At 40.1% G+C, this 144,179-nt stretch overlaps 4 protein-coding genes across 8 annotated transcripts; 3 read left to right on the top strand and 1 right to left on the bottom strand.

Annotated features, from left to right (window-relative positions):
* Positions 1-52,650: 52,650 nt before the first annotated feature.
* Positions 52,651-68,040, top strand: LOC119730622 (synaptotagmin-15-like). Its single transcript, XM_038203609.1, has 7 exons — positions 52,651-52,839; positions 55,177-55,550; positions 60,371-60,675; positions 61,026-61,196; positions 61,568-61,691; positions 62,655-62,837; positions 63,516-68,040. Exons 1-7 carry the CDS (start codon positions 52,706-52,708, stop codon positions 63,641-63,643), a joined length of 1,419 nt encoding a protein of 472 aa, XP_038059537.1. The 5' UTR covers positions 52,651-52,705; the 3' UTR covers positions 63,644-68,040.
* Positions 68,041-70,211: 2,171 nt separating this feature from the next.
* On the top strand, positions 70,212-75,431 carry LOC119730682 (protein Wnt-8b-like). Of its 2 annotated transcripts, XM_038203672.1 has the most exons (6): positions 70,212-70,421; positions 71,006-71,042; positions 72,303-72,441; positions 72,677-72,805; positions 73,564-73,706; positions 74,313-75,431. In XM_038203672.1, exons 1-6 carry the CDS (start codon positions 70,351-70,353, stop codon positions 74,826-74,828), a joined length of 1,035 nt encoding a protein of 344 aa, XP_038059600.1. In that variant the 5' UTR covers positions 70,212-70,350; the 3' UTR covers positions 74,829-75,431. The 2 variants fall into 2 exon arrangements, with proteins under 2 accessions (XP_038059600.1, XP_038059603.1); XM_038203675.1 differs by lacking the exons at positions 70,212-70,421; positions 71,006-71,042 and adding an exon at positions 72,091-72,126.
* A 13,350-nt stretch (positions 75,432-88,781) lies between these two features.
* LOC119730296 lies at positions 88,782-136,564 on the top strand. 4 transcript variants are annotated; one of them, XR_005271355.1, is made up of 9 exons: positions 88,782-89,535; positions 89,707-90,008; positions 91,023-91,773; positions 105,451-105,672; positions 122,201-122,355; positions 124,117-124,482; positions 127,090-127,244; positions 129,927-130,158; positions 136,547-136,564. XR_005271355.1 is itself a non-coding variant. In XM_038203114.1 (2 exons), the coding sequence occupies exons 1-2, from the start codon at positions 88,819-88,821 to the stop codon at positions 91,297-91,299; spliced, it is 1,467 nt and encodes a 488-aa protein (XP_038059042.1). In that variant the 5' UTR covers positions 88,782-88,818; the 3' UTR covers positions 91,300-91,857. The 4 variants fall into 4 exon arrangements, 1 of the variants encoding a protein (XP_038059042.1); XR_005271354.1 differs by having other exon boundaries at positions 88,782-90,008; positions 122,229-122,355; XR_005271353.1 differs by having other exon boundaries at positions 88,782-90,008.
* On the bottom strand, positions 96,732-101,225 carry LOC119730295. Its single transcript, XM_038203113.1, has 2 exons — positions 100,688-101,225; positions 96,732-99,111 (listed from the first exon to the last, which is right to left on the bottom strand). Exon 2 carries the CDS (start codon positions 98,947-98,949, stop codon positions 97,444-97,446), a length of 1,506 nt encoding a protein of 501 aa, XP_038059041.1. The 5' UTR covers positions 98,950-99,111; positions 100,688-101,225; the 3' UTR covers positions 96,732-97,443.
* Positions 136,565-144,179: the final 7,615 nt, after the last annotated feature.

The raw sequence follows: 144,179 nt of genomic DNA, 5'->3' as shown, positions 1-144,179 counted from the left end.
ATCCACGTGCACGCACGTGCTCCAAGGGTGCGACATCGCCAGCAAGTGGTTAGCTCTTAATGTCACGATGTGACACACGTGATAGACTCAGTATCCAAATCTTTGATTGGTCCCAACGGACTGGTAGTTGCTCAAAGCATGTTCTGAAATTACTCCTTTGGAAATGGCATGTTCATAGTAATGACATTATAATGATGACTAATGTGCTCTTGATTGTGACACGATATGCGATGTCTGTCTTGAATGCAGATGATATTTCAGCGGTGTACCAGTCATGGTACCAGACCAATAATTTAACCGGCAGTCTATAGTTTCCGCAATATTATTATGTTTTATTATTCTTGTATTTATGGTACTGAAACCAAGGAATACTCAAAAGCGCCCTCAGCACTGTAAGCTCGCAACCATGAAGAAACGCTTTCTTTTTCGATTTAAACTAAGCTTTCTTTTACTAGTAAACTTGGTGGACTGAACTTCGGTAGACAATTTCTCCCACCTAACTATTGCTTCTCCCCTTTGCCTTATATTTATAGTATCCGTTGACTGATTTACATATCCAAATTCGCTCGTGGACAGACGACGAATTTATTTCGTGAGCAGCAGTCATACCATAGTTGAACAGTGTTTGTCTATTGGGCAGTAAATGATATGACAACAGATGCTGATACATGCACATGAATGGGTCCGGTGTTACAGCGTAATATCATAAGGTTGTATTCGAGTAAATGTCAAAGAGATCTCCCCTTATCTTCAGACATCGGTATAGACCTGGCTCCGTGGCTACAGTGATCGGTCCCTGCATTTTTCTCATTAGTAGCCAGGTAAATACCCTGGTTAGCAACGGCTGTCGCTGCGTGTTTTCGTTAACTACAGGTCTATGGAGCGTGACATACGACGAGAGGACGAAGAGAGAGCACCACACGTTGAATAGAATAGGCTAAGTGTTTGTTTTATTAACATCGTTTTGTATGGTGGGTGGGGCTATCTATCCCGGACTAAGGTAACTAGCGAAACCATCATCCACAATGGATTGTATTTGATATGACGTATAACTTGTATAATCACAAGCTACGAGGCTGATGGGTGTGCGTTATTATATTGGGAGATTGGTTGTCTAATCGGATGTTTAGAATGAAGCGAATGGTTAATTGATGTTGAGCTGGACTAAAATTGACGATATCAATGCCCAGCATTGAAAGATGTGGTGTTTCTATGTTTTTGCATTTAGGCAAATATAACGAGGCTAATGGTACACCAAGCGCGGGAGAGCTTTTATTTTGATGGCAGGATTTTGTTTTGGTTTGATCATATCCCGAAGTTGGACGGTAGTAAAGTGCGGCAATTTTACGCCATTTGGTGTTATCATTGTTTGGTATTGGTAAGGCGAGCCATCAGATAACAGACCGTTCGGGTACCGGGTCCGGTATGCTAATTTCTTTCACCCCAATCGGTACGAAGCCAGAAGCCACCCGGTCACTGAAGCGTGACGCCCCAATCGGTCCAAACTGGTGACTCAGGGTTTCACAATAGGCAACATAAATTGAAGTCTGGCCATTGTTGGAGGATTATTCAGCCTTCTATGAAGCTCATAACAGTCATTGTTGCCTACTGGAGGATTAGCGCGTCGCAAATTGGTTCCTTTGTGATAAGCCAGAGCCATGGTGCAGAAGCCTGGTGGAGTTAATCCAGGCCGATCGGTTCCATGCAAGGTCCCAATCCCTTCAACATACTGGGCGGGCTCAACCCCGAACGGTCCGGGGAGGGATTCTAATTTGAGGGCTCGCCTAAACAATGATGACATTATTGATGAATGGTTGTTGAGAAGCATGTGCCGTCGAAGATTGTTTCGGTCTTTCTTGTAAATCTTTGTTTTGTTTTGGCCAAACTCCTTGACTGTGCCTTTCAGTGATATCGTCAATGTGTCTGAGCCGATACGAACCAGACGTGCTGTGTGCAAAAGTTGAAGTACGGGTTGCTGAAGATCCACCTCGCAGTGCTCTCTTGCATACCAAATGCCGATTTAATTCATTAGCATTCTTCCTTGTCAGGCCAGGTTGCCTTAATGTCGAGAATAAGAGCTTCGTGCCCTGCCTTCGTGCCCTGCCTTCGTTATTCAAGTAGTCTGGCAGAGCGACGGATAGGGTTTGGCTGTTGGTCACGTGAAGCCAAGCGCACCATGTCATGTAGACCTGCCTTTGCATTGTGTGTTTGAATTACGCATTGAGTGCGTGCACTTCGTTTGCTTCTATATACGAAAAAATGCTTGTTGTGGTCATGTGTGTAGCGTAGTATTTGAGTCTTTTCACTGTGTCCCAAAAATTAGGTTATCGCAGGAGCATTAATGCTACATTGGGTAAGTACTGTGGATGAGTCGGAAATCGCTTGTTTGGACACAAAACCTGCACAAACGCGCAAGAAATGTACAGTATTTGCAAACGGACTGTGACTTTTTTGGGCAAAATACTTGGACATTTCTAGCATCTTCAACGCATGAAAAGACCTCAATTCTCGGATCACTCGTTTCCTGGGATTAATTGACTTTGTACGTTGCAGGTGTATCAGATGATCTGCTATTTTAATTAAGTAACCATGAATACAAACCATTGTCCTCCTAACGCAAAAGCTCTATTCCTACTGTGCTTAGATTGCAGTATATGTGACTGTTATTGAAATGGAATCGAGTACGTTACGAACTCATCATGTAACTGCGATTTTTCATACGGAGAAAAAGAAGGATTATCCTTAAGTGGATGTATTTAATTTTGGATGGTTAGGGTTACGGTCAGGGTTACTAGTAGCGAGCAGCCGATAGGCATGACGTCAAAGGTAACATAATCGCTAATGATAGGTAACATCGTCACCCGAGCAAGGCCATTCTCTGCCACGAACTGTTGATTGGATTGGTGCCCATCATCGCGCCATAACGTCCATGTGGCAGCATAAGTTTCACTTCTCATTTTTCATTAATGTCAATTTAATCCGAGCGAAAGGATGGAGACACTAGGGCGCTTTCATCAACAACTACTACAGTTTGCAGTTGGTAAAGGTGGCAATAACTGCTATTAAGATACCAGATTCGAATCACCCAACAGATCCCGCAAGCTCGGTGGTCGAGTGACAAGACATCTGCACTATAGAAAGCAGGAGATCGTGGGTTCGAGTCCCACCCGAGTGATTTTTTTTCTAATTTCACTCGGGAGGTAACACACTGAGTATACAGTGTTTTTTACGTCGGTGAAGGGCAAAAAAACTAATATTGAATTACATCACCCGACGCAAATTCCATCTTATGAATATCTGCTATGCTGCCACAAAGTGATCTGTTTGGCGAATTTCACATTTGTCAAATACAAATTGCTGTTTTGAATACGATGGATAATATTCTGTAGGTCTTACAAGTTAAACAGGTTTTTAGCCGAGTTAAACCTGACTGCATATAATTTGCTAAAATTGTTGTGTTGGACTTACCCCCTTTTGGGGTCCCCCATCCTCCCCAAGGCTTCCAGCGCCCCTAAACATGAGCCGCTCCACGCTCATTACACTTAGCAGACTTCCGGCAATAGCCCGCTGTGTAGAACTCTCCGCAGTCTCTCATCATTATCATCATCGTAATAATCATCGTCTCAGCAGTGGCAGCCTGTGGCATCGTTGTGGGGATGGCAGTTCGTGTTTCGCCATCTTAGAAGCAGAAACCTATAAGAGGAAACCTAGTGAATCTGCTCAAAACGAACAAGGAAAACCCAGCAAAATAATGGTTTCGAGCGTACACCAGCACTGCTTTAGCGATTTGTATGAATAAGAGATCATGTCAACAGTATAAGGCTAAGCTGAACGGGAGCATATTTCAGCACAAGAACGGTCATTAATTACGGAGGAACATGTGCAATTTACTGGTAGCATATTCTGATGCAGAACTGAAATTACTCGCATAAGCAATGTTGCTGTGTGTACCTTAGAAACGGGCTCGTTGTTTACTGTAGTCCTTCAAACAATGGCTTAATTTCAGGTGCCCTTAAACGTGACTGTATGGAGAGGTCAGTTCGCCATTTTTGACAAACAGGTAGAGCGAACGCGCGTGATCGTGTCTATTACGTTCTTGTGATTGTATTTGAGGCAGCATAGACTTCATTGTGTATTCTTAGTGTATTCAAATATTTACTTAGAAGGATACATGAATTAGTGAGCACTTGACGAAATTCAAGTGAAGAGAACGATTCTACAAGCATGTTTAAAAGATTATCTTTTGTTCAAAAAAAAATGTTATAGTGGTCAGAAATTGCCTCAGATCGCACCACAGACATTGCTTTTCTATAACTGCATGTCTTCTGAACTAAATCCCCAATTTACATTTAACTCCCCACATTTTCATCCCCAACACTACGCCCTACCCGATCTATGATCGGGTAAATCAGCTTGTTATTTAAAAGAGCAATCATATCATGTAATGGCCCAGGCCCTGCCAAAAACCTGTGGTCATGGAATTTGTATGCTGAAACAGATCTGTGTTGTAGAATTGTTCTCTAAATAGCGGCAGCACAAAATGGTTTGAGGCATTTCTACAGAGACACGGCTTCGCTTGCTCGGAAGACTGCACTCGGTTTCCGACCGTATACCTGCTGGAAATTCCGGCGGGGGATTGTGCACTTAAGTCCTGTGCCTTGTTTGTTTCCCAGACGGGCCCTACAATGTTCCCCCAGTGCACCTGATTCATCGCGCCGGTAATTAGTCTGGAAGTACGATCTTAAAAGCGCCCACAATTGCCTAAAAGGGCCTCACAGAAGCTTTATATCAGGCACTCCCTTTTTTGTTTATCGCGTAATTTTGTTAGAAAGTGAAATGCGATGAGCCAAAATTTCGCAAGACTCGTGTACATTCCAACAATTTTAAAGTAGAAAAACTATTTCAGTGCTTTTCCCCAGAATCGCCTACCTGTTGTAAAGGTTTAACAACATATCGTCAGTTTCAATGTTAGAACTTGTCCATTGTGGTCACCAGACTAGAAATGTCTGGTGACAATTTGTGACTACTTCATTAAATATGTCAGAAAAAGGTTGCATTTCAGGGCAACATAAGTAGGAAAGGCGGTTTTATTAAGCATAGACATTTCCCCCATCTATTAATATATCTATCTATTATTTATATATATCTATAAATTTTATCTATCTATTAATTATATCTATATATTACTTATATCTATCTATCTATTATTATATCTATATATTAATTATATCTATCTATTAATTATATCTATCTATTAATTATATCCATAACCAAACCTATACAGTGACATTGTCATTGTGTGACTGGCATATAAGTAAAGAGCACTACACGAGGACTCTGTTTAAAATCAAAATCTGCTCATGTAACGTGCGCGCTTACCCCATGCAATACAAGCCTGGTGTCCTTATCACACCAACTTTAGCGTAGAGATATCTCGTTGGACGTAATTGGCACCAGACGTCTAGTAATCCGTCGACCTTGTCAACAAGTCAGTAATGTTGTCCTTTTCATTTGCCGGAGTGTCAGATATCGGATCTCAGACCTGTAAACATTAAATTTGGAAAGTCTTAGGTTATTAACACATTTGATTTTGAAAACTTTAGATAACAAAATGAATTCATTTTCAAGCCAGGCATTTTCAAGCATGTGTCTTCTCGTCATCAGATGCTATGAATTAGCAATCGTAGTCTGTGATTGAGCTGAAAAAAAGTATGGAAACATGGACCAGACATTCCACAAACTCGGCATGGCTGACGGCCGGGAAATGGCTGAAGTTCTCTGATTGGCCGGTTATCCCCTTGGCGCTAAAATCCTCCGGTGGAGGCCATTAGACGAGATCGTATGACAGGTCCGAATATTGAATTTCATTGGGAGCTGTAATGATCGGGGTTTGGCTCCTTCGTGGCTCCTATCACAAGCTTTTAAACAGACTCGTTAAATGTCAGTATCCAGTAACATTACTATAAGGATATTGAATGTTCCCTCGCATTTCAGTCAAAGCCAAGGTCGAAATCTTCCAATATAAAGTAGTGTCAATTAATGTAGCGATACATGTGCGCGTGTGATGTCAAATCGGACATTTAATGTCAAAGCATTTGCGAAGTATAGTGTTATACATAGTTCTTGTCGCTTTTCCGCAAGTGCGTTTTAGTCTGTTGCGTTGTAAGCTATACGCCTTTATTTATTTTTTTAGGTAGCTTGACCAAGTGGCTTACCGATACAAAACGGACCAAAGGCGGCTTTTCTCAAGCCTTTTCAATGGTTACGCTAACATTTTTGCACAGGATTCGAGCAGTTAGTTTGATGTTGGCCTCGATAACTTCACTCTATGCTAGAATAATGACTGTGCTACTACATGTATGTGTTGGAATCATTTGTGAATGTTCTAGAATGAAGAACACGTTCTACCAATAGTTTATTCATTAGAAAAGATGGTCTCATGACATGCGCGCCTACCTACCTGCTTGTGTCAAATAATTACCAAAGGTCGTGGTGGGATATACTGATGCTACATTAAAAGACACAGTTCAACCGCACATTACGTAGGTGGTAGACCGAGGTGTGGATCGGGTCTTAATTCTGCGTTTTTACATTAATTTTACTGATATAATAACATGATATAATAATGTGATGCTTATATGGCGCTTTATGCCAAACGTCTCAAGCGCTTCACAATTATTACCCCTGATCATCAGGCCATGAGACCAGTTTTTGCAGCAGCTCGAGATCAGTCCATTCTGGTCTCTACTTTCACAGGCACCTATTTATACTCCTGTGTGGAGAGAGGCAATTGTAGTAAAGTGTCTTGCCCAAGAACTCAACTTGATTTGCAGATCTCCTACAAATTCCTATCAAATATAAAGCTAGAAAAGCGCTCTAGACAACTTACATGTACCAAATATTTGCAAACGGAAGTATTAAAAAAAAAAGTATCAGGTTTTCATGATTGAGTTGACTAAGTTCTGATTTAAGGGTAAAAATATATAAAAAACCAATTGTTTTGCTTTAGGTTTGTCGTGTGCTCCGACTAAATTGCAAAATACGTCCCCGGAACCCTGTTGATACACTCCTAATATGCGGACCTGCAAATTGAAGGCGTAATGTATCTGTTTTCGCAGATTTTTATCGAGTTCATCGCGTCGAAAAGTGGCCGCGGCTGTGGGGGAAAAAATCGCATTAAATGTTATATCAACATCGTGGAAGGAGCACAGCCGTTAAAAAACGGCGCGAAGGTTTTTAAACACACACGCGCGCACCCAGGTCTCTCAATCGCGTTGCGCTAAGTGCTAAATTAGATCACGCCTCCTTGCCTGCTAGCCTGCCGTCCAGAACACCGTCTCCTTCATTAGCACCGCAGTCTAGCTTGCAGGCTGGCATTGGTATGCGCATCCAGGCTCTCGATTTGCAAGGCCTTATCGATCCGCAAGTCCGCTCGCCGATATGCACAATATTCCCCGGAACCAGTCAGGCAAGAGGTAATGAAAGTGTCTAAATTTAAACCTATAAACTCGGAGCGAAGGAACGGAAAGGCTCTGCCGGGGAGAACTTAACGCGATGCTTCCCTTTTTTTATACTTCTAGATATTTTTGAATATCAAATGTACAAATGAATGGTGCCCTGTCCTAGGGTGATGCTTCATTGAAAGTATCTGGAAAAGCATCTACACCACTGTGTTGTAGAACCGTTGCTTTACCTTACTCGAAAGAGATCGTTGGAATTTAAGGAATCAGGTATTCTTGTATTTATTCGGGTTTTTTTTCTGAAATGACGATGCATGTATAGTTTGTGTGCATGTCTTAGGATGGCTGTGTTCTGCAGTCATTATCGTAATGTATACTACACGAATCGAATACCGTATTTTGAAATTTGACTCTTCAGTTGAAATATTGTTTTTTAAACAAATCTTTTCAAAATCACAAGTAGAAAGTTTTATAATATGTTAATTGTGTTAAACAGAGTGTGCCAAAAAGTGCAACATTCAGAAAACAAATAATTAAAACTGTTTAATGTTTAAAGCCTCGCTATTTCTCAATCCACTCCTTTTTACCCCCTACCATTTGGGTCCTTAGATCCAGAAATACAATCTATTAAGTGAAAGGGTGTAAATTGTACTTGGGCCACTCTCACCTGTGATGTCACCAACTTCATTGCTTAACACAGATTCAGCATATCCAGGTGAGAGTCCCCCAAGTAAAATGTACACCCTTTCCCTTGATCGATTGTATTTCTGGATCTAGGGACCCAAATGGAATGGGGTAAAAAGGAGTGGATTGAGAAATAGTCAGGCTTTAATGTAATATATACTTTCATTGAAGCAACAAAAAACATTAAACAGTTTTAATAATTTTCTTTCTGAATGTTGAACTTTTTGGCACACTCTGTAGAACTTGATCACTGAGAGAGTGTCAACATTTAATAGTTATAATTTGTTCCATTTGGCCTAAGCAAAAATCTCAGGTTTTAAGAAGTCACCAAAGCGTCACTGCAAGCATCACATGGCGTGTACCAACATTCGAGGTATTACTGTCTATAAAGGCAAGGGGATTCGAAGCTGTCTCAACTGTCGGGTCACGTTCGCCATTAAAGAGTAATATAGCTGTATGCAGTTTATAATTGCAATATAATCCTAAAGGCTCAGTGTACATGTGGTATCACTAGTTGAGAATTGCTCCTCACCAAATCCCGTAGGCCTCTGATCTCACGGGTTCGCCTTCAACGCGCACACACTGGTAGATTTTAGGTCCTGCAGCCCCCCCCCCCCCCACCACCACACACTGTCTCCTAAAATCCCTGAAATTTGACACTTGAGGTGATAACTTAATATCTGCCGGATCTAGACACCCAGTTCCGATTAATATTTATAATCCTTGTAAGCTACTAGAAGACGTGCGTGCTCCTCGCTCTACGGTTATTGGGCAGTCTGTTTGAATACTCATGCCTTAACTGTTCATAAGCCTGCTTTTTTGCGCAACAGGGTCACTTCTGATGCCATTTACATCTTCTACATGTACAAGTTGATTGTACTTGATCGTAGTCAGATGTCTTGAGTGACCGTACAAGTCATGTTCAAGTCAGTGCAGTAGGCGTAGCATGATACTTTTTTGGCCGACGGATATTTAACAAAATCTACACAAAGTAGTTTAGTTTAGTAATATAAACTGTTGCTGTTCAGTGTTAAACCTTTGCTGCATGACGAGTTCAATTTGACAGAGCATGCGCGGTGTGGCAGCTGTATGCGATAATGTACCGTTGCATTAAAGGGATATTACGTCTTGAAATGCGCCCAATTGGGCAACAAAACGAGTTTTAAACTAAATGATACTAATTGGAAAGAGCATTTTAAAGCAGGATATAAACGTCCACACAATCATCCTTTCAAAACAGGGCGGTTTTGTGTTGCTCTTGCGAGAACGATGCGAGAACGAATTTCGGGGCCGGTCAAAACTTTGACTTTCAAAAATCGAGCTGTTGAGTGCTAGTTATGAATCCTGCCGCACATTGCATCGCATTCTGCGGGCTTGCGAGAAACAACGTGTGCATTAGTGCTGTGTGTATTATGTGACACGCACACAACGTGTACCGTACATTGCATGGACACGACTGGAAATACGTATGCGTATGCCACAAAATGTCCTCCGCGTCCGATGTGAACAACCGGTATTTTTTTCGTTTCGTCTTTTCTCGGGAACCATGAGACATCAGGTTAGTTTCCTTTTCAGCCAGACATTAGAAATAGGATAAGTAAACAATCCAAAGTATAACATTTCCGGGGATTTCAGACCGTGATGGCCATTTAAACGAGGTCGTGTACATAACTACGAAATGATGTCAGCCATTAAAATCGAAAATGTCGACATTGTATGTGATTACTGTTGAAACGGACCTCCTTTACAACAACAAAAGAAATAGGTAGTCTTACCATAAGAATCTACTTTAAAGGGAAAATACAACATTTGCAAGCATCGAAAAATAAAACTACCAAGTTTTTACAAAATACCTTACTAGGATGTTAAGCATCCTGCCATCCTGTAAAGTAATGGCACCTGGTGTGAAATCATTTTCAAGAAAATTTTATTTTTTTTGTATACATTTCCAACGGTGGTCGGCCGACCACCGTTGGAAAAACCTAACTATTTTTTAACTACTGCTCCAAATTTACCATTTTTTTTAGTCCAAATTTTGTTTGCTATTGGTTACATGTTCATGAACGGGTGCAGGCCAGATAGGCTGGGTTCCCTTATCTTACAATTTTTCGGCATCTATAAATGATCCACTTCATCTTCTGTGGAGTCAGGGAACCAGACTTCTTGAAATTTTTGTTTTTTCTTGGTTTTTCCAGCCTTTTCGAACTCAAAATTTGACACATGTCAGTGTAACAATATTTAACCTATTATACTAGCCTCTCAAGTAGTTCATTACTGAAAATTACAGCAAAAGCCAATGATGTACATTTCCTTTAAACAAAAATGAAACAAATCATTCTATATAGTTTGCAACAATCGGTTGCTTCAATTTTTAAAGATAATATTTACTAAAGGAATCAATATGTGCTTGGCCGATTTTAAACAAGTACGTTTAAACCGGCAAAGGACATAATTTATTGCCATCCATAAATACCTTTCGGTCAAATTCACAAATTTCCAACGATTTTGTTCAACAATTTATTTCATTCTTTTGTGAAACACTCCTCTGGCCATGTCTATGGTATGTGCCTCGTGCGCGTAGTGCTAAAACTATCCTTATATGGAAATTGGTGCGCGCGGCGCGTACTGCGCGATGTGGCGCAGAACGCAGGTTTAAAGCATAGATATAGAATAAAAAGATAGCCACGCACGTGACGGGCGCTTGACCAATAGGAATGGGCAAATTGCCTCGGGTATTTATGAATTTACATGAAGAGCACACTGAATTGTTTTTCTGTTCGACACCATGTCCGTCTCGTGTTTCCCCTTAGCAAAAATCACCAGTTTCGTAACATTCAAGATGTCAACTTGTTTTTTTCCATTGAGGTTTGATTTCAAATTGATTGTTGTTATTGCGCGATTCCCGAACGTATTATTTCAATCCTTTGCTAATACTACATGTATTGTAAATTTGTCATCAATATAAGAGAATCAAAAATCCACGCTTCAACAACATAATCTGCGCGTGGAATCCATGTATTTAAAATTCTCGTGAGACTTTACTATTATTTCAAACTCTTCTGCAATGCGTTTTTGGAATAGGCGTCATTAAATCTACCAATTTCTCTGCTAGATCCCGGCGACTGGCCACCAAAAGTGGATTTCAAGAAAATGGTTTATTCAGTCGCAAAGCCTGGAATAATGTTTGGGTAACGAATTTCGTGGGCTCCCGTAAATTTGCAGCATCCGATCATCGCTAACTATTGGAGATTCACGGCCTCCGAGCATTTGCACTAGTAATGCTCTGTTGTCCCACAAAGAAGAATTGATTGGAATATAAATTGAAAAGAAATCCAGGGCTACTCCCTTCAGAGTGTAGCCGGGAATAAAAAAAAGCCGCATTCAGCTTGTATTTCTGAGCCAGGAATAACGAACGAGGGGAGAAAGAATAGCGACTCACTAAGGAGTGTTCAACGGAGGCAGCTGAAAGTCTGAGAGCCGCGCCTGGGGTCGTTTGTGCGGTGGAGTTCTCCGAGTCCGGACCGATTTAGAAATCCCTTAGAAGTAGTTCGGAGCAGCTTGCCATCAATTCTCTTGTAAACAATCTTGAGATGATCTCGATCCTGCTCTAATTTATACAGTCCTTGTATAAATGTATATTTTGAATGTGAACTTGTATTCTTGTCAATATTTATTTAATTTTTTAACCACCTCGCATTCATATTTATGAAATTCATACCAGTACCAGTTCAATTTTAATAATGAAACGTCATTGTAACGGGAACAATGAGAATTGTTTTTAATTTTTATTGATTTTTGTAAATGGAAAACTTTGCTTGATTCGGGATTTTCGCATCCTTGGTATACGCACCATTTATTGCACTTCACTCCACGTGATCGATCGTTGTACTTCAATGGTATAAATAATAGATTCCGGTTGGCCCCAGACGTTGAAAGGAGACACATCTCGGTATGAATTACCTATCCCTACCACCATAATTGACACGAAAGGAAAAACCAAAAAAACTGGCCAGCGGAGAATTTCCAATTAATGTCGGCCATCTCCGATGTTGGAAACCAGAAACGACTGAGGATTGACAGCACCAAGGCGTGTAAGCTCTCGGCTCTCCACGCTTGGAAACATTCCATAAGTGGGCTGCCATTGCCGTGGCATCGCCAACTACACGAATAAGTACATGTACTGACTCTATAGTAGTCAATGCCTGTTGATAGTTCTCTGGGAAAGACACCGTTGTAGCCACAAAATATCATCTGACACTCAAGGATCACTGAGTGATGTAAATCTACGGTCTTTATAGCGCAAGAGTTTCGGTTCTAAAATTATGAATCTTTCCTTGTGTCCCTTGTGTGCCCCCCCCCCCCTCCATTGCACTCAGACTTGGCGAAGGCAAAAATTGATTTGGTTCTTGATGAACTACATTGAGTGCCCACCGTCTTGAGAATAAGGCCCATAAGTGCCCCCTTCCCGTGCAAAGAGGACGGCAGTTACGCCACTGTCGATGTGACAAGCTTCTCAAATTTCCCGGACTTTTCACTTCAAGTAAGAAAAGAGAAACAGTGAGATGTCATGGTGAACCCCCCCCCCCCCCTCTGAATTCTTTCTGCCTTACCATTATGCTCTCTTTTTGTTAGGTGACCTAAGAAATGTGCACTACTCTCTTTCGTTAGTGACCTAAGACATGCGCACTACTGTCTTTCCAAAGTGACCAAAGACATGCGCACTAGTCTCTTTCTTAAGTGACGTAAGACATGTGCACTACGTATGTGTTGTGGAATTAGAAACTTCCTAAGTCATAACACATGTACTCTATTTTCCTTTTTGGCATCGACGTACCTACTACCCTGAAACACGCTCATTATTGGCAAGGAAACCTTTCCTAAAATAGATTAACAACATTGGAAATTGGGCAGAACAGGTTTGATTCAGTGAATCGTATTTTCGTGTGGAGCCCAACTTTCGCACTGCATTTTTTGCGGCCGCGTTTGGTTTCCTGTGTACTTTTCTGTTCTGGGTCTGTCGCCATAATCACTCTGAGTGTTGATTGTAATGCAGGTCCTCGCAGCGGAAACGGCGGCGTTTTCCTGCCTGCGTGTCTCGGCGTACAGCCGAGCCTCGTTACCGCTTGACCCTCTTTGCCTGCTGCATATCCGCCGCTCAAGAGCCCTCCCCTCCCCCAACGGAATGACGTCCCTGATTCTCGATCGGGAACCAAAGAAGAAAAAAACTTCACCATCGAGAGGTGCCCCGGGCCTTTCATCGAGGATCACATCTTGTCTGTTATTTTTTCGTCGACGTTTTGTAGATCAAAGTGTTTGCCGAGAGGAGGGAAATATTTTGTTCTATTCGAGGAATTTGTCGAATATTATTGCTTGTCGTTTACCGTTAAGCTATGAATCATGCTAGTTTTCGTATGCTACTGATGTTATTTGTAGTATTAACAATGAAAGCAGAGTGTAACGCCTTGTGTAAAGTGTCTCAAAGCGCTTCCCAAATACAAATTATGATACCGTGACAGTAAAAGAGCAAAGGGAATCTGGAGCAATAATTACTAAAAATAAAACAAAATCGTAATCATTAAGCAAACACACCCTTTGAACCAAAAGTTAGATAAAGGCAAAACAATATCAGATAAAATGTTATTCTGGGTCAAAACAGCTGGCAAATTGTAGTATATTAAAAACTGGGAACTATCGGGGGCATTTTCTTGACGTCATCGATGCATCTGGGTCACTGAGATATCGTTTAATCAATCCATCATTGTAATACATAATCATCAATTAATAGGGAGTTAACTAGAAAATGCTGAAAACGGAAGATCCGACCTGATACATACAAATCATCCGAAGAACTCTTTTGCGTGAAGATTTAAAGATGCACTATCTGTTATATCTTAATAAAAATCGAATTTGCTGATTAACAGAAGAGCACAGTGTATCTTTCCTATTAAAATAATTGTGTCTAATATTTACGAAAAAAAGTCTAGAAAGCAAATACTCGCAAGCAGAACAAAAATTAGAACAGCAGCTTTATTTTGTCAGTAATTTCAGACCTTTTATTTTACCTCTCAGAAAAAAAAACCTATATTGGGCCCTTCTTTAGAGAGTCAAGCGAGCGTATTTATTCATCGTGACGCATGTCCAATACTTCTTTTTTATTTTTTTGTCCCGGCCCCTCCATGTTATCCCCGGCTGACCGAAACTCCATTAATTTCCCGACTTTCTTCCTCCTAGAGATAGTATCATCTTTCCCCGGAGACGGTCGCACGGGGCTTCATCAATCATTGATAATATTCATTTGCCGATACTCTTTAGTCTGCTGTCTCCCCGTGATCTCCGAACTTAATGTAAATGTATGTGTGTTGTAGCGGTAGCTACGACAAGGCTTTGCAATGTCTTGACTCAACCATGAATTTTCTCTTCTTCGTCTTCTTCCTGTTCTTCCTCGTTTTCATTTTCTCCGACCGTGCATTTGTTTCCGCTTGATGGTTTTTCCCATCGGACAATACCAGTCCTTGTGTAGACTTGAGCACTAGTCGCCCGGTGTAAACCTTCAACCTTGGGTGTTGTGCGTGATGGCAGGTTTCTCGCTCGATGTCGGCATTGAACCGTTTCCGTTCTTCGCATCGCCGTCAGGTTAACTCGAAAACACAGTCGCTTTGCACGGCGTTTGCAATTCAGGCATTGGTGTAAAACATAAACGGAAATCATGCACACACACACCAAAAGAAAAAGTAAATAAATAAACGAAATCGAAAAAACGACGAACGAGTGGAACTGAACTATCGACTTTAGATTAGATTTAGATTTTTATGTATTCATCACACCATATTGGCACTTAAATCAAACTAACGTGCGTGTTGCAATCATTTAAATACTACAAAATTAAGCATAAAAGACTATAGTCTTGAAAAGAAAGACAAAAAGAAGAAAGTATAAATTGAACAAAAAATAATCATTGAAAATATAAAATCACAAAGATAATTAAACATTAACAGTACAATCAATATTATAAAGCGCACGCCAACAAATCGAATACCTGGACGTACGTACGTGCAAGCAGACTGACGCGAAAATAGTGCACATGTGTATTTGCACACCTACCAACCCAAGTATATATGAATTCATTTGAATCACACGAAAACGTGCATCGAATCTTCTGCAGTGCCCCTAATGGAGATTTTTAATGGCTTGCCCATCAAAATGGCGGACATTTATATACACAAACATATACACAAAGCGATATTAAAATTACCTCAGCTGCCGACACCCTGGAGGCATTCCAGTGAAATGCTCCACATTTGCCTTTGTCGGAAGAAAAAAGAAACATCGATTTATGGCAGACCTGGGAATTTTCTACCAAATGAACCCCCCCCCCCCCATCCTCAACCTTGCATACTCGCTGTGAAATCTGAAAGAATCTCGTTGCTAGGCAACAGAACATCACTACAGTCACTTTTTTCTTCTTTTTGATTGGGGAGCTAAGGAAGAACGATAATTGTAGGAGACATTCACTGGCCACGTTTTCAGTGAAAAATAATAAATGCATCGGTGATTTAAAGTAGGCTTCTTTATCAACTGAACACACAACGTTATTTGTAAATTCACTATACGATAATATGAAGAGTATACACTGGACCGTTTTCAATGTATCGCGCATCTGAAATTCATTCACACACGATCTTTGTACACACGCTACGCAAAACCTTTTTTATGTAGAAAGGTTTTTATGGAAGCTTCTGTGTTTAGTGTGTGCTTTTAATCTCACGATTTACACGCATACTTATATGGCAGTAGTTGTAACGGCCCCTGGGCTTCGCCAAGCATGTTTAATATCCAACTTATTATTATTGTTGCCATGCCAACGCCACGGCAACTGAATGGCAAACGGCGTACAGCCTGTCTCGATATTTGAATCATCGATTGGCTGTATATGCCTAGTGTCATGAGGAAAGTCAATGAAGCAGCAAAGTCAATGTCAAATTATCAAATACTGTCAAATACATGTCAATCTGGATATTGATTTCGAATAATGCATACATCATACGAGAACACGACAGCTATAAATCTTTTGCATTTTAATAATTTATACAGTACACAGTCTGTGATGCCATTCTCTGTTACATGAACAGGAGTGTGGATTTTATAGTTTCAAAAATGCGACATAAAACACTTAGTATATAGACCTTATTCACGGGAAGCCATTTTGGATCGTGTTCCCTGAATCAATTGTTTAAATTGTAAACTAGTGAATGGGATTGTGCAAGACTATAATATGATTGTAAGCGTTTCAAACCTCAATAATTTTAAATGTGGCTTAAAACTTTAGGATATGTTCAATCACAAATTTTAAATTATTCAACAGAGCAGACTATAATGAACTGTTATTTCATTGTTTTCGTTCCTAAAATGAAGAGTCTACCTCGCTTTCAATTCAATATGGCCGACCCGTAAATGTAGTCGCAACCCAGATGCTATAGAAACTGATGATGTATACATAACTGCTTGATATTATCAATTAAAGGGAAAATTACGTCCTAGCATACGTCCAATTGGGCTACAAAACGCGTTTAAAACGAAATTATATTAATTGGAAAGAGCATTTAAAAGTAGGATATGAACGTCTACACAACCATCTTTTAAAAACTGGGCGTTTTTGGTGTTATTCTTGCAAGAACCATGCGAGAACGAATTTTCTGGGGTCACAAATTTTGTCCCCGGAATCGAGCTATTGATTCTAGTTGTGAATCCAGCCGCACGGTATCGCATTATGCGGACGTGTAAGAAATAACATGTTGTGTATTGATGCTGTGTGTATTCGATATTCACACACAGAACGTGTACGATACATTGAATAGATACGACTTGAAAAACGTATGTGTATGTCAAAAAAATGTCCGTCGCGTCCAATGTAAACAACCGGGGTATTTCGTCTTTTCTCGGGGAAAAAGACATTATAGGTTAGTTTCCTTTCAACCAGACCTTTAGAATAGGATAGGTAAACAAAACCTTAGTTTTTTTTATTTCATGCCGTAATGCTCCTTTAACCCTAACAGTCTTGTATGCTCCACTTTTATTATGATTTTTTTTTCCCACACAAAGTTTTGGACCGGGGCACGAAGTGAACAAGGTGATATATTATCCGGGTTTCTCTCCACACTAAGTGTTGCATACAAAATGTCATCCAACTTTGTAATATTATGATTGATCATTCTTAGTTGTGGATGCAAGGAAAGGACTTGTGAATCCGAGTCAGCCCTATGTGTCATGACGGAATCAATCATTACGATTGCACACAATTAAGTCGAGCATCTCACCGTGATCGTACCAGTAATACAAAAGGTCGGCGTCTTTAATTAAGGCTAATTTGGCGGGAGAGGTAATTAATGCGATCAAAGTACACACCGTGCGAAGGAAATTAAGATGTGAGAGAGTAACAGGACTGAGTGCTTTATGCAAATAGAGACGGTTCTTAGAAATAGAGGAACGATTCTTCACCACACTTTGTGGTTGTGTTTTCATGAACGGTAGCTTATATTTTTGAAGCAATATTGGTTCTGTTTTCATTGTTTTATGGACGTTTTATCAGTTCTTTGATACCAAGGAGGATCTTTGTAGAGTTTTATCAAATTTTTAAAGAAGCTTAATCTCCAATTTCCATTAGAAAAGGACTTGTTATGTCGAATGTTTCCTGAAATACGAGGTGTAAACTGCAATGGTTTTTACCTAATATTCCCAGTTTCCTTCCTAATACTGCCGAAGCTGTTTTATCATTTTATAAACGATAAGAGTTAAAAGCAGAAGGTGTCATTTCTTATTTTTATGGCAAGAGTTGTTTTTAAAGTTCGTTGACGCTTACACAAATCTGTAAGTTCTTTACAGAAATTGAGACATGTATATTTTGTGGACCATGCTCTGGAGCAATCACAGACAGCGTTTGACAAAAAAAACAATCAGCATGTGCGCTTGAGAAGTGTCTGTTTAAGTCGCGGATATTCTGCTATTTAATCTTAGGTACGTCTGTGGATGTGCATTACATGTTGAATCAATTAAGATGATTAAACTGCCGTCAATGGTCCATTTAGGCAAAATATAGGCCTAATCGATGTTGCTAAAGCACCTTCAGACACCTGCTCTTAACCCTTCCCTCAGTCAAAAAATATGAGGATTATTGTTACATACCAATGAACTGTTTTATACGTGCAGCTTTGATACTCAAGCCGTGCTAATGTAGGCGCAGCCTCAGGCACACAGTTTCTTACCAAAGCCACAAATGAGCAATTTTCTAATAGTATCGTATAGCGCCGTTTCCCTTTTCCTGCAACCCAAGCCCGCAAGAGCTAATACTAGAACATGTCTGGAGACCTTTTCAACCCGAACGCCATTTCCTCTCTCTCGAAAATAAATTGGTCCGCTTGTCAAGTTTCTTGGAGATAAGATCTGTCTCGTATAAGCCACGCGAGTTATTAATAATGAACGGCTTTCATTAGCTGGTACATCACCGGTTGAATGCTTAAATCATTATTTTGCAGTGCAGCAGAGCAGTTTATTCAGTGCTGACTTTCTATTCCATTGCTGACTATTTCGATAAAATTGGGTCTTGTCCGAGATTCCTGTAAGCCCGATGCGCCCACCGGATGAGTTGATGAGGGAAATATGCCCAAGGGATGGGCTGTTAGTATGACAGATGATGTGGAAACACCATACGTCATAGGCTTCAAATGCGCTGTATGAGAGTTCATAGAAAATCATAATCAGACCATGGGGAAAATACTTCGCTCTTGTTGTTCAAGTCATTTGTAAGTTAATTCAAAATCTCTTATAATGTCACCTAGCATTCATAATGACACCCTTTGGCACTGCTGCCAACATGAAGGTAGTCACTATGAAGAAAATCATGACCTTTGGTTAGAATTCGAACCCAAAGCGCTGGGGAGGCGATCGTCACGCGCCAATTGTACTACTCGGTGTGACAAAGCTTTGGAGAAAGATTCTCGTTCGCATCGTCCGGGCGCATGACCAAAGACATCAACAGTTTAAAAACCGAAGAAGTATAACCTGCTTGTCTAACATCACATTGTGCACAATAGCCCTTTACGTAGCAGCCATCTTAGAGGGCAATGCCTAGGTTTTGCTGAGGTATGCATTAGTGGACTTCTCGTACAGGCATGCTACTGAATTAAAATAACTTTCTAAGATGGCCGCTACGCATAAAGTCTTTAGTTTAACATGCCGTAAAAGTCTTATTAATTTCATGCAAGAATTACTTAGTAGGTCATTGAAGTAGATGCAGATATGCTACAACATATTTACGAAATTTCATCATTTAATGAACAAAATCTCCTAAATTACATTGTCTTATAAAGACGAGTGGTTTCTTTTGAAGAACACAAATGATTCTGTTGTTAAGCTTAGGTAATACTAGGCCATGACAAATTTTTCAAAAGATATTCGAAGTTGGTGAAGTTGGTGAAGTTGGTTATTCGTTTAGCAACTATTTGGCTTTTTGGCAAAATATCATGCTTGTGGCAAACTTCAACAACCATTGCGACATTTAAGTCTCATTGAGGAGCAAAAATTCATTTTGGACGTTAAATCTTCGAGGTGGGCCCGAGAACAAACTTTCTCTTTTTCATCACTAATATTTGTGTTGGTGACGCCAAGACTGCATGATCGTACCACCGCGACCTCCATTTCAGACCAGGGAATTGCACGCGTGGGCTGGGAATTACCAAACAGTCCTCCCTGGGGACGTCCATCCCAAAATAGGATACTCATTAATGATCGGGGTTGGATCGAAGGGACAAAATCAGAAACGGTCTTTCGTTTCTGAAGTATTATGACCGAACAACATTTTGATGATAACGCAGTGAATAAGAGATACCGGTACTTAAAATAGAGAAAATATCATGCTTGTGGCAAACTTTCCTTGACGTCAGGGGAAATGATCCTTTGAAGTCTTCTTTGCCGAAATTCTTGTTGAAGTTCGCTACAATTTGTTTATACATTATATAAAATAGAACTGCACCAAAAAATATCCTTTATAATTGTCTAACCTAATGCATTAAGGAGGTAATTATAAATAAAACAAATTAATGTAATTTCTCCGCCAGGGAGGTTATGTTTTCATCGGATTTTGTTGGTTGGTTGGTTGGTTGGTTGGTTGGTTGGTTGGTTGGTTGGTTGGTTGGTTGGTTGGTTGGTTGGTTGGTTTGCCTGTTAACAAGATAACTCAAAAAGTTTTGGAATGGTTTTGCATGAAAGTTTTTTTAGGGGTGGTCCTTGGTACAAGTACAAATCGATTAGACTTGGGAAATGATCCGGATCTGGGTCTGGATCCAGGATCTGTTTTAAGGATTCTTCACCATTTATGCGAGTATGTCTTTTGGGTGTACTAACAATATGGCGGGGAATTGTTTAGCCTTGGTGAGGTTTGCGCTCTCTGAGTGCTTTCCAGTTTATTTTCGTTTTTGCTTTAACTTTCAAATATGTCATGTTTGCAAAGAAAAAACAAAATGTGAATTCCCAGACTTTGCTCTAAAGAAGTGTGTTGCATCTCACCAAGGGATGAGTACCACTCGCCACCTTATCGTGAGTTACGAGAAGAAACACGGCACATGAATACCCTCCTAGGAATGTTAAGTCTCAATTCATGGCGTAAATTCAAAATTACTGCTTTTGGGAGGGATAGATTCGTAACTATGTTGTGCATAACCCGTACCAAAATAAAAATGCAGACGGGTCGAGCATGCAGTCTAATTGCCTTCGCTTGAGTACACCCTCATCCCGTGTGATTTCGAGCGCAGTACTCGTTGATTAGACTAGGCTGCATCGTGGTATGTCTCAAGCGTGAATTGTACGACACCAGAGGCGGATGAACATACTAAAACGAGTCCGGCATCTCCTGCACTTTCGATGCTAACGTGAATAACGAGATTGCCTGATATTTTGTCAGACGTATGCTTGGATAGTAATCACTCTATTAAGCTGCGGACATATTCTTCCTTTGTGAAAAAAACTCTTTTTCTGAAGGCAGATGGGCAACCAAGTCTCCATGGTAACAACATCCAGAGGATGTTACAGTTACACTGAATTGAGGTTTTTTTTTGTTATTTTTGTTACGTTTCATCTTATGGACAATTGAGTTTCGTTTTATCGTTTTATGTTAAATGCGTAATTTTATATTTTTAAATGCATAAACTACACAATTTCGATAGCTTGCATTTTAGAGCATAACGTTACTTTCTTGATCTCCGTTAAAACAGCATGTTATCGTGTAATTGCATGAAACGAAGACTGTTTGAAACAAAAAAAGTTTAACATTATTACAAATTACGGGGTGAAAGTTCACGTGATATCAAAGGATACCTGAATAAAGATGCCGTGAAGCATTAGTCTTAGCAGGGAGGAAGGAACCCTTCCTCCATGGTCTTACATCGCGGTTTGGCAATATACGAGCTGCATTTTGGTTGTGTTTGAAATTCTATGCCAGAGGCTGATGAAACTGCGAGAAGTGTATAGTTAAGACGGAGCGCCTATAGCTTAACGGTGGGAATGTCTGTGGATGTATTACACAACCTGTAAGTCACCTTGTTGACTTGTGCCGGGGCTATTATCGCAAAGACCTGACGGATCTGACTTTTTGCCCGCTCCCCGTAATCATTTTTTTCTTCCCATCTGTATTGCCTATAATCATGCACACGGAAATTGAATCGGCCTTGTTTATCACACCAACTGATTGTTATTATAAGGTTTGTCTCGCGGCCAGGGGTCACAAGTCTTTGGCAAAGATGGAGCTCGTTCTGTCTGGCTCAGCGATGAGGTAGTTATTTACATGTATAGTAGGCTCTGTCACCTCCAGAATATCAGATCGAAATTGAACCAATTTCATCGCAAGGATTTTTTCCTTGTGTTAAAAAAAAAATTAATCGTAAGCATAATTTGGTGTGTGCTTCCAGATGACGTGTTGACACCAACCATGCAAAAGTCAGCTGTCGCACGAATTGGTTTTATGACTCAGTGAAAGCTCGAAATGGTCAGCTCGAATATCAGAGGAAAAATCATGAAGGAAATTGTAATCTCGCGGTTTTTTTCCCCACAAGTTAGCGCATAGTAAACTCTCACGATCGGCAACTGCGCACCATTCGGGAGCAGCGCAGTCTATTCACTTCTGGCGGTCACGTGGGAAGCTTCACACGAGTTTGATTGGTGGATACCCTGGGAGACGTCATGACCATTCACAAAATGTTAAAACACTTCGAACACAAGTGGCTCCGGTATATTGCAATAACATGATCATTATGAGGTTGCCTTCTGCACGCAATGATCGATGGGAAGCCACTGCACGTTCAACAAAGTGTGTCGTCATACACCAAAGACCCAACAAATAGTAAACCATCCGGTATCCAGCCCACGCTACGGCGGCTCCCATTGCCACAGCTTCGTGATAAAAAATAGACATCTGATTCGGCATGCACGCCCACTTTTTAGCATGCTTAAATCCATATCGGTATTCACTGATATACTTCTTTCAAGGGCACTTCGTCGGCAAAAAAAAGTTTCATCCTTTTTTAAGGATAAGAGGAAGAACGATTGTTAAAATATCTTAACTTGAAGTAGGTCTACTGTCCGTTCTGTTTCCCAATGTAGTTTTGCGAACTCTACATAGCAAGTGGGACAACTTTACGGTTAAAGGGGCATTACGGCCTGAAATCCCCGAAAATTTCATTTTGCATGGCTCTCGCCAGCATAACACAAAACGCCCCGTTTTAAAAACATAATTATGTGGGCGTGTATATTCTAGTTTCAAATGTTCTTTCTATATTTAATATCATTTCATTTAAAACGCGTTTTGTAATCCAATTTGGCGCATTCCAGGCCGTAATGTCCCTTTAATTTGGTGCGTCTGCCTACACGTGTCGATTAATGTACACTGATAATGTTGGATTTTCTATTGCATTATGTTGATATCTATTGGATGTGTCTCTTGTGGGGCGAGTTCGGAGCAATGTCTCATCAGAAAGCTTGTCAGTAACTTTAATATCCATTGCTAAAGAAATCTATACTCGGGTGAAGAACAGAAATGAGCGTGCCACACGTCTTGCAATTCACGAGGGGTAAAAGCTAAAGTAGAGATCGTGACATCGGACCGAGTACTGTTTCTGTAATTACCTACTTGTCCTTTACCTGTACCTAGGCCCCAGCCTCGCTTGACAGAGCCGCGTGTGTGCCCGATATTGCATGTTTGCTCTCCGCTATATCCCTACATGCACACCTACAGACCCAGCCCGGGCATCTTAATTACTCTCCCAACCAAGGCGTTGTATGTGTTGAGGAAGTCAAGACGCACAGACGTATATTTCTTCGTTTCCCCTCATTTTCATTTCAAGATGAATATTGCCACGGATTTCCTTCTCCGCCTACTGACAAATAGATCGAATTCGTAGATATATACGTAAAATATCGTTCGATTTATTTGTAAATACAGGTGGAGTATAATTGTCATCCAGTGTTTAAATGTTATAATCAGCCTTGTATGTTTTGTATCGATTATGACAGCTGCAGACCAACTGCTTTCGTATTGCATTTCAAAATCCTAAATAACACCCCCAAAAAGATAATGTTGCATAGATAAACAAGCTCAATCGGAAATATCTCGCAAGCTGCGGGCCAACGAATTCGTGTTCATGCATGAGTCACGTGATTGTGCCATGTAATTTCTGGAAGGAGTAGTGTTTCGAGTTGAAAAAAACCCAGGTTTTTGACCCCAGTGACCCCTTGATGACTTGTGACCCCAGTTTGGTCATGTGACATGTTGGAGCTGGGCTACTGATACTTTTGACAAATTTTGGTTGAAATCGGTCAAAATATGTGGAAGCAATAGACAATGTCAACGTTTGTTACTAACGGACTAACGGACAGATATGATGATTTGTTGAGCTGCTATCCCGCAGCTACAAATGCCCGTGCTGTTTAAGCATCCAACTCGGACAGTAATGGGAGTGACCTTTTTGGCTTGTCGGAGACGGTGGAGTCTGTCACGAGTGTGTTGGAGTGCACCCGTCCGATGTGGCACAGATTCGATTAGAGAGGTGCTGACGAAGAGGGCTCAGCAATAGTAATGTGTGTTTGGTGGGCTCATGTATGCACGCCATGCCACAGGTCATGCAGTATCTTGGGCGTTTAATGCTCTCAATAATTATACGCTTTTATATCATACTTGGGTAGGACGAAAGGCTTGTTTCCCCCTAGGACGTGATGGTGGAGGAGGGGGGGGGTCTAATATCGTGTACTATAGATAGTGGTAATTGTGTCACTCCAAAATGCATGGAGTCCGTTGGGAAGAACCTTGGCGTCAAGATTAAGAAAATCTGAGTGATTGGCCTTGATGTGGCAGTTTAGCAGGGTGTTAGCAATTATATTCACCAATACGGTGCATATAGGTTGTACGCGCGCGCTCCTTTGTCATTAATTAGTTCAATAGGACACAACCTGCCTGATACGGCTAAAATGTAACTACGCGTATGACATAATGCGCGAGTTTGATTCAAAGCCTGCAATAGGTCTCGTTCAAATGACGTCATTTCTTACAGACCATCCACGTGCATCGGCATTTTGAGCGTCAACTTTCGTAACGCGCATCGACTGCGTCGTATTTCGAACACATTTCGAGCAACAAGCGCGCGTATTTGGAACATTTTCAACACTGTGCATTGCGTGCTTGATTGCTTAAAAATACGCAGTTGCAGTTCTTCTACGGAGATGGCCGTCATTTATATAGTATTCATAAATACCTCAGACAGTTTAGCTATTCCTATTGGTCGAGAGCCCGTCACGTGGCCGGTCTTAAACGGATGATAAAGACATGGCTAGCTGGTCTTAAACACTTTTCCAGTGTCACAATAAAATGTGGACTCCTAAAAATCCAGTGCCTCTTATCGTTTCATTGGTTGAACGTTCACAATCCTCACGTAGGCATGCGCAACACTACAAGGGAGTCAGAATTTTATAGTTCTAAATTCAAAACGCAACGCGCCAGGTGCGTTCTGCGCGACATCGCGCAGAACATGATACGCGCGCGTCAATCTCCATAAAAGGGTTGTTTACATCTTACTCGCCAGCTGAACACTCCATTATTTTGCAAGAGGGATGTTTCAAAAAGCATAAAGTGAATTTGTTGAACAAAATCGGGATGTTTTGAACGAATTGTATGATTTTTTTCTTACCGAAAAGGTATTTATGAATGGGAATAAATATGTGCTCCGTCGGTATTTATCACTCTGTTTAAGACCACTTAGAGTCTGGGTGCTGATAATTACCCTCGCCTCCGGCTCGGGTAATTATCAACACCCAGACTCTAAGTGGTCTTAAACAGAGTGATAAAAACCTCCAGAGCACACATTTATTCCCTTAATAATCGTAAACGGATCATTAGGGCAATAGGCAACTAAGGGAAGTGATTACCAGTCGCTCGTTCTTGAGGTTGAAAACGATAAGGGATACCTAATTTTAGGCTATTAGAATTGAGAAATCTTTCTTACACATGACTGAACGTTATGGATGCACGATGCACGTTAGTACAGGGTCTATATGGAATATACTAAAGGGGCATTAAGGCCTGAAATCCCCGAAAATGTTATGTTTAGTATTGTCTACTCTGATCTTATTTCAAAGGTCTGCTTGAAAGGAAACTTATTAAATGTCTTACCGTTCCCAAGAAATAACGGGGAAAAAACGGTTGTTGACTTTTTGAGGCATACGCATACGTATTTCCAGTCGTGTTCATTCACATAATACACACAGCACCAATATACAAATGTTGTTTCTCGCACGTCACAACTAGCACTCAACAGCTCGATTTTTGATTCTAAATTCGAAATTCGTTCTCGCATGTTTGTCGCAAGAATAACACAAAAACGCCCAGTTTCAAAAGGATGGTTGCGTGCACGTACGTTTACATCGTACTTATAAATGGTCTTTCCAATTTACATGATCTCGTTTAAAACGCGTTTTGTAGCCCAATTGGGCGCATTCCCGGACGTAACGTCCCTTTAAAAAACTGCATCCGATTGTTTTTAAAGTCTCTCATATATAATAATAGTCCAAGCGGGATGCATCCAGGATGCAGCAACATTACATATTCGGCGCAGGTTTTCGGCTCACCCGTCAGAATCTTGCAGCCTTCGGGGGTGAAGGAATACCCTATTTACATCTCAGTGCGGCTTATTATCGCGCAATGCCCGCCAAGGCTGTCTTCGGTTAAGCTGATAAATAATTCCATTTTCAGAATCTTGCCGAGAATTGGCTCTTTATCACCAGTGAGTGCGGAGCGGTGATTTTTTTTCTTTTTAACTCGAAGAAGTACTGTTTGGCAAACACGGGATCGGAAATTGATGGAACTCCGCTGTCAGGCAGCGACGTGAGTTGCAAAGTAATCGAGGAATGAACTCATGATCAGACCCGAGAAGATAAACACAAAGATGAGACCCTAACTATTGGGGGCCGTGTTACCACTCGGGTGACGGAGGGAAAACAGTGTCGATAACTCCTGCCGACCTCCATCACGAAAGGAAGGTTATGTGACCCCCTCAAACAGAAAAAGGAAAACAAAGGAAAAATGTCAACAGAAACAGTCCAAAGCCAACATTGTCGTGTAAAACCTGTTAATACAAGAAGGGCCTATAAACGTACGCATGTGCAAGTTTGTATCAAAAACACTGTCATTTAGCTACGCTTCTATAATATTCCTTAAACCGCAAAATAAAAAATAAGGAAAACATTGGTCCGTGGTCACTCATCTGATTCGCTTAGGAATGACCAACCCTACTTTGTAATGGGTGTTAAATTAATACTGTTATCATTTTGAGAGACCTAACATTATTACTTCTCATTCGGACTGATTTGTTTTCAAAATGTTGTCACGCGAATTGATTATTTGACGTAATTTTTGGGGGGTCTCCCATCATGCAATGCGCGCGTGCGTTTACTCTGTCATCAAATCCTTTTTAAGACATCCATTCATGCCGTGAAACATGAATGTGATATCCGCCGGCCGCTGTGAATCATCACCTCAGCGCACGAGAATCGTCAAAACCCATACTGAACATTCCAACGGCTATTTTAAAAGCTGAGCGCGTGCGATTTTCTACGGGGTTCGCATTTCAAAATGATTAATTTGAAACGACAATCTAATCCACACATTGAGTCTGACGCCTTGTCTCCAGACACAGAAAACCGGTAATTATCTTCGGAGGTTGTCGCCGCGTCCGAGACGCAGAGCCTGCATTCATTTACATGAAACCGATACCGTCCTGCAGTCTTCTGACGTAACACACGGAGCTCTTTCACTACTAGGTCTGTATCGTGACATTGTGAACGCGGGTTAGAGACGTGCTTGTCAAAATGACATCATCTTCAATGATTTTCGAGAATCAGAACCGCCGACTGTTTTAAATTGACCGTCCCGTAATACCTGCCACTGTGCAAGCCTATCTACTCAATGATTAACAGTGTTTTTAAAGGAACACTCCCGGCCGGAATGCGGCCTTTTTGACTCTAAATTGCGTTTCTGACGATAGCCTATATAATCTTTTCAAAGATCGTATGGTCCTGAAATCGGGCCGGTCGAGCGCTGGTCTTCAAACCAGTCACACTTGTTTCTTTTCAAAACGTTACTTCAAACACTAACTCTGTCTTCATTTTGACCTCATTTCCAACAGCGGATAGGCACCTGCTCGGCATGCGTTATTGCTACGCCGGTCTGGCGGTGACAGCTTTTGCATATTAATCAGTAGCATTCCTCGCTGCTCGAATATAGGACCTGCCGCTATGCAAAACCTGGACAAAGTTGCAGAAGATATCTTTGCATTTAACCAACCATTTTGAGATTTGGGGGTTTTCTGCATCGGCAGCTATACAATCTCGTGGTATAAGAATACATATTCCATCAAGAATAACTTTTTGTGTCGATTTATTAAAAAAAATATGCATAAAAATTATACGATTTTGGACGTATGTACGTACTCCTGTAATTTTGGCATAAGAAAGGTCATGCAAATTCAACAATCAGGGAAAAGCTTTGACATTTTCTTGAATTATAAAGCAAAATAATGATAACGAATAAGAGTTCCACGATGCACTCTGACTGTATATCTTTCCACTTCAGCAGTGTAGATAGTCTGATGATGTGTGTGTTCATGTTATGTTTGCATCCATTCTTTCTTGATCAAGTTAATTTACTGCACTGGTCAGGTAACGGTTTTAATATTCAAAGAATTAGCTGTAAAATAAATACACGTGACACCTCAAACTTGCAGATGGGAAACACGAAGTGTTGCATTTAATTACAGCGCCCATCGGTACATGTTGCGCGCACGGCACATAAAGTTTCAAGGCAACCAGATTGTTGTGTGTTAACCTGACATTAATGTGTGTGAGCGCCGAAGCGGAACACGCAACGGCGCCATACAGGCACAGTCGGTTGGCGATAAAAACAATATTAACTGCGCGTTCACAAGTGTGCGATTCCAATTAGGCGAGCCCTCAAATTAGAATCCCTCCCCGGACCGTTCGGGGTTGAGCCCGCCCAGTATGTTGAAGGGATTGGGACCTTGCATGGAACCGATCGGCCTGGATTAACTCCACCAGGCTTCTGCACCATGGCTCTGGCTTATCACAAAGGAACCAATTTGCGACGCGCTAATCCTCCAGTAGGCAACAATGACTGTTATGAGCTTCATAGAAGGCTGAATAATCCTCCAACAATGGCCAGACTTCAATTTATGTTGCCTATTGTGAAACCCTGAGTCACCAGTTTGGACCGATTGGGGCGTCACGCTTCAGTGACCGGGTGGCTTCTGGCTTCGTACCGATTGGGGTGAAAGAAATTAGCATACCGGACCCGGTACCCGAACGGTCTGTTATCTGATGGCTCGCCTTAGTGACTATAAATTAAACTGCAAAGTTGTCATATGGTAATTCTATTGACTGCAATCGTGTACCACTTAATAACCCTCTTTGAAAACTGACATCAACAACGATTAATCGTGTTCATCATGATCGATGCTCAGGCTTGTCGTTTTGTTTCAGCGAGAAACGGTGCCGATGAAAAGACATTGCTTAGGGCCATTGCTATACGCGGAGAAGTCCAAGTTAGTTTATAGTACATAAATCGACGAGGTTTGAATACGTGTTCCTGCATTGCAGACAACACATTCAGATATCATGTACTTTTCATTATCTTTATCGATCCCATGTTCGTGACACGCAGCCAATCACCGTGATAACGACACGATCGTTCTGGGCTCACAACCCCGTACCCCGTTCTGAGCCTCATAAGATTGCCACATAAATTTCATGGTCACTGGGAATCCAAGATGTCTACTGCGTGGTAATGTCTACCCATCGTGTGCCTGGACGACAAATCCCTGCGTGTCCATGACTTGCACACACAGCACCGGCCTTGGCGCTGCTGAAAAGATGCCCTTCGTGATAACAAATAAACTGCTGATTTTCATAATTGCGGGATATTCTGCGCGGTCTTGTGTGCTTCCCCTCCAAAGGAGGGGACTTTCGAGATTGAGCCGTGTGACAGCCATAGTTGAATCTGTAATGCCTGACCTTGTCAACTAAAGAGATGCGATATCAGACCAAAGCATTGAGTATTCTCCAACTCTGATTTAACAAATCAAGCATCGCTTTACATCTGTGTTTCTGAAAGGCTAAGAAATATTTCAATTCACTGTTGAAAAAGCTAGACTATATTGTCTTTAGAAAATGTGGTGGGTCCGTATAATCTCTTTTCCTGTTAATTGCGACCTTATCAATTATATAAAATTAAAATTAAAAATTAAAACTTTCATTTTAAAGTTGTCATATGCTTTTAATTCAATTCTTCGCATGGGTTAGTAACTGACAGTTATAATCCCAGTTTATTAATGAGATAAGCCATGGCCAGTTAAGAGGATTAAGATGTTAAAATCTAATTTTAAACTGATATTGTCCAGCATAAAGGCAGATCTGGACGTGTTTTGACGGAATTGAGCATGTGATAATGAGATCAATATTTTGTGTATGCGAGTGGATGCATTGTTCTAAAAGGGTCAATGAAATGAATTTTACACTGGAGCATATTTGTAGCAAAAAATAACCACAGCAAACCCTTAAAATTCTGGTATCTTTTAAGGTTGAAGCAGATGTGAAACTGAAGTTTCTGCCTTTAATGACATCACAATTTTGCTCATGAATATGGAAATTTGCATTAGCACAAAAAAAAGCACTAAAACGCCCTTTAGATGGTTTTATGAAATTAAATGGAAAACATTTCACGGATTGCATTTTTCTTTTTTAAATCCAACACATGGGCCCTTTAAAACAAAGACGCGGTGTATTTGGATTATCGCAGTGTAGTTTACAGGCTTTGAAAAAATAAACGCGTGAATTTAATTGATATAATCATTTAAGAAAACTCCTGTGCTTTTATCTGCGTGAGAACAAGTTTATAGCTGGCTCTATTTTGTGAATATGTTGATTGATACTGTGTCATCAAACATGCACTTCTAGCTGTATTTAAGGTAACATTTGTTTTTAGCACTATCGCATAGATTGTTGACCAGCATAATGCGAACGACAGTGACGATGTGTAGCCTTTGTCGAATCAACGTATCATATCCATTTATGCAACCCAAGAAGCTGCCGTAGCGTCGTATTGTGTAAGGCAATCTACCGCCCTCCATCTCCCGCGCAAATTGTTTATAATGAAATCCAATCGAGCCACCACCCCGGGAAAGGAAGAAAAGTCCGGCTTTTAAGCCACGTCCGAAAGCCTTCCCACTCACAGGGGATAATTTGATATTTCTCTTCGCGGCTAGCTCGACGACAAAGGGTAAAATGTTTCCGCGCGCAAAGAAAACCGGCGGGGAAATTGTACTACGGAACGCCAAAATGGCCAAAGAGTACTCGATAATGTAGGACACATTATGGACATGCATGGCTCACTAAAGACTGCCGACTGCAGCGGTGATTTTAGAGCATTTTTGTTATTCTGTTGGCGGTTGGAAAAAGAAAGCATGCCTTCCAGCAAAATATAAGAATCTTGACGTGAGTGAGATGAAAGAGACTACATTATACGCCAAGCGTATTATTTGGTTTGTGTATCAAGCGTTGTAATTTCCTTCGCCAAGGAGGTTATGTTATCATCGGCGTTGGTTTGTTTGTTGGTTGGTTGGTTGGTTGGTTGGTTGGTTGGTTGGTTGGTTGGTTGGTTGGTTGGTTGGTTGGTTGGTTGGTTGGTTGGTTGGTTGGTTGTCTGTTAACCAGATAACTCAAAAGGTTATGGACGGATTTGCATGACTTTTTTCGGGTCGGTCCTTGGTACAAGTAGGGCCTACAAATCGATTAGGCTTTAGAAGTGATCCGGATCTGGGTCTTGATCCAGGATTTGTTGTAAGGGTTCTTCACCATTTATGCTAGTATTTCTTTTGGGTGTACTGACAATATGGCGGGAAATTATTTAGCCTTGGCGGAAGGTTGCGCTCTCTGAGTGCTTTCTTGTTGTATTATAGTTAATACCAATTGGATTCAAGTTTATAATCTGTGTATTTGATTGGTGTACGATATTTCACTTGTTCTACATAAAAGTGCCCGCCCCGTTTGGCACAAGCTTTGGTATAAACAATGCCCTTTAAATAATTGATGATTTTGTTACCTAACAAAACCAAATTAAATATGTAAACAGTTAGTAAATCGCAGACATACTGTGCAGAAAGGCTTAAAACTCGGCACCTGTGGTTCTGATATTTGAAGGATGAGTTTTAGCTGGAAAATAGTTGGAGATTATTTTGAGCTCGTATCTTTGATATCCGTTTGCTTAAACATTTACTAGAATAATCACGTATATATGCATGTAAGAACAAATTTACATAATCTGTTTTTTCTTTTGTATATTAATGCGAATTGAAATTTTTGAAATTGAAAGTCACTTTACCTATTTTTTTTTTGCCAAATTCCATGCTTGTATCAGCAAAGGCACAATCCCATCACCTATACACTCGACAAGTAGTTGTTTTTCCCGACGATTTTTTTTTAATGGATGAAGCAAATGCAATTTTGTTCCAATCGCACCGGGATACCGTCAACCTTAGTTCCTAAATTAAACAACAGCCTCTGGTAATTCCAATCCGTCTGACGAGAATTCCTTCAATGGGGACCTGTGTGACTCAGTCCGCGTCAGCAGGCACGATTAATCTATTACTGCGTGCTCCGTCTATTGTGCGCTGCGTTATACCTCCAGCAAGTTGAGAGTATACTTGGAGAAATCAGTCCCAACACATCCCAGACCTGGACAAACAACCGCCTTTACAATCTTCTTAAGTTTCGTCATGAGAGCAGCAAAGAACAAGGCGGGCGGAACGCGGCGAAGGAGCTAAATGAGCTGAAAACGGCGCGCTCCTCCCCTCGGAATTCTTCTTACGAGGATCCGGTCCGCACACGTCAAAACGAATCAAACTTGCCGTATGACATCTTCGTGAAATGGCGCCTCGGGCGACGATCCGCGCTCAGGACCGGCGGGAACGCATATTATTGTAGAAAACGCATCCACCTAAGGCTGAAAAATTAGTGTCCGACAACTCTAAATCCTTTTTATATAAATGCGTTTTCTCCAGACCACAAGCCGCTTGTCTCTCCCCCAGCTATTCGAGTCTTAGTGTCCCTGGATGATGATTAGAAGAGGCAAAACGTACGGTAAGCCGGAGAGGACAATATTGAGAGAAACAATCCGAAGAAAGGGACTTACGTCCCTTGGGTCAGGAACTAGAGTAGTGAACAATCATCTTCTGATCTGTAAATAAAACAGAATTACATTGATCAAGTTGTAATACTGTGTCGCACGTAAACATGTCATTTAATAAATCAATATCACTTGGCGTTTCCCTTGTTCTGCCACACCTATAACATAACATCTTTTTTTAAAGTTAAGTGTGGTTGACTGTAAAGGAAAAGATTTAACATTAAAATCACACTGTTTTGGATTTTTTTTAATTTTGTATATGCCAACATGTCATAGAGATATGGCAACATCTTAACCCTTCCTTCCTTGGACACTTATCCACCGCTTGGGGGCAGCACACTCGCATGCATGCGTTCGTTGTGTCTCTTAACACCCTAAAGTACGCATAACCTGAATTATACCGGTATGTGATATTAAATTTCGCTTTCTGAGCCTTTATTCATCGCGTTAGACAAATCTCCTGTCAGTGGCTGTTAAAGGAATCGTAATATAGTTCTCATCTTTATTACTGCCATCCGATTTTGGATTTGACCATTACTGGTCTAAGAATACGCGTTACTGAAACTGAACGTTTACCGCAGAAGTACAGGAGAATTAAATACAAAGTCAACGTGAAGCATGTGACTTTTTCCTCGTACTGAAACAGCGCAACCAGACACAAACCAAATATTGGTGCAGAAATATTTGTAGGAAGTGTGCCTTTGATGATACAAGCCGTGATGGCATTTGGCGCACAGTCAGAGTATGTCATGAGAATTGAGAAGGATATCCGGCTACGGCCATCGCAGATTTGTCCTTTGAAAAAAAAATACAGGTAGAATAACAAGCAATTTTCTAAACTTTTTAAATGGCTGCCATTGCTTGTTATTCTACCTATATTTTTTTTCAAAAGGACAAATCTACGATGGCCCTACATAATAGCCAAATATCTTTCTCATGACATACTCTGTGTGCCAAATTCCATACTTGTATCATCAAAGCCACAATCCCATCACCTATCTGCCGCACTAAAGTGTGAGATATCGTCCAAGTATGGGATAGGGTCGCGTCACGGTCCACAAAAATCATTCCCGAGCCGATGTTTCTCCTCAAAAATGAGGTCTGACGCTTCGGCTGATTGTGACTACACACTTGTTTGCGTGTGTCCATTCACTCAACGACACACGGGTTTGAAAGCTTTGTCGCTTTACATATTGGTTGGCAAGGTACTAGACTCTTAAATTGCACTGATGGATTACCCATTGATTTGTTCTGACGGCTTGGAGATGTTTTAGTCGGGAGCACTGCAGCTGAACGCGAGGCCCCCAACTGGGGAATGTTTTCAGCCGGAGACGGAATGGAAGGTGGCGCCGTGAGTTGACAGCTCGGTCTCAATGTAATCATGATTCAAGGGGGTGGTTCGTCCTCTGATCAGCCTTTATTCCTTACTGTCTATAATCATAATAGTACGGAGGGAACTCGCCTCCTGAGTCACTGCAAAGACAATTTAGGATACAAAACGGCTCAAGATGTGTTGGCGCTCTGCAACGCTAGAACAATATTCCGAAAAGAATATGTTGAATAATGGTGAGTTCATTATAAGGTCATGTCGTCATTCTCCATCCGCTGAAGACATGATCTGTCTTGCCATTTGATTGGAGATAGACTTGCGATTGTATTTTCTTGATTACAACTCTGCCAACAAGGTGAATCGCTTTCAAGCATGGTGTTCACCATGTTCTCATTCTGCCTGGCCTTGTACCTTTAATTTTGAACGCGAGAACATGATCGAAGCACCGTGTGTTGTCTCCTTTTTTATACACAGGATGCTCGCCGTTGTTGCTTCAAGGTATTTTTGGGGCTGGATTTAGCATTTGCAATTATTAATTCAAGCAAACAACAAAGTCCTGTATGGCTATGCCCGCTAACTCCATCGATTTTTGTAGAGAAAGTGCACAGCGTCTCCGTAGTGTTTGTGGAACTTCATTGCACAAGGAGGCCAACCAGTGCAATCTGTTGTCCGTTAGCTCGTTTGTCATCATTACAGAGTAATTTAGAAAATAAATGAATCATGTCAGCAAAGCATTGATAGATACGTATAGCAAGAACCTGTTTTTCCGCAGAGTGAGTGCACTCTTCATTCACTTGAGTGGAACGATAACATGATTACGAATAGTCCGTGTTTCACGTTAAATTTTTTCAACTGATTCTATTTTCGTTCGGCAAAAGTACGCCTACACCCAACCTGAATATGTTACACGTGGTCATAATGAATAATTAAAATCAGCAAAGAACGAATTCTCTTCGAATGTTGCAATGCTTTGGGATTTACAACGTGAAACAGAAATATTCCGTGTGTAATGGCTAATCGTGAAAAGCTGAAATTTAATAAGTCGTCAAAATTATTTTACTCATCGATCTTACACGTGAACTGTAGTGTGGTTTCGATTGCACCGCCAGCCATGGATACCCTGGAGCGTCTTCACTATGGTTTGTGTACTCCGAGGCAGGAAACAGCCGCGAGTGGCCCCACTATAGGGAACTGCACATTCCCTGGCTAGTTATTTCTCATGATGCTGACATTTACTTCGGATGATACTAACGTCATCGTCATGAATCCGTTAAACATGATACATCATGAAGACAGTCACATTCTCGAGACGATCATTCCGCTGCCTATCCAGTGTCTAATGCTATACCGAGGAAGCTATCTGCACATAATGCAATGACCGCATTGGATATTTTAAAACCTGCGAATGACAGCGCATAGACTTAATTGACGAGTCGGCCATATTAAATTGAAAGCGAGGTAAACTCTTCATTTCTTGGACCTTGCGAGCCGAAACAAAAGCAATGAAGTAAATTCATTACAAATTAACACTAGTCTGCTCTGATGAATAATATAAATCTGTGATTAAACTTACCTAATGTTTTAAGCCGCATATATAAAACAAATTGAAAGTGAGGCTTGGACGCTCTCCAATCATAAAATAGTCTGGCACCATCCTATTCAATAGTTTACAATTAAAAAAATAGAGTCAGGAAACACGATCGAAATGGCTTTCCACGTGAATAAAGTTTACTGTGGCTGTTCTTTCCTATGACATGTAACCATTTAGGTTTTTTAATAATTTCGATAAAGTTAAACATTAAAAACAAAAGTAGCGTCCAAGGTACTTTGCAAATTTTTCAACTTGTAATCTATGTTATATTCAGTGAGTCTCTACCCTTGGACTTTGTATAGCGATCCTACTTTTAGCCCATTATTATTTTTCATAACTTTGTTTACTGCTTAGAAGTATAATTGTTTTTTTCTGTAATAACTCGTCTGTTTAGGGGTAATGGCATGGCTGACACAAGCTATGCTTTCTAGGGTTTGCCACCTCTACTGGCCTTCATATCTTAACATTGATATCTTAACCAGTACTTGTAATATTCTTCATTTCTGTCATAAAGAGGAAATAAATGTGTGTTTCTAGGTACACCATGATGTCTTACTAAATTGAAAACAGAATGCAGTTTTGAGTTTGAAAACAGAGTCACGATTTGAAATGTGCTTTTAATAGTTCAAAAATATCAATTGTGGAGTATAGTTTGAATTGGGTATTAACAACACTGAGTTTTAGACATGACATTTTATTGGGGGGACATTCGCTCCACATGCATTTTTTTTTTCTGGAAAAAGCCAAACACCAGCGGGTCTCCAGGGCACGGGAAGTAATTATTGTAACATTCCTGCATCCATAGGTTCCTCCTTTTGTAGATGAGGTACATATATACCGTCTCCATCTGATAGTCGGCCTACCTAATCAATACTCGCCCTGCGGACCAAGTCGGAGTTTGGTTTTGGGGAGCATGATCGAGTACACAGCGGCTGCAGCGATATTATATATGCCAGCCGGCCTGCGGACGGGCATGAGACAAAATGCCAAAGTGCATCGGAGCTGAACAAGTTGCGCCCGCCATAATGAGATCGGCCCAAGTCACGAATAAACATACCTAATACTCTTCGTGTGCACCAACGCTTGGTGGCGCTGTAGCTACATTTTGCGACATGACACTCTCACTACTGCTTGTTTTTATGCTTAATCGTTGGACTGGGAAGCCAACATGGAAGTGCCGTTTCAGTCTTGCGTGAGATTGCAAAATTTGTTGACGTTTCGGTGAATTGCGGAGCTTGTGGACATTATATCTATAATCTTTTAAATATGAAAAAATGCGTTGGAGATCCCGTGGTAAACTTTCTTTAAAACTGTAAAGAAGAATTGGCTTTTGCTAAACACGTCTTATGTGCCGCACATAGTACGAGGAAGTACATTGCCCTTTTTGCGAGCATACCTTGCCTCGCCAATACATCATTTTAACACTTACTGTTAAAACTTTGAATGGATTAATGACACATTCCGTATAGCTTCAATCTAATAACACTATGCGGAGCTATACATTTACAGCGGATCCAATTTAGAATTATCACAGGTTCTTTACTTGTATTACAAGGTTATTATCCTCACGTATTGGATTATACAGTATGAATGAATTCACCGGTTATGCTCGTCAGTGAGGACCCTTGCTAAACCTCAACTCGCTGAATTTGATGACTTGCCCGGAAATTTTGATTATGTACGTTTCCTGGCCCGACGTCAAAATCTCAAAAAACCCTGCCTGACTTCATACAAGCGGAAGAACTTGAGTTTTTTTTCTGTCAGTGAGAATGTACTTTTCTGATGGGCTCTCGGCACTTTCTCCCTCTTTGTCAGGTTTATTTGCGTGTGATCGCGGGCTGTAAGGGGAAAAAAAGGAAACATGAATTGCAGATTTTTCACTGCAGTGTAACAAGCAGGGGCGATTTGACCGGTTGACGGGTCTTTCCACATATTAATTGAGGATCAGATTTTAATAGAGCGTGGGCGCAGTATGGGCCTTAATCATTCAAAAAGAATCGAGATAAAAGAATACCTAACATGTACCTAAGAAAGTCGGACACATCATGTTATAATTTAATACCTTCCCAAAGTTTACACGTTTTACCCACAAATATTATATTTAGGGTTTTTAAAAGACATTTTCCGAAATGAACCTTGCCTTTTATATATGCAGAACTTTTATCGAGAGAAAATTAATGCAACGTGGAGTTCCTAGACTTGTAGCTTAACATACAGAGCTCGTTGAGTTCCTTGTCAAAGTCACGAGGGACTTACAGTGTCAAAGACGGACAGAAAATACAAGATTTGCTCAAAAACCAAAATGGGGAAGAGAATGTATATTCATAAAGCATTTGTACTGCCAGGTTCACAAACATGCGGTCGGTCGAACTCAATTCCGTTAGTGCATCGTAGTACTTTAAACATTCGAACAGCAAAAGAAAAAACGCACCATTCACCGCGGTGACATTTCAAGCAGTGAAATCTTGTTTTGTCGTGCATTGGTGGGCTCAGAATTATCTTGAGGGTTTTTTTCCGAGGAAACATGGCGGAAATTATTACCTCTCCACAAAAGAGTCAAGAAGTCTGCTTCGATTTTCATTTTCTCTTGGCAGTCGCAACAGCTGACCAGTGGGCTCGACGATTGTTTTGTCAATCAATACCTTGGCAACCAATGCTCTCGATGTAAATCAGTTTTAAGATTGGTTTTGACCGAGGTGCTGTAGTGCAGACATGTCATCAAGTTGCAACTGTTTCAAAATGTCTAAGGTTAAAAATATAAGGTTAAAGGGGCATAACCGCCTAAAATCCCCGAATTTTTTTGTTTTGGATTGTATACATACTATTTTAAAGCGCCAATATACAAAAATAAAAAATTTGGTCCAAAAAGCGAATCGCTTGAAACTTGCAAGGAGGATGCCTACTGTTACAATCAACACCTACACTCAGTTGTATAGTTTTATGCTGTTTTAATTGTATTTTCTATATTAAAACTGTATTGTTATTATTTATCGCAAATACAAAGTCTTAAAGCCGGTCTTAAAACTTAATTAAAATTCTGAATAATTTATTCTGAATCGACAGAATATCTATGTTTAGTAGGGTTTTTTTAGAGAGAGCGATGGAGCAATAGCAGAACGAATTGATCAGCTTATGCTTTTTGACACTTCTGTCGTTACTTCAGAATCCTTGTCTGATAATATTTAAGACATCCCACCCCTTGACCTTTTACTTTAAGGAAATGTGTCCAGTTGACCATACGTAATGACCTATTAGCTGATTGGCGGATTGGTGGCGAGGCGTTCATAATTACCAGACACTATCCAGAATGGGAGCGTGGGAATGTGAACTCCCAAGATGCATCGACAGTTATCAGATATTGTATATATCGGATTTTCAGACAACATATAATTGACCTTAATACGTCAATTGCCGCTTGATCTTCCCTGGGAATAGATTTAGCTTAAGCTGAAACAGTTGCACCAAAGTCACTAAAAGCTCGAGGAAGTAAGAACTGCTTTGAGTCCGAAGAAACAATCAACTTATCAGAGAGGACGTCATAGATATTTTCCTATTAACTGAAGTGCGTCCAAATTGTGCATGTCCGCCTTGTAATGTTTAAAACACAACAGAACTTCATTTATTTTATGAACACATTAAATTTAATAATGTAGACGACATTATTATTTTTATGAATACTAGTTGCGTATGCCCTTTTCTATTGTCAAAGATGATACAGCGATCCAGCATGGGATATAAATTTAGATTTATTTCAAGCTATCTTCAGCCATAGCACATTTTCGAGTAGTCATTGTGATTTGGTTTCCTTTTTCATTTTCGATGCCTTACAACAATATCCAACAACAGGTGTCTAAATTAATACCTGGCTTCATTCTGAGCTTTCTCCGGTGACACAATGCGATACACGTCGATCTTTTCCGGTCGGTAGCCGTAATGTTTTGTGTCACCATGGACTCTATCCCCTACTCACCGATTTACAAAAATAAAGGATCGATATTTTGAGAGTGTCTATAGTTGTCCACGGTGGAACGAAACAAGAACGAGCGTCAAAAGCGCTATCCCCATGGGGCTTGTCGTAATTGTATTCCGAGCTTGCTGACACCGAAATAGCAAGTCGATTTCCTTTGTAACTAGCCGTTTTCCAGTGAAATCCAACCGATACGATTCCTGTCCGCATCTAAATAAACCTGGCATGCCGCGTGGAAAAAAGACATAGTGTAACACAAGCCGTGCTGTTCAGATGCTATGACGTCATGCAGTCTTGACAGAGCAATGTTTCCTAAACCGGGTCAATGTGTGGTTCGGTTTAAAAAAAAAAACGGTCAAAGCCCGTCTCCTGGCTGTTGGCTCCAAACTATCACGTCGGCTGGTAACATTATAGCTAATAACTTGGGCAATTTCAATTTCAGCAAGTGGGCACTTCCAGGAACGGTTCTTCCGCAAGTCGTGGAAGTAGTATTATGTACGCTAATTGCTTTTTGGCTTTTTGTTTTTGTTTAATTTCTCCTTTGGCCCGGCTGTGGGCTTTGCTGCAGACGGAGAAGCTGTCGTTTTATCAAGGAATCAATAGTCAGAGGATACTATATACACGGGTGAATAGTTTAAACAGTTGTCAATATTCCGAATTATTCATGTTTGTACGCAGTGGTGAAAATGTCTACGTGCCTTAAAAATTGTACCGTATAAACTGCTTTTTTAAACAACAAAAGATTTAGCAGCGAATCTACTGGGCTCCCTTGGGCCGAAAAAAACTGAAAAATCATGTAGCCAAACTAGCATATGCCTGCTTACCCCAACCCCTGACAGCTACCCCCCCCCCCCAAGCCGAAGCAAGATCCGCCCCTGAATACAGGGCAGTAGCACTCTTTGTCTCGGCCGACCTAATTCTGACTAATGTGAACTGAACCTTTCACCCTCGAGCAATGCAAAAAAACTGCCCGTTTTTTTCGCGCCACATTTCATCAAGTCATCCCCTTCAGTGTTTGGATATTTCACACATGGTCGTCAATGTGTGAAATCGCCCTGAATGCTCCGAGCATGTCTTAATCACAAACAACATTAAAGGCTGAACCCTCTAAACTCGGTTGTGGAAATGTCGGCTTGATCTGTCGTCTACAATTCGCCAGGCTTTTTAAGAAACATTGACAGCGTGACGTCACGCAACTCGGTGCTGGTGATTGGAGCGTGAAAGTCTTTTTGGAGCGTCAGTCACCCGGAAGACTTAACGTCTTGCTTTATATAGGTCGCCCTGGGCCGAAACCACAAACGGACAGATTGTCCTTATTCCTTAAACAGGACTTAGTCTCCAGTATGGTCTAAAGAATTTCATGTACTGAAGAGTGACGTCCATTTGGGATCACATGGCTATTAAAATAAAACATGAAATGATTCAAGTTTGTGCGTTAATGTTTCAGTATAAAGAGACACCTCACTGTGTGGCCGGTTATTCTGATCTCTACATGTTACAATCTGTAAATCTGTGCCGGCGAGTGGGGGGGGGGGATTGGTGATGATCAAAATCTTTTTGCACCACCTGTACTGAAGACTTCCTTTTTCAGCACCCTCTCCCGAACGTACATGAGCTTGTTGTAACCATTTCATCAATAAAAATGTTTCAATTGCTTTTACTAGCGAGTACTTAGTCATATGATTGGAGCTCGAATCTCACACTGCTGTAATTCTGCGCGTTTTCCTGGGTCATGTTTCCAATTGCGTGCTCTTCATGTTGGAGCGGGAATGCGTGCTGCGTGCTTCGGCAAACAGCTTGGCAATTTAACCTGCCTCTTGCCCATTCAAGGATTTACAAAGGCAAAATATGACCCAACATTGACTCCACACTACTCCCCCGCCCGCATCACCCGTTCTTGCCAAGATCCTGCTATTAAATTAAAGTTCCTTTATAGTCGAGAGCAGTGATTTTACAAAGTCATCATTTTTTTTGTAAATGATTTTCTTTTCCAGGCGGCGACTGCACAGGAAATTAGCTGGGAGCAGCGAGGCACCTGCTTTCTCAGTGTATCTGACGGCTGTCTAATATCTTTTAAAAAGCTACGATGCATGAAATTTCTTTCAATTTTTTTTCTGTGAAAGCTTATTTCAGTCGATTCAGAAATGTTAGTTTTGATTCCTTGTGCACGCGAAACCATCGGTTGCTGTTTTGGTTTTGTTTTTGAAATGTGCTTTTTGACTTGAGGTTAAGACTCGAGGTAATACCGAAGACTTGAAAACATACACAGAATGAGTCAATGTGAATATTAATTATTTTGGATGTAACGTGTTAATCGGTAGTTACACAGTTTTGTGTGAAGCATGCAACAGTCGTCGTCTGCGGAACATCGTCTGCAGACCGCGTACGCACCTCGGATGACTGTTTCCGCCGTTCGCGCTACGATGTGTACGTATACGGACCGCGTTTGCGGAGCCTGGCAAGCCGCATAGTTCTTCATTAATATACCGGTGCGATCAGGGATTACTCATCCAGCCATGGGCTTGGATGTCTGTCCGTGGTTTAGTCCCAGCGCGGCCAGCCTGTGAATCTTAGCACGATCCAAGCACGTGAGCATACCACGGGTGACTAGCAAGTAGCTCAACTCGTAGCGAGATGGAGCTCACAAAGTCGATCTTCAATCAGGGCACGTGCATTGAACGGAATGCAGAATGGTGGTCTCGTGTAACTGATTGCAAACAAAATGTGGACTACTTAAATTTGGTAAATTGGGGCAGTATTTTAAAAAAGTCAGTTTTCCAACGATGGTCGGCCGACTACGAAATTGATACAAAAATTCCACTTTTCTTGAACAAGACAGCACACCAGGTGCCATGATTTCACATGATGCATGACACTATTATTCACTTGCAGTCAAGTTAAGTATTTCATTATAATTTGGTAGTTTTGTTTTATGTTTGCAAATGTTGTGTAGTACCTTTAATACATCGAAAAACCAATATTCCGTCAATATTGTAGAGACTGCAGGCGATGACCAGGCAGTAACCAGTAAATTGGGCAACTTTTAATTTGGCACGTAGCACGCGATGCAACCAGAGGAGATTGTGGCTTTTTCTGCCCGGGATCCAACCCACCCAGCGACCTGCAATACCCAAACGTTACCCCTGATGTACGTTCGTGCCTTCTCTGGAAAAACTACTAAAGTAATGCCAAAGACGCTCGGTGAAACATAATGTTTTGACACGGACTTGGATAATGACGTAGATAAGTCTTAATGTGGCGATGAGATACCGTTCATTGAGTGGTCGGGCACAACCCGACCACTGTCTAGAATTGTTCCGATTAATCTTTCTTTCTTTCTTTCTTTTTTTTTTCCGGACAATACTTCTCCGCGGGTTTACTCCTAAACCGTTCAAGATATAAACTTGTAACTTCGAACACATATTGACCCTGATCCCGAGTAGTGCATATTGTTCTGACGTCATGATGACGTATCAGGTATCAAATTACAAGCAATTTAGTGTTTCTATTTTTTAATCATTACAAATCGATATAAAATCAACCGTGAGAGACCGGAGCTTGATTTTAACGGCAGTCAATAGAATAATACTGGGTCTTCAATTTACTTCGTGGGTGTCAAATCATACGACCCTTACTTCCGGTCGAAACCGGTCGAACCCGGAAGTGCCTTGTAATTTAAAAATGGTAAAAGATATGAACGTGCTTTCAACGATGTTAGTCTTCGGCAAGAAGGTACTTTTCGAAACTGTAACCGATGACGTCACGAAATATTAGAGCGCCCTCTAGCGGCAGGTTGAAAAATGTCAAAAATGCATTTTGAATAGATGTATATGGCGAAGTTTGCTGTAATCTTTTAAAAATTGGTATATATGCTGACCTTTATGCAAACAACACATGTGTGAAGTTTGAAGCCGATGACGTCATCAGACCGGCAGTTACAACGAAAAGACTTTTTATTTTTCAAAAATCGCTAAAAAATCAATCGTGAGAGATATAATCTTAAATTGTCCATTAAATGATAGATTAAACATTGGCGTCAATTGTGCCAGGCGCATGGCTTGTCAAATTGTTCACACACGTGACCCGCCGCCGAAAAAATACCCTAACGGTAGCCCGTCGCTCAAAAATTCAATGAAAGCGTAGAGCTGGGTGTGCGTGAGTACACTGCATGTACAGGACATTGTACATGTACATGCATTCAGTGCAGATCCATTATTTCATCATCGTCATGCTTGTTGGAACGGATCCAAACACGTGGCACGTAGTCTTGTGCTCAAGACGCTTGGTCTTCTTGGAATGCTAAGATTGTGCCAGAACAATGATGGCATGATGACATTATCAGGTGTCACGTAACAAGCAATTAAACTTTGATATTTTTTATCTTTAAAAATCTATATCAAATCAATAATGAAATCTGTCGTCTTGCTGTTGACGGCAAGTGATAGAGTAAATTAAGGTCTTTATTTTTGAACGTGTACGTAAAATCACATGACCCTTGCTTCCGGTCGAAACCGGAAGTGGCTTATTATTGGCTTATTATTTAAAAGCGGAAATAGATATGAACTTGCTTTCAACGGTGTTAGTCTCTGGCCAGACAATTTTCTTCAAAACTTACCGGTGACGTCATGAAATTCTCGACCGCCCTCTAGCGGCAGGCTTAAGAATGTCCAAAATGCATTTTGAATAAATGTCTGTGGCGAAGTGTTTTGTAATCCGGCGCCTGATAACTGGTATATATAATGACCTTCATGCAAACAACACGTGTGAAGTGTGAAGATGATGACGTCATCAGACCGGAAGTTAAAACGAAAAGACCTTCTATTCTTCAAAAATAAATCAATCCTGAGAGATATAATCGTTAATTTTCTATTGAATGATAGCTTAAACATTGGCGTCAATTGTTCTAGGTTCGTGACTTGTCTAATTGTTCACACACGTGACCCGCCGCCGACAAAAATACCCTTATAGTAGTCCGTCGCTCAAAAATTCAATGAAAGCATAGCGCGTCGCCGTTCGGCCACGGCATAGGCAGGGCGCACACGCCCGCTGAACGTGGCCTGGTTTTTCGTTTGCTTTTTGCGGGCGTGCATGTACATTTACATGTCCAGTTATTAGTACGTAGACTCTGAGAAAGTCTGAGGAGAAGTACTGTTGTCACGCGTGTACGACTAAAATAGATCGCTGCGCGCGTCTTCGTCTTGAAAAAAGGGCAAGACAGAAAAGCGCGCATGCGCAGTTAATGTGTCATAATCGGGGTTAAGCTTGTACACTGCATGCACACTGTGATTCGGAAAGTAGAATGTGTGCACTTAGGATGTTCGTGGAGCGTCCTGAAAAGGAACCTCTTACGAACTCTGAGTGGCGATTTGGCAAATATAAATGTTTGTTTCTGTTTATAAATTTACCTTCGAATAGTAAATATTATTTCGGGTTTTTTTTCAGGCAAATGGTATTGGGAGTTCATGCTGAAAACAGCTTACCATTTAAAATGGCTCCAGTTATAATTGGACACAAGAATACATGAAAGCGGAAGCATTTTACTACACACATATAAATTATGAAAGTGTTTAGTGAGAAATGCCAGTCACAAAAAAGTGTGATGACGTCTTCATTTAAAAGGACGCCCCCTAGCGGCACATTTAATATTGTTTGCTTTCTTTATTTTGAAAACCATCCGTTCAAATTTTACCAAAATGCCCCTTGATATTCTCTGATTAACCACAGAAAACTTGGCAAGGTTTCAAATTCATGACGTAATCAGACCGGAAGTTACTTCTATGAGAATTTGAAAATGATCATATTTTCAATTAAATTCTATCATTTGATCCATGTTGTATATCTTCGTAGTCCAAATAACGATATCCATTACAAATTTACAATGTTCACCTTTTGCTTCCAAATACTGTGTCGTCATCAAACCGGAAGTAAGGTGTTATGAATACTACACTTATATTTTCCAGATTTTCATGCGTTAATTAACTTCACAATGGATATTTATCCACAAATCAGTATCACTTCCCGTTTGTGAATAATGACGTCATCAAGCAAGAAACTAGAGGTTCACGTTTGTTGAGTTACAAACGCAGAGTGGTCGGGCTGGCATATTTTCTTGTGTTTACAGTGACTTAATCATAATTGAACTGCACAATACCCCTCCCATCACTCTGCAACCATTACCCTGTGTTTTCACAAAGAAAATCACACAACCTGCAGTTGAACTTGTTGCTTTACCTTGACAAGACTTGTAGGCCTATCAGGAAGCGAACATCTGGTGCTGCATGGATGGCTACTCAAGCATACAACCAGTTGGGACTATTGGTAGAGTTAACGAAGCCTCTAACGTCGTTAGAGTTTATGCAACAGAATTATGCTAATCTTAAAATAAAATGTTTTTTTTGTTTTATTTTGTTTTTGTCTTTTGCATGGGCATAATAAAATTCTGCACTAAGGTTACGACATTGGTAGAATTGACAGAGCGTCTCACGTCGTTAAAGTTTATGAAACATAATTATGCTAATTTTAAGATAAAATGGCTTTTTTTGTTGTTGGTCTTTTGCATGGGTATAATAAAATTCTGCACTGAATTTATGACAACGGTAGACTTGACGGAGCCTCTAACGTCGTTGGAGTTTATGCAACATATGCTAATTTTATCATAAAATGGCTTTTATGTTATTTTTTTCTTTTGCATGGGCATAATACAATTCTGCACTGAATTTACGACAGAAAAGTTTGTGGCTACACGCTGTAGAAATATTAATTTTCAGCATTCAGATATGAGGAAAAAACTGGCGAAGCGCGATTTCAATCGGTTATTGCGAAAAATATCAGAAAATGGACGAGAATATTAGAATTGAATTCATGGTCAGAATTGGAATCGGTAGACTTGAGGGAGCCTCTATGACGTGTTTGGAGCTTAATATATGCAACATTTGATTATATTAATATCAAAAATAAAATGGCTTATGTCTTTTGCATGCATGGGCTTCCTAAAATTCTGCTAGTTATCCTCGCATATCTGAATGCTGAAAATTAATATTTCCACAGCGTGTAACCACACCTTTTCTGTCGTAAAGTCAGGGCAGAATTTAATTATCCCCATGCAAAAGAAAAAAACCCATCAAAGCCATTTTATGATATGATTAGCATATGTTTCATAAACGTAAACGACGTTAGAGGATCTGGCAAGTCTACCAATAGTCCCAACTGGTTGTATGCTTGAGTAGCCATCCATGCAGCACCACATGTGCGCTTCCCACGGACCTTCAAGTCTTGTCGAGATAAAGCAACAAGTTCAACTGCAGGTTGTTTGATTTTCTTTGTGAAAAGCAAAGAGTAATGGGTGCAGGGTAATGGATGCAGGGTAATGGATGCAGGGTAATGGGAGGGGTAATGTTCAGTTCAATTATGATTAAGTCACTGTAAACACAAGAACATATGCCAGCCCGACCACTCTGCGTTTGTAACTCAACAAACGCGAACCTCTAGTTTTACATGTATCTCCTTATGAGTTTCATTTTAAAAAAAATCCTCGCAATTTTTGTTGATTCTCGGGATGATTCCTCCTCTTTTTGGTAAACTGTCGGCCGCATCTTCTCCCCTGTACCTACGCACTCCGGTCCCTTAATGAAGTTGCAACTACGCCACGCGTGAAACCCGTAAAATCTCCTTCCTCGCAGCCTTAGGTAACGCTCCAGATTAAGTCTAATAGCTTCGGGTCGCACCAAAATGCTACGACTGTTAGTTATTAAGCACGACCCATGAATAATCCCAGGGCCGTTTCATAATGTCGCCCGCCTTTTACGGGTTTTTTTACGCGGCTGTCTTTTCACATTACGGGTTAATATGTGAAACATTTATTCCTGTTCACCTACGTGCGTAAGTCCCACGCTTTGCCATAGCTTGGATACAGGAATTACGCGATTAGTCGAGGAGACGTTGTGTAGATCCGAGTCGTGGCAGATGAGTTGCTGTTTGGCCGCCAAATGTAATTAAGGATCTCTTTAAAAGTTTCTAATGACGTCAAGAGGCACTTATATCTGCAAACACTGTAAGGTTAACCGACTTTCATTTGAGAGAGTTGTTTTGCAATTCTTGTTGAACTAGAATAAGGCTCTTCTGTTCGTGCTCTCATTTTCCAACCCCGATATTTGTTTTGGGAGAATTAGGAGACCAATCGTAAGACAAGTCGGTTATACATTATTCTCCTAGCTGACAAGTTTTTTTTTTAATTTCGTGCTAAGAGTTAATATGTACATTTTACTTTCTCTCTTTTTTGTACTAAAAAGTATAACAAATGTTGAATTATCGCTTCCTTCTTCGCAGTAAACATCCCACTTTGCCTCTGACGATCCAATTTACAGTCATTTACCTTTCAGAGTATCTCTATCTGCACCGTTGCTATGGCAACTGTACTGAGCCTCGCTATCCAATAAAGATACAACACCGAACACTCAATTTTGTTTTTACTCACTTCAATTTCTGGTTAAAATATCACGAGTTGAACGCCGTACTGTGCCTCAAAGAAAAATCACTCCAAAGAGTATTGAAAGAAAAGGGAGAAAAACACGAAAATGTGTTTTCTTTGAGGAGCCGATCGGAACCAGGGTTAAACCAAAATTATGGCCCCAGGGAACGAGGCTGCACCGTCCCCTGGAGGATAGAAAGAGCGTGACCTAGCCGTGTTTGAATGGGATCCCCCGCGGGGTCGCACGCCAGCAATTTCTCGGTGGACGTGCTCTCCGGTAGTCGTACCATAATTACGCTCCCAAAGTGATGAGAAGCAGCGCTTTTGCAGAGATTTGGTCCCGTTAATATTGACGAGGAGAGAGCTCCCTTTTAAATTACAGGTATTATGAACGACGTCATTCAGTGACGAGTGGGGTAAGCAGCGCCCCCAAGTGGGGATTGAAAGTTCAATGATTTACTCTTGGGATATGTTGTATCCCTTTGAGAAAAACAAACGAACTCACCAAATATAACGGCAAACTCAAACCGGGACTCCAGCGATAAACTTTGATATTTACTGATAGATGATTCAACAGGCCAGTATATGCATAGCCCTATTGCGATGTTTTCGAAGTTTTTTTTTTTAATTTAGATAATGTAAACGAAATCAAGAATATATATTCATGTAATTTTCAAACGGATTTTGGAAATTCCCAAAAGATTATATAAAAGTCTGAAAAATGGAGATATTTATATGAAAAGGATTAACTTCACTTAGCTGTGATTTGATTACAAAACCAATTAAATACCTCCGCTGCATACCATTAAAAAGATTGTAAATGCAAAGAATTCAGAACATGATTATTTTAGTCAGCAAACATCTACTTTATTTGCTTCTTTCACATCGTTATTTTAAAAAAAAAATATTTCAACGCGTGAAAAACTTGTATTACAAATACTTTGCTTTCAATTTCATTAAAAAAAAAATCACGATTGGATGGTCAATGCTGGGTCATTCTTATTCAGAGCAAGACTTTGCTCCATTCAGTAATACACTCTGAAAAACATTTCTGGGTAAGATTGGCCCAGAATCTGGGTTTAATTTGGCTCAAAAATGTACTTGTCCGGTTAAAAATTCTGGTCAAAATGAAACTCTTCATGTCAAAATGACACCTTTCTGGGTCGAAACACCTTTGCTTGGTCAAACTGACACTTTGCGGTCTCACAATGACCTTTTCTGTGTCATCTTTTCTGGGTCAATATGACACTTTTCCCGGTCAAAATGACCCCAAAAAGTGTCAATTCGACCTGGATAAATGGCATTTTGACCCTTTAAACGGTTGAGCCAAACGGACCCCGGACTCAGGTTCAATCGTGACCCTGATGCTTTTAGAGTGATTTTCCTCAAAACGTATATCTAAATAGTGTAGGCCCTATGGGCAAACAGGTGTACACCCCTCTGGCTTGATTGGCCGAAACACATACACGGACCTCGCCGTCCTCCTCCGTGACGTCATTTTAAGAATTGTTTGTCTGTAATTTCCCTGTATTAATTATGTGCTTTTTAACATTTTTTTTAAATTAATAGTTCTGCGTTTTAAAAATAAAACTGGTAAAGTATTTCATTGTACATTGTACCTCATAATTTATCCAGCTTGTGCTTACAAGAAGCCGTACAGTCTTAAACAAATTCAGTCCAACCGTGATTGCAAGTGCTAAAAATAACCGAATGGACGTCTTTAAGGAATGCTTTCTGGATAACCAAACAAGAAATCGGCTTATCTCTTATTCACGGGGTAGTGTCGGCATGGCAACGGACCATTAGCATCAATTTATTCCGCTGCTAAGCATCTTTATGACATGTGATTTCTTTCTTTTTTTAATAATGGGGCCCTGTTGGCTGCCATTTTACTGGGTGCGTCATATGGATCGAATATCTAAGGGATGGCAGAGGGTTTGTGTCTGGTGAATCCAGGCGAGCGGCGCGGTGTTTTTATTGCTCTGGTTGGCATGCTTCGTTCGATTTACCCACATCTTCGCATGATTGCTTGTCAGATCTTTCAAGCGTTCCTTCTGGCAGAATAGGGCTGGGGTGATACTCAGGGCTGACGGAAATGGGCCATCATTTTCTTTTAATAAACAAATCCTTTTTAGAGGCAGAGCATATTGTAGCACAATCTGACGGAGTGTGAGTGAGCTGGACCACTAAACGTGATTTCTACAATGGAAATAGTGTTTACCCAGACGCCCCCGGCGGATACATTGTGTAAGGTACTGCGCAAAACAACAGCTGGCGCAGTGCTCCGCCATAACTGGGGTGCCCCTGGGTGTCTCTGTATCCTGATTCGTCAGTAGTACGGGGTAACGTGCCATAGCCCTAAGTTCCTAGAGAAGTGTTTTCAAGATTGTGAAATGCCTCTTTAAAGACTGAACAGTCCAAACAAAATGATTCCTTCCCGATCGAGTGTAGACTTCACATTTCGTTTCCAGAATTCTCTGAGCTCATTCTGATGCACCGCTCCCTTCTCCATAATGGACAAATATTTTAGTCTCCCTGGATCATTGGAGTCTGTTTGACATTGAGTCTGATGTGTTGGTCGAACGTGACACGGGCTCACGTGCTGCTTGCTGCCGGGCCCTGGGCTGATGGGCCTCCACAACACGTTTGGTTTGCTTACTACTAAGCGATGACGGTGAAAAAAAATATACACCACTATTTCATGAGAACATATTCTAGTAAAGGTTCAATTGTAAATGTTTAAATTTACATTGAACATTTCGATTATTTTAGCAGAAGAGAAAACGCTGTCTTCGTAAGAGATGACATTTAACGACTTTTACAAAATGCAATATACATTGACCGACGGCCTGAAGTTAAAAAAAATTCGCATAGACAACATCGTTTCTTTTATGTTATTCCCTATAACATTTTATGCTATTAGGGAAACTATCAAAGGACATTTATATCAATTTGGGCTTGTTTGTTTAAAGATAGAAATATCGATTACAGAAATTTAAGTTAGGGTTTGTTATTTGAAATGACCGTGGAGGACACTCTTAATTTCACGCGAGATTCGTGACATAGCCACCTCTCACATTTCATGAATCGAACCCAAGTTCCGCTCGAGAATTTCCGGCATTTTGCACGTAAGCAACAACTTTTAACTGGCAAGAAGTTGAAAAAATATTAAGAAGACGTAAAGTAAATTAACCATTGTCGTATAGCTCTCCCATTAAACATTCAAAAGTGCATGCCAGAAAAAAAATCTTTGAAAACTTGCTCAATTTCATTTAAAAAAAAAAATTGGAATTGAGAATGGAGTCGCGATAATTGGCCAGCCACTGTATCAACTCTTGAAAGGTTCTCGTCCACAAGTTACTGATTTCTCGTACTTTTTTTGTCCTGCGGGTAACTATTTCATCATTCAGTTGTAATCCACACTGCCTCCTAATGGACAAGCAGGTGATGCCAAACAGTATGGGGGCGTATTTTCTATAAAACGGCCCTTAAGAACTGACGACGACGTGCAGGAAATTTATCAAACATGGTTGAGTTTCTATCGCGTAGTTTTGGAGTGCACATTAAGTTACACATTGCTTTCGTGTTGCTATTTTGTTGATTGCCCAAAAGAAGATTCTTTCGATTCGAATATCCTGGCGTCGTTCATGTCAAATTGTATTATACATCGGCACTATAAATACCCACAAAAACATACCGAAACAAAACATGTTTGTTCGTCCCACAAAAGTAATGGATATGTTTTGCGTTTAGCGCATTTCGTTACAGACAGGGCAAAGTTAGCAATTTAAAAGAAAAAATGTTTTATCGGCTTTTGTTTGCGTCCACAAATGAGCGAGCTAGGTATTGTACTTACGTCTTAACTCTGTGGTGTGCGACAGTACTGACCTTGTCATCAGTACGTTTCTTAATGTTTTTTAATTACTACATCATTTTTCCGTCAAAACATTTCATACTCCAGTAATTCCCTATTAAGACATGCATAACTAACTTTAAAGCATCGTGAGAACCCCTTTAACCCTGGTTGAACTTTTCACCCAGAATTTTGGAGGCAAAAATCAGACCCAGGCCAACTTCCATATGAATTGTATTGTCCAGCGCTAACCACAATGCTTGTGAAGTGTAGCCGCTGTTATCACAGGGCCATCAATCATCCCAGGCCCATTCTTGAAGCCTAGAAACAGGTTGTCCTCATACAGAGAATACAGAGAATACCCCTCGAAACGTTGAGATACCCCACACATCAACTCATAAATGAGATAAAGTGTCACTTGGTGTCAATGCAGACTTAGATTATGGCCGATTTCATCTTTTCGTTTCCTTTGAGTCTATCAATAATTCTTTCTTTGCCGTTTTTTAACAGTACCCCTGGCCGGTGTAATATTGGGCTCACTGTGCGGGGCTGCTGTGCTGGCAGGTGTCATGTTCCTGCTGTACCGTGTCTACAGAAGAAAATGCGGGGGACGGTCCAAGTACGAGCGCCTCAGCGGCTACGGCAAGAAGACAGCACCGGCCGTGCATATCGACGGCAAGAGTCTGGCCACGCCCACAGTCAGGTGAGATTTTGTTTTGTATAGAATATTATTATGAAACCGTACAGTCGTCTGTGAAATTATTCAATGCACGGTCGTGTCAAGAGGCTCTTATACTGTGACTCGGCCATTGACCTCGGCTTGGGGAGGCAGCGTGTGGGAGGCAATCACCTTGGAGATTTCGAGGTCTTCCATGATTACGCACGCTTGAAAGACTTCATTAACCTGTTCTAGTCTTTGCTAAGGGCTATAACAAAGAACTCTGGTTAAACCAAGTTCCTGAGATTCACATTTTTGAGGACAGAATAAATGGAATCTCCGGCTTGAAATTTAAATTTTAATTGTTTCAGCCCCCAGTCTTACCCTTTCATATTTACCTGAAATTTGACGGCAGAATATCAAACCAAAATGTTCATGCTGATGATATAATAAACGAGAGTTGTCGCAACTATATGATAGAAATGTAAAATGTCATTTATGTCTAAGCATTATTTTTTGTAAGCCCGTTTTGGGTCAAATTTCGCTTTTCCAATTATTTACTTGATGAAAATAATGTGAATTGCCTATGTGTTGCTTTCCAAATGAACATTTTGTACCTTGTTTCTCAGAATGGCGTGTAAGCCTATACGGAATTGTTAACCATAATAAAGAAGCGGAGCTTTTCATCTTTTTACTTGTTTCATAAATTCTGGTACGCACAGAATATATAACCATTGAATAGCGTTAATGAATAAGGGAATTTATCGCTACACGTTCTTGGTGATAGGCTTAAACGGCGACCTCTTTTGTCCACGCAGGGATTCCGTAATATTGATTGATTAGGATTGTAAGAGTGTTGGAAAAGCTTGTTGGAACAAAGCTTGTCCAGCTGACAAGACTTCTGACTAACAAATTGCAGGTGCAATGGAATAACCTTGCGATATCTTGTCCTGTCGCAATTTACTAGTAGGGCGCCCTCCCTCGGTACAACTGGCCCTCTTGAGGGGCACGACTCGACACTCGTATCGTTGCATTACGGTCAACAACCATTGAATTTAATCTCGTCCCCCTTTAGTGCCTTTGACCACATGGGGTAGAATCAGTCGATCGTCTGGCGTCGGACTTTTTTTCACGTTAGTAATGAATCCGGCGCGTGCGAGGCATCGATCAAAGTTGATGGCTGTGACGTCACAACATTGCCAATGAGAGGGCGCTGTGATTATCTGTGGAGCGATTTCTGGCCATTCTTTCAACTCGGGTTCGTCTTCGGCTTCACCTCGTGGCTTCGACTTTAGGTCATTGACATTAGAGACTATAGGTCTATTTTCTATAGGAATTGTAACCGCAACATCACATTCTTCCACACGGAGACAATGCTTTGAATTGAGTCTTTCCTTTATTTTGAACATTTACACACAAATAGTTCCCGTATGTGACAGAGAAAACCTAAAACATGAGACGTAGCTGAGGTTTAAAAATGGCCTATGGCTGTGAACTCGGCTTTGAAAAGTCAGGACTCATGGGAATCCGAATCCTAAGGAAAGCAGCTTGGGAGCATTCTAGCGCAAGCGATACCGTCATTTAGTCCGGCGTGAAAGGAAGGACGCGTCTTTAATCTCCACGTGGGAATAAGGCTTGGCCTTTCCCCATGCTGTGTAATTGGCCAGAGACACTGAGAAAACTCCCCCAGGGAGAACCTCATCAATAAGAGCGTATTTACCCAATGCAGTTCAATGAATCTACGCTATTAACAATCAATTATATCCTTGACATTTCTATAAATTGCCACTATTTTCAGCATCTGCGTCACTGAACAGTGCATCGAGCTGATTAGTTTAGTCCAAGTTATAATTACCGCGAATTGTACCTACCCTGACCCCCATTTTCCCTTATCCTACCCCCACGAAACTTGGTATACATTATGTTTTGGACCACGAACAAACAATTCTATAGCCTATTTTTGAAGGGTAAAATGTTGCCTCTATGTAGGAGTTGTGACATTAGGAAGACATTCAAATGACTGCTAAATCTACCCGGTCTCCCTAAGGTATAACTTAAGACGAAAAACTAATGTCATTTACAGGAATTAAGCAAACACTTAACATATTGAAATACAGTTGAATCCATACGGGCACAGCTGGATGTCGCCATATGTTTTTGTATTTTAATTGTCTAACTGCGATCATTTACTTCGGCAGTCTTTTCTGTTATCCCATTTTTAATGAAAAAAAGTACCATTACAATGGATTGCATGCATTGCTCTTTAAAGATGAATGGTGAAGAAATAGTGTATTGTAATTGTATTAGAATACTGTGATTATTTGAAACAGGCTCTGGGTATCAGAATGCCTTTTCATTCCTCCGATTTGATTTCCCTTGCAGCCTGAAAGCCGTTCCTTTCACACTGCCCCCGGCCCCCAACACGAGGGACCGGATAGCGGCCTTCAATTACCCATTGGCGATCAACTCTCCTTGCCGTGACAGCTTGGATCAGCCTGACGCACGGGCCACCGAGCGCCGACCGTCCGTCTCAGCCGATCGTAGGCCGTCCTTCAGCGACCGCCTTCCGCCCAGCCTGCCTCTAGGGGACCGTGAACGTAGACCCTCGGTGGTCGAAGACACCAACGGCCGACGGGACAGCGTCAGCGGTCTGAGCGTGTGTAGCGATTCTACCGAGGGTGGAGGCTCCCCAACCTACGGGAACTCACGCACGGGTTCCCGACGATCTTCCGTGGCCGATGTGATGAGTCCTGCAGGTAAGAATCGATACTGTTGAAAAGTGAAATGGAACCAAATAGTATCAATTACAGAATGTCCCCGTGCATTAAAACCTTTGACAATTGTTGTTGTGACGCTGTATACTGATGTTCACAAGATGATGAGTAGAAAGTACAACCCGTTCGGGGCCTGCGTCCCGGCCCCACGCAGAGCCTGTCTTCACTCGGAACTAGGCGCGAAAAAACTTGATATGATTTGAAACTGTATCTCAAACCATACAGTACCCCTCAAGAAACTTAATACTCCAGGAAGTGCCCCTTCACATAGGACTCCAATACCGCCAATGTATCGACAGAAACAGACTGTAGCTTGACATTCTGGAAAACAACTTCTGGAAAATAAACCAGAAACTTCAGATCATTCGCTCTGTTCACACTTCCGCCATGGGCATGCAGAGCCTCGATCTGGCAACTTTACACCATAAATATAGCCGGTTCAGTGATTCCCGTGTCGGGGTTCAGATCACTGAAACCGGTTATTTTTATTGTGTATAAGGTTGCCAGATCGAGGCTGTGTATATGCCCAATGGCGGAGCGTGAAAAGAGCGAATAATGGCGTCCAAGGTGTAATTGGTCTTATTCTGGACAAATGAGGGCGCTGTACACAGCAACGTCATTTGGGGGTATTTATAGACGTGGTTACAAGGCCATTGATGCATTAACATATTACTTCAGCTGAAAAGTAACAGTTTTACAGTCTTTATTTCTTAGATTTAAGTGAAGTTACTTCACTGCTTCAATAAGTAAAATGTTTCTAGTATTTGTGGCCAGAAAATAGCGTCGATGCAGCGCCCTCTTTCGCTCAGAAATATGCTTAATTGGCGCCACCAAGATGTTAATTTAGAAGAGTCAAAATACACTTGTCTGATAGCCGCTATGGTTATTGATATGTTTTTCTGTCTTTTGATTACATTTTTTTATGATTTGCGCCCCATATACGTACGCCTATCTTCCTTTATTGAATGTTTTATTGAAGTGGATGTTTAGAGATAACCAAACCATCCTTGAAATGAAGCGGCGTGTCTGTTAATCCAATCAAAACACATGAGACATGTTTTGTTTTTGTGTAATTTATTTATGAAGAAGTATCTGTTTCCTCGTTTCGAGCGAAAGCAATTTGGCTTAAGTGATTTGTGACGTCAACAGTTTCGTGGCTTCGAGTAAACAAGACCCTACATGAGATAGGATTGACAGTTGATTTATTATCTTAATAACATCTACATCGTTAGCCGTTTTAGATATTTCTCCTCTCAAAGAGTTTTTACCACAAAAGTCCTTTCCGTGCGTTTTCCCCATCATTACAGATGAAAAATATATACGCATTTGATAGAAATATCGTCATTTAATGGAACCTCCGTGTGTCAACAAGCATCTTGCCTTTCAGAAACTTCGGTTCGTATAAAATCCGCTTATCCAATTTATCCTGACAGTTAATCAAATCGCAGCCTGAAATATACTTAAACTCAAAGTTGGTTATCGAAACAAACGACCCTGCCCTGCAACAAAAAGCTTGTTTTCAATTTTAGTATAAGTGATGAAAACCCCCAAACAATTATATTATCAACCCAGTCTGGACTGAAATCTACCGTCCCACCAACAACACGATGGGTGTCGTCTGCGCAGATTTCTTACCGGAGGAGGCTAGATTATACGGCGGCAAATCACTCAGGGTCGCCTCGTACAATTATTCGCCATAATTCCATTAAGACAAAAGCCCGACTCTGTTCCCCTTTACTACTGAAACCGTATCTGGTGCGAACGCCGGATTCGATTGGGATCGATCCTCCCAAGTCTGCTGCCAAGGTCGAGACCTAAATCTGCAGGTGCTGATCACGTGATATCCGGCCGTCTTTTTTTTTTCTTTTTTTCTTTTTTGGCCAGGCGAGTGCTAGCTTAAGGTCGGGTTTACTTGCCTGGCACAGTTTTTTTGCCGTCAACATGTGAACGCCTGTACACCATTCGTATACTTTTGATAGCACAGGGAGTATGTGCCCTTATTTTTTTTGCGCACGTTAATGTTCGCATGGCCTCACCAATCACCATATCAAGTTTCATATCGCAGCCAAGGAAAGTACAGGTTTTGTCGATTTGTGATGTCGCTACAGAGTTTACACCCGCTGTCAATGCCGCATTGTGTGCCTAGCATGTCTAGGTCTGGATAATTTTACACGCGGCGTGCTAATAATTGTCGCGGAAGCTACATTGTATATATCCCCCTTTTCTCCATACTCCAACTCTCTGTCAACAAATGTAGCCAAAAAGTGCTTAGTGTCGTCCATTTAAACATATAGTTCAGTCGGAAAAGGGGGGTATCGTGCACCCTCGGAAATCAATTTCTAATCAACGTTTCTAGGTTAGAAAAAATGCGTAGAAAACGATTTGCTATGTTAAAAAATTCAAAAAATGTCCCACGTATTGTTTTTATGCAAATTAGTGCCGCCATTACCGAAAAATCTATTTGTAACTATATCTCAGCCAATATTGCAGATAACTGAACGAACTAGGTGTCTAAACCCATGTTTTCAAGGTCGGAGATCACAATAAAACTATTCTGGAAGTGACCACATGTGTCTGTGGCATAGGAATATGCAAATTAGTGCCGCAAATACCGGAAAGTCATGTTTTTGGCATATTTCGCCAATATAGCACATAACTACACCAGTAAGGTGTCTAAACCCATGTTTTGAGGGTCAAGTATCATTAGAAGACCATTCACGAAGTACCTATGTGTGTCTTTGGCATGAAAATATGTAAATAATAAAGTGTCGGTTTATCCGCTATTTGATTTTTAGCCAATATCTCGGCCAATATTGCACTTAACTACACAAGTAAGGTGTCTAAACCCATGTTTTGATGGTCAGGTATCATTAGAAACCATTCACGAAGTAACTATGTGTGTCTCTGGCAGGTAAATATGTAAATTCTAAAGTGTCGATTTATCAGAAATTTGATTTTTAGCCAATATCTCGGCCAATATTGCAGCTAATGTTGACAGAAGGGTTTTTGATAAGCAATAATGATCAAAGTTTATTTTAAGCCATCATATTCAAAATCAACTGTAATATTGGCTGAAATTGAATATAATTTGGCGGAAAATCATTTTTTTGATAAACCGGCAATTTAGAATTTACATATTTTCATACCAAAGACACACATAGTTACTTCGTGAATGGTCTTCTAATGATACCTGACCCTCAAAACATGGGTTTAGACACCTTACTTGTGTAGTTAAGTGCAATATTGGCCGAGATATTGGCTAAAAATCAAAGAGCGGATAAACCGACACTTTATTATTTACATATTTTCATGCCAAAGACACACATAGTTACTTCATGAATAGTCTTCTAATGATACTTGACCCTCAAAACATGGATTTAGACACCTTACTGGTGTAGTTATGTGCTATATTGGCCGAGATATGCCAAAAACATGACTTTCCGGTATTAGCGGCACTAATTTGCATATTCCTATGCCACAGACACATGTGGTCACTTCCAGAATAGTTTTATTGTGATCTCTGACCTTGAAAACATGGGTTTAGACACCTAGTTCGTTCAGTTATCTGCAATATTGGCTGAGATATAATTAAAAATAGATTTTTCGGTAATGGCGGCACTAATTTGCATAAAAACAATACGTGGGACATTTTTTGAATTTTTTAACATAGCAAATCGTTTTCTACGCATTTTTTCTTACCTAGAAACGTTGATTAGAAATTGATTTCCGAGGGTGCACGATACCCCCCTTTTCCGACTAAACTAATAATCCACATTTTTATTGACCGAACCGTCTGCGTTACTTTCTAGTTTCTACCGTTGGCTTTTTTTCCACTCACTAGCGGTTTCGAGCAATTTTTTTCGCGGACAAGTTCAACCTATCTGCACTGACAGCGGGTACTGGTCTTCGGAACTCTTCGGAACACCGTTTTGTGTGCTTATCACTAAGTTTGTGGCGCTGTGTGAATTGTGAGTATGGCCTAGTGGTTAGGGTTCCGTGACTCATGATCAGAGGGTCAGGGGTTCGAATCCAGCTGCTCACGGTCATATGTTGTGTCCTTGGGCAAGCCACTTCACCTCAACTTGCCTCTCTCCACCCAGGGGTATAGGTACCGGTATTAGCTGGGGAGTAACCTGTGGTGGATACTGGCGGTTACGGCCCGATAGTCCGAAGGTTCTTTAGTCCGAGGGTTCATTAGTCCAAAGCTTCGTTAGTCCGAAGGTTCAAATGGATTATTGTCAATTGTCTGAAGGTTCGATAGTCCGAAGGTTCGATAGTCCGAAGGTTCGATAGTCCGAAGGTTCGATAGTCCGAATAGACGATAAGGTCCGATAGTCCGAATGGACGATAAGGTTCAATAGTCCGAATCGACTATAAGGTCCGATAGTCCAAATGGACGATTAGGTTCGATAGTCCGAATCGACTATAAGGTCCGATAGTCCGAATGGACGATAAGGTTCGATAGTCCGATTGGACAATAAGGTTCGATAGTCCGAATTGACAATAGGACCTTCGATTCGGACTATCGGACCTAATTATCGATTCGGACTTTCAGACTTTTTTGTCGATTCGGAATATCGGACCTTATTTTTGATTCGGAATAATGAACTTTCGGACTAGTGAACCTTATTTTTGTTTCGGACTATTGAACCTTTTGACTAATTAACCTTTTCTAAATTCGGAATACCGATCCAGGGGGAACAGAAATATTCTCAGTCGTTAACGCCGGCCTGATGGGCCACGTTTTGCTCGTGATTACTTTTGACACATGTAGCTAATTATTAGCTATTTCTCCATTGCAGGTGCCTTCGTGCTAGGTGGTCTCAACCCTGACCTCTATCGTCTTGAAGACGAAGAGGACGACCTGGACTTCCCCGACGATCACATCGGTCGCATCTGGCTGGCTGTGGAGTACGAGATGGAGTCCGAGCGATTGGTAGTCTCCCTGATCAAGGCCAAGAACCTTCCCAGTCGGGTACGGGGCAGCGTCAACCAATGCGACCCGCTAGTCAAGGTCTTCTTGCTGCCCGAAGAAAGGCGCCACCTACAGTCTAAAGTCAAGCGGAAAACCACCAATCCAAAGTTCGACGAAAGTTTTGTCTTCCAGGTATTTATTATTATTATTTTTTAATTTATGATATCACTCGTTCCAATTAAAACGTCTGACTGGACCTCTAATTGTGTCCTTTTTTTAGAACATAAACAATATTTTATTCTCACTGTACTTTATCCCATTTCCCATGCTTTTTGTTTATTCGGAAGCTCACTTTGAATTTGTTGATCAAACGACAAACGTTATGTCGTACCAAACTGAAATGGTTGGAGATTGTCGATTTCAACGGATATTAAGTTAAGTGTTACACCAAAATAAAAGAACGTTTCATGACATGTGGAGAATTGCGAATTCTTAACACTTCCTATACAAACCAACGCTTTGTTTCATTTCTTCGTGTTAAGGTTACATTCAAAGCGTTACAGCAGCGAACTCTTCGACTATCGGTGTACGACGTAGACCGTTCCAAACGCCACAAGTTGATCGGGCACGCCCTCTATCCACTGAAAGACCTTGATTGCGAGGCTCATCAAAAAGTCGTCATGTGGCTCGACCTGGAGAAGGAGTGCACAGAGGTAGGCTTGAAGCAAGTCTACGCTTTCTCCATTGATATAGGTTTCACAGCACAGTTTCACTTATGGGTCATTCCATGAAATAATGTGGGGACCAAAAGTGTGACGATTTTGTGTCCCTGTTTCACCTGACCTGTGTAATTTGCAAAGTATCATTCAAATAGATTTCAAACTATTGTTTTTATTTGTTTAGTAGGTACTTTGCTTTAGGTAATCACTCGTAGAGATAGATGGCGCTAAAGAATGTGTCCTGTTTTTACAAAATCTTATATCAGATGTAAAAGGGACTTGAAAACATTTGATGCTACATTGATGGCATGACCCTTATACGAAGCCTAGTGCCAACTCATCGTTATTATGTTGTTAAACCTCAGACGGTCTCATCTGAAACCGGGGACCTTCACTTTTCTCTGAACTACAACGACAGCATAGATCGACTGACGGTGGTTATGATCGAAGGCAAAGGCATCCGGTTGCTAGACGGGTTCCAGCACGTAGGTGAGTGGGGAGATCATGCAATAAATAGCGTCCTCGTAGCTTCATTTACCTGGGGAGTCAGGTTGGCGTAGCGGTATTTTCCTCGCCTCCCACTGCTGTGACCCGTGTTCGATTCCTCTCTGGCCCAAGATTGCGTTTTCAGTCCATTCTTGATTCCGTGGATTTTGCTCAGACTATTCATCTGGGGTTTTCCTCCCACATTTTCACATTGTCTTCTGTTTACTGTGCCCCGTGGGAGACCAGTTGATTCCACTGAATGGGCTACCCAGTTAAAACAAGAGAAAAAAAGAAAAAATCTCATGTCTATTCATATCTTAACCAAATACGTCGATTGGAAAGTTTAAATAACGCAGAAAATGATCGCGTGGCGGCCACTCTAGTGAAACGCACTGTATTTGCTGGCTACATTAAAACTGTACTACCAAATGTATTATAGCCGCTTTCTAGATAAGCTTCTTGTGATGCAATGTTCAGTTCCTTTCGGGGTGCCTTTCACGGAATATGTTATTGAGTGAGACACAAGTCTATGCATGTCAAGTCACATGTCAAGTCAAAAGTTCAGGGGATTATTCACGAAAGAAATGCATTTTAGGAATGCATTTTCTTTTACCGTCAATTTCAATACTTCGTCACCTGACTTGCAATTGGATGACTTACGATTGACTTATGAAAGTTTGTGATGACTTTTGATGACTTACGATTACTTATGATGAATTGATTGCAACTCAGGAATGTCAGGCAAACTAGTTTCGCAAGACTCATCTTTACTCCTACTGCGGCTTGGGCAACCGGATTTTGGTTTTACAAATAGACCTTCAGCTCAGCAGCCATCTTAGGGGTTTCGTGAGTTAGCCTATGTATGCATTCATAACAAATGATGCCGTCTAAGATGGCCGCTTCGAGTTATAGGTCTATGCTTAAAATGGCTTATGTTCACTTTTCGCGACCTGATTTTTCCCACAGATTGCTACGTCAAGGTGGCCTTGATGAGTGCCAGCAAAGTCGTCAAATCCAAGAAGACAGAAATCGTCAAGAAAACGTCCAACCCAACGTTCAACGAGTCCTTCCAGTTCAAGGTTCCCTCAAGTAACACGGACATGTTCAGCATATCCGTCACTGCCATGCAACACGCCCCAGCCATGAAAGGTAGGCCTGTAGTATTTTTTTTTTATTGGTGCATTTAGCCTTTGATACAAATGGACCCTGTGTGTCAACACAAGAGGGCGCTGTGTAAGATTTAAGAGGGCGCTGTGTAAGATTTAAGAGGGCACTGTGTAAGATTTAATAATCTGCGTGTTTCAACATGCCCAAGGCATGCAAATGAGCTCATATTTACAGGCCCTCAATATATTCGCCCTGACACCATTTCATCGATGAGAGGATAATTTCACGGAGAGTCCTCACCTAATCTGAAGTTTATTTAAGAATACGGGCGATTCACGGTGCACCACCAAGCGGTTTCCACAGAGAGTCCATTTTACGGTCGCCCGCGATTTTACAAATGTCAGTAGACAACTGACATTTTTGATAGATCGGGGCGTAGCATTCTGCCGCCTCACAGAAAAAACACCATCTTGATAAAAAGAAAAGCTAAAAAAACCGAAGGATACTCGAATCATATGCTTACGAACCTACTAACCGGACAAACTAACAGTTTTAAGTGTCACGCGCCATGACGAATGTGTCGACCGTCTCCCACAATGCACTGCAAAAAATGGATTCACCGTGGCAACCTCTTGGTGGCGCACTGTATTGTGAATCGCCCGTATAAGGTCTGCAACACGGAGCAACTGTATTGATCGGTTCTTCTTCCTACTTTTCTAGGTGATAAACAGATAGGAAGAGTGGTTGTAGGGCCCTTCATGTACGCAAGAGGCAAAGAACTAGAACATTGGAACGAAATGGTCAGCCATCCCAAAGATACTATAGCCCATTGGCACTCGCTTACATGATTCCAGACGTAGAGCGGGCGGGGAACCAGACTGAGCATGAATGTGTTGATCACGTGGCTTTTTTCACTTAAACTCAGTGAGGACATTTTTGGTCCCCAGCCTACATGAAAGTCTACTTGAAACCCAAAAGCCACTGTGTTTCGCTTCGAATTGGATGTGTTGTGAGAAACGTTGGGCCGTTTGGATAAGAAGAACGAGGCTTAGAGAAAGAACTTTCGGCATTGGAAAAATATCTGCTTGGTTTTGGTACTGATCATTGCATAGGCGACACAGGAGCGGAGTTGAGACTTCGTTTGAAATAACTCGGGCTTTCAACTGAACCGGAAGACTCGGTGAATTTTACAATCAACCACTCGGATCCGATCGGGATATCTCTTCAACGCAAATGACCTATTCAGACAGTAGGAAAATTGTGACTAATGTCTGCCCCTTTCCAACGACTGCGTCAAATACTACTAGGAAAGCGGACAGGCGAGAGAGGGCGGTCGACATCTTAAAGGGAAAGGATTATTTTCGAAGTTGGAACGGCAAGTCGTCAAGCTTGACTGGAAATAGGTGATAGAATTGGTTCAATGGTTCGTCATTGATAGGCTGTTCAGCAAGTGGATACAGGCCTATGGAATTAAATTTAATGTCCAAATTTGAATTGAAGAAAGTCTCTCGTTCCCACGGCACCCAGAAAACCCAGGCGCTGGTACAGTCTGAATAAGCCGGTTGCTGTGATTACTCGAGTCCATTTTTTACTGGTAAAAATGTTGTTCTGACGGCTGCAGAATCGTGCCAGGTTAAATTGTTTTGTTTTTTTCGTGTTTAATTTTCATTATCATTTAAAACCTGTGATGTCAGCAAAGTAGGTACCAGCGGTCGAGTACGGGTGGGGTGGGTGCGAGTGAGACAAAAAATGCATTTCCATCGCGAGAGGGCGCCATGATGTATTTTGTGATTTTCGTGTAGTTCACGGACATACATCAGACGTGTCTAGTGTCTTTCAATAAGTGCGATTTATATTGAAAGGTTTACTGGAATTTTATGCATGACTGGGTTTAAAGTATTCCGTATACTTGGGCCTACGATACTTTTTAACAATGGTATACGTTGTGTGTATGCAAACCATTGATAAACGCATTCTCTGAAATTACCAGAATCACTGTAATAGCGCCACCTTGAGGCGACTTGAGCATTAGACTGACCATGACTGTTGACCTTTGACTCTGTTGGGAAGAAGACAGCCTGCATTTGGCAATGGTCACTCACTTACGTGGATTACCATGCAAAAGTGTGCTATATTAAGTAAAGACGTGCGAGTCTTTGATATGGCGATTCTGAGCAAGGGGTTTATAGTTGAGACATTTTGTTGTTACAATTTAAAGTGATGCAGTGTACGTTGACAGCTGTCAGTCTGGAATTTGCTACATATAGATGGGTTGCATTAAGCGGCCATCTTTGAGGTGTGTTTTGTTATGTTAATTCATAAGCAATGCACAACGAGGTCTACGCATGCGTATCCCTTCTAAACAGAAGCACACACCTCAGAGATGGCCGCAGTGCAAACGATCAATACCTTTTTTTTCATAGTACTTTTGTGAACCTTCACCCAATCTCGTTTTAATGAAGCCCTGTACGTCTCTATGGTCTATGTCTGTGCGTGGACGCGTTGAACATTCACAATGTCTATTCTCTCCGGCTTGGTGCGTTGTAGCTCTTTGCTATTCCAGCTCCCGTAAAACACCGTGTTGTTGGAATGTAAATAAGTATTTCATTATCACTGCAATGCAGCTAAACCAGCTTGTCTCTTTAAAAAAAAATCGTTTGGAAATGAGTTGCATATAAACAGTTCATTATTTGTATATTGTGTTTCCAGTAAAATCCATGTAGAAATGTTTTGCTCTTTCAGTAAGAAAATAATGCCCTCAAAAGTAGATACCCTACTGTGCTCCTTTGTTAGTTTCTTTGCTTCGGTTCAACGACATTGTTCAATTGTGCGTAAATTTAAAAACAAAAATTGCATTGCCCAAACCAGGCATCCTGACATACGATATGTCTTCCTTCGCACATTAGGGAAATTGATTTTACCTTTTGCGCTTCAGGTAGCTCTTTTAATATGAAAGCCCTTTGCGATTTTCTTAAGTAGACACTTTCAGCATCACATTTCACAAATGGCGTATGGGTGTTTGGAGACCAGACACAATCGATTCGTCTTGGGTTAATGTCTTCTCTAGTAATTGTCAAGTTCTGCCCGGCGGTGTCGTCTCTGAATGGCACACTGTGTGTGTGTCCTCGGGTAAACGGTATTGAAAAAGTGATGGCGATTAAACCTTTTTTGTTTGCTCAATTAACATCGAGAGAACTGTCAGTACTAAATATAATGTCAAATTGAAAAATTGTCACAAACTGTTCGTGTACGGATGAAGATCCCAAAAAGAAAGATTTCGAACGAAAATACGGATCGACGAAAACATTTGTCACACCGTCCTCCGACCTTTGAAACCTTGACGATAGCCCAAGAGGAACCTTAAGACATTAAGAAGATGACGAAGATGAGACTGTGTCATTTTAATGTGGATTCATCTGGATGACGTGTGTACTATAGATAATTCTACGTAGAAAAACTGTCTTCAAAAAAGTTATATAAATACGATGTAGTGGATGATAGTTTAAACATTGACATAAATCTTACGTGCTTATTAGGAGGCTCTTGGGTTACTTGCCGGACAGCATTTGCCAAATAAATTTAAAAGGGTGAAAATTCGTATCAAGGATGAAAAATCTTCTTCCTGATAATGGTGTCACTTCTTGTACAGTGCTTGGAACACCTTCCAAGATTAAAAAAAAAAAACTAACCGGCCCTCACACCGGATGGTTAGAACTAATCGTGCGCTACAATCTATTTTTATTATCTGCGGTTCGTAATTTCTACATTAATTTTGTATTTATTTCATATCTTCGGACAACGATTTAAAGTTTGTAATATGGATTTATGAGAACGGTCCAGTCTGTGATTAATTTAGTCATTATTGTTTTGAATATTGTTTTTGTCTTCTTCCTCTTTCAGCCTGAGTGATACATCTGTCGCTAGATCGACTTGTTTATTTTATTGTTTGATCGTGGGATGTATAATTGTAAATAGCAAAATACAATATTTTAAGTAGGTCAGAAAGTGGATTGTGACCTTGTATACGTGTATATAAAAGTGCAGTTGTACAGAGCATTCCAACAAAAAAATCCAAGTACTTACATTCCAAATTTATTCTCCTTAGTCATATGACGTTTGTGTATAACCTGCCAATGTGATAAAAATACAACATGTCGACTTTAAGAATCTTTCTCAGAGAAAAGACGAAAAGACAAGTCTTGAGTGTTACCAGAGCCGTGTGGAGGTTGCGGCAGCTGGTCGTTCAGGACACGCGATGTTTGGTGTTCCAAACCGATATTTGGCGTCCCAAACCGGCGCCTCTCATGCTCTGCGCACGGCCGCGGTGTAACCATTATGATTGGACAAGAAACATGATTGATTTTCTTTGTGAAGAAAAAAACACGCGATTATTTAAACAGATTCCAAAGCCATGAAAAATGTATCTCTGTACAAAACTTAATGTGAAGGTCTCTTGACAAAGATGACACAGGTTACAAAAAAAAATAAGTGGGTTTGAGGCGTGGTCCCATCGGGTTTTCATAAGCAACACTAGTGCCAAAGATTATTGTTGGGAATGTCTTTGCACGTTTGATTTCAGATCGACAAAATGACGGTCATTTGTTTGTTGAAATTGCAGTTTGACAATAATTTGTTTACAAAACGTTCATTACACTCAGAACAAGTGATGGACGTGTGTCAATTAAGTATCGATGAATAGGGCGCGTTTTCGTTAGGGCGGTCAACTGGACAACTACAGACGCCATTAATCGTCAACACCGTCAGTGACACGGAGGTGCCTGATTGGCCCTTCGTCATACTTGTTCAGTGAGCCGAGCCAATCAGAGCGCAGCTATTAAAAAGCTGGTCTACTGACGACCGTCTTTTGTAAGAGTCTTTGTGATTAGCCACAGACAAAAATGTCTAAATGAGTGTACACAATTATTCTATAACGCTGGTTCGTGTAAAATCCAAAGTAGAACTGAATGCTGTATACTAGTGCGTGTATACGTGTGAGTCCGAACTCGTCATTCCAAGTTAATTTTTTTACAACAAAAGTAAAAATATAAATATTAAGATGTAATAAGCTTTGTCTGATAATTCTGTATGTATATGTATGTATATACAAAGTGTATTAATGGATATTCATATTACTTATAACGACCATATACATTATCATAACGAAGTGAGCTGGATATTTCTCTGCAAGATGGAATAATGTCGAAATATATATTAAAAACTATACATATGAATATTATATCTGAAATGATGTCATCGCGGACTCAATAAGTGTTTGCGTTTATACTGTGCATGCATGCTGCCCTTTCCCGCCATTACTGTCTGTGCCCTCTGTCAAAATTATTTACAATACTCACAACTCTCCAAGGTATTTGAGACACACATCAAATAAAAGCTCATTTCATCATCTTTCATTTTCCGTTAATTTTTTTTTTTTTGGGGGGGGGTATCCAAGATTTTTGGAAGAAAATTCCAGCCAAAGATGATCACCCCTAAAAGCAGGCCTGTGAGCCCATCGCCATTTTAAAAATGGACACCTACGCTCCATTGCAAAATAGAGCCATTTTGGGGCCTAATTTATGAACCAAATTTCACAGAAATACGAGCTTGCAACAGTCTTCTGCACGGCTTCCACCCTTCTTGTTTGTTTCTACCAATCCTCAATTGTTCACAGCTCTCAAAATGCTCTAATATCGGAGAATTTGAGGGCATGCAGATCGTGATTTGGCCGGCGTAGGCAATTTCGGGTCTACTTACTGGTCTGCACCCATGAACAACCGCTTACGCAAAACCCCGTTCCAAAGGTCTAATTAATTGTCGTCCTCGCTCTCGTAGTAAACCCTGGGTCGGTAATTTGCTTCGATAACAAGTGACGGATTTTTGTTATCGCGCTGTAGACGTTGAACTTTAGTTGTGAATGGCGAAATTCTGTATACCAAATTATAATAGACAAATTTCAAGAATGGAAACCGATGCTGTCAGTGCTGAGCCATTGTATGAATTGAGGACCTTTTCTTTATTTCAATCCTCTCAACAAACGACAGCACCGAGACCCTCGGCTTCACTGCCAATTTGAAACTTGTCAATAGCCAAGTTAGATGTTTTAACAAACACCGAAGCGGGACTCGAACCTGCAACCAGCTGAACCTGAGGCAGAGGGCGCTATTTTCAAGTCAATTCTGACCTATGGAAGTCCAATATCACGATGCATCATTGGACGTGCGAAGCAGGGTCGAAAAAAGAGAAATCTAATTGAGAATTTTTTTTTCAATTTCCGGATTGCAGATTTTCTGGCGCTCTTTGGGGAATCCAAAAGGGGCTTTAAATGCTCTTCATATTTTGCCCACTAACCACACAGAAAACGTTCCATAAATTAGCTGAATTAGGTTATGAACATGACGTCTTGGGGGCATAGTTAAATTTTCCCAATCAGTAAGTGATTTGGTTTCATCTTTTGGCAACACTGTACTTTGTCGGTGCCACATTTCAAAAATCCCAGAATAAGTTGTCTTGAAAATATGTCTTTTGTACATTGTAGCGTATTTCCTTACGCAGTTATAAAAAAAAATCCTTTTTACTTTTTGACGAAATGTGATTCTCATTTCAATCGTAAGGTAGGCCTATGTTTCACTGGTTTTGTTTAACCAAGATTTAAACGTGTTTTCCTCAAGTTCGTACTCATTAAGTTGGTCTCGCAGTGAAATGCCTTCATAACATCTGTTATTTTTGACGGGCCATGGAAATTGATACGACGGTCAACAACAGTACACGACCGAGTCATTCAAGCTCTTACAAAAGTGAAGAGAAAATTCTGTAATGAGATGGAATTTAAATTTTCCCCGCAACCTATACATTCCTGCTTATTGAGTGACGTTTCTGAGTACAGATGACAAAGCTACTTTGAAAACCCCATTTGTCCTGCCCCAAACATGCTTCAACCAAAGCAGAGTGATATAATGTCTTCCTTCTAATCCACTCTCAGTCAAAAGAGAGACTTTGGAGGTTTTCAAAAGTGATGTACTTCTCAAAGGCAACACCGCTCCAGGCACTGGGCATCATTTTCCTCCAGCTCCAATTCTGAAACCATCTTGGGGTTGAGGATAATCGCTCTTTTGGGAAGACTAAGAGCCCTGGCCTTTTCAGGGTTGCCCAAGCGGAAACCAGCACTCACAGTCCGTCCAAACTCGCCAGCTCGTGGCGGCCGGAACCCCAAACGCAAAGGGCGTCTATGCGATACCCCTCACAAATTTGCGGTCAGCTTTGATGCGCCGCCGCATTGGCACGTCTCGCCCACGCTGATTGGCTGGGCGGAGAGAGTCTGACCCTGTCAAGGCGAATCACATCACTTGTCACTGATGGGCATTGTTCTCCTCCACCCTCCCTAAGTGACTCTCTGAACGGGGCAAAACTCTCGGGTCACTTTCCTTCAAGACTTCACTGCCGCGTCATCTCGAAATTTTCACCTCCAGTCATTAAACCCGTTTTCGATACTCAGGGCTACCATTTTGAAGTTTGGGCTTGAGAATTTCGTCAAGTTGTTTTACATTCTTGAATCGTCATGTTGGTTCAGTGTATGATCCTTCATTCTCTGATGATGGTCGCTGGAGGACAGCTGCTCGCCAGAGGATGGTAAGTCCATAACCCTTTTCCCCGGAATGTTTTCATGTGTGAAGTTTTAATTTCCCTTTGATACTCTACGACAGTTGGTTTTTTGGTTAATTATACATGGTAACAATTGACCAAATTCATTTGAATTAAGAAACAGAAACATTCAGATGATGTTGCCTTTAGCTTTTTTTTTGCAAAAACCAACCATGTACAAATTCGACTTGACTAACTTTGGTCCTCTTCCGGAAGGTATATTGTTTTAGGAAAACCTGTTTTTTTTTGTTTTTCGCAAACCCTTGCCTATTCAATAAAAAAGAATACTTTTTTTCCAGTCAGATGTCGTCTAGTTACAAAAACAAAATCCGATTGCGCATAACTGGGTACCCGATTGGAAGAAAAAAACGGTTCCAATATCCCAAAATTCAAAACAGTGTGTACAGTGAGCTTATAGCTTTACGGTGTCAACTGTAATTTTAAAACTGAAGCATCTTAAATCTAACATATGTTTTGTTTTCCCTTGTAGTCTGATTTTCATTTTGATACATCTGTAGCTTGTACTTCTTAATCATTACGTTTCCTGTTTTTTCCTTTTCTCATTTTTCCAGGGCGCCGGCAAGTAATCTTCTTCTGTCCGGTTCAAAGGTAAGTCAAAAAGTTTTATCACATTCTAAGAATCTTTGGCAATTTTTGTTGCCCACCCGCGTCTTCCGTCCTGAGTGACATGCACTTTAATCTCAATCCGTCCCTCAACTATGTTTGCGGTTATGATATTCTTCATCTCCGCGATGATGACACCTACTTGAGTGGTTTTATCCTTCCCTTATGCCAGCATGCTATCCCTTTTCGCCCTGGAGCCATGAATTTAAGGACAACCCTGACAGGATGAGACATGATGCCCAAGGATATTTTCTGTTTGTTCCCTAATGCGACCTGTGTCTTCCCCTCCTTTAGTGCATATCTGGGCGTTCTTTGACCCTCCATCAGACCCTCAATCTCTATTGTTGATGCCCTCAAAGACACTCTTGCAGTCTCTGCTTTATATGAGTTACTGGGTCAGTCCTTGGGATGACTATATGTATAGTCATCCATGAGTAATGTTCTCTAGCCTTCCCGTCAACGGGCAAGCATCTCTACTCCATCAACCTACAAAAAAAGACCATCCTCAGGATTACAGAACTCTTACCCCTCCTTCCCAGCATGTTGCCGTATCGTTTCAACAACTGTATTGTAACATGTTAGTGAGAGCTTTTGACAAAGTTTGGACGCGCTTTTGATAGAGTTTGGACCCGGGTCGCTTACCCGTCATTGTTCGTCCCAGCGAGGGGTTCGCTCAACTTAATTGGCCCGTATGTAAATCTTGTTTTAGCCGGGCTTCCAATCGAAAGGCATCAAAGGCCGCTGCCGCCCACTCGTCATCTATTCATCAGCTCCTCAGTAATAAGTTCTGGTCATGATCTCATTAGTTGCAAATTAGCAACCCAACTTGCCCCGGACACGGGTGAATAGCCGAGACTGCCACCCATTGTCTGACCGGAATTACCCGGTGAATGGGGTCGTGGATTAGTGTAATGGTCCAGGACGTGTTTTGGGCTGCCGCGGTAGCTCAAAGGGTAGCGTAGGGATTGGGTTTTGCCATTGTGGGGTGAGTCATGTGAGCCTTACTTGTTGCCTCGTGTCGCCTAAGACTTGCTGGCATGTTTTAATAATGGCTATCTCGATTCATGAAGTACATTATTGATCTTTTGAAACATATGAAGACAACTTAAGAAAATTGGCATCAATCACTCTTGAACTGATTGGAATTCCCCAGAGCACGTCCTAAATGGTTAGGTTGTTCATAGTCCAAACAATTTTGTATTAAATTTCCTCATAAAATTCTGGTTTCTTTCTTTCCATCTGCAGGGTCTCCAGAGGTACATCTCGTACTCCGACAGCGTGAGTGCCGGAGCGGCCACCGCCATGAAGGAGTGCCGGCACAGGTTCCAGTGGGACCGCTGGAACTGCCCGGAAGGATCGCTTGCCCTCTTCAACGAACCCCTTCGTAAGTCCCTCTCCCACTTTGTTCCTTGTCTCATTACATATAAATGTACATTGCACGTCATATTACATCATGTTGTAGTGACGTCAGAACCATGACGTCATTGCTGCATTGAACACGAATCTAATTTCTCCTCGTTCATCATTTACGCAGCGTTAGTCATCATCAGGCTGTATGAATACATGTACATTATTCGATTACCGAGTAATGATTTCCTTCTTTTCCTTTGTTTCCACAGCTACCCGTGAGATGTCCTTCGTTCACGCCATCAGCTCTGCCGGTGTCATGTACTCACTGACCAAGAACTGCTCCGTGGGACAATTCGAGAACTGCGGCTGCGACGAGTCTAAGAGAGGAGGCAAAACAGGTAAGACTTCATTGGCTTTGTTGAATAAAATGGTGCGGACATGTACAATGTACATGTACTTTGTTCGAAAAGTATGCCTCTCTCGGACAAAATACAGTGAGTTATTTGCAAGTTTCAGTTTACGCATGCACCCTCTGCCTTTCAGTAGCGGACCCACCACCCCCAGTTCAGCCGCTAACTATGAAACTAGTAAAATGTGGCACAAAATAATGAGTGGAATTCTAAAAATCCTAAATGTAAGCTTGAATTTCCTTAGCATGCAGGAGAAATCATCGTAGGTTTCAAACATTGTCCGGGGACCCCCCCCCCCCCCCAGCCGGGCGTGTCTCCCGCACGCCTTAGACTCAATCTCACCTCCCGTTACCTGAAAGAAAGATCCGCCCTTGCCTTTTCAAACTTTTCAGACATAAGTATGTAGCGCATAAAGCAAAATCCTTTGGCAGAACCTAATTTTCCAGCATTGTTTGGGTTTCATTCTGGCTTTTTATCAGTTATTTTTTTCTGAAATAATTTATTTGACGACAATTTTTATCATATCGTTAAACGAGATTGATGAAAAAAACCTTAATTTTGGTTCGTGTCATGTTCTTATTGCGTATCTCGCAAAAAAAAAAAAAAATCGTGTTTCTTGACGTAGTTCGGCAGTATTGGGTGTTGTGTCTCTTGTGCTTTTTTATATTTGAGCTAACTTGTGTTCCTTGGGAAATGTCTCATAACAGACAACGATTTGACTTTTTATTTTATTTTTTCTCCTTCAGGAGGCGAGGACTGGAAGTGGGGCGGCTGCAGCGACAACATCAAATTCGGCGAGAAGATTGCCAAGGTCTTTGTGGATGGGATGGAGCAGGGGCAAGACGCGCTGGCACTGATGAATCTTCACAACAACGACATCGGTAGAAAGGTAAGTCCTGAAATGAATGTGCAAAACTGAACTTTGAGAGATTTGTGAAGACGATTGGAGATTTTGTCGTGCACCTCTTTATGTTGTCGTGCATGCTTAAATTGATATTTTACGCATACTTGGAAGTTGTTACAAACTTTCAAAATTTCGATGTTCGTTTCTGAACGAAATTTAATGAAATATAATGTCCTGTGACAAATACATTTGCTTGTTTGTTTTTGCAGGCCTTGATACAGTTTTAAAAATTGGTTTAAATGGTGCGCCTCTTTTCAGACATTGCACGCACTATTCAGAACGAATTAGGAGCGTCCCGCTCTTAATTCAAAAGTTGAAATTAATTATTTGTTTACTTGTCGTGGGCCAATGTTTGTCATGCGATGTCTCATTGGAAAGCTCATAACTACTGTAATGTAAGAAAATTATCAATTCAATTTGAAAATGTACTCTTCAAGATGCCAAACCCAAAACTCATGTAGGCTATACACAACTGTAAAGCATGAGCTTTTCATAATCACGGCATTGAGGAATTAAGGTTTGTTATTGGTTGATGATTGGTATTGGTAAACATGTCTTAGTGTTTTTTCTTGTACTTTGCTTTCATGACAGGCCGTTCGCCAGACCCTGACTCGTCGTTGCAAGTGTCACGGAGTTTCTGGTAGCTGCTCCATCCAGACCTGCTGGGATCAACTCGGCGCCTTCGGCATCATCGGTGAGGCTCTCAGGAAGCGCTACGAAACGGCTGTGTTGGTAGACTACGTCAGCGGCGGCCTGCATCCCAACGAGAAGAAGGCACAGGAGGACCGGGCAGAAACCCAGAACGACCTAGTCTTCCTCCAGCCGTCCCCAAACTACTGCCACGTCAACTCCACCGTGGGGACCGCGGGCACGCTGGGACGGGAGTGCCTCAGAGGCCGTGGCACTGAGGTGACCGCGTGGGAAGCACGGAGCTGTAAGCGGCTCTGCTCCTCCTGCGGACTCGCCGTCCAACGCAGCAAGGTGGTGGTGTCTTCTAGCTGCAACTGCAAGTTCCACTGGTGTTGTGAGGTGCGATGCGAAACCTGCACGCGAGAGGTCACCAAGCTGACTTGTGCACGGAAAAGCGAGTCCAGAACCAGACTATAACAGCTCCGAACTCTATACCATAACTTAAACTAGAACTGCTTGCTAACTTGTGGCTACCTGAACCTGCAGCATCGGATACTTTGTGGTTATCTAGTTAACTCCTATTCGATACTCTAAGTTTTAGAATTGCGCTATTATCATCTTATTAACTAAATCTTGATTGTAGCTAATCCTTAGAATCGGCCGTCGTGTTTTCGAATGCAACATGCTTAATTTATTTTAGATCTGATTCAGTTATTGCCTTCACTGTTAAATGTACAGCTAAGTTTAAAAAGAAATTGTAAATATGTAAATCTTGAAAATTAATTATTTTTTTGTCTATCATAGCGACAACTCTATTGAGCTCAAAGTCTAGGATTTGAGGGTATTTTGCGGATTGAGTATTTTGAATGAAATAATTTTCTTGACACTTGCAGAATTTGAAGATCAGATTGAACATAACAGTTTGAAACGTAACTGAAACGACTACATGTACATGTACACGCATGTTTTTATGATTTTCTTCTAACCACACTTACTATGTTGTTATGTATATTTTGTAGGGTGTGTTTAAATTTCCGCTGAAATAAGTTCGAATAAAAAGGCTTAATAGTTAAAAAAAAATGCAGTTTGAAGATTCATTTATTTATTCGATTAAATTTATTACAGGTATTTCAATTTTAATAATCGGAATATTAAGTTGTTTGTAAATATTGCCTAAGAAAAGAAACATGTTCAGCTAAATATGCTTTTGCGAATTGCCAAAAGTTTGGATTGCATTTTTTTGGAAATACAAGTAAACGCTTTATTTTTCGGTGATGTTTTTTTTTTAGTGTGTCGGTTTTTCATAGAATGAAATTTTCATTAAAAAAAAGGTCACTGAACAACATTTCGATTTCAAACATCTGGTAACTTTTAGTTGACAAACATTTGTGGGTAAAGTGCCCTTGCAAAATAGCGAATCAAACGAACTTCCAAGACAGTAAAACACGTACACTGTATTTCTCATTCGCGAGAGGGATGTGTTGCTTTCATTTCATAAAAGTTGACTGTCACTCTGAACGGATTGTATTTCGCGTTTAAAACTTTCACTACATAATATTGTACATTGTGTTGGTGTTCAGACTGTTACACATGAACTTACGCTCGGGACGAAATATCAGTTAAAGACATGATGCTTCTTGAATTATTACCCCACAATGGGTGTGTTGTTTTTGTTCAGTAGTGAGACATCCGTGTTCTTTATCCTTTTTCAGGTTTTATTATGTCTATGGTCGGAGCGCGGTGAGCAGTGTTTGTGTAGCGCGCCCTCTTTTGTGAGAAATTGCCGCACGACGATAAAATTCGGAGTTGTCCTTCGTACTGCAATTTCCTTAAATTTTATTACATTCATTCTTCGGCGGTTCCTGTCACTTTTCCAGAGTTTCGTGTCAAATACCATGGCAAAATATTACAGGAAATGGCATTGCAATACTATGTGTTTATCTTGAGTTCCCGTTTTCACAATAATTGCGTTTACAACTCGAATGGCCAGGTGTCGGAGTGTGGTGGGCATGTGTTTGTGTAGCGCGCCCGCTTTTTGAAAAAAATATTGTTCCATGACGAGAAAATACGGAGTGTCCTTACAGTGTATTAAAATTCCCATAGACACTAGTGCTAAATGCCCATACTTCTAAATTCTTTTAAATATACTCAGAACTCTCACATGTTTTTAAGCTACAGAGAGAAATGGCGATCGATATGTCATCTTTTATTTTATTTTCAATTTTTGACCATAAATTCTCACCCAAAGAAGACGACCCCTATTTTCCCAAAGCGGATAGGTAGCCTTGGGTATTTATTTTTAGGCCACTTGAATAAAGGTTTCGTGGGTGTATAATGATATGTTGCATAATAATACACAAATTCATAGGTTGATAAAAATGATCCCTACACTCCTTTGCAAATATAAAGCCACTGAAGTGGTCTCGATCTCCACCACCAAACTCGATTTGGGGCCAAAAACTCAAGAAATACACGTTACATTACAATGTATTTTTGTACACTCATTTGTCATGATATTTCACATCAAAAGATTTAATTTCATAGAAAAACGTTAAATAATCAAGCTATTATGACTGTAACAATACAGGGTTTTAATTGTGACAAATACGATCCTAATGGAAGTCAACGTGGATTTTTAGCGTTTAAAACACTAGATTGTTACGATCATATTATATTTATAGCTCCACAGTTTCTCACGCCATTGAAACTACTTATGCTACACATCGTGAAAACTAATTGCACGAAATTTCAATTTAATCCATTTTGTATTTCTAGAGTAGTTCATCGGAAACGAGTTTGTTCTTTTTGTTCAATTGTGCAGCATCCGTGTTGATGCGTTGTTGAGACCACTATTTATGTGGCGCGCCCTCTTTTGAACGAAACTTAAAATATTCTACGGCGTGCTGATGTATCAGTGGTTGTGTAGGGCGCCCTCATAAAGGAAAAATCATAGACGGTAGCAAAATGTGCGGAGCGTCCTGGCAAATGCACTGTTGGCCGTTGGTTAGTGTCGTTGTGTGTATTTTTTTTCCACGGTTCCAGTCGATTCCACTTTTTCTGTCATTACATCACGACTTATTATCGAACGAAGTTTCGTTTCAGGACAATTTTTTTTTCTGGAGCTACTGTCTTCAAAAGAGTGCTTCATTTTTTTAAAATTAAAATAGACTCCGAATCGGAATGGATTTTTCGTAATCCTCAGCCCTTTTTTTCTTAATCATATTTAATGTATTCTCCCACAGTTCACGCCAATTTTCAAACGGGTTGTGTCAAATTATATGGTCAATAACCGTTCGCAATTTGAAACCAATGCAATATGTTGTTCTTTAAGTTATCGTCTCAATAGAGAGTGTCAAAAGAGACTAAAATTAATTGGAGCATTGAATTGAATTTTGGACAGATGATTGGTCACGAAAAGACGACAAAATAGAAAGAAGATTTAAACGAAATATTGTTTTTCTCTTCCTAAACAGTGTCTTGTGTCGCAACACGTAGCAAAACTTGGCGATGGGCTGCAGTGGCAGTCTAAACAGAACACTTGCCTCACTTTTTTGCACAGGAACGATAATCCACGAACGATCGTTCCTGTGCAAAAGTGAGGCAAATGTTCTGTTTGGACTTCCACCGCAGCCCATCGCCAAGTGTTGCTACGTGTCGCGACACAAGACACTGTTAAGGAAGAGAAAAACAATATTTCGTTTAAATCTTCTGTCTATTTTGTCTTCTTTTCGTGACCAATCATCTGGCCAAAATTCAATTCAATGCTCCAATTAATTTTTTGCGATAGCATGTCGTCGTGGACTATTTTAAATTGTATTAAATATATTCTTCCTTGGTTCACGTTAATTTTCAAACAGGTTGTGTCACATTTTATGGTCAATAATCGGACGCAATTTCAAACCAATGAATAATGTTGTTCTTGAGTTATCGTCCCCACAAAGAGTGGCAAAAGAGACTAAAATTCGGCATTAGCCTTTCGTGATTAAAACGCTTAGGCCTATTTTCTTTAAATCGTATTAATTGCATTCTACCTCGTTTCACGTCAATTTTCAAACGGGTTGTGCAGTGGCGTAGCCAGGAATTTTTCAGTGGGGGGGGGGCGCTGGGGGGGGGGGCTGGAACATTTCATGGGGGGCGTCAAGCAGGGGCGTCAATCGCTTCTCAAAAGTGTGGGGGGGGGGGGACATACCTTGATCATAACTGATGCAAGCGCGAAGCGCGCAGCCCTTACGGCGTGGGGTTCGGGGCCCGCTTAAGGGCCCCGAAAAAAATTGGCTTTTCGATGCTCTGTGGTGTGATCTGAGGCAATTTCTTACCACTTTAACCAATAATTATCTTAGCACAAAAGATAACAGTTTAAACATAATTTTCAAGGTTTTCTCAGCTAAAGGCATAAGACATTTTTGTGAACATTGTTTTCGAGGTTGGAGTCATTGAGTCAGCTACCAGAATTCTGAGCTAAATGCTCTGTGGTGTATCTGAGGCAATTTCTGACCACTTTAACCAATATTTTCTAAGCAAACATACATTGTAGTACATAATAGGGCCCATGGCGTCATGTAGATCAATGATAATTTTTTTTAGAAACTAAAAATCTCAGTGGGGGGGGGGGGGGGGGGGGCGACTGGGGGCAACAAGGTTTCATGGGGGGGGGGCGGTCGCCCCCCCCCCCCCCGTGGCTACGCCACCGGGGTTGTGTCAAATAATATGGTTAATAATCGTTCGCAATTTCAATGCAATATGTTGTTCTTGAGTTATCGTCTCCACAAAGAGTGTTGCATTTTTGTTTAATGGGCAGATTGTGGTCCGCATATTGTCTTTACGGTGCTGACCATGTGCGAGACCTCTAGTTTTATTCAGCGCGCCCTTTCTCGAAAGAAATGTTTAGTTGTTTGACTGTTTCTCACGAAATTTACTCGCCTAATGTAAGACATCAAGACCGATACAACTTAATATAGCTTGGCCTGGTGAGCTCGGGTTATTAATGCGCAAACAACGTCTGTATTATTATTTTCATGGACGTTGACTTTTCATTTTTCATTTGGTTTGCAGTTTCACGTTTAAAAACTAAATTTGTTTCGGGTATTCTCTCTTTTTTTTTTATTGTTTGATGGTTTCTCATTAAATTAAGTCTCATAATGTAACAGGCATGACAAATTACTAGATGAATATTCAATTTAGAACACCGAAAACCTGTTTTGAGGGCAACAACTCAAGAAATACTAGATTAAATTGATTAAAATTTCAAACGCCTTGGCGATCAAGAGTTCAGTTGTGAGCATTAAAAAACTGGAAGTTTGTGTTATTATCACTCTATGGGAGTCGATTGAAAGGTCTGAAACCATCGGAATTGAAAATGGCGGCGCCCTGTACTGAAGGCGTTCTTTTTATGTCGCGACAGTTTTATTTTTTTTTTTCAGGGGTCGGGATATATGGGCGATATTTTTTTTTTTGTACACAACAGTCTTAGGTATTTATTTTTAGGCCACTTGAATAGAGTTTTATTCACTCATGTACACCCTCTCTAGGCCTATAATTATATACTGCATAATTTTTGTTGAACCACATTTTCAAAGGTTCCGTCAACACGAGTAGGGCGCCCTCAATAGTATATTTCTTACTTGCAAGTTGCGCTAACGATTACCGATCATGCTGTGTCCTGCAGAATCACTCTACCTGCCCCGTGCGCCACTGATAATCGTGAGTACACCCACTTATTCTTTAGCCTATATAGCATAGGATGGTAAAGTGATTTTATATCTAGAACTCTGAACTGGAGGAATTTTTGGGTACGAAACTTTTGCCGTATTATTCATGTTATTCGGGGATTTATGAGGGAGTTTCACATTTCGCGATCATCTTGAAAACAGCGCCACCGTGTGACTAAATAAAGCCAGTGGAGGGGAACAAATTGGTAGCGTCAGTATCACACTGGGAGGAAGGTACACTTATCATAATTTATGCTTACGTCACATTTCGCCACGGAGGTCATTTAGCATCACTGGAAACATGAATTATGCAGTACGTATGCACATGGATGTCCCGGATGATGGTAGTAGATGCATACCATAATGCATACCTTGTTGCGAACACGTGCATCGCATGCACGGCGCTATACTAGCGCCGCGTCGTGGACTGAGATCAAGCTTTATGTATGGCTCCTGAAAACTGTGCAGAAGCCTTGAGTATAAAACAGTTTTCGTTGCATTTATTTAAATTAAACAGCAGTGCAGGGTGAGTTAAAAAAAAGAGAGCTGAACCCAAACCTCCAAAAATATATTTCATATTTAAAAAAAATATGTAGCACCAAAATAAGTAGTATAATGACTGGAAAACCTATTTCAGAAACTACTTTTAGATAAAAAAGAAATTACTGAAATTGCTCAATCCGTTCAAATTATATCACCATTAAAACGCAATGACCCTAGAAACCTGTTTCGTCAAAAAAAAAGCAATTTATTGTGCATCATTCTGACTGCTTGGAACAACGAAGAAATTGACACAGAATACTTGTTTCAACAACTGTCAACAACAAGTTCTAGTCATTAGCAATTCGCAAACAATATATGATTTATAAAATCCACTCTTTTGTTTTTTTAAAGATGGGCTTTCAAAAGAACTTTGTTGAATATTTTTAACTTTTAAACTGAGGTTCAAGTTATTTCTCAGTGGTGATGTTTGACGAAGTTGCAATCAGGTTAGTTGTTCAATTACTAAGCACCGGCCGGCCAAGTTAAGATTTTTAGCACTTTTGGTTGCAAACGAAAAAGTTGATGAACATCACTGACATTGCTGCTTTTAAACTTCTTTACGGGCACGTACAATTCCTTGTAAGTTTGCATGGACATGGATATAAAAACTGAAAGTTTCGTAAAAAAGGAACGGGAATAAATAATATTGTATCAAGATCCTCTATCTACAAAAATGAATAAACTAGAAAGAAAAAAAATGCATTGCCGATGTCGTTTTTGTTTTTATGCCGTTCAAATGTAATGTAATTTGATCAGGGCCGGTTACTGTGCTTGCCCGCCGTATTGTCCTTTTTTAAGTATCCTGAGGCAATCTCGTCAGTGTTTTAACCATACATTGATACAGCAACAGATTTGCTTTCTGAATGCAATGATTTATTTCTTCCTTTCTTTTCTTTTCATCTTTGCCCGTAGCTGTACTAATAATGTTTGACTCGCCAAACGGGCTAGTTCGACCATGGGGGAATATAAAACCGCCGCTATCTTGACGGTCAGCTTTGCTAGGCTATCGTTTGCATACGAGCCAGCGCTTTCATCTGGCGCATGCCTCAGCCGTTGGCACGTATCTGCATAATTCATGTTCTAGTAACGTCATACGAACTGCTCATCAACTTGGTGACGTAGGCATAAATTATGATAAGTGTACCTTCCTCCCAGTGTGATACTGACGCTCAAATTGTCTGGATACATGTATGTGCAGAGGTAGGTCACTGCGAGATTTTGTAATTTCTGCTCGATATATACTCCTAGAACTATGAGGCTCCACATAGTGGAGCCTCATAGGTTCAGAACCCCGAAAAATTGTTGTCAGCACAAAACACTAATTAAGTACAAAAACGTCCATCCCAACCAAGCTTTTTTCCACAGAACCGCTGCACAGTTTGCCCCTAAACTCCGTACAATACCTCATGACATACTCACGTTATGTGCACCCAACAAACATCGGTGGATTCTGTCTGTTTTTCGGCAAAAATGATGAAAAATATGCCCTTTCAGCACTGAGCCAACCTGACACTTGAAACGTGCACGCGCGCAGAATGATCGCAGTCATTTTCGGGTTCGATCGTTCGGAGCGCGCCGCGGGGGGTACGTACTTGCACTTGTACTCATGTGGGCAATTCTTTGGTAACGGAATTACGGAATTTTGTCACTTTGTCAAAGATTATTCTTTCCCAAGAAAATATGTTCAATGCTAGGCAACTAATCTAAACATGGAAAGGGAGCCAAGACCCAATAGAATTGATTGACCGCTAAAAAAAAAAAAAATCCCACAAGATTACCCTTGAAGGGGCGGAGCTTAATATCGGTAATGGAATTATGGACGGAGGACAAGCATATTTGAGTTCTTGCATAAATTATTAAAACTCTGAAGTTTTGAAATTTTAAAATTGGACACTTCCTATTATTTGTAGAGTTCAGGGTTGTTGTTAACTACAATTCAGAACAAAGTTGAAAAAATAATCACTCTTTTCATAATTTGCATTTTAATCACGGTAACGGAATTACGCCTGGGCGGTAACGGAATTACGCCATAGGTTTACATGTAATAGGTAAATGCAATACATTAACATTGAATTCAACATAAACTCATCACAATCCAAATTTTAGAAGTTTATAAAATGGCACAAGGGGAAAGTTAAGTGAAAATTAGCAGATCAAAATATTGTAACGAGTCCTCGCGGTCTAAGGGCTTTTCTCTGTGGACAATTATGCTAAAATTAACGTAAGGTAGACACAAGACAAACAGCACGATACAACGAATAAAATAAATGTGACACGGACACAAGGATGAACTTCTCTCTTTCTGTCTATTCTAATTCTCCTCAATCTTCCGCCAAATTAAGTACTCACATTATATAATCTTTTATCTAACCAGCGTTGTTTCTGTCTTTCTTCAACCAGCCTCAGATCTGAACTGCCTAAATAAAAGCGCGAACCCAATTTCTGCTTATTTTGGCCCATCGTACGACTAATATACGCGCGCGTGCACTGTCGTGCCTGGATCCCCAGGTACCGAGATAGCGCGCGCGCTGAAAGTGGCTTCACCCCCAATTTCCAGCTTGGTGAATACGCCACCATGCGGCCGTGCGCCGCTACACAACCCCCTCCTTTAAGAAGGATGTGTCCTCACATCGCCAATTTAACTTAATTTCTTTGCGCAACACAGTAACAACTACGGTTTTTATATTCTTGAACAAAACTTAACAATTTTGATAACGCAGTTTCTTTCAAACTTATTCAAACCTTAACAGTAACAAAACATTTTTTTTTAACACTTACAAAACACAAATCGTATGACTTATATACAACATTATTAACAAGTCTTCTTAAACGAACTTTTCAAGCATCTAAAAACACCGGTTGTGTCCTTAAGATAAAACAATAACTTAACAAAATGCAGTGTACTTATTGGTCATCAAATTTAACACTTTACAAACATGACCAACTTAACTTTAACCTAACTACACGATCAAACGCGCACGTTAGTCTCAGGCTACGCGACCGATCTTGAATCCTTGGAGCTCTTCTTGACGACTCATCCATCACCATCCAATCAGAGAATCCCTCGTTTTTGCCTGCTCGTCAACACGTTGTCCTCGTCGTCTCTCCGCCGCCGAAATCCATTCTTTCTCCTCACACAGGCCAGACCAACAGTTAACTACTGTTAAGGCTTTTCAGTGAACAGGACATCGTGGGGGGGGGGGGGGGTCCAAGAGTGGACATCACTACGAGCATCTCCTAGGCGGCCCAAAGTCGAAACTGAAGACGGTGGAATAAAACGTCGTTGTCACCGTTCTTGCCTCTTATCTGAGACAATAAAGACGAAATCTTCTTCCGCTCCTTCAAACAGCTCCCGGCAGTGTCCAATATCAAATGAAACCAACAAACGTCAACTAATTTTTTTTTTCAACAAAAGTAAAACCCGCAGCTCCTTTAAAGATTACATTTTGAGCCGAGGCTGTAGTCATCCTTATGACTATAACAATGCTTCTTGCATTTAAACAAAGCTGTACAAGCTTTTCCGCAAACACTACCAGACGTTTCCATTGGCATTGGGTAAAAACTGACAGCAAACAATCATTGATCAGGGGGATGTACAGGGCCGAGTGGCATCTTCCCGCCAAGACTAACACTGCTGCTGTCCAACTTCTAAGGGTGACACATTACCGCTTGTACCCATTCTCGACGGCATACCATGTAAGATTGGTGGGTTTGATTTACCCACACCGTACAACGTGACGAGCATGCCCACTGAGGAATCAAAACGGCTTCCATACAGTCCCGACAGCCAATTCCGTCGTTTTGCTGCCCCTCCGCGTTCAGAGAGACAACACAATTCCTCTCCCTTGGCAATCATGAGACAATTTCGTGTCACATACCACTTGTCACAACTCAGCCTAGTCCAAGTACCGCATCATTGTTACACCATGCAAACCATTCAGTCCAGAGCTTCACTAAATCCGTCCGCCCAATGTCTCCTTCCCCTGAAGAATATTGGCCTTGATACTTGATGAGTAGCTCCTTTAGTTGATTACTTTCCTGATTATTAAGGTGTCTGGAACTCTGGATGACCTCTCATACAAATCTTGTAAGTGATTGGGCACAGTAAGGTCCTCTATATCCCCTTTCTCTTCCGTTGCCGCCCGCACTGTCTCTGTTCCAACGTCAGGAGGGGGGGGGGGGGTCAGCCATAAGCTCGGGGCCTATTGAATCCACCGCATAGAGCAATGCTGCTGTTGTACCTTGGTAAAGGGTTACAGGATCATCTTTAAGATTTATGAGGCGCAAGGGGACTACACTGGAACCAGTTCTGACTACTGAAGGTGCTACCAGGATACGGTTTTTCTCTGTCATCGAGATTGTGGGCTCTATCAGTCCACATGGTACCATCATATCGTGCACCTTCCAGACTCCCTTGAACAAGCATTTCCATCCTCGGAGGAACAACAACAGTTTCAACTACTGTCACTCTACATGTACATCTCTGTTGTCTCTCCGCTGTCTCCCAAAGAGGCAGCGCCATCCCTCCCCAATCGAGGCATTTTGTAAAAACTTGGTAGTTTTATTTTTTATGTTTGTAAATATTGTATGTTCCCTTTAAGCATCCAAACAACTATTAGCATTTTTGAAATAGTAAAAAAGACAAAGTTTAAGTAAAAAATATTAATGGAACACCTGATTATTTTTAATTGTATAATAGCAAATTAAAGAGGGAAATGATTTAACTAAGTACATAATTTAGTATTTAAATTTATTGTCCAAGGTTACATGTATGCAAATCTCCTATATGTCATGTACATAATCTGGAGAAAATGTGCATACTTTGTGCATGCGTAATTCCGTTACCGTAATTCCGTTACCGTTTCGTAATTCCGTTACCACTTGGAAAAATGCCAAGAAATTACTATTTGAAAGTTTTTATTTTTAATTTATGTTTGTAGTAGGGTCTTTTCTCAACACACATGATTTGAAGAAAAAAAACAAGAAAATTTGTGAAAAAAGTAACTTTTGCCATTTATTCGGTAACGGAATTACGTGCTAATTTTGACATTTTTAAATGACTACCTACACTACCGTATATATATATATTTATATATATAGATTTTTTTTAATGACGCTGAGTAATGTTAGTAACTTGTAACATTGTAAAATAAATCAAACCTTTCCCCTGTAATTCAGAAAGTAATACATACACAAAATTTTATTCTTTTACCAAATCTGAACGTTTTTTAATCATAAATTGCAAAAATCACTGTTTTTACCAGAAATATTAATTTTTTTTCAATTTCTTTTTTGAACTGAATTCCCAATTTAATTTAGGTCTGGAAAAAGTACAAAAAAGGTTTAATATGTAAACATTTATTTTTGACATTTTTTGCTCTCCCATGGAGAATTGCCCATGCGCATACTATTGTTCCGCTCCTTCACCATACCCCCCGCGGCGCGCTCCGAGCGATCGAACCGAAAATGACTGCGATCATTCTGCGCGCGTGCACGTTTCAAGTGTCAGGTTGGCTCAGTGCTGAAAGGGCATATTTTTCATCATTTTTGCCGAAAACAGACAGAATCCACCGATGTTTGTTGGGTGCACATAACGTGAGTATATCATGACGTATTGTACGGAGTTTAGGGGCAAACTGTGCAGCGGTTCTGTGGAAAAAAGCTTGGTTGGGATGGACGTTTTTGTACTTAATTAGTGTTTTGTGCTGACAACAATTTTGCGGGGTTCTGAACCTATGAGGCTCCACTACGTGGAGCCTCATAGTTCTAGGAGTGCTCGATATACTGACTTAGTTTTAATGGAAAGAATGTAGTATCCAGACACAATGCCAGACGCCATTTCTGATGTCGTGTAGGCTACAAAGACTATAGAGAGTCGATTGCAAAAATTTCCTAAGTTTTTCAGTCCCTAGAGTTACAATTTACATTTTTGTAATAACTAACCTAGCTTGAGTAACTCCAGCTCTAATGCCCACGCATTAGAGCTGGAGTCACAACTACGTTAAAAGTACCGGGTCGTAAGAATCCCGAAATCCCGGACTCTGTATCCCCAGTGCATTACAAAAACGCTCCATTTTCCCTATGTTATTCCGACCCAGATTCCATAATATATACCAAGTTATACAATGCAACAGACATTCACGAAGTTAGTAATCGACTTCAAACAGAACAATGAAGACTAAAATATGAAATTTTTGCGATTATTTTTGTGGCGATTCTCGAGAAACCATGAGAAAACGTTGCGCGACACTATTCTGCCGACTGCCGTCGACCAAAAAACCCCACAACATTGGCAAATAAAAACATCAGATTTACCTCAAAACAGCCTCCAACTTACTAGATACGCCACCTGAGGTACAAGGAGAGATCGATGATTAAAATCAAGGTGCTAAAGTTTGCTTACAAGTCGGTTGAATAGTGAAATTTCCAGTTCAATTCCGAGAGCTCCCCTCGCGATCGATCGTTAAATTTCCGACACGGTTTTGAACGACGCGATGTAACCGTACGTGCCCAGCGTTTATTCAGTGGTCCCAGCGCGATTCCGTTACTGAGCGCGATGCATCGATTATGATAATGAGTAGACTGGATATGGTTAAAGTGCATTCGAACTATGATACAGAGTCGGGAACTAGGGCAGCTATCAGCAGAAACCAGTTCAAGCTACATGACTCCGTATCATCGTTCAAAATGCACTTGTACAAACATGATCAAGTCTACTCATTATCATAATCGATGCATCGCGCTCGTTACCGAAATCACGCTGAGACCACTGAATGAACGAGTCGTTCAAACACGAGTTGGAAATTGTTGTTCACGATCGATCTCGAGGGGAGCCCTCGGAATTGAACGGGAAATTTCACTTTTCATCCTACTCGTAAGCAAACTTTAGCACTTTGATTTTAATCATCGATCTCTCCTTGTACCTCATCAGGTGGCGTATCTAGTAATTTGGAGGCTGTTTTGAGGTAAATCTGATGTTTTTATTTGCCAATGATGTGGGGGGTTTTTGGTCAACGGGCAGTCGGCAGAATAGTGTCGCGCGACGTTTTCTCATGGTTTCTCAAGAATCGCCACCAAAATCATCAAAAAATTTCATATTTTAGTCTTCATTGTTCTGTTTGAAGTCGATTACTAGCTTCGTGAATGTCTGTTGCATTGTATAAGGTATGAATTAGGGAATCTGGGTCGGGATAATATAGGGAAAATGGACTGTTTTTGTAATGCACTGGGGATACAGAGTCCGGGATTTCGGGATTCTTACGACCCGGTACTTTTAACGTAGTTGTGACTCCAGCTCTAACGCGATAGGCATTAGAGCTGGAGTTACATGTACTCAAGCTATGCCTGACCTTCATATGATTGAGATAATATATGATGAAAAAAGGATGCAACTTTCTTTCTGTTTTAATGCCAGTTTTTGAGCCTGCACGGTATACATTAACGACTAAAAAGAAAATTTCTTGCCGATTTCTTTGTGATCAGGAAATGCAGAACGGTAGCTCCAGTATCACACCTGGAGATAGCGGCATTTTTTATCAGTAACCTAGGGAGTATTATGTTTATTCATTAGGAAAGAACAATGACATCACAGCATAATACTTAGTTGACTCGCTACATTAAAGGAATTTAAAGAACAGATGTCGTCAGGTTGCCACAATAGCCTAGTTGCTAGTGGGATGAGTTTCTGATTGAAAGACCTTGGTTAGAATCATGTCCATTTTTCATCTACTGTTGTTTCTTCTCCAAATTTATCTAAAGGATCATTTTAATCAAAGGGAAAAAAGTCTGAATCCTAAGTCTCTTATGTATCTCTTTTTATTGACAAGCTTCATATTCATCAAGTTGAATACTAGTACTAAGACCTTGAATAATTAATGTTATGGTTTGTTTTGTTTAATTCCACAAATAGGAACAAACCCCATTTAACCATGGGGAACAATTTTAGTGAATATACAAAGAATACATTTATGGCTTAATACTGCTGGCTGTTGAACCCTTGCAAATAATTCTAGTGTCATAAAATTTCGTCCGAACTCCAAAAACCAGAAATTGTTCCCTAACATGGCACACTTGAAGAAGTCTGAAATACTTTCAGAATTCAGATACGATGTAGATCATCAAACTTAAATATATGCATGTGTTGATATTAATTTTTTTCCTTGTTTAATATTGCAGGCTGAGAAGTTCAGTCATCAGGAAGCCACAATCATCTCACAATGAGGATCTGTGCCAGCAAAATCTGCCACCATAGCAGCAGACATCTCAAGAAATGGCAAATTGAAAGCTGTGACGAGCACGGTCTACCACACGGCAGTTGTGGCTGCTCGCCGCCCTTTAGATTTCATTATTTCCCAGCTAACCTGACCGTTCGGGAAGAGTGGGTGGAGAGAGTCGATCGTTACGAGACCGGTGGGTCTGGCATAACACCCAGAAGATGGCAGCCACGAATAGACAGTGTTTTGTGCTCGGAGCATTTTGTCAACGGGGCGCCCAGCAAAGAGTATCCTATCCCCTGGTTGAAATTGGGGCGGGACTTTGGCACCCCTATACCGGCAAGGCGTGTTCTTAAAAGGAAAATACTTCCTTTGAAAAAGACATTGGAATCAGCCAAGGGTCAAGATAAAACACCTGTAGCGAAACTCACAAAATGTGTGGCTGGTAAAGACGTTCAGATGGACAGTGTTTTGTCAGAGCACAGTTACAGCTATAGTTGTCGCTGCTGTGAAGCTTGTACTTGCCGAGGCTGCTGTGACAAAGACTTGAAAATAAACCAGCTGTCACACCGCATACATGAACTAGAGAGCATCATCACTAAGAAAGCAAAATTGATCATGGTGACCAAATATGTACATTGCGGACAAAAGACGACCATAAACAATCGGAAAGACATCGCCACCAAGATATCAAAATCGGTAGCGAAGACGAACACCAAGGATGTACATTTGAGACAAAAGACGCCCGTAAATGATACAGAGGAAATCGTCTCCAAGAAATCGAAATTGGTAGCGGAGACAAGCACCAAGGATGAACATTTCAGACAAAAGACACGGTCTGAGCCCACCAGCGTTTCTACAAAGCTGTTGACATCGAAGACGAACACCAAGGATGTACATTTGAGACAAAAGACGCCCGTAAATGATACGGAGGAAATCGTCTCCAAGAAATTGAAATTGGTAGCGGAGACGAGCACCAAGGATGAACATTTCAGACAAAAGACACGGTCTGAGCCCACCAGCGTTTCTACAAAGCTGTTGACATCGGATAAGAAAGTCCAGTTTTACACTGGCCTCCAATCAAAAGCGGTGTTTGATTCAGTGTTCCAGTATCTGGAGCCCAAGCTGACCAACGTGCCGTTTTGGCGAGGGCCAAAGGCAGGCAACAAAGTTCGAAAAGGAGGTTTAAACAGGTACAATTTTTCTTCATTATAATTTTTTAGTATTTGAAATAATACATCTGCTACTGCATCAGAGCCTGAAAGTAAAAGGTCACACGGTGAACCTCCAGAAATCTTAATTCACACTGCCTTGCCCTTTCTCTTGCTGTAATTTTGGACAGAGTGATTTCTAGTCGTAAACACCCCAAGGAACATTCATGTTGAAATTTTATCTTGGTATTCCTCAAGAAAAATGATGAGAAATCACTTGGAGATGGGTAAAAACAAATTTAAGTAATGACCTTTCACATTCAGCATTTTCATTCTTAGGTCTCCTTGTTCGTTCTCACATTGCATGAGAACATTGGCGAGTGATCTTATACTCTTGCCCTGGCCACTACGTGGCTACATATTTCGTCACCAACACCACGAAGTAACACCCATTTACATACCAGTAAAAACTAGCAATCGGAGAAAACGGCAACTAAAGTTGAACGCCTTCTAAAACAACACTTTGCGTCAAAACGACAGAGTATTTTCAGTTGGGTTCTCGTTGTGGACACTTGATGTTCCTGAAACCGAAAAAGCTGCGAAACTGTAAATTTTCGTTTTCACGAAGTAACACTCTTCAATGTATTCAACACGAGGAAAGTGCAACTTCAGGTCAGCGCGCGCGCTCATACAACTTATTACAAGAAGAGTGTTACTTCGTGAAAACGTTTTTGCTCACTTATGAGCAGAGTGCGCGCCTTGCATTGCAATGGTAAATGGAACTTGATTGTTACTTCGTGAAAACGAAAATTGTCACTTTTGCGCAAAAGTTGCCATGGATACTTAGCGTAATTATTAAAGTAAAGCTCTTGAAGCTTTGAAACTTCGTGCAATGGTAGGCCTTGATGAATAATGTTTAAAAATCAAAAAAACTGAAAATCAGAAAAAAATATGGTTTAACACGGTAGAGTGTTACTTCGTGGTGTCGGTGACGATTTGTATGTATATTTAACGAATGATATCAACATGTTTATGTATCACATTTTCTTTTCTTAGATCATCCGTCAAGTATGGGCCATGCAGGAAACTGCAGTCTAAAGACCTTTTCCTGATGGTGTTAATGAAGCAGCACATGGGCCTGCGGAACGCAGATTTGGCTGACCGGTTCCAAGTATCAACCGGGCACTGCAGCCGAATAGTATCGACATGGGCTAAATCCTTGGCTCCGGAGTTTGGCACGGCATTGGAAGTGCTCAGCGAGGTAAAACACTGCCAATCTACAGAGAGCCTTTCCAAGGCACGCTGTGTACTAAGCAGTTTCGAGGAGTCTTGAACAGTGCCAAGATCTTCGTACAGCGTCCATGTACAAGCCTGGACCAATTCAGACAACACATCACACAGCACTGCTGAGTTACTTGTGTGTGTGCACTCCTTGTGGCAGTGTCGATCGTGATTTGAGTCAAAATCGTAGGGAGGCAGAGCATCAGATAAGGACATCGTCACAAACGTCTTGGATTTGGTCGTGCCTCAGGACCAGTACATGGTGGATAAAGGGTTTCCAGAGGAGCTGATGCTTCATGGTGCTCATCTAGAGACACCAACGCCTTCTAAGGAACAGATGTTTACCAGCTGGAACACAGCGCTGACTAAAAAGGTGGGAAACCTCAGAATACATGTCGAGTGAGCTATCTGGAGACTGAACGGTTTCGTATTCCTCAGAATACATTGCCCATAACCCTTGTGCCATAGATGACAGAGTGATCAATTGTGCAGGCCTTTGTAACTTCTATGATCATCTTGTTTAAAGGTAGGGTAGATCATTTGTCATTTGTAAATTTTGTTTTCTTTTGAAGCAACAAAAGCGCACAAAATCTAAAGACATGCTTAACCAGTTCACGCCGGGATTATTTTGACAGGAACGGAACGAGGCGCGGGATTACTTTTCACTCGACCTCATGCCAGGCGGGTTGAAGCCATCATCCTCGGGCAGCACACTCATATTTCCGGCCTCGCTCCCTGCGTGTTTATCCGTCATCCGTTCTGAATATCGCAAAACCTTTGGGGACATGCATGTCATCCGGTGTGAACAGGTTAACAACTAACCTGATGAACTTTAAGCTCTGTGAGTGCAGTTTATTCAGATTGCAGCTACGCGAGTTCGCACCCTGAACCAACGAATAATATCAAAAATGCGTCACTTGACTCATCTTTGGGAATGGCCATCTTTAGTTGTTTTCTTCAAAATGACAGCATGCCAGAAAGAATAATTTCACAGGGAGGTTATAGCCATCCCATCTTTAAACCAAGTAAGCGTTACGACTATAAGTTGTCAGTTACTTTTTGGATAGCTGCAAATGATCTACTCTATACCTTTTAATGGAATTAGAAATTACATACATTGTACATATACATACATATACGGGATGTCCCCCAAAAACCGAACCCTCAAAGCACCCTCTTTGTCACAGCTTTATAAAGCAAAGTCAATTTTATTTTGATTTGTCCATAAAACCTTAATTTGTTAGCTTTAATATACTGAAAACATAATTTCAATCGGTTCAAGACTTGTTGAGTTGTGGCAAAAATTATATATTCATTTTGTCCACAGCGTCCATTAGTCTATGTAGTACACCTTTGCTTCGCAAGGGTCTATGATATCTGATCAGTCAGTTTCCGTGTCACGCGTAGCTGCTCTATTTTCTCGTCTACAGAACTGACAGCAACGTGAGGCCAGCAAACGATGGCCGTAAAAAGGGCTTCAGAAAATTCAGAATTTTCAGGGCAAACCACAACCGATCCAAACAAACGAAGTTCTTTTTGGTAGTTACTTAAAGACCTACTTATTACATCCATCAAGGCTTTTTTTTTCTCAAAAAAAGGATTTCGATGCATTTTGACGATATTATTTCACGGACAAATCGACTAAAAATTAGGTCAAGAAATTTCCGGTTTTTTTTTTTAGAACGACGAAAGTCTCCCGAATGTTGAGGTAATCAAAGGAAAGAATGAACCTTCATCTACAAAAAACTTGTGAACGTGATGTCGTTAATACATGTATTTTAAGAATTCGACGTACATTGTACACCTACATATGTACATGTAATGCATGTAAAGTTTCCAACAACTTCCATTTTTCACAACGCGAAAAGATCGTCGCCATTGTAAAGCATAGAAAAGGGAACTCAAACACAGTGTGACCTTGTGACCCATATGCCCACTGATTGGTCGAGCTCGAGTATGGCCTGCTTAATATTCATAAATCATTCATTGCACGTTCGCACGTGCTATTCACAATGTTTTCAGGCCAACGTATGTCTGCGTACTTACATATGTGTACGTTCATTTACACGCGTACATGTGATTGCAAATCATGAAATCTTGCAAAAGTCTTCATTTTTCAACCGGCGATTTGGACCAAACATTAGAAGTCTCCTGCACGTGTTTCACATGAAAATGAAGCGTATACTTTCCTCTATCTACTGAGCCTTGCCGTTTCTTTCGGTCTTTTTTAAGAATCCAATGTACATGTACACCTAAACACTATTGGCCCTCGCTTTTGTTGATAAAAAATATGATTTTGTTTGACAGGCCGTAACAACCCTTTATATTTGTCAAAAGCAGTTATTTTTGCTATCAAAATACTTGTAAAGCACACGATTTCAAATTTTCACCTATTTAGCCATTCTGGCCAAACAGTGCATGTATCCAGGCACTTCTCGTGTTTTTCTGTAGTCTCGAATAAATCTTGTAAAATCTCGCGTACACTTTTGGGCCATGCGTGCTTGACCTTGGGACGAGAAACTGAGATCAAACAGGGCTGTGTGCGTGACACGGCCACTGACTGTGATCAGAATCGCTGATTAATTATGCAAGACAACCGCCTCTTGACCTCTAGATGTTGACCAATCAGCAGGTGCTTTCTATATCGGGTCTTTGTTCATTCATCCGTTTTCGCGTCATAGACATCGATAATAAAACCTAGACACGACAATAATTCACTGTGAATTGAGCAAACAAAGGCTGCGGTCATGGACTCTGTATTTATAATACACATGTATGCGATACGCGTATGCCTTGCCAAGCTTGTCGAGGTGTTACAGATCTATGCCCGGCCATTCGAACTGACCAATCAAAAACTTTAGTCCAGATTTCGGAATGAAATGACGTCACGATTTAGTAAAGTCGACTCCAATTGTCTGGTGCGCGGGATCGCAGAAATTTGCATGCTTAGATCAGACGTTTTACCGGAGACAGGGCTCCATGGAGAACAAGTGATACTCGGACTAGGCGTTCATGAGAACAAGGTTCAAAAGTTGCATCCATGAAACAACCAAGTATAGGGCATCAGAACAGTAGCCTAAACATCTAAAAAGTTAAACAAAAGTCTTTTTCACTTTCAGGACTACCATTTCTTCCAAAAACAGGAAATGACCTTTGTTACAAACAAATTAAAAAAAAACATAAAAGAACCATATAAAGGGAGAAATATTTTAAAAGTCAAAGAAAGCAAAACTACCCTCACCCCAAATCCGTCACATTCCTAACAAATGACAATTTCATTTGTAAGACCGCGGACAATATGAAAAAGCGACACTTGTATGAATTGACAGAGCTCGATTGGAAAGATTTCTGTTTTTGCTGAAAGGCTGATGAACTGTACTTTTCAAATATGTATCAATGTTTCTGAGAAACTTTTAAAAAGCTGTAACAAAGAGGGTACTTTGAGTTTGAGGGTTCTTTTGTGGGGGGACACCCTGTAGTTTAGAATCACAATTGAAGCTTTAGTGGTGTGGTCTCATCAAGAACTTTGGCTAGATGCAAGCAGTGTCAATCCTGGATGATTCGCCCCTTTTCATTCTGGCCTTTCAATTGTGTTTTTTTCTTGAGTAACCATACAATGACTGATAGTAGATTCATGTGTACATTGTAAACTCCGCATGACGTAGCCATAATGTGGTATCAGAAATCTCTGTATTTAAGGGGTCATGAGATTAATTTGTTTTAGGAACAAATATGAAAACTATTTGGCATCCCTGTTTTATTAAAAAGTGCACTTCTTTACACATTTAAAGTTTTCCATGCTTTTCTGGACAACTGAGAGCGATGTTGCTGTGTTGTCATTTCAGGAAGACACTGTTCAGTTTAGGGGTGTTGCGTTCAAATTACATTGTAGGCCTATGTCAATTAAAAACATTTGTGACAAAAGTTTGCTCATTGGCTTACTGCCAAAACATTTAAAATTCTGACAACTTGTAGTGCTGAAGTACAATGTACATATATGTAGCAGTAACGTTGAGGTTTATGCCTGAAATTACATCACACTTTTGCTCATTTGCATTAACATAAAAAGGCAACAAATGGGCCTACCCTTGGAAATTGCAAAAACAAAAATGGAAATAAGGTTTAATGGGACACAAAGGTATACTTTCAAGGATTGCATTAAAATAAATTATAGGTCCTATAAACCAAAATCGTTCCCTATTAGGAATTATACAACACCTGAATAAATCCCCGTCATCTGATTGGTGGATCGTTGATCACATGTCATTGAATTATTTGTACCAATGCACAGCGCGCGCGTGGCGCGCAGCGCACAGTGCAATGGAAGTACTATTGCACTGTGATTAGAAGTACCATTGCACTGTTACTGCACATGTTGCTGAAGGTGGCGCTGTGGTGTTTAAATTGGCAATACAATAAAAGTTCTGGACTTCTTGAACTGTTTAAGTTCTAAACTTATGGAAAAGTTTTAAATTGAGATAAATTGAATATGATAGTTCTCAACCTGTTGAACAGTTTGCATAAATTAAATATAACTCTGAACTTGTCAAACTTGTCAAACAATTTTTAACTTGAATAAATTGGCTATTAAAAGTCAACCAATCAGATGACGAGGATTTATTCAGGTGTTATATAAAACAAATAATGAATGTTTCACGTTCGTGCAATAGAAAGAATAATTTCATTCGGTGACAGATGAAATGTTCCATTCCACTCGGCTTCGCCTCGTGGAATGGAACATTTCATCTGTCACCTCATGAAATTATTCTTACCATTGCACTCACAAACATTCATTGTATTAATAATGCATGGTTCATTTTAGACAAAAAGATTGGTTTTTCAATGACCAGAATTTTTGTTTGAAAGAGTCAACTGTACGTAAAAGACATAATAAGTATTGTATATTTCTTTGCCAGATTTTGTTAATTTCAATTTTCAACCAGTTACTTGTTAACTGTCTGCAAAAAAAATAGTCACTTGGGATACATGGCCTACATGTACATGTACAGTATTTAAATGTTGTAGCCGAATCCAACACTATCACACATAAACGTGAATACAAGTACTCGCAGTCACACATACATGTACAGTGTATGGGAAGTCAAAATAAACCGTTTTGTTAAACTTAAGTCGGATTTGGAAAGGCATCTCTACAAATCCCAGGATTGGGGAAAAATTATATAAAATAAAAAGTAAGAACTAGTAAGAAGTTTTCGGCTACCAAAAAAAGGGAGGGGGAATCTGTAGGCCAAGAATACATAAATTGTGATTATTTCTGTCTTGACATTCTCTTGTAAGTTGTTAGTCTTTCATGTTACAGTGCAGGCTCAAAAATTGGCATTAAAAAGTTGGTATATCAAGCAGAAATTGCAATGTGGCAGTGACCTACCGGTACCTCTTTTACAAATTTGTTCCCCTCGACTTGCTTTAAGTCACATTGTGGCGCTGTTTTCAAGATGGCTGCGGAATGTGAAACTTATTATCTAGCATGTCTAGTGGACAACGTGTCTTTGGATTCTAAAATGGCACATTCCAGATGAAAGTGCACAATCATTAAAACAATACGTGCAGTAAGACCTGCACCTCAGAAAAAGTTTACCCATATTTGTTATAACCTTTGAAATCTTATTGGAACTACTGAAAGTTTAATCCAATAAGTCAATGCAAGTCAAGGATTAAAGGGTATTTTGCGGATTGAGTATTTTGAACTAAATGATTTTCTTGACACTTGAATAATTTGCAGATCAGATTGTACAGTTTGAAACATGCACATGTGCAACCTTTAACGACTGTAAGTCAAAAGTATTTGAACGAATTTTTCTATCCACACAAACTACATACCGGTACGTTGAATTGTTTATTTTGTAAGATGTGTGTACATTTTCTGCTGAAATAAGTTCGAATAAAAAGGCTTTATAGTTGTTTGCAAAACAAAATACATATTGCTTTCATTTATATTGTTATTTGATTTTAATAATCGAAAGATATTTTGTGTACATGTAGATTGTCTGAGCAAAGGAACATACCTCGGCTAGATATGGATATTTAAACAAAAAACGTGTCTAACTAAATTCATAACATAGTAGAAGACTAGAAGTGTTCTTTTAATATTAAACATTTGATGTTTAATCCAATAAATTTTAATCCAATTAAAACACTGCCAATTAATTAACTGTGTGAAGTATAAATCGTCTGGTCATGTGTTTTCGTTCCGACTTTTCTTTGATTGGACCTGAGGGGCGTACTTTAGGGTCAGAAGCGCAAGTTGGTGTTGTAAGGGTTCGTTCTCACTGGATTCCTCGATTAAAGCTTCGTCTGCTTTGGCCCACCTGATGTACCGACAGTGTTTCATCTCTTCAAACAGTTTTCCGTCCTCCAAGTCCTGAAGGTTGGCGACATCGTCCGTCTGCAGAGACTCCCGCCGGAAATTGCGGTAGCTTTGCATTTTCTGCACCTCATCTTGTAGCGTGTCGAAGGTGGTGGCATGCATGATCTGCGTGCTGACCCTGCGCAGTTGACGTCTCGGTGTTGAGCGTGATGTGGACGAGGCAGTCTGTTGCATGAGGGTGGACTGCCTTTCTTTCTTGGCACCGGGATTGTTACTGATCCCACGTGACTCGGGCGAAAAGGCTGGCGAGGAGAACTTACTGTGGGCCAGCGAAGGGGCCTTGGTGGGAGTGGACGCCCGCGAGAGGACGCTCATGTCAAGACCCGACTTGGGTTGCTCATCACAGTGGCCGTGGTGTGGCGACATGTCATCAATGCGTATAGACGGCGCTGGCATTTCACCTTTTGAAGTCATGCGACGGACGTGGTTCTTCAGCTGCACTTTGTACATGTCCAGGTAATTGGTTCGCAGCACCTTGCTATTGGAGTCCAGTTGTTGCTCGGCAATGGTGGCGCAGGTACCGACACTCGTCTGAGGGCGTCTTTTCTTTGGCCGCGGTCTTCGGGAGTAAGACATCGGGCTGGACTGAGGACGCATGCCGAGCTTCTTCATGACCATTCTCACTGATTCCTCAGCCGCTGCCGTGCTCTCATTGTCTGCCAGGGCTTTGCTTGCCTCGCTGATAACGCTCTTTGTCCTAGTCACCGGCGTTGCCCACTTCCCATCAGTCCTGTCTCCCTGCGTCGGTGTCTCCATCTTCTCTCCGGTGCCACCCGCGGCAGTCGCATGCTCGTCTGCCCCATCGCCTTCTGGGAAAACCTCCGCTGCCTCCTCAAAGTCCTCCAGTACCTTCCGATAGTGATATATCTGGAGCTGATCTGATCTCATCGAGGACAGTCTTCTCTTGGACATCTTGTTGTATTCTCTGGGAGGCGGTTTGCTGGTGGCCACCGATTCAGCGTGAGACGCATAGCGCTGTTGTCCCCTGACTCTCTTCTTAGGAAGCAGGGTGGCTAGTTCAGCCGGGGTGGGGAGAGTCGTGGCGCGGGGACGGGCCAGGTACGATGGCATCCCCTCGGGCTTGGCCAGCCGCGGCATGGGGCACTCCTTAGACGACACTCGCCAGATCCCCTCATGAGACTTGCGGATGCAGAGGTCCCGGTCCTTCTCCAGGACGTTGACCACTTTCTTCAATCTCTGCTCCTGCGTGCGGTTCTGCATCTGGGCCTTGACAAAGATGCGGCTGGAGCGGGCTTTGAGCTTGTCCAGCAGCCGACGGTAGTGGCGCTCGGTGCTGCCCGGTCCGCCAGTCATGGCGACGACCTTCTGTTTAACAAGTCAAAGGAAAACAGCTTGTATAGACGAATACAACTTTTGTACAAGTATCCTTGGTTGATCTGACTCACTGCTTATCCGTTAAGTGAAGTTTTGTATCTCATTGATAATGCTGCTGCATAATCTGATGATGTCAGTATCCTGCAATCAAAACAAATGTTTAATGTTATTATTATTTAAGCCTTAGTATCACTTTAATTCAACGCAAGGACGATAACACTATCACATTGGTAGCAGACCTGCCAATCACTGACAGCGGCCAGGCACGGTTGAGTGACATTCAGCTGTCCACGGGCGACCAAAACCCGGCCAAATTACAGACTTGACTTCAAGTCGTAAGGTTTCGCCTGCGAATGGACACAATGTAATTGTTATCGACAAATCCACTTAGCTACAGGGATCCGCGTTTTCAAAGGCAGCAGCCAAACCAGAAATTTGAACACAAACACATTAATTGTGCCATTTAATATTAATTTGTTGCCTAAAAAACACGAGAAACCTTCCTTCGCTTTCGTAACACACAATAAGATTTTTCCGGGTGGGCAGTTTCTAAAATAAAAGTTACACTGTTCCTCACTTTGATGGTGCTTTTTCATTGTAAAGAACCGGTCACTCGTTGGCATTACGGATACACCGTACCACGAGTATCCATGAGTAAAAAAAATAATTGCAAAGACATGAAGCAGAACGCGACAACGAGCCTGGAGTACAACTTCCATTGAAGAAAACCTTGTGTCACAATGGGCTTGCGAGCAACGAACCCATCGATAAATAGTATCCTGGAATTAGCTGACTTATTGATGTCCGTCCTCCAACCTCCCGCCAAGAACCCATGGAAATACACCAAACGCGGGGAGAATAGCTGAACACGTGGCCAATTATTATTAATGTCCTTACACCTGATTGAGCAGCAACACCCAACAGTGAACTCCGTAGCCAGAAAAAACAACATACAGAACACCAACAAAAGAAATGTTTTCACTCCACGTCTCATACGCATGTCGTTTCCCGAAATTTGATCTTTTTTTGCGACGTAAGTTAAAAACATACATGTATGTATCTCCCCAGAGTCAGCACATGCTCAGAAAAAGCCACAGCAATCTCAATTAATATTATACCCAATTTAACGGATAAAAATCTGTATACCGATATTTCACAAATTAGGACTCGCGCGCTAAACTTTTTTTTTTTTTTAACACAGCGAATTCCCCCCCCCCATTTATTTCAAGATTATGATGCACATTATTACACATTTCCCGGCGCATTATACCTTGCGGCACAGAACACATCATTATTGAATACAGTTCTCGATAATTCATGGTTATACCTTTGCCCTATTGGGACCTCTGACTCACATTGTCAGAGGGAAACGAGGAAATATCAACCCCACGATACTCATTCATCAGTTTGGGTGTTTATTTACAACACCGGTCGTTTCTTTTAGTTCCTTGTCAGGTGGGAAATTTCGGGGAATTCTTTTTAAAGGGGCCTTCGGTCTCCGGTAGCATTTGATTTTACAACGTCAACGACTGACTGAGAGGGTTCGGACCAAATATCGCCCAAAAAATGAAAGGGATAACTTGACTTTTCGAAAATGTATATATTTTTAATTTTCGGGGAACAAACTTAAAACATTATAATATTTCAGAAAAATTGGAAAATGTTACTTGACGTGACAGACTCTTTCGTAACTCGTAAATGTTTTATCTTATCTTACCTCAAATTGTACTTTTCACATCCATGTGAGAGCAATTGTTCATGGCGGCGTTTTACGGCTACTAGCAACCTTGTAGATATCCAACTATTATCATTCGTAACTACCAGCATCAACTAAAACCTCGTTGATTGTGGGCGGGCGTAAGATGGGTGGCGAAAACAAACAACAACGATTAGTGTGGAGTGTTTAATTAACAACGGACTTATCTCTCAGTTAGTTCAATTCACCGCCAGTTCAAGTGACCGCTAGCCGAGATATCGTAGTGCGGTCCTTTAGATGTTGAAAACGGTCTTGATTCTCTGAAATGATGGTATTGGATCAGGGAGAAGTCTTGGCACGCTTAGGCACACCACACAGAGATGAAGGGAAGTCGTTGCTTGCTTCGCATAAAGTGTCACACGTCAGTTGAAGGACATTAATGTTGCTTCTTTTTAAGCGTTTCCGCGAACTCCTTGACCGACTGACATTCGCTGCACATGGGCGCCTAAACCCGTTCTGTGATCCGCAGGAGAGTGAAAAGTGTGCAACGGCGAACTTTTTATTGTGACTTGTTTATCGCGGTTATGGTTGTTGCGAAGTCCATCTTTTGTCCATCACTTCAGGCTTAAGGTATACTGTACCAATAATCGATACCGCGCCATTATTCGAAGGTTTTCATGTATTGATTTAACCACAAACCTTGTAACGGGCTTGGCTGAAAGGAATCAATTTACTTATTAATAATTCATTATTACATGAAGTGGGAAAATATCTCCGTTCCACGTGCCTGTGTGTACTTTATATGAAGACCTCAATTATTTTATAATGATGACGTCATGCACGCAAAGTTAGAAACTATGACGAAAACGCGTAGGGTTCTCAGTATTAAGTTCGTGGTTCGATTTCTCTCCTGGCCCTCATTTTTCCCTTTTTTTCTACACTCTTCGATTGTTTCCCCCTTATAACTGTTAGGCCCTATTGTTTAAGTGGGATTCGAATTTTATAGCACAAAAGTTATTTTTCTTTTCTGAATTGAGGTTCGTAGTTCGATTCCTGTCCTGGTCTTCATTTCCCCCCCCCCCTTTTTTTTCAACAGTTTTCGACTTTTTCCCTGCAACTGTTATTATTAAAGTCGGATTCGAATTTTATAGCAGAAAAAAACCCACAGAAATACAAGCGTGCAGTCACGTGCACGGCTTCTGCTCTTCTGTTCTATAAACCTTCAATTTCATGGCCCACAATAATTGCTCTAATAGCAAAGTATATTTCAGGGACACAAATTGTGATTTGGCTCGCGTAGGCAATGATGGGCCAATTTAATTACAGGTCTGTACCCCTCGTGGTCTCGCACCACATAAATAGTGGTCTCGATCTCCACCACCAAACTCATTTTGGGGGACAACAACTCAAGAAAAACATGATGTATTAGCAGTATTACATTGAATTTTCGTACACTTATTTGTCATAATGTTCAATATTACGAGATTTAATTTCATAAGAAACCGTCGAACAATGAAGCTATTACGAGCGCTACAAATACAATCCGAATGGTAGTCAACGTCGATTTTTCGCGTTTAAAACACTACATTGTTGCGATCATATTATATTTGTTGTTTCATGTTTTCACATGATATTTAATCTCCTTATGTAACACATCGTGGAAACTCAGTGCGCGAAATTTCAATTTAATACATAGTTATATTTCTTGAGTAGTTGATCGAAAACGAGTTTGTCTTGTTCAATCGTGTTGATGATGCGCGTTGTACATGCACGTGGAGACCATAGACATACAGGTGGAGACCACTATTTATGTGGCGCGCCCTCTATTGAACGAAACCTAGACAGCTGTCAGACACACGTGCGCAGCGGCTGCGAGTTTACTTTGCGCTCCCTTATTCTCGAAAGAACTGTCGGTTGTTGTTTGACGGTTTCTCACGAAAAGGAATCTCCTTATGTTACACATCAAGACTGATCACTGGCCGAACTTACAGCAAAGACGCCATGCTTTTGGAAAACCGTCGTAAAAGATCGTAATCATCGTCAGTCCTCTGAAGGTACGGAATTCAATGGTTTTTGCTATTAAATTATTCCTATGCCATGGAAATATGAGTTGTCAATGTCAGCCTGGTTCATATTGGTCAAGACCCCCATTGGTTTGTACACAGTATGCCAGGAGGTGAGATACAAACATTTTGACCATTGGTGACCTCTTAAAGGGAATATACAAGTTTTACAACATTTGCAAACATCGAAAAATAAATCTACCAAGTTTTTACGAAATACCTTACTACTAGTAAGGTACTAGGATGTTGGTAAATGACAGTCTCAAGCATCTTGTAAAATTATGGCACCTGGTGTGAAGTCATTTTCAAGAAAATGGTATTTTTGTATACATTTCCAACGGTGGTCGGCCGATCAGCGTTGGAAAAACCTAAGTATTTTTCAACTACTGCTCCAAATTTACCATTTTTTTCAGCCAAATGTGTGTTTGCAATTGGTTACATGTTCATGAACGGGTGCAGGCCAGCTAGACTGGTTCCCTTGCCTTACAATTTTCCATCATCTATAAATTGATCCATTTTATCTTCTGTGGAGTCAGGGAACCAGACTACTTGAACATTTTTGTTTTTCTTGGTTTTTCCAACCTTTTCGAACACAAAACTTCAAAAATGTCAGTGTAACAATATTTGATCTATTATACTAACCCCTCAAATAGTTCATTTCTGAAAATTACAGCAAAAGCCAATGATGTACATGTACATTCCCTTTAAATAGCAGGAGGGTTAAGCAAGCGATCACAGATCACACTACTGTAGCTCAGATAAGTGGGGTGATGTTTAAATGACAAAATAATTTCGTTTTGAATTGATTTTCGGCTCCCCTACAAATAGCAATGGGACCATCCATTCCACCCCCAGGCCACATGTCATGCATGTAGTGCAGAGGTAGTCCAGTATTTAAGCCACATGATTTATGGGGCTAACAATCTGACAAAAGGCACCATCCGTGATAGCCAGCCCCACAAATGTGGCCAATTTGCTGTACAACCTGACTTCCTCTGTAAATATAGGCCACACTTGGAACATGTACCCAAACATATAGAACTTTGTCAAGTTTTCATTTTCATATTTAGACTTTGTTGTTTATTTATGCTTTAGAACCCTCTTAACTTATACTAGCCATAGAAAAGAAGTTTAGCATTTTTCAGACGTCATTTAGATATGCAAATGTGTGCAAAGTGCAAACAAACTAGAATTACACAATCAGTGACAATCAAAATGAGCATACATGTAACAATCATGACAATTAGCCGCCGATGTTGCCCGTCGCCATCGTGAATATTATCAACCTTAAGCGTCATCATTCTTGGTATTTCCTAACCTTTATACTTTAGGTCAGTTCTGTAGACAAAATCTTGCTCTTTCCAGCAATACCAAACACAACACTTGTAAATTATGTCAAAGAAAAAGTTTATACGAGGAAATAAAACTCTCCAAATTCAAGGTAATTTGTTTGATTTTTGCTTTAAAAATACAGAATTTAATATGCAAGGAGTCATTAGCACCTTCTGGCATCATACGCACTGGAAAATTTGGGGTTTTCTGATCCGACTGACATACATGGTTCATTATATTGTTAGTGGCAAAACCGGTGTCGCACTATGTCACAAAGGGGGTGATACATGTACGTGGGTGTACATGTTGCAATGTGGGCCGGCAGAAGTCGAAGGGCGTGGCCGGCCAGCGCTGCGCCAGTGCGGACCACATAATCTTAACACAATGATTCACTTAACTTTGTCAAACTGTTACGTATTGAACTCACATATCGCACACCTATGTTTCCTTTGTCAATTCTCTGTCAATTGAGTACAGAATATGTTTCATTCTCTGCCTGCTAGAATAGTTAAGTGACTTGAATCACACACCCTTACATGCCTATTAGGGTTGGCTGATTTAAATCGCGTTGATTTAATTCACCGATTTAAATCCCAATTTTTAATTCTTGTCGCAACATTGTTGTGTCATATTGTGACATGTATCATGTGTCTACTCGCATGGTGATTTTATCAATGTTCCTTCTTTTTGTACTCACTCCAATATGGATCTCCTTATTTTTAATTCAATTTAGAGCAAAGCACTCAGAGTGTGCAAACCTACATGTACCAACATGACCAAGGATAAACAATTCCCGCCTTATTGTCAGTTCACCTGAAAGAAATACTCGTATTTATGGTGAGGAATCCTTTAAAAAAAATCCTGCATGCAGACCCAAAAACAAATCCTTAAACTCAGACATTTTGTGTATGTATGCCTGTGTTGGTCTACCTTTCCACTCCCCCATTGTATAAAATGGTCTAGTCCATTGACCTGTGTGGTTAGATAAGGTGGGTGATAAGGGATACAGGGTCAGTGCCACGCACACAAAGAGGGTCACGCAGGGCGATTCGTTGAAAGTTTTCCATATGATGGGTGAAAAAATCTGTAAAAAAATCCTGCATCCAGATGAACATGTAGATCTGGATCTTTTCCAAAATCCAATCGATTTGTACTTGTACCAAAGACCACTCCCGCAAAAACTTTCATGAAAATCGGTCCATAACCAACAAACCAACCAACCAACCAACCAAATCACAAACCAATTAACGCTGGTGCAAACATACATGTAGCCTCCTTGGCGGAGCTACGTAATAAGTTTTTGGATAAACGTTATGAAATTGGAACTGTTGCTCAAGAAAATGAAATTGACACTTTATTAATTGAATAGATGTTAATTTTTCTTTTTAGGTTTCAAAGCCTATTCCCTGGCCGCAGCCTGGGCCTGCATGAGGAGTTCAGCCTGGTGGAGGTGCTGAAGGCCATCTCGCTGCAGCATGGACTTAGGCCGTCAGATGAGCGAGTTGGAGAAAAGGCTCAAGCGCCTACAGATGCAGCTGACACTTGTACAAGTAGAGCAAGGTGGCAAAAATGAAGACGGAAATCCACAACCTGAACACCATCAAACCATCGGTAAGCCTGTTATACCCAAAATATAGCAGTGGTCCCAAATATAGCCCAAAATATGGCAGTGGTCCCAACTATAGCCCAAAATATGGCAGTGGTCCCAACTATAGCCCAAAATATGGCAGTGGTCCCAACTATAGCCCAAAATATGGCAGTGGTCCCAACTATAGCCCAAAATATGGCAGTGGTCCCAACTGTAGCCCAATATATGGCAGTGGTCCCAACTGTAGCCGAAAATATGGCAGTGGTCCAAAGTATAGCCCAAAATATGGCAGTGGTCCCAACTATAGCCCAAAATATGGCAGTGGTCCCAACAATACAATGTAGTTGGGGTGATGTCATACTTGGGGCATTTCACCTCTAAACCCTTCAATAAGAGCATATTTCATGTTGCTGTGAAGCACACAACTTTGCTGAACAATGAATCAGAGTTGTAATGACTCAAGTCAATGATTTACAATGTAATTGACTCGACTCAGGTCCCAATGGGTAATTGACTCGACTGGACTCGAGTCTCTCATCAGTAGACTCGACTCGACTTGAGTCGAAGGTTAATAAAACTTGCGTCCTAAAACTGTGCGAACAGTACAAAGTTTTATATTCGTATTAATCTCAGACCACACACAAAAACACCTTGAAACAAAAGTTTGACTTTTTGGCATAGTATTTTTGAGCAGCTATTTTATTTCGTTGTATTCAAATTTTATTAACCCAAACAGTTTTGGCACATTGGCCAGAAAAAACGGGGGCATGTACATTGTGTGTACGTTTGCCCCAAATCGTTGCCATGCTTGGCATCACTCAGTCCGGTACATTGCCTAATTAGGGAACATTTAATTTGTCTCCAGATCAGGCAACACATTTCCAAAACAGGATACAAATCACAAATATCATATTTTGCTCATAATTTTTTAAGCACATTGAAAAAAATTATTTTTGAAGATAAAATATTTTCGATATCACTTATTGAACAAAATGAAAAAACAATTTTTTTAAATTATTAATTTTACATATATTTTTTTCAAAAAAGAATATTTCAAATTCTCATATTTTTAGTCTGCAACACCTCACCGCTTAGGCTCTTTGTGAAATTATTCAGTCATTTATTAGACAAAAATACCATATTGTTGATTTATCGTTATATATCGTTATATAAAGATATAGATCATTAAAAATTGCAGGTCAAAACAGTTAGATGAAATTAAATTATTGTTTCCTGAACAGGAAGCACTCTTTTTTTTACATCACGGATGTTCCCTGTTTGGGAAACATTGTAAAGTGTCTCCAATTTTGGAGACATCTAATTGTTCCCTGTTCAGGCAACAGTTAAGGCATCTCCACTTCTGGAAACGCTTTCAATGTTTCCTGATTTGGGAACATTATTGATGTTTCCATAACTGGAGTCATCTGATTGTTTCTATTTTTGGAAACATGCCTGCCATGTTTCCAGTTAAGGAAACATGTATCTTCTTATGGAAACACTTTTAAATAATATAACATGATGTGTGATTAGGGTATTGTAATTAAACTTCAACAAAAAAGTTTTGGCTTCATTACAGTGTTGGAGTACTCGTACCCGAGTACAACTCAAGTACACTCAGTTACTCGGCCCATATTCGACTATCAGTACTCGAAAATTAGTTGGACTCGTACTCGATTCTTTGTACTCGAATTTTGGCACGGACTCGTTGGTTTGGACTCAGTACTCGACCCCAGTACTCGGGAGTACAAATCGAGTACATTTCTTTTTTTATCAATTCCATTGCAACCTAGAACTCAAGTCGTTACCAGTGAGACCATATAAGGATTTTTCCCAAGGTAGGATTTTGCTTGGGAATAATCCCGAAACGGTATTTCTGGTTTTATATAAATCTCAATCTAAATTTGTAGGGAGAAATGTTAGGACTAGGGCTATTGATTGGGACTTTTAATACACTTCTTGATGGTTCATGTAAGCCTACACCAGTGCAGTTGATTCACAATATTACTGTAAACAGATCAAGGAATGATTAAAGCAGACGTGAGTGTGCTCTCTTTAAAATTAAAAGCTTTGAAGAAAACCTTTTAAAATCAGATCTTGACTTACTCAGAACAATGATTTTGTGTAATTATGCAAAACCTAAATTGAGCCGATGTTAATGAAGTAGGGGCGTTTGAATGTGTTAACATCATCTTACACTTTGTAATTAAGTGGAATCAGTTGATTTAAATGATTACAAAAAATCATTTGATTTAAATACCGATTTAAATCAGTGATTTAAATCAAGGTGATTTAAATCAGCCAACCCTGCTTTGTTATTTTTTTTCTTGTTTCCCCCCCCCCCCCCCTTTTTCCATTTTTTTTCCCATTGGATAACACATGTTTTCGTTCTACACAGGACTTTAGGACTTTTTTCGCATCCGATCAACTTATAACCTGGCACACACTTAGACTGCCAACTGAAGATTCAGCCCGAGGCCAAATCATAACGTCATCACGTGTCACGTGACGTCATCCTAAAAATGCATCCTTAACACCCTATATCTACAGAACCGGAAGTCCGATCGGGTTAAAACTTGGTATGCAGGTATTCTGGGAAGAGTTATGAACAAAAATTGTTGTGACGTCACTATGACGTCATCATGTGATTTTTAAATTATTATTCAATTTTTGGACCTTTTACTCATATCTCATGAACGGAACAAGGTAAATTCGAATTCTTTTTGTAGAAGGTTTGTTAGGTGAAAGATAGACCATGCACAAAATTTTGTAAAACGTGTGACGCCATCATGACATCATCAAAAACGTGATTTTTTTATTCACATATAAGGGTATGTTGGATTGTTGTGAAACTTGATGGGTAGGTAGGTATAGATAAAAGCAAAATCTGCAGTGATGTCACCATGACCACATCATTTTAAATTTTTCATCAATTACCCAAAATTAGTTAATATACGACCCGATCTAATTCAAACCTGGCATACACTTAAACCACCATCTGAAGATTCAGGCTGAACCATGACGTCATCATGATGTCATCAGGTGTCACGTGACGTAATCCTAAAATTGTGATTTTATCCTCATCATGTTATCTAAGAATTATTCAATTTTTGGACCTTTAAGCCTCTCATCAATGGAATGCGCTAAATTCGAAATTCTATTTGTACATGTAATAGGTTTGTTAGGTCATAGATACAGACAATTTAGAATAATGTGTGACGTCATCATGACGTCATTTTTTTTAAAACATCCGATAGACACTGAGAGTTAGACCACCATGTATAGAATACTCATGGAATTGTTCATTCAACTTGGATGAAACTCCTTTGAGGCAGTTATTGCTAAAACGGTCGAAATAGCCCAGTGTTTGTCCACAAACACATTTCTAGTTGTGTTTTACTTTCTTTTATTTATTTACTTGCCTATTTATTTATTTATTTATTTATTTATTTTTGTGTGTGTACTTTTTGGTATTGTACTCAGACTCGGACTTCGGTACTCGGCCCAGTACTCCGCCTTGAATGTACTCGTACTCGGTGCTTTGCACTCGGACTCGTCACAGTGTACTTGGACTCGGCCCCTAAAGTACTCAGAGAACTCGGTACTCGGCTTTGAGTACTCGACTCCGACACTGCTTCATTATAAAGATGATGGCACACTAAGTACTGTGACACTGAGTTAACATGCGGTACATGTAGTTAAAGGGGCATAGCTGTGTCCTAAAAAATCCATGAAATTTTCATGCTGTTGATTGTTCACTTAGTTCAAACATCTGGTTGATTTAGGAAACCAACCTGATGTCTTACCGTTCCCGAGAATAGATGGAAAATGTTTACATCGGACATGAGTCCAATGTACAAATACATTTTACCTGTCGTCTCAGTCAATGTTCGATACACGTTGTACATGTATGTCACTTAAAGGGAATATACAACATTTGCAAACATCGAAAAATAAAACTACCAAGTTTTTGCGAAATACCTTAATAGGATGTTGGTAAATGACAGTCTAAAGCATCCTGTAAAATTATGGCACCTGGTATACTGTCATTTTCAAGAAAAGTGGTATTTTTGTATCAATTTCCAACGCTGATCGGCCGATCAGCGTTGGAAACAACTGGCTTTTTTTCAAATACTGGCCCCAATTGACCATTGCACTTGTTTGCAATCGATTACAAACCTATGAACGGGTACGAGCCAGCTAGACTGGTTCCCTGACCTTACAATTCCCCAATGTATGTAAACTGCTCTGTTTCTTCTTATATGGAGTCAGGGAGCCAGACTACAGGAAAATGATCGTTTTTCTTGGTTTTTATAGCATTTTCGAACCCAAAACTTCCAAAAAGTCAGTGTAATTATATTTGCTTTATATTTCCAACCCCCCAATTCCATCCATTTCTGAAAATTACAGCAAAAGCAAATGATGTATATTCCCTTTAAGCACCAATGCACAAATGTGGTTTCTTACATTTCCGCAAAAGGCGAACACATCACAACTGGCATGAACATCCCGACTTTTTTGGGTCGCAAAAGTGGACCCTGAAAGTAGTTCTTACAAGCATTTACACAAAAATAAAACAGAAATGCCCCATTTTAAAAGGATAGTTGTGTGGATGTTTATATTCTACTTATTCTTTTCGATAATTAACAGCATATTCATTAAAGTACATTTTGTACATGTAGTTCAATTAGGCACAATCAGGAAACGTTTTGTTTCCAGATCTGGCAACATTTTTCCATAATGGGAAACAAATCACTTTAATAAACTGTATAAAACTAATGTTAAATAAAACTGAAACATGTATGAACAAAATAATGCATAAAAGTGGGAGTGATCTCCAATGTGAAAAAAACCCTTTTATTGGGTTTTCACCTTTTTACATACATACATACTTTTTTTTTATGCAAAGAACATTTCAAATGGGTGTATCTTGTGACTGCCGGACTTCACCACCACGTCGTTTTGAGGAAATATTAACTCATTTATTATGAATATTTTGTGGCATAATATCATTACCACATTACCTAAAGTTATGGATTACAAAATGTTGCATGTAAAAGCTGGAAACAATGCTTCCTGAACAAGAGACACATTTTCCAGTCATTTATGATGTTTTGTATTTAATAGGAAACATCATGCAGCATCTCCAATTAAGTTTGGAGACATAGGCCTATCGGGTAACAGGTATTGCAAATGTTTCCTGATATGGAAACAGTCCTGAGTTTTTCAGTTGTTTCCTATTTTGGAGACAGCTCAACATGATTCCTGTTCAGGGAACATGCTTCTTATTTTGGAGACAACATAATGTATGTTTGTACAATGTTGTTTGAAAAGTGTTGCTTATTTTATAAAGTACCCCAGTACCGGTACGTTGCACAAAGTTGCGAACCATTAGGTTTGTAAAAAAATGTGCATATATCCATGAAGGATGTCTGCATTAAAGGGAAAATACAACATTTGCAAACATCAAAATATAAAACTACCAAATCATTTTGAAATACCTTGCTGGACTGTTAGTGAATGACAGTGTAAAGCATCCTGTAAAATCATGGCACCCGGTATACTGTCATTTTCAAGAAAAGTGGTATTTTTGTATCAATTTCCAACGCTGATCGGCCGATCAGCGTTGGAAACAACTGGCTTTTTTTCAAATACTGGCCCCAATTGACCATCGCACTTGTTTGCAATTGATTACAAACCTATGAACGGGTACGAGCCAGCTAGACTGGTTCCCTGACCTTACAATTTCCCAATGGATGTAAACTGCTCTGTTTCTTCTTATATGGAGTCAGGGAACCAGACTACAGGAAAATGATCGTTTTCTTGGTTTTTATAGCATTTTCGAACCCAAAACCTCAAAAAAAGTCAGTGTTACTATATTTGCTATATATTTCTAACCCCTCAATTCCATCCATTTCTGAAAATTACAGCAAAAGCAAATGATGTATATTCCCTTTAAAATGTTGGTTATAGGACCAGCATTTTAATATGAGAAGTTTCAGGGTTTTTTATATGACTTTTGTGTGGTCATGGGTGGTCAACAATTTGTACACACACAGCAACTTGCAGTCCATTTTTCACGATTTCCGCATGACTGCTGAGCAAAACAATTTGGTTTTAGGGAGAGCCAATCAATAAACCATGTGATATGAAAAGGCAAACCTACATGTATGTACGGTATGTAAAGGTGCATGTTGTGTGCAAAATTGTATGAAGTAGAATTGGAGGATTCCGAACTGATAGGGTTAATTGCTGTATGTACATGTACCTGCACATGTTATCCCTGGAGATTATTCATTTTAAGGTCTAGCATTCATGTTGGAGGAATACATTTTCCCATTCATTCATTCATATGTTCATGTAGGCCTACATTGGTTGAAAGTTGCTCTGTGAGCATTGATGATTGAAATAATGACGGCCCTTGATGATGTTCCAACATTTACTTTGCACGAGGAAAAAATAACTATCAAGGCCCAAGTCACACACTGAATTAATTTTAATTAATAAGAAAGACCACTTTTTGGCCAAATTAATTTGATCCTGGAGACTATATAAATGTCTGCAAATAACTTTGCTTATTTGTTCTGAAATAACTTTCTATTAACTGGCCTATAGTTTGCAAGGGTTTGGACTAATAGCTGGTACAATTTTTTAGGAAGACACGCAATGTGTTCTACCTCCATGGTAGAACTGCTATGATTGTGTTGCTTGCGGCCTTGCTCCTTTCAGCCCAAAGCAGCCAGGCACAATTTGTGGCTAGAACCCCCCCCCCCCCACTTGTGGTTGCATTGGCAATCTGTCAGTCTGTGCAAGTAAAGCCTGTCACAGTATCATCCATGCACAAAACACTGCATACCATTCATGCCATTAGCAATTTATGTTCTGAACCCAAGGGAAAGCCACAAGTGTGTGTGCCTACCATATAATGCACACAAGGAAGGCAAGACAAACATCAAGGCCTAACTTTTCTTGTTTGGTGGAATTGTTTTAGGATGCATCCTATCGTGCAAACAGCATTCCTTCAGAGAAAATCTAAATTTGGAAATGGAATTCTAACAAAATATCCAGAGTGAACAGGATGTATGCTACATGTACTATTGAAACCGATGTAAAAATCACGTCAGACAATTGCAAAATTAAAATTGCACAAATTGAGTCTTCGTAAAACTTTAGTGTGAGTCAAACAAAAGTGATAAGCATTTCCCCTTGAAACACCTTTGCTGTCACTCAGATTTGCTTTAGAAGAACCCATTACAGATGGTGGAATGTTCTATCCAGCTGAGTGAGTTCCAGATATAAATTACATTTTCATCATGTCCATGAGTAAATTTGAAAGTCAAACGAGATTTTGATTGAGTCAATTATTGTGAAGAATGAATCACTTGGGGTTTTTTTGAGGTGTAAATTTGAGAATGGTTTATTTTGTCTGTTTTCATTTCCAACATTTCGCTTATTGCATTTAAAGGGAATGTACCGGTAGGCCCTACAACATTTGCTTTTGCTGCAATTTTTCAGAATGGATTTGGAGGATTAGTACCGGTATGTTATATAAAATATTGTTAAACTGACTTGTTTCATGTTTTTGGTTTGTACATGTAGATGCTGGAAAAACCAAGAAAACCTATCATGTTCTTGTAGTCTGGTTCCCTGACCCCACTTAAGATGAAACGAAGCAATTAATACACAATGGGGAATTGTAAGGTCAGAGAATCAGTCTAGCAGGCTTGTACCCCTTCACATGTGTGTGATCATTGCAAAGAAAAGTCAGAATAACTTAATATGAAAAAATAAGAACACTTTAAAAAAAAAAAAAACAGTTATCTCCAACTCTGGTGGAATAATATAGTTTTTCTCGAAACTGTCAGCCCACCAGGAGCCACAATTTTACAGGATGCTTTAGACTGTCAGTCCCTAACAATTCAGTAAGGTATTTCGTGATAATTTGATCATTTTGGTTTTTGATGTTTGCAAATGTGGTATTTTCCCTTTAAAGTGTTTCATCATTGTGTGTCGGTAAGTTATCAGCGGTACCGGTGGAGTTAAGTTGGCACAGTGGACAGCTAAAAATTGTGGTATTTTTATTACACCTTTGACCTTTCGTAACTTTTAAGTTTTATGTATGTAAAATACATGAATCTGCATACTTGATTACATAATTTATTTTTATGTTATTTTTATGATGAAGCTAATAATCCACACATTTACCCAGTATATATTTTTAATATATTAGTAGCACGGTAGATTCTGCAAAACCCAGATCCCCCAAATAAATATGGCATTCCTTGAACACTTGATAAATCTACTTTTGAATCTGTCAGGTCAACATCATGCATGTCAAATTGGGACTGAAAACTATGCTCTCTTCATTTTTTGTGGTACATGTACATGTGTGCATGTAGTAAACATGTTCTGTGTTTGTCTTATCATTTATAATCCCTTGTTGTAATTGTGAGTTGGAAAATTTTGATGGCTTATAATTAAATTCCTTTTGATAGAAATCTCCATTTCCATACATTGACAAAAAATATATTTTAAATGTTTGTTCATGAACTTCATGTACATGTACATGTACATGTACGCTACATTATAACTATGGAGTTCCATGTTATAAGTTAGAGGAGGTACTACCGGTACATGTAATTTACATTGTATAATCAATTATGAAAAGTCTCTTAACACATGATGGGCTAGCATTGTGCTGCTCTTGTAACGCTCAGAAGTCAGGCCAGAAAACTGGTCATTATGCAGGATTTCATCTTACCATGGAATATGATACCCATACTACTTGTGCACAAGGGCAATCTAGTGATAATGATGTTACATAATCAATCCCTGTGGTAAAGGCCAGAAACTTTGGTTACCATAGTTACCATGCAACCGCAGCTTCACAGGCTTCTAATGTAGGCTCATAGAGGTAGGCTGTACACTTTTGCTGAAGTTTGTTATAGGCAGAGAATATAACGTTACTCTGATTATTGAATAAGTGGATTCATTGATCTTCAGGAAGCCTAGATTCACTTTTGTATTTGCCATTGCAAGATTTAAGAAAGTAAGATCAACCTTTTGAGGACTTTTTTCATTCAGATTTATTTGATTTCCATGAATTTGAAGGATTTGTTTTTCCCTTATTTTGATTTATATCCATTGAATTTCTTGTTTACAACTACATTAACTTCTTTAAGTTCAAGAATAGATTCCTTATTTTACTGTACAGGCCTACCGGTATGTACATCCTATTTTCCACTTTTTATGTAGGCCTATACATGTACCGGCGAATGGGCCTACACATTTTTAGATTCAAACTTTGGTGTATAATTCAAACTTCCTTTTTTTTGTACAGAGTACAAGGTGTCCATAGTGCAGTAGTACTGGTATAGCCAAACTTTAGACCCTTAATTCTTTAAGTTACTGCATATATAATGAGGTGCACACAGTTTCTTGGAAGTCACCATACCTTAGTACAGGGGAGGCAGGAGGTTGGCCCACGTTTTATTGGCCCTTAGAGACTTCTTTTGACCACACATCAGATGCCAGCAGCTGTCTTATTAGACTGGCACACTAGTCCTTAGGTTTAGATTATACCAGTACCCAGGTAGTGATGCAGCATACATACTCATATTTCTCTTTGTTTTTAAAAGGTTAGGGGACTAAGTGTACATTTTGTACATTTCCTTTTTTTTAATGTGACTGTGGTTTGTCCAAACTCTGATATCTGAGACTTTCAGAGTAAATTTACTGCTAGCAGTTTGAAGACTACTTGAATTCACACAACAATATTTCTTTGTTTATCATTTGGAGTTAGAAGAAACATTTTGAATTTTTATAAATATTCTTAAACAGTATTAATGTATTCTCGAGTAACTTTGCAAATATTTTTCCATGTCCTTTTTTTACGTTAAACTTATTTTAGTGTATGTTTTAAATTTGTTTATAAACACCATCATATTCTGTGCTCATGTAGACTTTTCAATTCGTTTTGCTTTCTTTTAAATTTTAAATTTTGCAAAATGCAAATCAAACTTTCAAACAACTAATGATTAAGAATATTCTAAAAGCTACGGTAGATGATTCACTTCTTAACCTAAGTCTTTCACTCTTTTTTGGCAGGAAAAAAAACATTTAGGAGCACTTCCTTGGAACATTTTCAGACAGGGGAAAAATCCTGAGTAGAACGTTTATAATCAGGAAACAAACTGTTTCTTTACTTACAAACACTTTACAAATTGAAAATTGTTTCCTGATTTGGAAGAGTAGTGTTTCCTGCTTTGGAAACAATTTAACTTTTTCAAAATGTTTCCTGATCAGGAAACATTTTTAGTGTTTCCTATTCTGGAAACCTTGTACAGTTTGACAAATGTTTCCTGATCAGGAAACATTGTTAGTGTCTCCTATTCTGGAAACACTTTACAGGTTGACAAATGTTTCCTGATCAGGAAACAATTGATGCGTTTCCAAAACTGGAGACATTTGTACTGGACGGTGAATGTTTCCTGATCAGGATACGTGTTGCCAGAACAGGAAATTTGTTCCCTAATTAGGCATTGTACCGGACTGTCACTGGGCCCAAAATCTTGGCACGCTTGCCAATCATTCACCGCGAATATACATGTATCCACCGCTAGAAACTACGGTTAGATACTAGCCCCATCAGTACAAATGGGTGTTAGTCACAGTGTAATTTGTCACATCACTTGAAGTAATAATATGCCTATATTACTTCAGAATAAATTTGAAAATATGCCTTGATTTCTTAAGAATAAACTTGAAAAAGGTACGCCGATTGTTTCCCACCGTTGGGAAATACGGTTGGAATAAGCCTCACCAGTACTAGAGGGTGCTAGGCGTAGTGTTTCTAAAGATTAAAAATGAAGTTTGTGAAAATTGTTAAGGTCAAAATTCAAAATCTTACTTAAGAACTATTTATTTCTTTTGAATTGAGGCACTGCCTGTCGTACCCAGTAACTTCCCGCCAAACGCGTAGCGCGCGCCCCACTGGAACGAGAGGCAGCGCACCCTCCCCCCCAAAAAAACCCCAATAATTATACAAATGCGGCGTTAATACAGTGGCGAAGGTTGGCCCGAAATTGTGCGTTTCCTGTAGTTGAAAGGTGAACGCCATCATAGGGGAACAGCGCGAAATCCGACCATGCAAACTGGGGGTGGTTGAGCACCGACACGCCGATGCGAGGGCCAAGTGAACGCTCCCATTTATTTACTCGCCGCCGCTTCATTTCCATTTTTGACTGATTAGTCGCACTTCAAAGTAGCAGGCGCGTGGCAAGATATCCGACCATACCAAGTGTGAGGAAAAGAATCCGACACTCTTGCATGAATAGTGCAACGCACTGGCGCATGCAGAAAAAAATCTGTGCCGACCAAATCATTGGTTCAAATGTGAACAATTAACATCGCCGGATGCAGCCATAGGGCTTCAAGTTCCGTCCCTAGTTTAGCTACCGGTACATCACCGTATCTCGCTCCACCCAGACCCTTCCAACGCACTTGTGGCTTACACCCCAGTCTGATAGCCGCCCTGCGAACAATGGTGATGTGGCTTCTTTAAACCGTGGGACAAGTCAATTAAACGCCTGGTAAACGCTCGACCCGGGGCGATATAGCACGACATACAAAATTGAGTGAACCTACCATAGAATGAATTTCCCTCAATGACAACTTTTTTCATCCCAAACTTGACTGAATGTTCTCCCGGAGCACAAGAACCGGTACCTTGTTGTGAGGCACCCGTATTTCGCGCTTTACTGTATCGATTTCTAAACCGAGATAAGTAATAACTTGACAGGGGCCCTCCGTCTTTTCCTCTGCGAGCGGTACCTGTAGCTGAGCACAAACATCCTTAACCCTAACAACCCTGAGCCCATCAAGCTCCAACAGCGGGTTTTGCTTGATTTTGGCAGGGTTGGTACCGAACACTGGCCAGCTGGTGTTGGACTTTGATTGACTGGGTACCAAAGGCCCAGGGAGACCCTGTTGAATTTTGTGAGGTTCGGGGCAGAAGGGCATGAGATTTGTGAACACGTTGGAGTTTGAGGGAGTTCACTGGCATTTCTTCGTGGGTATGCTCACCCACGGTCCTCCGCAACACTTTGTGGTCAAATGTGCATGTACATGGGAGTTCACAGGCATTTCTTCGTGGGTACGCTCACCCACGGTCCCCAGTACAGTTCCTGGTCAAATATATTGCTTTATTTTGTTAGGTTTGGTACCATCCCTATCCAATCACTCGACAATGCATAGGCCCATCCATACCAAGTCAATCATACTCCAACAGTTGGAGTTTGGCAGGTTTAGTACTGTTCCCCGTACAAGGCCTGTTGGAGTTTGGCAGTTTTGGTACCAGTGCTTACAGACCTGTATGCAGCTGTTGAAATTTGTTAGGTTTGGTATCCTTTCTAGTGCAAGAGCCTAGGGGGTTAGGGTTAAAGGTATTAAGAAGTTCTTCACAGCGCTCCTTTGATGGGCCAATGAACAAAAAATCATCATCACTGTAGGTAATGCGTTATAGTGTCTGCTGCTTAAATTCGTTTGATATGAAATTCCAAAAAGGTGCTAAAGATGTCAAAGAGCGCACAATTCAATTCAATTCAATTCAAAATACTTTATTTATCCTTAAAAAGGCAATTACATATGGTTGGACAGCTCATTAAAGACACTTAGTAAATTACAAGTCAAGTAAATATAAATACATCAATCACAAACAACATGTCCTTATCTCAATTAAAATTGGTGTAAAATCTTATCTTATCTAAAAAATAGTATCTTTAGATGAGTAATGTACACATGATGAAAACAAAAACGTTTACTTAAAAAATGTCCAATTTAAAATGATGGACCTGATGGACCTATTGACAACAGCCACTGGAGTAATGACAGCTCGATTAATGATAATGATACTGATACTGATACCCCCTGATTAATGGTTGCATATAAAAATGACAAATAAAATGATGAACATAAAAACACACAAATAATTATCAGTTGTTTATAAGTTTAATAGCCACTGGGATGAATGAGAACTTCCTTCTGTTGGTTTTACATGGAGGGCATCCTAGACGGCATCCCGATGGAAGAAACTCGAACATGGTTTTCAACACATGATTTTCACTGGCTACGATCGACTTGGCTTTTCTTAGTACTTGTTGTTCGCAAAACTGACTAAGATCTCTCTGGGGCTCTCCGGTAATTTTGGACCCAAGGTTAACAATCTTTTGCAAACTGTTTCTATTCTTAGCACTTAGGTTAAAATACCAGGAAATGAATGTAAAAGCACGGTACACTTTCAATGAATGACCGATAAAAAAGACTCAGAATCGTTTTATCAACAGAGAAGGTCTTCAATTTACATAAAAAGTATAAGCGTTGTTGGCATTTCTTGACAGTAGCACATGTGTTTTCATCCCATCTAAGCTTGTCATCAAATATGGTTCCAAGGTATTTATATTCAGATACAATTTCAACTTCCTGCATGTCCTGGTTATGAATGACAGTTTTCTGGTAATGAATGAGAGACCGAGCAGCCCATGGGTAAGCATTTATCATAGTAAAACTTATTCTGAAACTGAAAACCCAAAAGTTCGTAGTCAGAAGGAGAGACGGGAAGATGCAGCCATAGAAATAGCTATGTCAGTAGCCCCCATGCTTGGTTAGCAAAAACAGACATCAGATCTGCGTTTCAGCTTCTTCCCTTCTCTCCTTCTGACTACGAACTTTTGGGTTTTCAGTTTCAGAATAAGTTTGACTATGATAAATGCTTACCCATGGGCTGCTCGGTCTCTCATTCATAACCAGAAAACTGTCATTCATAATCATAACCAGGAAGTTGAAATTATACATATCTTTATCGATAAAGTCGTTAACTGAATCCCCCAGGGGATATGACAAATGGTGGATGAGGGGAAAAGAGCCGTGCTGATGCTTAGGGACAAGAACATTGGAGATTCGGAAAGGGGCGATGAACAAAAGGTCCCGCAATGCGGCCCAAATCGATTTCGAGTTCGCCTCCATGCGCAAGCGGAATTGTTCATCGTAATTGCACCAGCCAAGACCGGGGAACTGTACAGCTGCGGTACGAACAATTTCTGCATACTTGAGTAACTCAAGGAAATGCCCCGGATGACGCGTAGTATAAATCGCCATAAACACATGAAAGCGCTTGACCACTTATCGATTGAATCTACTTTACGGGGGTGCGGTGTCACCGGACGAAAAACCACCTTGCCTTGTTCGACTGCCATGATTAATTCAGATTCACTCTCCGTGGAAGTCAGTACCCTAGTGGCATTGTCGCGATATAACGAAGCTAAATCAACGTACTGTCCGTTCCAAATCTTCTCTTTTATGGATGGAGGGACGTGGACATCAATAGGGGCATCATTCCCAAAAGAGTGCAGTGGCGCGGGTCGACCCATCTTGCCCGAATAAGCAGATACCTGTAGGCCCCCTAAAGGAAAACTAGTACCGGCTTGGTCAAATTGATTTTGCCTAATAGGCCTATTGCTACGTTATTGTTACCGATCGGAGGGACTGGAATTGCAGGTGCAATTGAGTTACCGATTACAATATTACCGGTCATACCGCCAACGTTACTGATTATACCACTACTACTAGCATTAGCCCTACTGGAATTGACTGGATTAAAACCTAGGCCCACACTTAAATTACTATTATTGGTAACCAAAGAGTCCAGGGGATTAGGTTGCAGTCCGCTTGTAATATAGGCCTACATGTAGCTCTTGAGCTTGACTCACCACCCATATCCACGCTTGCTCCGGTAGTGTTAGGACCTCCGCTGAAACCCGCCGCCGAGACAATCTGGTTTGGCGCTGGGTGTGAGGCGAGCGCAGGCTGATCCTCCGCTGACTGACCGCTTACTGTAGCGGTTGTGGACGGCGGCGCGCCGACCGGGGCCGTGGCGCTGATCACCGCGGTGCTCTCATCGTTGGTCGCAGAATCGACCGTCACTAAAGTGCGGGGACGTCCAGGCCCGCGGCGACGACCACTGACATACGGGGGAGGTGACCTCCGGGCCTGTTTCTTGTATCGTTAAGGGCGTATCATCTCAGGGAAGACGAAGAACCCAACCAGACGGAATGGGTTAAATTCCAACTTATACTAGCTGTATCGCACTCTAAAAGTCAAGAGTTGGTCCTGAAATGTCTGTGACTCGCTCCAATCAATATCATCCCATAACAGAATGACACTGTTAAAAATGGTAATAAAACTTTGATTTTCTTGTAGAAGTTTTATGTTTGGAAATATTGGAAATTACATTTGTTGGGAGAAAATATTTTCCATGTATAGCGGCTTCAAAAAGCTAAGCCGAAGTTAACTTTCTTGGCCTAATTAATGAACTTGACTTAATACACTGTATCAATGGTTTCTTTTGCCCCTTTGGGCAGTCCATATCATTTTAGCGATATGAACAATTTCTCTGGCCTCAATATGTCACATTGGCAATTAATTGGGGCAGCCAGGTGTTCCCCGGCAGCGCCCATTCGAGTAGCCCACTGTTTACCGCGCACACATACCCCATGGCAACAACCAGCTGATTGAAGAAAATTACGTGACTGATCAACAGTGTGTGTCTGTGCAGAATAATGCATTTCATCTTGTAGTGATAAAACAAATTACCGTCAAGTTGTGGCCATTTATTGCGCACAAATATACGCCTTATCACGGACTCCCAACTCGAGTATTATAATGTAGCACACAAATTACTATCCCGGAACCAGATTTTTCCCAATTCTTGGTTTCGTCTTCGGCTTCGGGTGATTTCCTAAGCCGTTGATGAAACTCCATCTAAATTTATGTTTTCAATTTTTTAATTTTTTTTTCTATAGGCCCTACAGCTTGTATCAGAAAAAGGAAACCCAGATGAAAATGTAAATTATAAAAACTCTAATAAATTTTCAAACAAGTTAATGTATCATGTGAAACACCCAAAGTATCTTCTTTCCAATGATATCTTGATTGTTTATCTGTGGGCACGGATGACTGAGCATTCGTTGTTATTCTGTCAACGGGTCAAAACCTGTTCTGAGCCAAGTTTTACCTGGCTAAGATTGGTAGCTGGTTTGTTATGCAAAGGTTGAAACATTTGGACTACACTTCGTGCAAGGCTTTGTGTGGATAGAGGTGGTGGCCACGTTGAAGGCATTGGGCTATGAGGGGTTAACTTCAACAATAACAGAAGTTAAATCATTGTGTCAAAATTGAATACATTGTTTTAAAGAAAAGGATGTCTTCTTTCCTTGAATTAAGCCGTTCCACATGCCCAGAATACCAGTAACCCTTTTGCACAAACTTGGCCCAGTGCAGGTTTTGACTCTTGACAGAATAACAACGAATGCTCAGTCATCCGCGGCCACAGACACAATCAATGTATTCTTGGAAAGAGGACACATTGGCGTTTCACATGATCTTTTTATTTGAAAATATTTATTAGATTTTTTATAATTTACATTTACATTTGGGTTTCCTTTTTACATCTTTATAATCAGAATACACATGTTGATACGCCTTATCCTTTTCCCATAGATGATGATTTTTCTGCCAATGTTCACAGGAATTGTGAGGATCTGACCAGCCCCGAGGTGGACCGTGTCATCGTCCAGCGACTGAGGGTTGATGAAGTCATTGACGTCCCTTACAGCAAGCTGATGACCTGTTGATCATCAAGGGAATGCGAGACAGTAAGTGATTCCATTTGTGAGTCATCCTTAACAACAAACAGACGCAAATTGGCAGAGCTTGAAATTGAAACACAACCAGAAATGATAACGTGTGGGCAATTTTGGTCTGTTTTCAGATCTGTTGCAGAGTTGTCATAACAAAGATGTCTTAAATATACACTTAAAGTGTAAGGTGATTTTTTTTTTAATGAATTGTAGAGGGTGTGTCAGTTCAAAATGCATTATCCAGAAAATGAACAGGACGTATCTCTGTTTGCCCATTGTGACAACACAAACTTCAAATGGGCATAATGCCACCAAGGAAAGTCTGTTTTGAAAATAAAACGGTCATTGTAAAAAAGGGAAGATCTTTGTTTTAAAAGGCGTATAGGATCATTTGATGTTCATGAATGTTGTTTGTTTCCAATAATAACACCATTCGAAATCAAAAGAAGAATGTTGGATGGCTAACCTGTTGAAGTTTCAGCTCAGTGATATCATTTTTCCCCGAAAAAACAGTAAAAAAAAATAAATAGTGCTCAACCTTTTGATCATGAAACATAATTTGTGTCTTTGTAACTCTTTCTTCAAAAATGAGTCGATTGACTGATCGTTGGAAATCCCCTACATTACTCGGTTTTCTAAATGACAGCAAGACAGACGGAATCATTTCATGGGGTGTAAAAGTTGGTTCGTTGGTTATTAAGGCCAGTACCGACGGTGATGTGCAATGGGAAAGGACTCGCCTGAATCGTACAATGCCGAGCCGTCCAGATGAAAATTGAGGAAAGAAAATACTCCAAAGAAAGCATATTTTCCATTCATGTTTTGGTATGATTGGTCCGTTGGTTATGAAGGTCGGCACCGACAACTTCATATTACGGCCTTCACAATTGCGCATGCCTAACATTAGATGATGATTATCCGGTTCATTAGTAAAAACTCATACATGCGCACGCTACACTGATTACCAGCGTTCTCTGGATAAATACTCATTAGTTGCGTTAACCTCCGGTTCCAATGGTGCTACTTAATGGTCAGTGAGCGTGGTTTAACCTGAAGTGACGTCACACTAACGAACTGGATTAGAATGACAGATCACGTGAGGAGGAGTGCGATTATTTTTTATAGGAGTGCGATTTTCACATGACACCAGCAAAGCACGTGAGGATTCGCTGGTGTTCGGCATAAATTGCATGAGCTTTTAATATTGAATCACTCACAATGGATACCAACCTAAAAGCATTCGTTTTAAGAAGGGGTATCATTGTGTGTGGTCAGGCATCGATATTTTTAGTACCGGTAGGCCTTGCTACATTCGAACAAAATAATAGGACAAAAAGTAAGCTTTTCGTTTTTAATAATCTGCCACAATGATATATTTTTACAAACAAATTGACTGATGATGAAACCAGGACACTTTAGTGTTGGAGATTTGCGGCACAAAGCATTTGCATGATTTACGCCGCGCCCGCGGCTTCGTGGTGCCTGGTGGTTAGTAGGTTTTTATTCCTGATAATGACGTAACCCCAATTAACATAATACCGCGGTTTTAGTGAATACCGCGATTTTTTGTCACTGGACACCGCGGTAGAGTAAAATGCAATACCGTCCCAAACCTACTCTGTATCCATATCTAGGTAATGTTTTGCTCTTGATCGATTCTCTTTAAGTCATTATGAAATAAGTTAAGCCGCCTTGTAAGAAGCCTAAATGCAGAGTTACTGCTAGCATAAATTTCAAGCCACCTGACACCGAGTGTTCCTTCTTGGTTCTCCCCAGCTTTTCTCTCATGAGTCCGTCGCAAGCCTCTCCCCAGCGGGGCGCACTAAATCCTCCAACGTCTCCTGAGTTGTTTTGTCCAAGACACCCAACTAGATACCAAAACGGCCCCGCTGATAGCGATTGATGATGTCCAATGCATCAATGATGACTCCTGTGCTTACTTACGCTTCTTCGGCGGCTACTCTTTGTTCTCGGCATGGGAGGGCTCAGGAAGGGGGCGGAGTTTGAGGTTGTCAAGGGGAGGGAGATCTTGAACAGTCTGCTGTGTATCGACGTCAAGCTTGATGGGCTGGAGTCTAGCAACATGGAACCGTTGCTGTGCCAGTTGCTGGAAAGGGCAAGCATGCCCAGGGAACGCAACAAGTAAGTTTACTCACATCTTGTGTTTATTTGGCAATTTATATCCACATGGTTCAGACTGGCGATCAAGAGTCAAGCCATCCCAAAAAATCAGTAAGCTAAACTAGATTTTCATTTCATAAAGATGAAAGTACATTTGTACCATTGAACAGATAATCAGGGGTTGCCCTTAACTTTTTTTTGACTGGCCAGCCGGACCAGTTGGCTAGAATTTTGACTGGTCCGCCAGGTTTTTGACTGGGCCGTCTTATACAGCGTGTACCCACCAGTTAATCAGTTTCACATAAGTCATAACAAGACTATAGTCATCAACACCCATGTCATCATGTCACCTGAGCCCATGTCACATGGGCCGACAGACCCGTTTTTACGGTCAAAAATTTCGGGAAACACACGGCATGTATCACTCCAAATACGAGTAGTGCGATCTCAAAATGAACTCTTGAACACAGAAAATACATACACAGACAAGCTAGATCAATTCTGTAAATTAACTTGCAAAAATGTTCTTTCTCCATCGGTGTTTTCTTGGCATTTTTACGATGTCGAATCCGACCAGTTGACAGAGCACGTGCCTGGCGCCTGCACAATGCATAGCCATGCTAGCGCTATCGCTCGCATACTGGTAGCCGTGCACAGACTAGTTACCGCATTTTCATCATGATGTCTTCTAAATTGGCTTGGCGGGAACCAGTCATCGCCGCATTGGGCTGGATTTACGCACATGATTATAGTCACCGTGACATCGAGTTGCGAAGTAGTTATATCGCGAAGCGAATTTGTAAAAATAACGGAGGTTTCTTTTGAAAAAAATAGCGAATGTAAGTAAGAAACCAAATAAATACAACAAGCATTTTTTTGACGCAGATTTTTTCGGCTGGCCAGCCGGACCACTTGGCAATTCAACTGCCATTTGGCCAGCGGATCACCGCTAAGGTTGAAGCCTGATAATTACCAATCACTTACCATGTTTGTCCAAACAAATTTTACACTAAAAGTGTAGATGGCGGCTCAAAATCAAGTTTTTGTCCAACAGTCGTAATTTTATCCTCATGTCTCAGACAGGCAAACCTGCTGTAGATTTGCACCAGTTTGCATTAGGTTCAGCTCATGAGTACCGTAGTCCGAGTGTCGCCCGTTCTAGCCCTAACTCTGGTCATACGTCTCGGAATGCAAATTTGTGCTATGCCGTGAGCCAGCCAATCAGAGTCAACATTGCTAAATCGTGGCGTCATTTCATTCCGAAATCTTGACTACATTTACATTCGGATGCAGTGTTTTATACTACAACAAGTGCCGGGCATACGGTAAATCTATAAAAGGGCAGTTTCACGGGAAAGGTTGCAAAATGAAAAATAGGTAATCGATGCTTTACTTCATACCGTAGGAAGACTTTGTTGGAATTTGCTGGTTTTTGTCTCACAACGACCTTAATGTTGTAGCAGTCTCCAAAAAAAATTGCGCAGTTCTACATGTACTTATTATGGTTCTCAAATTATAAGCTCACAAGGGTGCTAAAGCACAAGATTTGGAGTATGAACTACTGTATGTCCCAAAAATCCGTACACCAGATTTCATTAGGATTGGCCAACTTAGGTTTTTTTTGTTATGCCGTTTTGAGTGAGACATTGATTTGTCCGTTAAACGTTTTTTCAAAATGTCCTTTCCCGAACATGGTATTTTTTTCCAGATTTAAAAGAAAGGAAACACAACTTATTGCCTGTCAAAATGACGCTACATACATGTACATGTACTCCAGTAATCAAGTATAAAAAGATTGGAATTGGGAAATCACAAGTAAATTTGATAAAGCAGCAGAGTTGTAATGACTCGAGTCAGTGATTTAAATTGACTTGACTCAAGTCTCAATGGGTTGGCTCAACTGGACCCGAGTCTCTCATCAGAAGACTCAACTCTTCTTTAGTCGAAGGCTAATAACACTTGAGTCCTAAAACTCTGTGAGCAGTACAAAGTTTTATATTCGTATTACCGTCAAGTTGTGGCCGTTTATCGCGTACAAATATATGCCGTATCACGGACTTCCAACTCGTGTATTATAAATATAATGAACCAGAGTTTTCCCAATTCTTGGTTTCATCTTCGGCTTCGAGAGATAAAACTGAAGTTTCACTTCTTGTTAACTGGTACGCAGATCTTTGGTAGAAACATCCAGCAGAAACTGTCTATTGGGTACCATGCAGCATTTTTAAAGTCTTTGGATCTTCATAATAAACTGGTGCCTTGTGTTCCTTCTTCCATTCTGTAATTTATTAGATGGTGTTCGAATATCAGTGACTCGAATTGACTAGAGCACAGATTCTACTTGACTCGACTCGACCACACACTGTTACTCCACTCGACTGGATTTGACTTCCTTAAAATGACTCAACTTGACTCAAGTCACAACATTCAGTGTGTCGTTACGACGCTGCAAAGAATAGAATTTGATCATTGTTAAGCAGAGGCCGGTTTCCAGCTTCATTTCCATGTGATTTATCTTGCTTTTAACTAGTTCTCTTGCACAATGTTTGTCTTAGTAACTTGGCTAGAGCCGACATATGCTCATGTGCCTATGGGAATACACCTTACATGTAAATCCTTTTCCCATAGATGATGATTTTTCTGCCAATGTTCACTGGAATTGTGAGGATCTGACCAGCCCCGAGGTGGACCGTGTCATCGTCCAGCGACTGAGGGTTGATGAAGTCATTGACGTCCCTTACGGCAAGCTGATGACCTGTTGATCATCAAGGGAATGCGAGACAGTAAGTGAGTTCATTTGTGTAGCAGTTCAAGAATGCATAACCGAAAAAATTTAACAAGCTGTATCTCTGTTAAATTTACAAACTTCAAATGGGCATAATATCACCTAGGAAAGTCTGTTTAGAAAATAAAAAGGTCATTGTAAAGAAAGGGAAGATCTTTATTTTAAAAGGCGTATAGGATCATTTGATATTCATGACTTTTGTTCGATTTCAATAATAACACCATTCAAAATTAAAAGAAGAATGTTGAATGGCTAACCTGTTGGAGTTTCAGCTCAGTGGATGTTAATTTTTTTTTCCGAGAAAAAAAGTTCAAAAAAAAAAGATGCACAACCTTTTGATCATGAAACATAATTTTTGTCTTTGTAACTCTTTATTCAAAAAATGAGTCAATTGACTGATCGTTGGAAATACAATGTGTTTCTCGGTTTTCTAAATGACAGCAATCCAGACTGAATCATTTCATGGGGTGTAAAAGTTAATATTGCAAACATCAAAAAGCAAAATCACTAAGTTATTATGAAATTTAAGTCAAGTATCCTGTGAAATCATGGCACCTGGTGTGCTGTCATTTTCCAGAAAAGTGGAATTTTTGTATCAATTTCCAATGATTGTCGGCCGACCATCGTTGAAAAAACCTGACTGTTTTCAAATACTGCCCCCAATTTGCCAACTATAGTTAGTACACAATTGTTTGCAATTGGTTTACACATCTGTGAGTGGGAACAAACCGGCTTGTCTGGTTCCCTGACCCTACAATTCCCAGACGTAAATTGCTCCGTTTCGTCGGAAGTAGGGTCAGGAAACCAGACTACTTGGTTTTCCCAGCATCTATGAACACAAAACTTTAAATAGGCCAGTGTAAAAATACTTGCTATAAAATACTTACCCCCGAATCCATTCATTTCTGAAAATTACAGCAAAAGCAAATGTAGCATACATACATATTACGTTTCAAAACCAGTCTGATCTGATTAAATGCAAATGATCCTATAGGCCCTACGCCTTACACAATATATTTTTTTAAAACCTGTTAAAACAGCTTTCCAGAAGAGTTGTATTTGATTCAGTAAAAGATGATTTGATTGTACTCAATTTAATTTAAGGTTATTGGCTTTTTGTAGGCTTGGACGGTATTTCGGTTTTACCGGATAGTCACATTTTTTTTTTAATACCGATCAATACCAACTAATGATTCATGAATACTGAAACACCGGTGAACTCAGTATGGAATTTGAATACCGCGGTATTCTTCCTTAGTGTCCAGAATGTATGCATTGTCAATTACCGTTGACAGATAAGACGGACTTGATAACCTGATACTTTGTACTTCAGCAGCTGCAACCCAGCTGCTAACGCTGCCGTGTTTGCGGTTTTCTTTGAATTGTACATCATCATTTATGAGTAATTTTTGCCAAAACATAGTTCCCAAGATTATCAGCAACAGGAAAAATCGCATCAATCTTAGTTAGTTAGTTATGACTGCCAAAACTTACCCAGGCTTCAGTCATGGAGCAAGATTCCATGCTGTGTTCAAGGTGCACGTACGAAGGGAACGGACTTGCCTGAAATCATACGATGTCGCGCCGTCCGGGGAAATTAAGAAAAAATATTTAAAAAAAGCACAACATCAAAGTCATTTCTCATTGTAGGCCTCGGTAATACCCTTGTACAATCTAGCAGCGTCGGCACCAACGTGCAAAAAAACAAATCCAGACTCGCCTGAATCATACGATGCCGAGCGAGCCGTACAGGAAAATAATGATGCCTTTTCCTGATAATATACCCCAGTTAAAATATCGCGGTTTTAGTGAATATCGCGGTTTGTTGTCATTGGACACCGCGGAATAGTAAAATGCAATACCCTCCCAAGCTTCCTCTGTACCCATGTCTACATGTACATGGTCTAGGTAATGTTTTGCTCTAGATCGATTCTCTTTATATCATTATTCATAAATACCTAAGACAGTTTACGTATTCCTATTGGTCGAGAGCCCGTAACGTGGCCGGTCTTAAACGGATGATAAAGACACGGCTGGCTGGTCTTAAACACTTTTCCAGTGTCACATGAAATTTGGACTCGCATGAAATCCGGTGCCTTTTAACATTTCATTGGTTGAACGTTCACATTCCTTACGCATGCATGCACAATTCTATCAGTGAATCAGTATTTCACCATGTTCGCAGTCCGAAATTCACTCTACACCAGCCCAGCTGCGTTTTGCGCGACATCGCGCAGTACGCGCGACACACACGCCAATGTTCTTATGTTGTGGAGGGTCATTCCATATTATATATCAGAGGGGTGTTTCGTAAAACATGAAATAAAATTGTTGAACAAAATGGTTGGCAACATCTAGGTTTTGACTTGTTTTGAATCTTGGACCAAAAAGATTTGGTTTTTTTTTACCGAAAAGGTATTTATGAATGGGAAAAAATATGTGTTCGGTTGGTATTAAACACTCTGTTTACATGTAAGACCAGTGGGAGTGATAATTGGGTGATAATCACCCATCCAGACTCCCACCGGTCTTAAACAGAGTGTTATAATACCCCCCGAACACACATTTATTCCCCTATGAAATAAGTTAAACCACCTTGTTTGAAACCTAAATGCAGAGCTACTGCTAGCATAAATTCCAAGCCACCTGACACCGAGTGTTCCTTCTTGGTTCTCCCCAGCTTTTCTCTCATGAGTCCGTCGCAAGCCTCTCCCCAGCAGGGCGCACTAAATCCTCCAACGTCTCCTGAGTCGTTTCGTCCAAGACGCCCAACTAGATACCAAAACGGCCCCGCTGATAGCGATTGATGATGTCCAATGCATCAATGATGACTCCTGTGCTTACTTACGCTTCTTCGGCGGCTACTCTTTGTTCTAGGCATGGGAGGGCTCGGGAAGGGGGCGGAGTTTGAGGTTGTCAAGGGGAGGGAGATCTTGAACAGTCCACTGTGCATCGACGTCAAGCTTGATGGGCTGGAGTCTAGCAACATGGAACCGTTGCTGTGCCAGTTGCTGGAAAGGGCAAGCATGCCCAGGGAACTCAACAAGTAAGTTTACTTAGTTTATTTGGCAATTTATATCCACATGGTTCCGACTGGCGATCAAGAGTCAAGCCAACCCAACAGATCAGTAAGCCAAACTTGATTTTCATTTCACAAAGGTGAAATTACCATTGAGCAGATAATTACCAATCATTGGCCATGTTTGTCCAAACAAATTTTACACTAAAAGTGTAGATGGTGGCTCAAAACTGAGGTTTTTGTCCAACAGTCGTAATTTTATCCTCATGTCTCAGACAGGCAAACCTGCTGTAGATTTGCACCAGTTTGCATTAGGTTCAGCTCATGAGTAGTCTGAGTATCACCCGTTCGAGACCTAACTCCGGTCAAACGTCTAGGAATGCAAATGTGTGCTATGCCGTGAGCCAGCCAATCAGAGTCAAAGTTACTAAATCGTGACTTCATTTCATTCAGAAATCATGACTACATTTACCAGTGTTGTAGGTCTCGAGACCGGTCTCGAGACCACTTTTTGCTGGTCTCGGTCTCGGTCTCGGTCTCGGAAGCTGTGGTCTCGGTCTTGGTCTCGGTCTCGGTCCCCTTTGGTCTCGATATTTTGGCTGGTCTCGGGTCGAGACCGGCAATATGTAGCTTTTACAGCTCGATCGATTACTTTTTGTTCACTTCGTTCAGTACCGTTGATGGTTAAAAACTTTGCTAGCCCGTAGATCAAGCTTGTTATATATCGTGGTCGGTTTGGACTCAACTGCACGTTGGAAAGTCCCCAAAGTACATGTAAAGCTGCAGCAGTACCAGTCACTGAACGATTTGGAACAACTTCGGCATTTATCTGTTGAGACGGGCACATCCTGAAAGCAAAGAATAAACTTGTAACAATTTATGCAATAAGGGTCAACCATTTTCGGGGATTTTGTAGTTTAGCCCACCCCTGTGGGCGTAATCACTTGCATTTTGTATTCTGATAATAAATGAGGTGCTTCAAATTAGTGATATTTTCAACCCCACACAATGTTCTCTTTAATTTGGGACAGTATTTTGAAGAAAAAGTAAATTTTCACACACTCTTACCAGTTACCACTCACTGTTGCCATGAGAGTTTATGATGAGACCCCATTTTCTGGCTGCTCATTTTGAAGTACCCCATTATTTCTCAAAAATTAAAATCCCGTTCAGAAAAAAATTAAAAATCCATATCTGGCACATTCTGGCTACCACCTCACAACTTGTGTGTCTACATGTACAAGTCCACATTCTATGACAGAAATTTTAAAATTAGTTCAACATTTTCTAGCTCCCATTTTTTAAAATCAAGTACACAAGTCTTGTTAGAAGTTAAGTCCTATATTTATTTTAGGAAAAAAGAGGCACAATGTAAAATTAAAATTGCATCTTTAAATATCCGTTAGAAACCTGAAAAAGCTGAAACCAAGGGGTGACTGTGGAGTTTAGGATCCGAATTCCTATAACAGATGAAACATCTACCTTTAACTTTTTACTTTTGTCACGATTGGGTGCAGACAACATGTCAAAGCCCATATTTCTTAAGTGTAACTACTTTTGCTCAAGTAAGGTGTCATGTATCAATTTGTCAACACTGCCACTGGTCAAAATTTTGGTCTGTAATCTTTGTGAATAGAAAGGTTACAACTTTCAACTATAATAACGTGTCTTGTTTTTTTTTATTTCGACAATTGTTATTTATTATCAGCGGTCTCGGTCTCGGTCTCGGACCATATTGGTCTCGGTCTCGGTCCGCCTTGAAGGGGCTCTCGGTCTCGAATCTTCAGGTCTCGGTCTTGGTCTCGGTCTCGGACTATCCGGTCTCGACTACAACACTGACATTTACAAGTTTGATTGGTCCATTCGGATGCAGTGTTTTATACTACAACAAGGGCCGGGCATAGATCTATAAAAGGGCAGTTTCACGGAAAAGGTTGCAAAATGCAAAAATAGGTAATCGATGCTTTACATGTACTTCATACATGTAGGAAGACTTTGTTGGAATTTGCTGGTGTTTGTCACAAGGACCTTAATGTTGTAGCAGTCTCCAAAAAAAATTGCGCAGTTCTACGCATTATGGTTCTCAAATTATAAGCTCACCAGGGTGCTAAAGCACAAGATTTGGAGTATGAAGTATGTCCCAAAAATCCGTACACCAGATTTCGTTAGGATTGGCCAACTTGGTTTTTTTTGTTATGCCGTTTTGAGTGAGACATTGATTTGTCCGTTAAACGTTTTTTCAAAATGTCCTTTCCTGAACATGGTATTTTTTTCCAGATTTAAAAGAAAGGAAACACAACTTCTTGGCTGTCAAAATGACGCTACATACCATGCATACATGTACTCCAGTAATCAAGTACCGGTATTTAAGATTGGAATTGGGAAATCACAAGTAAATTTGATAAAGCAGCAGAGTTGTAATGACTTGAGTCAGTGATTTAAATTGACTTGACTCAGGTCCCAATGGGTTGGCTCAACTGGACTCGAGTCTCTCATCAGAAGACTCAACTCTTCTTTAGTCGAAGGCTAATAACACTTGAGTCCTAAAACTCTGTGAGCAGTACAAAGTTTTATATTCGTATTACCGTCAAGTTGTGGCCGTTTATCGCGTACAAATATATGCCTTATCACAGACTCCCAACTCGTGTATTATAATGAACCAGAGTTTACTCAATTCTTGGTTTCATCTTCGGCTTCGAGAGATAAAACTGAAGTTTCACTTCTTGTTAACTGGTACGCAGATCTTTGGTAGAAACGTCCAGCAGAAACTGTCTATTGGGTACCATGCAGTATTTTAAAAATCTTTGGATCTGTATAACAGACTGGTGCCTTGTGTTCCTTCTTCCATTCTGTAATTTATTCGATGGTGTTCAAATATCAGTGACTTGAATGGACTTGAGCACACATTCTACTTGACTTGACTCAACCAGACACTGTTACTCCACTCAGCTGGATTTGACTCAAGTCACTTCCTTAAAATGACTCAACTTGACTCAAGTCAAACATTCTGTGTCTCGTTACAACACTGCAAAGAATAGAATTTGTTCATTGTTGCGCAGACGCCGGTTACAGCTTCATTTCCATGTGATTTATCTTGCTTGTGACTCGTTCTCTTGCACAATGTTTGTCTTAGTAACTTGGCTAAAGCCGACATATGCTCATGTGCCTATGGAAATACACCTTATCCTTTTCCCATAGACGATGATGATTTTTCTGCCAATGTTCACTGGAATTGTGAGGATCTGACCAGCCCCGAGGTGGACCGTGTCATCGTCCAGCGACTGAGGGTTGATGAAGTCATTGACGTCCCTTACGGCAAGCTGATGACCTGTTGATCATCAAGGGAATGCGAGACAGTAAGTGATTCCATTTGTATATCAGTTCAAGAATGCATAACCGAAAAATTTAACAAGCTATATCTCTGTTAAATTTACAAACTTGAAATGGGCATAATATCACCAAGGAAAGTCCGTTTTGAAAATAAAACGGTCATTGTAAAAAAAGGGAAGATCTTTATTTTAAAAGGCGTATAGAATCATTTGATGTTCATGAATTTTGTTTGTTTCCAATAATAATACCACTCAAAATCAAAAGAAGACTGTTGAATGCCTAACCTGTTGAAGTTTCAGCTCAGTGGATGCTATTTTTTTTTCGAGAAAACATTTTAAAAAAAAAAGTGCATAACCTTTTGATCATGAATGGAATTTTTGAGTGGTTGGGCACAACCCGACCACTCTTTGGAGTTGTTACGATTAATCTTTCTTTCTTCCTTTCTTTCTTTCTTTCTTTCTCTTTTTTCTGGACAATACTTCTCCTCAGGTTTTCTCCTAAACGGTTTATTATATGAACTTGTAACTTTGAATATATATAACGACCCTCATCCCAAGTGGTGCATATTACTCTGACGTCATGATGACGTCATCGGGTGTCAAATTACAAGCGATTTTAGTTGAAAAAACGAGGATCTTCTTTCAGCTATAACTCTTGAACAAAATGATCAATCATATTCCAACCTGGTAATCAGATAGACCATTTAATTGATGAACATTTCTTTTTGTGTACGTGAACACGTTTGACCTTTACTTTCCGGTCAACCGCAAGGTCAATGTGAATTTAGAATACAGACAGAAGCTTCAATATCAAAACGAACCGAATTTCTTCCAAACGATATGGGATTATGATAAAACCTGGTATGAACTTGAACCCCCGTCCGCAGATATCAAATTACAAGCAATTTATGGGCCAAATTTGTGAAAATAGTTTCAGCTATATCTTTAGAACAAAATAGAATATCGTGTTTGTCTTTGCGTGAGGTTGTAAATGATGCTTCGGGCAACAATTCTTATTCCCGGGCACAAAACCGCTTGACCATCACTTCCGGTGTTACCGGAAGTGCAATAAAAATTGAATATAACTCGAAAGCGGAAGCTCTTTACTTTAAGCAAATAAATTATGGAAGTGTTTCGAACGGAATAAAGGACACAAAAACAGCATTATGACGTCATCATTTGAAGGGGCCCCCTCTAGCGGTACATGTACATCAAATATGGTTTTCTCTTTTTATAATTTAAAAACCATCCTTCCAAATTTAACCAAATCGCCCCTTGTATCAACTACGGTACATATATCTTTGCAAGGTTCGAAAATTATGACGTCATCATACCGGAAGTTACTGTGGGGAGAATTTGAAAATGATCAATTTTTTTTTTAAATTCTATCATTAACTTTGATCCCTGTCTTATGACTTTGTTCGTAGCCCAAATAATGATATATCTGTTACAATGTTGACATTTGGATATTTAATGCTGTGACGTCATCAAACCGGAAGTTAGGTGTTACTAATACATACACTTATATTTTCCATATTTGCAAACGTTATTTTAACTTCATAATGAACATCGCCTCTCCGAACTTAATCAGTATTATTAAACTTTCCCTTTTCGGACCGATGACGTCATCAAACTAGACAGGCTTGTACGTGTACATAAAATGTATAATGAAATCGGATACATTTTTGTTTTAAACAAAATCATTGGTTGTACTGGAAAGGTTACATTTTCGTGATCCTTTGTTCTGACATAAAATTATTCATAACTTAACTGGGCTGTGTCTAATGAAATAGCTGTCAGCCCGACCACTCTGCGTTTGTAACTCAACAAACGCCTTGACCTCTAGTTGTCTTTGTAACTCTTTAGTCAAAAAATGAGTCAATTGACTGATCGTTGGAAAAACATCGAAAAAACAAAATTACTAAATAATTCTGAAATTTAAGTGAATAATAGTCTCAAGTGTCCTGTGATATCATGGCACCTGGTGTGCTGTCACTTTCAAGAAAAGTGGAATTTTTGTATCAATTTCTAATGATTGTCGGCCGACCATCGTTGGAAAAACCTGACTGTTTTAAAATACTGCCCCCAATTTGCCAATTATAGTTAGTACACATTTTGTTTGCAATCGGTTACACATATCCGTGAGTGCGAGCAAGCCAGCTAGTCTGGTTCCCTGACCCTACCGGTACAATTCCCTGACGCCTATGGGTGAGGGTGAGGAAACCATACTACAAGACAAGAACAGCATTTTTTCTTGGTTTTCCCAGCATCTATGAACACAAAACTTTAAATAGGTCAGTGTTAAAATACTTGCTATTAAATACTTACCCCCGAATCCTTCTATACGGTATCTGAAAATTACAGCAAAAGAACATTTTGTATAACGTTTAAAAACCAGTCTGATCTGATTAAATGCAAATGATCCTATACGCCTATAACAATATTTTTAAAAAACCTGTTAAAACAGCTTTCCAGAAGAGTTGTATTTGATTCAGTAAAAGATGATTTGATTGTACTCAATTTTATTTTAGGTTATTGGCTTTTTCAGTCTGTACAATGTACCTACATGAATGTCTAGGTAATGGTTTGCTCCAGATCGATTCTTTTAAAATTATGATGAAATGGGTTACACTGCTTTATTAGAAACCCAAATGCAGAGTTACTGCTAGCATAAATTCCAAGCCACCTGACACCGAGTGTTCCTTCTTGGTTCTCCCCAGCTTTTCTCTCATGAGTCCGTTGCAAGCCTCTCCCCAGCAGGGTGCACTAAATCCTCCAACGTCTCCTGAGTCATTTCGTCCAAGACACCCAACTAGACACCAAAACGGCCCCGCTGATAGCGATCCATGATGTCCAATGCATCAATGATGACTCCTGGGCTTACTTACGCTTCTTCGGCGGCTACTCTTTGTTGTAGGCATGGGAGGGCTCGGGAAGGGGGCGGAGTTTGAGGCTCTGGAAGGGAGGGAGATCTTGAACAGTCTGCTGTGTATCGACGTCAAGCTTGATGGGCTGGAGTCTAGCAACATGGAACTGTTGCTGTGCCAGTTGCTGGAAAGGGCAAACATGCCCAGAGAACTCAACAAGTAAGTTTACTCACATCTTGTGTTTATTTGGCAATTTATATCCACATGGTTCCGACTGGCGATCAAGAGTCAAGCCATCCCAAAAAATCAGTATGCCAAACTTGATTTTCATTTCACAAAGGTGAAATTACCATTGAGCAGATAATTACCAATCATTGACCTTGTTTGTCCAAACAAATTTTACACTAAAAGTATAGATGGCAGCTCAAACCTGAGTTTTTGTCCAACAGTCGTAATTTTATCCTCATGTCTCAGACAGGCAAACCTGCTGTAGATTTGCACCAGTTTGCATTACGTTCAGCTCATGAGTAGTCTGAGTATCACCCGTTCTAGCCCTAACTCCGGTCAAACGTCTAGGAATGCAAATGTGTGCTGTGCCATGAGCCAGCCAATTGGAGTCAACGTTACTAAATCAGGACGTCATTTCATTCCGAAATCTTGACAACATGTACAAGTGTGATTGGTTGATTCCGATGCAGTGTTTTATACTAAAACAACGGCCGGGCATTGATCTATAGAATCTAGACAAGCTTGGGGTGTATCACGTAACATAATACAGAGTGCCTGACCACAGCCTTTGTGTGCTCAATTCACAGCGTATCCCATGTCGTGTCTGCAGGTTTTTTAATGATGTATATGATGCGACAATGGGTGAATGACCGAAGGCCTGATATAGAAAGTGCCCGCTGATTGGTCAAAATCTAGAGGTCTTGCATAATTAATCAGCGAATCTGCTCAAATGTTATATACTAGCTCATGAGTGGATTTACGTCTAAAATCAAGATGTGCCATGGTCCTTTCAAATGCCACTTAGAAGTTGAGTCTCTGTTACAAAATTGTTTTAAAAGTGTAGCCAGGTTTTTGTACCATGCCAAAACAAAACGAGCACAAAAAGCCATTTGATTTATGTTTTAAAGTATTGAAGGTCAATGTCAAAAGAAGAGCAAATCATTCTAACTTGAAATTTCGGACGGGACACATGGTTGAGTCAAAGTCAAAATCGCCTGGTGCAGAAATAAACTTCTGTAATTAGGCCACAGTTGGGACCACATTGGGAACACACAGTGCTCCAAAAAGAAGCTTATGGAATTGGAGCATTTCTACTTTTAAGATGTGCCCTAACTTGAACCAAAGATAACTATTCAATACTACAGGAGCAGAAAAATAAAGAACTAAGCTTTCAGTGCCAAGCATTTGAAGTATCACATGGAAACAAATTTGTGGCTTTTGTAAAATCACAGTTACCAGAGATACAGAGAAAATGTTGTTTAAAATGAAACTTTTGTTTCTTTTTTCCATTCAGATTGATGAGAATGAGGTTGATCACATTGTCAACAAGGAGTGTGAAAAACTGGACAAGAGACTTGGAGAGGGGGCCAAGGTGAGCTTGCCGACACCCAAGATTTGCGGAGAGCAGAGCAGACTTGGCTGTTTTGGGCAGAGAGGTTATCAGATCAGTCACGTTGAATAGATTTGAGACTGATTGACTCTTGGTTGACTTGTGATGACTTGTGACTGATTTTGTAAACAGCTTGGCTTATGGCTCGACTAGGTAGTCTTGTATTTTCCAGTTAAACATTTATTTGCGGTAATTTTTCTTGGTCATATGCGAGACCTAATGTATCGATGCAAACTTGAAATTCACACATTCATTTTGAAACGATACACTAAAGAAGTCTGACATCATGCGGGTCGTCTAAGTGGTAAGTCTAAACAATGTCTTGTTCGCCACTTTTACCGGTACCTTAGGATTTGCACAGGCATAAGTTGAACATGTTTTGATAAAAAGTAAAGGCTAATCCCTTATCGTATTGAATTTGTGATAAAAACTTAACTTTCCCCATTTTGATAAAAATGCAAGGCTAACCCCTTACCGTATTGAAATTTTGATGAAACTTTACGTTCGTGCTATTTTTTGATAAAAACTACCTTTTTGCATTTGGGGTACAAGGTTGTTTTTGCCCCTTCTTGACAAAAATGTAAGGCTAGCCCATTACCGTTTTGATGATAAAAATTTGTTTTTGCCCCTTTTTGATAAAAATGCAAGGCTAATCCGTTACCGTTTTGAATTTCTGATACACAGTTAACTTTTGACCAGTTATGATAAAAATTCAAGGCTAACTACGAACCAGTTTGAATATGTGATAAATAATTGTTTTTGTCCCTTTTTGATAAAAATGAAAGGCTAACCTGCTACCACTTTGAATTTGTGATAAAAAAAATTTTGCCCTGGTTTGAAAAAATTTACAAGGCTAACATCTTACCATGTTGAATTTGTGATAAAAACGTAACTTTCCCCCATTTTGATAAAAACGCAAGGCTAACCCCTTACTGTTTTGAATTTTCGATTACAATTTGTTTTTGCCCCTTCTTGATAAAAATGAAAGGCTAACCCCTTGCCGTTGTAAATTTTGGATGAAAACATGAAAAATGTGTTTTATTTTTTGATAAAAATGCAAGGCTAACCCCTTACCGTTGTAAATTTTGGATAAAAATGTGTTTTTTCCTCTTTTGGGATAAAAATACAAGGCTTACCCCTTACCGTTTTAAATTTCGGATCAAAGCGTGTTTTTGCCCCTTTTGTATAAAAATGCAATGCTAACCCCTTACCGTTTTAAATTTTGGATAAAAATGTGTTTTTGCCCCTTTTTGATAAAAATACAAGGCTAACCCCTTACCGTTTTAATTTTTGGATAAAAATCTGTTTTTTCCTCTTTTTGATAAAAATTCAAGGCTTACCCCTTACCGTTGTAAATTTTTGATAAAAATGTGTTTTTGCCTCTTTTGGGATAAAAATGCAAGGCTAACCCCTTACCGTTTTAAATTTTGGATAAAAATGTGTTTTTGCCCCTTTTTGATAAAAATGCAAGGCTAACCCCTTACCGTTTTAAATTTCGGATCAAAGCGTGTTTTTGCCCCTTTTGGATAAAAATACAAGGCTAACCCCTTACCGTTTTAAATTTTGGATAAAAATGAGTTTTTGCCCCTTTTTGATAAAAATGCAAGGCTAACCCCTTACCGTTTTAAATTTCGGATCAAAGCGTGTTTTTGCCCCTTTTGGATAAAAATGCAAGGCTAACCCCTTACCGTTTTAATTTTTGGATAAAAATCTGTTTTTGCCTCTTTTTGATAAAAATGCAAGGCTAACCCCTTACCGTTGTAAATTTTGGATAAAAATGTGTTTTTGCCTCTTTTTGATAAAAATACAAGGCTAACCCCTGACCGTTTTAAATTTTGGATAAAAATGTGTTTTTGCCTCTTTTTGATAAAATTACAAGGCTAACCCTAACCATTTAAAATTTTGGATAAAAACGTGTTCTTGCCCCTTTTTGATAAAAATGCAAGGCTAACCCCTTACCGTTCTAAATTGTGGATAAAAACATGTTTTTGCCCCGTTTGGAAAAAAAATTCAAGGCTTACCCCTTACCGTTGTAAATTTTGGATAAAAATGTGTTTTTGCCTCTTTTTGATAAAAATGCAAGGCTAACCCCTTACCGTTGTAAATTTTGGATAAAAATGTGTTTTTTCCTCTTTTGGGATAAAAATACAAGGCTTACCCCTTACCGTTTTAAATTTCGGATCAAAGCGTGTTTTTGCCCCTTTTGTATAAAAATGCAATGCTAACCCCTTACCGTTTTAAAATTTGGATAAAAATGTGTTTTTGCCCCTTTTTGATAAAAATACAAGGCTAACCCCTTACCGTTTTAATTTTTGGATAAAAATCTGTTTTTTCCTCTTTTTGATAAAAATTCAAGGCTTACCCCTTACCGTTGTAAATTTTTGATAAAAATGTGTTTTTGCCTCTTTTGGGATAAAAATACCAGGCTAACCCCTTACCGTTTTAAATTTTGGATAAAAATGTGTTTTTGCCCCTTTTTGATAAAAATGCAAGGCTAACCCCTTACCGTTTTAAATTTCGGATCAAAGCGTGTTTTTGCCCCTTTTGGATAAAAATACAAGGCTAACCCCTTACCGTTTTAAATTTTGGATAAAAATGAGTTTTTGCCCCTTTTTGATAAAAATGCAAGGCTAACCCCTTACCGTTTTAAATTTCGGATCAAAGCGTGTTTTTGCCCCTTTTGGATAAAAATGCAAGGCTAACCCCTTACCGTTTTAATTTTTGGATAAAAATCTGTTTTTGCCTCTTTTTGATAAAAATGCAAGGCTAACCCCTTACCGTTGTAAATTTTGGATGAAAATGTGTTTTTGCCTCTTTTTGATAAAAATACAAGGCTAACCCCTGACCGTTTTAAATTTTGGATAAAAATGTGTTTTTGCCTCTTTTTGATAAAATTACAAGGCTAACCCTAACCGTTTTAAATTTTGGATAAAAACGTGTTCTTGCCCCTTTTTGATAAAAATGCAAGGCTAACCCCTTACCGTTGTAAATTTTGGATAAAAATGTGTTTTTGCCTCTTTTGGGATAAAAATGCAAGGCTAACCCCTTACCGTTTTAAATTTTGGATAAAAATGTGTTTTTGCCCCTTTTTGATAAAAATGCAAGGCTAACCCCTTACCGTTTTAAATTTCGGATCAAAGCGTGTTTTTGCCCCTTTTGGATAAAAATACAAGGCTAACCCCTTACCGTTTAAAATTTTGGATAAAAATGAGTTTTTGCCCCTTTTTGATAAAAATGCAAGGCTAACCCCTTACCGTTTTAAATTTCGGATCAATGCGTGTTTTTGCCCCTTTTGGATAAAAATGCAAGGCTAACCCCTTACCGTTTTAATTTTTGGATAAAAATCTGTTTTTGCCTCTTTTTGATAAAAATGCAAGGCTAACCCCTTACCGTTGTAAATTTTGGATAAAAATGTGTTTTTGCCTCTTTTTGATAAAAATACAAGGCTAACCCCTGACCGTTTTAAATTTTGGATAAAAATGTGTTTTTGCCTCTTTTTGATAAAATTACAAGGCTAACCCTAACCATTTAAAATTTTGGATAAAAACGTGTTCTTGCCCCTTTTTGATAAAAATGCAAGGCTAACCCCTTACCGTTCTAAATTGTGGATAAAAACATGTTTTTGCCCCGTTTGGAAAAAAAATTCAAGGCTTACCCCTTACCGTTGTAAATTTTGGATAAAAATGTGTTTTTGCCTCTTTTTGATAAAAATGCAAGGCTAACCCCTTACCGTTGTAAATTTTGGATAAAAATGTGTTTTTTCCTCTTTTGGGATAAAAATACAAGGCTTACCCCTTACCGTTTTAAATTTCGGATCAAAGCGTGTTTTTGCCCCTTTTGTATAAAAATGCAATGCTAACCCCTTACCGTTTTAAATTTTGGATAAAAATGTGTTTTTGCCCCTTTTTGATAAAAATACAAGGCTAACCCCTTACCGTTTTAATTTTTGGATAAAAATCTGTTTTTTCCTCTTTTTGATAAAAATTCAAGGCTTACCCCTTACCGTTGTAAATTTTTGATAAAAATGTGTTTTTGCCTCTTTTGGGATAAAAATACCAGGCTAACCCCTTACCGTTTTAAATTTTGGATAAAAATGTGTTTTTGCCCCTTTTTGATAAAAATGCAAGGCTAACCCCTTACCGTTTTAAATTTCGGATCAAAGCGTGTTTTTGCCCCTTTTGGATAAAAATACAAGGCTAACCCCTTACCGTTTTAAATTTTGGATAAAAATGAGTTTTTGCCCCTTTCTGATAAAAATGCAAGGCTAACCCCTTACCGTTTTAATTTTTGGATAAAAATCTGTTTTTTCCTCTTTTGGATAAAAATGCAAGGCTAACCCCTTACCGTTTTAATTTTTGGATAAAAATCTGTTTTTGCCTCTTTTTGATAAAAATGCAAGGCTAACCCCTTACCGTTGTAAATTTTGGATGAAAATGTGTTTTTGCCTCTTTTTGATAAAAATACAAGGCTAACCCCTGACCGTTTTAAATTTTGGATAAAAATGTGTTTTTGCCTCTTTTTGATAAAATTACAAGGCTAACCCCTTACCGTTTTAAATTTTGGATAAAAACGTGTTCTTGCCCCTTTTTGATAAAAATGCAAGGCTAACCCCTTACCGTTCTAAATTGTGGATAAAAACATGTTTTTGCCCCGTTTGGAAAAAAAATTCAAGGCTTACCCCTTACCGTTGTAAATTTTGGATAAAAATGTGTTTTTGCCTCTTTTTGATAAAAATGCAAGGCTAACCCCTTACCGTTGTAAATTTTGGATAAAAATGTGTTTTTTCCTCTTTTGGGATAAAAATACAAGGCTTACCCCTTACCGTTTTAAATTTCGGATCAAAGCGTGTTTTTGCCCCTTTTGTATAAAAATGCAATGCTAACCCCTTACCGTTTTAAATTTTGGATAAAAATGTGTTTTTGCCCCTTTTTGATAAAAATACAAGGCTAACCCCTATACGTTTTAATTTTTGGATAAAAATCTGTTTTTTCCTCTTTTTGATAAAAATTCAAGGCTTACCCCTTACCGTTGTAAATTTTTGATAAAAATGTGTTTTTGCCTCTTTTGGGATAAAAATACCAGGCTAACCCCTTACCGTTTTAAATTTTGGATAAAAATGTGTTTTTGCCCCTTTTTGATAAAAATGCAAGGCTAACCCCTTACCGTTTTAAATTTCGGATCAAAGCGTGTTTTTGCCCCTTTTGGATAAAAATACAAGGCTAACCCCTTACCGTTTAAAATTTTGGATAAAAATGAGTTTTTGCCCCTTTTTGATAAAAATGCAAGGCTAACCCCTTACCGTTTTAAATTTCGGATCAAAGCGTGTTTTTGCCCCTTTTGGATAAAAATGCAAGGCTAACCCCTTACCGTTTTAATTTTTGGATAAAAATCTGTTTTTGCCTCTTTTTGATAAAAATGCAAGGCTAACCCCTTACCGTTGTAAATTTTGGATAAAAATGTGTTTTTGCCTCTTTTTGATAAAAATACAAGGCTAACCCCTGACCGTTTTAAATTTTGGATAAAAATGTGTTTTTGCCCCTTTTTGATAAAAATGCAAGGCTAACCCCTTACCGTTGTAAATTTTGGATAAAAATGTGTTTTTGCCTCTTTTTGATAAAATTACAAGGCTAACCCTAACCGTTTTAAATTTTGGATAAAAACGTGTTCTTGCCCCTTTTTGATAAAAATGCAAGGCTAACCCCTTACCGTTCTAAATTGTGGATAAAAACATGTTTTTGCCCCGTTTGGAAAAAAAATTCAAGGCTTACCCCTTACCGTTGTAAATTTTGGATAAAAATGTGTTTTTGCCTCTTTTTGATAAAAATGCAAGGCTAACCCCTTACCGTTGTAAATTTTGGATAAAAATGTGTTTTTACCTTGTGCTTTGGTGCTTAAAATTCAAGAACTTGTCAGCGTAATGATGTGATTATTGAAGAAATAAAGAGAAACAAAATGGAAATAAAAGCTTTTATACCTTGTGTGTTCACTTTATTTAGCATTTGTCCAATAGCAATTGTTCAATAGCTTATAATAAGGAAAAAGAGTGGTTTCATCAGGAAATCAATGAATATTCATAAGGCGAAATATATAATGAGCATGA

Source organism: Patiria miniata, unplaced genomic scaffold (assembly GCF_015706575.1).
Source record: "Patiria miniata isolate m_02_andy unplaced genomic scaffold, ASM1570657v1 HiC_scaffold_22, whole genome shotgun sequence".
In the NCBI taxonomy this organism is placed as follows: Eukaryota; Metazoa; Echinodermata; class Asteroidea; order Valvatida; family Asterinidae; genus Patiria; species Patiria miniata.
Note: the sequence above shows the minus strand (reverse complement) of the source record. Positions and strands in the feature narration are given on the sequence as shown.

Excerpts from the sequence above, each read along its gene's own strand:
- LOC119730295 (XM_038203113.1), bottom strand. The coding sequence starts at position 98,949 with ATGACTGGCGGACCGGGCAGCACCGAGCGCCACTACCGTCGGCTGCTG.
- LOC119730682 (XM_038203672.1), top strand. The coding sequence starts at position 70,351 with ATGTTGGTTCAGTGTATGATCCTTCATTCTCTGATGATGGTCGCTGGA. Across the intron at positions 72,806-73,563 it reads TAAGAGAGGAGGCAAAACAG|GAGGCGAGGACTGGAAGTGG; the intron begins GTAAGACTTCAT and ends TTTCTCCTTCAG. Across the intron at positions 73,707-74,312 it reads ACAACGACATCGGTAGAAAG|GCCGTTCGCCAGACCCTGAC; the intron begins GTAAGTCCTGAA and ends CTTTCATGACAG.
- LOC119730622 (XM_038203609.1), top strand. The coding sequence starts at position 52,706 with ATGTTCCTGCTGTACCGTGTCTACAGAAGAAAATGCGGGGGACGGTCC. Across the intron at positions 55,551-60,370 it reads CGATGTGATGAGTCCTGCAG|GTGCCTTCGTGCTAGGTGGT; the intron begins GTAAGAATCGAT and ends TCTCCATTGCAG. Across the intron at positions 62,838-63,515 it reads ACACGCCCCAGCCATGAAAG|GTGATAAACAGATAGGAAGA; the intron begins GTAGGCCTGTAG and ends CTACTTTTCTAG.
- LOC119730296 (XM_038203114.1), top strand. The coding sequence starts at position 88,819 with ATGAGGATCTGTGCCAGCAAAATCTGCCACCATAGCAGCAGACATCTC. Across the intron at positions 90,009-91,022 it reads CGAAAAGGAGGTTTAAACAG|ATCATCCGTCAAGTATGGGC; the intron begins GTACAATTTTTC and ends TTCTTTTCTTAG.